The sequence below is a fragment of the Triturus cristatus genome, chromosome 1_1 (assembly GCF_964204655.1).
Source record: "Triturus cristatus chromosome 1_1, aTriCri1.1, whole genome shotgun sequence".
Taxonomy (NCBI): domain Eukaryota; kingdom Metazoa; phylum Chordata; class Amphibia; order Caudata; family Salamandridae; genus Triturus; species Triturus cristatus.
This window is the reverse complement of record NC_140579.1, coordinates 18,964,264-19,108,442: the sequence shown is the minus strand read 5'-3', so window position 1 is coordinate 19,108,442 and position 144,179 is coordinate 18,964,264. Positions and strand designations below refer to the sequence as shown.

The 144,179-nt window shown below is 44.8% G+C and overlaps 1 long non-coding RNA gene across 1 annotated transcript; it reads left to right on the top strand.

The window, feature by feature from the left end:
- Positions 1-79,552: 79,552 nt before the first annotated feature.
- On the top strand, positions 79,553-140,997 carry LOC146869165 (uncharacterized). The gene is made up of 3 exons (XR_014981350.1): positions 79,553-79,705; positions 86,761-86,870; positions 140,911-140,997. It is a non-coding gene; the product is annotated as an uncharacterized LOC146869165 (long non-coding RNA).
- The last annotated feature ends 3,182 nt before the right edge of the window (positions 140,998-144,179 follow it).

Genomic DNA, 144,179 nt, shown 5'->3' with positions numbered 1-144,179 from the left:
TTACTGTCACAGTAACAGGCAAACTGAAAAATAAATTGGACTCACTAGAGAAGAACATCTCCAAAACAGCAGGATTAGAAAAAAATCTATATGTTTGCATGAACTGTAGAGTGTTTTTAAGGAGAAATTTGGATGTTGAAAAAGGCTTAGTAAATGGAGCGATGGGAAGAGTTGTGGGTTTTATTAATTATCAGAAAAAAGATGGAATTGAATGGTTAAAAATAAAATTTGATCAGATAGAGGAAGTTAAAGACATTTGTCGTTGTTCAGTTCGTTTCATGCTTGTGAAAGACTTATATGTACGTAGGAAGCAGTTTCCGTTTTCACTAGCATATGCTGTAACTATTCACAAGTCTCAAGGATTGACTGTAGATTGTGCATTTGTGAACATTGGATCTAGTGTGTTCAAAGAAGGTATGGCATATGTTGCTTTGTCACGAGTCAAAACATTATCAGGTTTATTCATGATAGACTTCGATGACTCAAAAGTTAGTGCTGATACAAACTGTGTAAAGGAGTATAATAGATTAAGAAGAAGCTATGCTCCTCATTTAGGTCAGTATCCTGTGTTGGAGAAACGTGTAGTTTCTCGTAAAAGGAGAAATGAGAATATCTGTAATGAAGATGTAGAGAGGAGGAAAAAAAAGAGGAGTGATGTAATTGCAAGCAGAAAGAATAAGGAAAATGAAGAACAGGTTGTAGGATGTCATTTTGAAAATAGCTCTGGTGTCAACTGCTACGCAAATGTAGTGCTGAATGTTGCATTTTATCTGGAAAGTTTGCAAGAGCAGATAATAATAAATCAGGGAAAAAGATTCTGTTCAGAGCTCAGTCTCCTTTTTCAAAAGCTGAGTAAAGATAAAACTCAAATAGAAAGTGCTACTGATATTAGAAAACTTTTAGATGTATGTTCAGGACGAACACAGTTTTCTCAAAATGAACAGCAAGATGCTCACGAATTTTTGATGTATTTTCTTCAGGTAGTGGAAGAAGAAGGAGTTCCCATTGACATTTTTTTTGGTCTCTCTTATAAATGGGAACATAGTTGTGATAATTGTTATAATATAAGTGGTTCTATTGTTGATAATGAAAGGTTTATTTATTTGACATTGCCAGAGAGTAAAACAGTCACTTTTGCAAACTTAGTTAAAGATGCTAATCATAGCATGAAATGTGGTGAGTGTAATTCTGACATGTTATCAACATTAATTTTAAGGGAATACGGACAGTATGTAATTTTAATGATGCAACGATGTAGAGCTGATGGATCAAAATTGGATACTTTAATAAAGAAGTTTACAGGACAGCAATTATCAATTTCAGGAAAAACTTTTGTAACTGTTGCAATAATTTTCCATGATGGACCTACTGTTACTTCTGGACATTACACAGTTTATCTAAAATGTGAAAAAGGATGGACACTGTGTAATGATTCCCAATTGATTTTCAAACAACGTTTGCCTTTTGATTTAGCAAATTCCTATCTAATCTTCCTGAAACCTAAATTTTAGAGAGACTTGGCAAGATCTGGACAAAATAATTTTACCATTTTACAGGATTACCATTGCAATTTTGTAGAAAAAAGATTTTTAAAATTATCATTTGGCCTAAAGGAAAGATAACCAATTGTAATGTGGACTTTTTAAATTTTTAATGCAATTTTGAAAAACCAATAATTTAGAGATTATCGGTAACTTCTGCACATTTTAAATTTTGGAATGTTATTGGACTGCCATTGGAAATTTTTTCAAAAATGATTTAAAAAATTACTATTTGGCCATGTGGAAAAGTAAGCAATTCTATTGTGGACTAAATAAATTATTCAAAAAATTTTCGTGAACCAAAATGTTACAGAGAATCGGTGAGATCTGGACAGATTAAACTTTAGAATTTTAATGGTTTTCCCTTGGAAATTTATTCCAGGGAAAGAATAAAAAATACTATTTGGCCTAAAGGAAATAAAATCAGATGTATTTTGGAGTTATTTGAGATATATTATTGTGAATGTACTTCTGAAACAAAAATATCAGACGGTATTTTAAAGAAAAAAGTATTGTTTTTAGATGACATTTTTTTAGAATAATATGCATTTCTGTAATGATAAGTTTAAATGAGAAGAGATTCTGGGCTTTTTTAATACAATCTTTGAGATTGTTAATTTTTTTTGCCCGCTGTAAAATGATGAATGCAATTGCTTTCACAATTTATAGTGAAATGCAATATATTCTGAAAACAGCAAAAATAAGGCAAAAATTATTTTTTGGTAAAAAATGTAAATATGTGTACTGTATTATAAATTGTTATAAAAATATTAATACTTTTTTCTTTTTTTCCAGATCGATATAGAAAATTTTCGTAAACTACAACCATTTTAAAAACTATTTTTAAAAAAAACAAATGAATAAATTTTTCTTTGAGTGAGTATGGTAAGTCAATAGTAATAATTGTAGTCTCTCAAAGACCTTGTAATGTGATAAATTATTTTTAGTGTTTTTTTTAAAAAAAAAAAAAAATTACGCGTACCGTACGCGTACGGTAAAAAAAAAAATAAAAAAAGTTTTTAAAAACATGTAAAAAAAAGATGAAAGATAAGGTTGGCTCTTAAAAGAACCGTTGTGTTCATGCAGGGACAGAGGAAAGAAAGATTGGGAATATTAGACAGTACGACAAGTGTGCTGATCTATTTTACTGTTCACCAGGGAAACACTAGTCTCCCTATAAGTAATTAGATCGTGACAAGTGGCGCACCGTACTTCAACCCTCGCAAACCGAGGATTAATTTCCAGAGGGCCAGCAAAAGGAGATTCTCCCCCCACAGATGAAGGGCTCACCTGACCTGCAGAAGAAGGAGTCAGCCCTGCAGATGATGGTCCAGGCTGAGCTGCTGTGGATGTACTGGCTCGTCTTTCTGAAGAGTTACCTCCAAAAAGATGACCATGTGTCCTTCTGTGTACTTCTTTGAGGTGCCTCATCATGGTGTGATTCCCAAAGGAATACTTCCTGTCAGGATTACCTCTAGAAAGTACACGCTTACACAGAATGCAAGTAACTAAGGGTGCATTCACCTTTTGCTGGCCTTCTGGAAAAGTAAAATAATCCCAAACATAAGAAGGCTTTACTTTCCTCGCTCTCTGCCTCAAGACAGTGCTGCTGGTGCTAGCCTCACTCTCAGAAGGGCTCTGCTGTTCTGCCATCGTATCCCAAAGACAAACCAGCTCCTTCTCCTAAGGGATCACAAGCACAAATGAGGGGAATGGGTGTGGTGTAGGAGAGTTCTAGAACTGAAAGTAGTTTCAACCAATCAAAAGTTGTGTTTCAAGATCACATGACCTACCGTACGCTTACGGTACGCTTACGGTACGCTTACGGCAAAAAGTACGCGTGCGCGTAAAAAAGACACGCGCTTGCGCGCATGCGCATAACAGTCACTCCCCGGCACTACCGCGTAACGTGCGCGTGTTGCGTAAGCGCGCACGCGTCCCACGCGCGGCTACGCAAAGTACGTAACTATACGCAAGCAGCGTAGATAGATTACGGACGTTGCGTAAACCGTACGCTTACCGTAAGCTTACGGTACGCGTAATAAAAAAAAAAAAAAAAAAAAAAATAGAATTACATTTTACTTGTTTATTTTAAAAATTATATATAAAAAAAATATTAATAAATTTTTTAAAAAAAGCATAGTCTTTATAAAAGATAAATAAATTAAATTAAAAATATGTTTGAAAAAAATGAAGAATAAAAAAAAAAAAAAGCATTTAAAAAACCTTGCAAATTCACTGAAAAAACCATGGGTTTCAAACACGTTATAGTTAGGAATTAGCATTTAAAAAACCTTGCAAATTCACTGAAAAAACCATGGGTTTCAAACACGTTATAGTTAGGAATTAGCATTTAAAAAACCTTGCAAATTCACTGAAAAAACCATGGGTTTCACACACGTTATAGTTAGGAATTAGCATTTAAAAAACCTTAGAAATTCACTGAAAAAACCATAGGTTTCACACACGTTATAGTTAGGAATTAGCATTTAAAAAACCTTAGAAATTCAGTGAAAAAACCATAGGTTTCACACACGTTATAGTTAGGAATTAGCATTTAAAAAACCTTAGAAATTCAGTGAAAAAACCATAGGTTTCACACATGTTATAGTTAGCTGGACATTTTACTCGTAAAAAACCAATGAAATTTCCCCGTTATAGTTAGTTCAGCTAACTATAACTCGCGCGCCCGCAATGCACTGCTGATGACGTCACATATTACATCACTCATGACATGGTCAGTGACATCACTCATGACATCACTGATGACATCTCAAATGACATCACTGATGACATCACTGATGACATCATCCTTGTGATAGAGTGGCAGACCTCCTCTCACCCTAATATAACCTTTGATACACACATTCAAAAATAGAGACTAAAATTTTCAAAACAATGGACATACCAATACCAGTTACAACAACCTCTTCAGGAATTCTAAGATCCACATACACATCCACTCATTCACCAATAGACCAATACAGTCACTCATACATATACTCACTCATCATATGTACTCATACACCTATACATCCTGTTACACAATGCCACACATCCATAGAGTTACTCACACACATAGTCACTCATGCTAATAAAGAATCAAACATACATTTACTTGCATATATAGTTATACACACACCACCATACTTACTTCTACGGAAACTTACACATACTTAGTCTTTTAAACAATCACTTATAGAAACACATACTTATTCATACAGGAACTCTTTCAATCTCTCACTCTCACATATACTCACATATATACACCAATAGTCACATATACTAGTTTAAAACATATGTAGTTACTCATAAAGACACTATTGAGACAGTCATTCACTCACTAACACACCCATACACACACTCATCCACCCATACAGTCCTGCACACATGCTGTGTTCAACACATACAAACAGTGAGTCACTCATTCATGCACCGATGCACTACGTAATACCCCCCACCGAACCATGCAGACACTCAGACTGATACTCAAAAAAACAACTAATAACCTAAATAGGCACCCATGTAGCTACTCACCAACCCATGCAGCCACTTATACACAAAGTGAGAGACTGATACAGATATATACACATTTAAACATTACTCACAAAGCCATGTATTCACTAAGATACACTTAATCAGTCAGTTACACAATCAATTTTTCAAAAACAAATCATCCATTTAGACACTTATATACCCATTTATTCTTCCATCAACCTTGAGTTATACATAAATAAAAAAAATATATAATTTTCACAAAAACACACAATCACTGGATGATGTCATCAGTGATGTCATCAGTGATGTCATTTGAGATGTCATCAGTGATGTCATGAGTGATGTCACTGACCATGTCATGAGTGATGTAATATGTGACGTCATCAGCAGTGCATTGCGGGCGCGCGAGTTATAGTTAGCTGAACTAACTATAACGGGGAAATTTCATTGGTTTTTTACGAGTAAAATGTCCAGCTAACTATAACATGTGTGAAACCTATGGTTTTTTCACTGAATTTCTAAGGTTTTTTAAATGCTAATTCCTAACTATAACGTGTGTGAAACCTATGGTTTTTTCACTGAATATATATATATATATATATATATATATATATATATATATATATAGATATATTGAGAGATATATAATATAGAAGTAGAGATAAACAAAGACAAAATACATAGATGTAATGTACATTTATTCTCTTTTAGAAACTGTAGCGTAACACAGGCCCATATTTTAGCATTACAGCATAGATTGATAAGTCCTAATCAAGGTACCATATTAAAAGCATTTAATTAATATTTGTTTTCTCTACACACCGAGGGATTACATAGTGTACAATTCTAACCTGCACACTATAGTATTTGTCCAACCATTTTATAGCAAACTTACTGTAATTATAAATATGAAAAGGGTACTGCAGGCTGATTATCATCAGGGTAATGTTCGATTTTCGGGTAATTCAAGAGGCAAACAATGTTTGCCAAATAGCACATTTGCAATTATACACAACTATTGCAAAGTTGCAAATACATGGACCGTAGAAGATTTACATTACATTATGGACTTAGGTGATGCATTATATAAAGATATGCATTCGATTAATAAACAACAGCTTATGCACCCTGACGATTTACCTAATTTTATACAACACAATACATTAATATATGCACTTAAACTTAAAGAACCTTCTTATGGAGACATATTGACACATTTTGAGCCATCTTCCCCAAATATGCAAACAGTATTAAAAGCTGCACTAGATTTGCATTCTGGTGTTTTACTTTGCATGGATATTTATGTTATATCCATTGTAAATAATAACAATGCATATTATGTATTTGATTCACATAGCCGCGACAACACAGGAATGCCTCACCCAAATGGCACATGTATTACTATACAAATGGCATTTTATGAACTTATAGACTACATTACAAAACTTGCACAAAGTCTTAAGTCCCCCAATCGTAATTGTGTAGCATATGAATTAACTCCTATACATATAAATACAATTAAAAAAGAATCGCTGCAAAAACACATACTCACTAATGAAAAAGATATGACTACAGTCCTGCTTAAAAAAATGTATGTGCATTCAACTGAGGCATGTAGCAATTTTGTTACACACGCATTTCAAACACGTATACAAACAGCCAAAAACAACATTACAATACATAACAGCCTTTTGCCAAATTTAGAACAGCCATCAACATCATTAAATACGATTAGTACTACAACATATCCAGGTACACTTTTTACTCTTACCACAACACCTAAAAACTGTCTACAACTAATAGCAGTAACATGAGTATACCACAATGTAATAGTATACCACAGAAGAGTACTACTGCAAACACATATGCAGATATCGTTAAGAAAACACTCACATGTATAAACATACATTCCAAACATACATCAGAAACTAATTTACAGACAAACACATATACAGATAATAGCCATCATACAGATATCCGTATTACTGAAAGTAATACATTATTAGTCCCAGAAAGTATGCCCGATAGCATATTGCCAAAAACAGTAACAAACACTGGCAATATCAACATCAATGCAGATATTTTAACACAAGCGACACAACAAACACATACTTTCAATATTACACAAAAACAGCCAGAAGAGATCAATATTAATAACATATCACCAAATCCACAAACTCTAACAACTACTATATTTGCTATTATCCATAACTACTGTAAACCAGCATCTACTTGGAATACTTTAGATTTGCGAACCATTATGGATCTTGCAGATGCTTTAAATACAGAAATGCACGTGATAAATACAGATGATTGTGAGCAACATAATTTACCAAATTACATATGTCACAATAGCATAATATATTCTATAAAGCTTAAAAAAGGATTTCAAAGCAAAAGAACTGAAAAAGAACTACTTACGAATGACACATTTTTAACAACAATAGCTTCAACTATTAATGATGACACTGGTGGGTTAATAGGTATAGGAAACTATGCAATTTCTGTATTTAAAACTCTTGAGGCATATTTTATATTTCATTCGCATAGCCAAGAAAAAAATGCAATACCTCATCCAAATGGAACATGTTTTGCTATACGAATTGAAACTATTGATGGACTGATGGATTACATTAGAAAGGTAGTTGATAAAGAAATACTACCACATTCACAAACTGTTACTTTACAATTAACACCAGTGAAAATAAACACAATTATGCCAGCTTCACTTAAGGCAACGCAAAAAAACCACAGCAAAGGTAGAATGAAGTTTCAAAAAAAATTATATGTTCATAAAACAAAGATAGCTTCTACTGCATTAACCCATATGCCAACAACAAACATACAAGTAGAAGGTGCAAGTTTGAACACAGTTACCATCCACAAAAAAACAATTTTACATTCTACTGTACAAAAGAGCAATACCAATGTGGGAACAGACACATTTACACATAATGATGCTGTACAAAGTAGTACAATAGAAGTTCAGCTAAATACAAGAAAACGAAAGCGTACGCCAAAAACAAATATTACACATAGCACAGATATTAATCAAAGGTTACAAATAACAAACAGCATAATTAATGACTTTCAGGCCCAAATAACCTATGGTCCAGAGTATGCGTGCACTATTTGCAATCAATTGTGGCATAAGCAAAATTTGCAAAAAACAAACAATATTAGATGTAACGAAAAATTCATAACATGTAACATTAGTGAACTACAAACAGATGACATATGTAAAACATGTTATAGCTATATTAAAAAAAAAAAAATACCACCTTGTTCTATTTATAATAAAATGTCATTTCCAGATATCCCTGCAGCCTTACACTTGCATAATTTAGAAGAAAGATTAGTAGCACCAAGAATCCCTTTTGTACAAATTAGAACACTACCACGTGGATTCCAAAAATGTCTCTCAGGTGCAGTAGTTAATGTACCTGCTGATGTTATGATAACTGTTACTGTTTTACCAAGGCAAATCAACGATAACATGACCATTCCCATTAAATTGAAAAGAAAATTAAGTTATAAATCTTATACCCATTTTGAAATTGTTCGCCCAAATAAAGTAAAACATGCAGCTCTATATCTAGCAACTAATAGCAGTATGTTCAAAGAATATGGAGTTACCCTTAATCCTGATTGGGAATATACAGCGCCAAATATACCACCTTGTAATGACACTTCAGATACAAATAATACATCAGATTCTGAAGACAACATTGGCACAGGAAATTTAGATACTATGCTAACTAATGAAACAATAACTACAGAAAACATAAATATTTTAAATTTAGCACCTGCAGAACATAACACACCAAGAGGTCTATATGAAGATATAGATTCAGAATATTTAGCTTTCCCTACAATATTTTGCGGAAAGCGAAGACCAACTAATAAAGAAAGGCATGTACCAATACATTATAGCACTATATGTCAATGGGAATTAAGAAGTCATGATCAAAGAGTAGCAAAGTCTATAACAAATGTTTTCTTTAAATTGGCTAAATTACGTATAAAACAAATACATAGCAAAATATACATCTCACTTAGAAAATACTTTAATAATGGGAAGATTATAACTGCAAAAGACATAAAAGAAAAATTAAACAGTATTCTCCAATTTAATGAGGAGTACACAATACTAAAAACTATACGTAGTTCACCACCATATTGGGAGCAATGCAAAAAAGACCTATTTGCTATGATAAGACAATTGGGAATACCAACTTTTTTTGTGACTTTATCAGCTGCAGAAACAAAATGGTATCATTTAATCAATATCTTATTACGTACTGAGAAAAAAAAAGAATGTACAAAAGAAGAATTTGCAAGTATGTCATGGGAAACAAAATGCACATTAATCCAACAAAATCCAATTACATGTGCAAGGCATTTTGATTTTCAAGTTCGGAAGCTATTTAATTGTATTTTATTACATGAAAGTAACCCAATTGGCAAAATTTTAGATTTCTTTTATAGAGTAGAATTCCAACAACGGGGATCACCACATATACATGCTATAATATGGATAGAGAATGCACCACAAAATGAAAATGCTGAGCTCAATGAAGTTATTACTTTTATAAACAAGTATATAACATGTGCAAAGACACAAGATCCAAACATAGAGCCTTTCATACCCCTCCAAAGGCATGGGCATACAAAAAATTGCAGGATCAAGCATAAAAGAACATGCAAATATCAATACCCAAAATATCCCATGCCTGAAACTTGTATATTAGAACAATTAGAACTAGACAAAACTAATCAAGAACTCCTTCAACAAATTGAACTAATACATCTAACTATGAACAGACTTCCAAAGTTATACTTTTGATGAGTTCTTAAATACAATGCAACTAGATTTAAAACAGTATATATTGTGTATACAGTCAATAATAAGGAAAAAAACTATTTTTCTCAAAAGAGCACCAGCTGAATGCTTTATAAATAACTACAATACTACAATTTTACAAGCATGGCAAACAAATATAGATATCCAATTCATCTTAGATGCATATGCATGTGCTGTATATATTGTTTCATATATTAGTAAATCTCAACGTGGGATGAGCAGAATAATTGCACAAGCTGCAAAAGAAGTATATCACAATCCTAGCATAAAAGATCAACTTAAGCATATAGGTAACAAATTCTTAAACTGTACTGAAATAAGTGCACAAGAGGCAGCTTATCTTATACTTCAAATTCCATTACGGAAAAGTTCTCGCTCTTTTGTATTTATTAATACAAGCCCACCAGAAAAGCGTACATACTTATTAAAAGATATGGAGACTATTAATTTATTGCCAGATACTTCTCATAAAATACAATTTGAAAATATTATGGTAAAGTACAGCAAACGGCCAGAAAATTTAGAAACCTGTACATTGGCTGACTATGCATCTAGGTATGATGAGAAAAAAAAAAAACCAAAGGGAAAACAAGAAACAGACCATGACAATTTTCTCGCAGAAAATAACTTTTATAGCTCAGATGAGGAAGAACTTACAATTAATATACAAGAAGAAATAATAGAAAATGAATATATAAAACGGAAAAACCCTAAAATAATTCGCTACTGTAGATTTAACCAAAAAAATGACTCTGAAAATTACTATCGGGAAATGATAATGCTTTATTATCCATGGAGAGTAGAACATCTAATAATTGGCCACAAAAAAACATTATGAACGATATTTAGAAATTAAAAGCACTGTTGACTTTCACCATAATAGATATAATAAAACACTAACAAACATTGACACAGAAAACATTACAGTTGAACCATTGATTCTACCCCAAACAGATATGGATACAGATGACAGCATGTATCCTCAAATACAAGTTAATGAACAATTACTATATGACTTATCATTCGATTTAGGCATTAGAAGTACAAGTATTGAAGAAGCACTAACCAATAATTTAATGCCAAATGAACAGTATGACAACATAATGCAAAATCTGACAAATGAACAACTTAACTTTATATATGATCACTTAAATTGGATCAAAACAAAAGAAGAACCCTGCTACACATTTTGTACAGGTGGTGCAGGAGTAGGTAAAAGTTTCCTTATTACAGCACTTTACCAAACATTACTACGATACTACAATACTAGAGCAGGGGAAAATCCAGACAACATATATGTACTGCTTACAGCTCCTACAGGCAAAGCAGCACATAATATTCATGGTAAAACACTACATAGTACGTTTAAAATACCAGTTTCACAAACACTAACTCATAAACCACTAACTCATGAGAACAGGAGTACACTACAAAACGAGTTAATGCATCTTAAATTGCTAATAATTGATGAGATATCAATGGTAGGGGCTAATTTATTTAATTTCATACATAATAGATTACAAGAAATAAAAATGTCCAATCTCCCTTTTGGTGGGATATCTATATTAGCAATTGGAGATTTTTATCAATTGAAACCAGTTTTTGACACGTACATTTTTGAAAACCCCAGGCATTCATACAGACCAGTAAGTACGAATCTATGGAAAGAACATTTTCAGTTATTTGAGTTAACAAAAATTATGAGACAGCTAAATGACTTGCCATTTGCTGAACTACTAAACAGATTAAGAGAAGGGAAACAAAATGATGCAGATATAATACAGATACAAACTCGAGAAATAGAACCACCAATAACCATTAGCAAAACTATACCTTATATTATGCCAACAAACAAAGAGGTTGATAACATTAATAGTGAAGTTTTATTACAACACATAATAAACTATCCTGTCTACACAGCAACAGCCATAGATACAGTAGCAGCTGACTTGAGTAAAATAGTGAAAAAGAAAATACTAGCTCAGTTACCTACAAATGCAACTAAAACCATGGGACTGCCATTTATAGTACACATTGCCTTAAAATTACGATATGATATAACTTCCAATATTAATGTAAATGATGGTTTAACAAATGGTGCTACAGGTATAGTTGAATTCGTAGAAACAATAAATTACAGCCCTACTGTAGTGTGGATTAATTTTGATAAAGAAAATGTTGGTAAAAGTGCAAGGCTAGAAAATAAACACATGTATACAACTAACATTTTGCCTCATTGGACACCAATACATGCTATAACACGGCACTTTCAATTTACACAAAAGTTTATCACAATTATACGCAAACAATTTCCCCTACGCCAATCATCTGCACGTACTATACACAGAACACAAGGAGAAACAATTGAACCACTTTACATACATTTTAACAATAGCAAAATACATCATATGCATTATGTAGCATTGAGCAGAGCCAGATCCTTAGGTAACATCTATATTAAAAACTTTCAGCAGGAGAAAATTGTTGTACATTCAAAAGTACATGAAGAAATGGACAGATTAAGGACAGATATGCAATTGCAAATGTCTGTTCCTCAATTATGTACCTATAACGAAATGTGTAATATCATTGTACATAATATACGATCCCTGCAAAAAAATTACCCAGGAATGAAAACAGACACCAATATAATGAATGCTGATATTCTATGCTTCACTGAAATAAACACAACTAGAACATCAGTAGCAATACTTTCTTGATAGAACAGTACCATCTTTTAATATTTGATAAATTCCACCATCACCAAACTAAGCATGGAATAGCAATTTACTACCGAAAAAATATTAACTTACTGCCGATATATGAAACACAACACGAAATTGATATTCTACATTTTACTCAACATCTTAACAATTGCAACTACTTATTTGTAATGCTATACAAGCCTCCACATGTACATATACAAACACTTCTCACAGTTTTAAGTAGCATATTAAACTTTTACCCTGGTTATAACTACGTAATAATGGGTGACTTCAACATAGATTTACCACAAGAAACACAAAACACAGCACTACTATTACAATATATGCTAAACGAATTTCAATGTCAACAAAAAATAACACAATATACAACAGACTACAAATCAACATTAGATCATATCTATACTAATGTACACATAACAAACTATGGCATATTAGAGTCATATTATAGTGATCACAAAGCCTTATGGGTAGCAATTTAAAATGCATGTTGTGTATATATGTGTGTATTGTCGGCTCAGTATCTTTATGTGGCTGGCTTACTATGTGTGTTAGGTGAGTTTGTATGTGTGTAAGTCTGTGGCTCTGTATGTGTATGTCTGTAGCTCTGTATGTGTATTGGTAGCTCTCTGTGTATATGGCTGTGTCATTATGGACTGCTATGTATGGGTGTCTCAGCGATCCACTTTGTGTGTATGTGTGTGGCTCTGTCTGTGTGGGTCTGTATTTGTGTGTAGTTTGCTCTCTATCACTACCTCACTCTCTCTCTCCAAAAATCTCGCTCACTACCTGACTCCCTCACTACCTCACTCTCTCTCTCACACTACTTCACTCTCTGTCACTAGCTCAATCACTCTCTCTAACTCACTCTCTACCTCACTGCTCAACTCACTATATAGCACAACATCACAATAACTCTACATCACTAACTATATCACTCAATACCTCAATATCTCAATATACCTCACTCTCTCACTACAGCAATCTCTAACATAATATCTCACAACTTCACTTTCTCACTCAATACCTCACTATCTCACAACATCACTCTAGCTATTTATATTTCACTATTTCACTCTCACTACCTCACTATATCACAAGTCACTCTAGAAAACAAACTACATCACTCACTCTCTAACACACTATCTATCTCGCTACCTTACAACTTCACTCTCTGTAACACACTACATCACTCTCTCTATATCTCACTACCTCACTATCTCAATCTTTCTATTGCATTAAAAAAATTACTATCTCACTTACAACAACTCACTCTCTTACTACCTCACAACATCACTCTCTGTTTCTATCTCACGACCTCACAACATTACTCACCCTCACTACATCAGTCTTTCAATACATCAATCTCTAATTCTCTCACTAGCTCACTCTCGTATCTACTTCACTCTCTCTTATTAAATAACTCTCTATTTAATAAGCATGTTTTATAATTTAATATATTACTTTGGAATACTGTAAAAATTTAAACAGTTAAATCGGAAATGTATACTCACAATTTATTCTCATTTCAGATGATTTCTATACAAGAAATTAAGATGGGAAAACAACTGGAGAGCAAACCTTTTCAGAAGGCTATAAGAGCAAATATTGTTAAATGTTCGCAAAAAACACACTACCGCAATGCAAAACAAGAAAACAAAATCTTGTACCACCTAGCACTAGCAGATGAAAGTGGTTCTATTAAAGCCACATGCTATAACGACGATTTTTACAATCAAACAAAACAAGGAAATGGAATTATTATAAGAAATTTCCTAGCCAAAAACAATGTTATTCTATTAACGAAACATACCAAAATTTCTAGGATGCTACCTTTAACGCTTCCAAGTGAAATCCCACAAGAAGCGCAAAACATACTAGAGCCACCAGCTCCACCAATATCACCGATTAAAACAATCAGAGAAGCAAAGTTACGAACATTAATGACCATATCGGGGACAATATCAGGGGTAAGTTTATAAGTACAATATTAAGTAAAACAAATATTAAACTTGTTGCTTAAAATATTCTATACTCGCACAGTCTTCGGAACACACACTTAGCAAAAAAAAACAAAACAAAAGCAACACTCTCTATGCACAACACTCTCTTTCTAAACTATACCCCACACCCGCTCTCTTCCCCAAACCTGCTCTCTTCCACAAACCTGCTCTCTTCCCCAAACCTGCTCTCTTCCCCAAACCTGCTCTCTTCCCCACACCGGCTCTCTTCCCCACACCCGCTCTCTTCCCCACACCCGCTCTCTTCCCCACACCCGCTCTCTTCCCCAAACCCTTTCTGTTCCCCACACCCGCTCTGTTCCCCATACCCGCTCTGTTCCCCACACCCGCTCTCTTCCCCACACCCGCTCTCAAAAAAAATCTTACTAACAGACTCTATTAACCACACTCGCATCACAAAACTCTCTTAAACACACTCTCTTCACACACTATCTGCAACACCCTCTTTCGGCACAAATCTCTATTCCCCACACTCTCTATACACCACACTGGCTTCAACACATTCTCTCTCCACCACACTCTTTACAACGCACTCTGTCTGCACCGCACTCTGTCTGCACCGCACTCTGTGTGCACCACACTCTGTCTGCACCGCACTCTGTCTGCACCGCACTCTGTCTACACCGCACTCTGATTGTTATAGTAAAATTATATATACAAAAACTAATAGTAATATTTTGCTTTATTTCACAGGAAGAAGAAACTAAAAACATTTTTATCGCAGGACAAGAAACAAAATTAAAATCCATTACAGTTATTGACACAACAGACTCTGTTAAAATAACATTGTGGAGAAATGCAACGCAATTCCCAATCAGACTTGGAAATTATGTCAAAATGACACACTTGACTGTCCACGAATTCAATAATGAAAAAATGTTAAATACTACTCACAATACACATATCGAAGTAAGTGCAAACTTTTTTTTAAAATGTATACCTGTGTGGCTCTATGTGTGTAGCTCAGTGTATGCGCATCTGTGTATGTTTTTAGATGTCTGTATATATGTATGGATAACTCTCTATGTATATATGAATGCATCCATGTCACTACATCATAACTTCAGTATCACTCTATATCACTACCTCGCAGTATTTCTTTCTATCTCACTCCTTCACACTCTCACTTTCAATGCCTCACTCAAAAAATATAGCGCTCACTCTCTAACTTACTCTCTCACTCAATATATAGCGCTATCTCAATAATGCACTCTAAGTCACTACATCACTATCTTACAACATTTCTCTCTCAAAACATCACTACATCACTCTATCACTAACTCACTCTCTATCTCAATTCCTCATAACTTCACTATCTCCCTCAAAAAAAAATACCTCACTCACTATCAATCTCACTACCTCACTCTCTCTCTTTATATCTATCACTTTCTATATCACTTAACATCTATACTACTCCAAAAAATAAATATAAAAATAATACACACTATATGCTTCTATTAACAATTCTGTTTTATCTTTGCAGATAATAGAACCACCTTTGGAAAAAATTACAATTACAATATATGGAATTGAAAATACTACGCAGGAAAAAAGTACCATAACGGTACAAATTCAAGACAATGAACTTTTTAAATCCATGGACATCGAAAATACTATTTTAATGGACTACCTCAATATCCCTACAGACGTAGAAGATTTTTCTGAAACTCTCATGCATCACTTACCAACAACTTTAAATGTTATATTTAGAAATGGATCCATTCTAGAAATAGTCGATTAATCCTACAAACGTATCATTAGAACATAACACAAGTGTAACCTTTAAATAATTTTTAACAATGTATATTAAAAATTTCTGTAATAAAAGCTGATAAACAGTATTCATTACTCATTATTTAAAGGAAACAAATACATTTGGGTTCAACTAGACTTCCATATATACATATGTAGGCGTACATTGAAGAAGTATACATACATATTAGCAAATATGTATACATTACGTGCAATAAACTGGCCTTCGCAACACTCGGATAAATATTACACACACTACTGCGAACTATCTACTGCTTAGCTATGGATGTATGAATAGATCAGTATGTGAGTCTATAGCTCTGGGTGTGTGTAAAATTGTAGCAATAGATTTGTCACTATATTGCACTAAGTGAATGTATATACATCTTTGTGTACAAGTATATTGCTTAATTGGAAAACACTACTTAAACACTTCACTCTCTCTAGCTCACTAACTCACTCTGTCACTACATCACTATCTATTTCTATCTCACTACCTCACTATATCACAACATACTCTCAAAACTTCACTACATCACTCTCTCACTACCTCACAACTTCACTCTCTCTAACTTAATAATTCACTCTATCTCTCTATCTCACTACCTCACTCTCTCTCTCAAATACACTAACCACATTACACTGACTCTTTTAATACATCACTATCTCACTGCTTCACTACATCACACTCTGTTTCTATATTAATACCTCACAACATCCATCACTACCTCAAACTCTTTCACTACCTCAATCTTTCTCAAGCTCACAACAACACTCACTGTTTGTATCTCACTACGTATAAAAATAGCTCTCACTATTACTAAATCACTCTATCACAACCTCAGTCTCTCACACTACATAACTCTATACATCACTACTCCACTCTATTTAACTACATCACTATCTCACTACTTTCATCACCAAAAAAAAAACATCAACGCTCTCTCACTCTCTATATCACAACTTCACTCTCTCTCACTCACTACATCACTCTTTCTATCTCACTAACTCACTTTACCTATCTATGTCACGACCTCTCTCACTTTCTCACTACATCACAACATCACTCCATGCTTATATATCACTACCACACAACATCTCTCTCCCTCTACCTCACTCTTTCACTAACTCACTCTCTCACTACCTCACTCTACTACCTCACTATCTATCTCACTCCCGCAGTCTATCTACCTCGCTCTCTCTCACTACCTCACTCTATCTACCTCGCTCTCTCTCACTACCTCAATCACTTTCAATACCTCACTCTCTCTCTCTGCTAATGCAATATGTATCACATATGCAAAAAAAAAGCTCATGGAAAGAAAAAGGACAAGGCCATTTATTTTGGGATACAATAATGAAACAAATTTAATGAGCAATACCAATAGCTCTACCTATAATATTGCTGAGACCATTGCATTGTAAATGCTTGTTGTAAATGGCAGAGTCCGTGAGAGATCTATCCAGACAGGGGCTTCATAAAGAAGCAATGGGGCTTGGGGGGGGGGTTGTGGAGGAAGGGAGGCAGCTGAGAAAATTAGCAAAGGGCAGCTGGCCGATTGCCTTGGCACTTATTTATGGCTGTGTATATCTCACTGTTCGCGGCTAAAGTTTCTTAGCAGGGCTTGCATGGCGGCCTTGCTTCAAAGCGATCTCTTATCAGCAGAGGGGTCCGTCAGCTGTGGCCAGTGTGCCCTGCAGCACTCACGTCTTTCACCCCTGGCAAGAGCCTCTTTCCAGTTACCCGGCAGAACATGGGTACATTTAGGCGTGTCCCGATTATGGGGCATTGCTTTCCGCAATGTAATAAGCTAGTGAATGCGGAGATGGGTACATGCGGCACGGAGGCATTAATACATTTTAATAGAAGAGCTCCAAAGTAAAACAGAATGCGCAGTGTAAATGTCTTTATTTGGAAAGACATTCCAAAACTCTGTTGAAGCTATTGTTTGTAGTGTTAGATTCTGAGGGGTAGAGAGAGTGTTAGAGAGAGTGATAGAGCGAGATGTTAAAAAAGAGAGTGAGAGGTAGAGAGTTAGTGGGATTTACAGAGAGAGCAAAAGAACTTTTGTGAGCAGTAAAGAGACTCAGATTGCGCTGTAGAGATGTTCAGAGAGCCGTAGATTGTGTTAGAGATAGAGGTATAGAGATCTGGAGAGAGCTACAAAAAGATTCCTATTGAATGGTAAAGAGAGGTATAGAGAGAGGTCGAGTCCGAGGTATAGAAAGAGGTATAAAGGTATATACCGAGGTGGAGTGATGGTGTTTGAGAGCGAAATGGGCTCTGATATTCATGTACTTTGTATTCCAATCCGCTGGGCTTGTCACCTTCCTCGGCAAAAATGTTTTACCAACCGAGTGATATCCAAGCTTTAATGTTGGCTAGAAGTCTCTAAAACCAAAAGCTTCTTTTCACAAAACATTCGTTTGTCCTGTTAATCCACCTTTGAGCAAGTACATGTTTAGTGGCTAAAAATTAGTTTGTCATTTCCTTTGCATATACATTTGAAACCCCTTACATATTCTGGCCATAATTCCATGCCTTACCATAACATGTCATGAGTGTCACTACATGCTAAGAATTACCCCCATATGGCAGAGCAATAATTTACCCCTGATGGAGAGTACCATGCCGCTGATGGTCAGTCCTTTGTAAGGGTCAAAATTCATCCTCACGACAAGGAAATGGCCGTATTGTTTGTGAGAAAAAAAACACGCTGGAAATAACTCCACAGCTGGAAAGTAATGTTTTCAAACTGTGATTCAAAGGGTTCATTAAAACCTTGCACATGTAAAAGAATGCTTGTGTGAATGTGTTTGTGCACGCGTGTGTGTGTGCGGGCAGTCATGTATGCCTGTGTCTATCTCACTGTTTGCGGTTAAAGTTTGTTTGCAGGGCCTGCATGGCGACCTTGCTTCAAAGCGATCTCTTACCAGCAGAGGGGCACCCGCAAAAAACAATAACTTCAAGATTAAGAAAAAGTTTTTTTTCAGAAGAGAGCACTTTTCACACACTCGCCAAAAACCCACCCCATGACATACCCCTCCTGGCAAATAATAAATAATATTTGAGACACGTTCCCTAGATAAAATATTGTAACGTATTTCCATTGATTAACTCCTGCTGATACAGAGAGATGTAGACACCCTTTTGGCTGACCTCGAGGAGGGGTGATGTTTTACAGGATGTTTTATATAACTGCAGCTGGCATCATGACAGAACCAAATGCCAAAATGTCAATAGAGCTGGGTGAAACCAACTCAGCTGGGAAATTATGAGATGAAATTAGCGGCAAAAACATTTTGGCGGAACTTTATTTCTAATTAGCAGAATTGTAATGTTCCTGTATTTCGACTGTGCACACTGGATCTTGTGTTTCTACATAAACTGTTTTTCAAAGTACATTTCTAGAACCTTGCAGAACAAATAAAACTAGAAATGAAAGCGTGTGTGTGCCTGTGTGAATGTGTGCGTGCGTGTGTGTGCAGTTGCGTGAAGTTTGCATCAATTTGGAAACTGATGCATGCAGGATGCCTCTCTCCTCTGTCTCTGCGTATTTTGACAAGCCTCTATGTTTCTTGGTCAGTTTACCCAAATGTTATTGTAAATAAATTTTTTTTTTGTAAATGGCCGACTCCGTGAGAGATCTATCCAGACAGAGGCTTCATAAAGAAGCAATGGGGTTTGAGGGGGGGGGGGAGGGTTGCTGGGCGATTGCCTTGGCACTTATTTATGGCTGTGTATATCTCACTGTTCACGGCTAAAGTTTCTTAGCAGGGCCTGCATGTCGGCCTTGGGGGAGGTAGATATAGGTTGAGAGGAAGAGATACATCTGTCTCCTCCGTCTCTGCGAAGAGGTGTGGAGAGAAGGGAGGGGGAAGGTCAATCCGAGGAGCTGAAAGGAAACTGATTAGAAGGGAGGGGGTAGTGCGGGGAGCAGGCTCTGTCTCCTCCGTCTCTGCGAAGAGGTGGGGAGAGAAAGGAGGGGGAAGGTTAATCCAAGGAGCAAGGAGGGGGGTGTGGGAGCAGCTGTGCACGTGCATGTGATCGTGCACTCAAGGTTTAGGCCAGCCAAAACTGTGGGTAGCACTTTGAAAATCCCACATATAAAATGTCTCTTCGAGCCTTTGGCTCCCGAGACCTAAAAAACTCTACAGCGCCCCTGCTCCTAAGAGGGCAACTCACACACAGGGCTTGGTGATCACGCACAGCAGGGAACCCCTGGGGTGTCCTTATAAACAGTGCCTTAACCGCATTGGAAAGGGGAGAGTAATGCGAAAGCATTGGCCGCGCGGCAGTAAAAGTAACGCGGCGCGGCCGTGAAAGCGAAAGTCATCCTCGTGCTATGGCTTAGATTATTCCTTCACCAGACTACGAGCACAGCCATGATTTCCTTATGGTGTGGCCGAGCTTCCGTCCGTTTTAGTCCCAGAACAGAAAACAATCCATTTGCCCAGGATCACACAGTGGCTCTAACTCGGGTCTGCTGGTTCTTGCGCATAACTTAGCCAGCAAGCCATATTTCCAGAAATTATTTTTGTGACTGCCTGTTTCTTTCATTCTTAAGTGTTTAGAAAGGCTGCGTCTCTGCTGGAGGGTGGGGGAGGTCTGCGCTCTCTCTCACGCAGGTCGGGTTTTTATCTCAGATGCCTATTAATTTGTGCTGCTAATTGTCACAGTAATGACGGCCCAGGAATGGCTGGCCTTTGGTGAGGTGATGCCTAGGCTTCGAGTAATGTTAGAGACGATGACTGGCTGCCAGGGATGTATGACGTTACAACGCATGCTTTTACAACGCATGCTGTTACAACGAAAGTTTTACAACGCATGCGATGTCACAACGCATGCTTTTACAACGCAAGTCTTTACATCGACATACACTAGATGGCGTGCTGACATTAGAAATGTGTAATTTACTATTCTAACTCCAGTCCACGTTGCAGTAGGGAAGGTGTTTGGATAGTAAACTACACTATTTCTAATGTTAGCACGCCATCTAGTGCAAGTCGATGTAAAGACTTGCGTTGTAAAAGCATGCGTTGTAACATCGCATGCGTTGTAAAAGTTTCGTTGTAATGGTAGTGCGGTGTAAAAGTTGCGTTGTAAAGGTTGTTCCCCGGCTGCCAGACACATGGTTGTGTAACCTACGGGCGGCAGGGCCAACTAAACCTTCATCCTCTGAGGTTCATACAGTCACCTCCCCTTTACAGGATAACAAGCACGAGCTCTCCCTCTAGTAAACAAACATGCCCGGCCTTTCCCACTCTGCACATTTAGAGCCCGTTTCCACCCTTGCATTTGTAGTGCTGATTCTGCAGGTGGCAATAAGTAGCCGAGCAGCTCTAGACGGAACATCGCTCTACCCCGAAGAAGCCGTGGCTCTATCCTGCAGTCAGCTGTATAGCCACGCGCCCACTTCTCGAACCCTTCCCACCTCACCGCAATTCCTCTGTCGGCCGCTTCTGTACGAGGTCCCCAGCTGCGGCAGCCGGAGGGACCTCTAAATATCAATGGAAAAAAGTTATTCAACGGTCGCCGCCGCCGTAGCCCCCTGGAGGCACCGTCCCATCTGGCCAACAGAGAGCCAGTTCTTGGTGAGGCGAGCAGCCCCCGATTTCCAAAAAGACTATAAGAGGAACTCCAAGAAGAATTCTGGTGCCCACAAGGGACCAGGGCCGCGTGAGCAGTCCTCAGAGGCAATCGGGTAGCAACTAAAAAGTCCGAAGTCTCTCTCGCAGTGGGGGCAGCGTGCACCAGGAATCCCCCGGGGCAGGCAGGCAGAAAGTGCCTGGGCGTCCCTACCCCCCATTATCACACATCGTTACCTCCTCTCCAACACATTGCTCCACTCCTGCTGCCATATGAACTTCGAGCGGGGGGCCATTATACTCCTTTGGCTCCACCAAGTGGCCAAGAGGTGCAACAAATATGAAAATCAGTGACACTCGGTTTAAACCGGGTCAGCTGATTTTCAGTCGGTAGCGTACTGTCGGGGACAATCGGATTTAACCGAATTCCGGACAGCCTAATTATATATATATATATATATATAGCAATTTGCATTGAAGAATGAGTGGATATATAAATATAGATATCTGGATGGAGGATGTAGTAGCAGTGTGATTGACTGTTTACTTGACTATTTTATAGTGTCTCACTAAATATATTGGATAGCGACTAAACTGTGTGAATATCTGTATCACTTTGTCAGTTGTTGTGTAAACTGCTGTACCAGTTGGTCACTAGCTACGTGAAAGTCTATATTAGTTGTTGATTAGTTAACTGAGTATTTGTATGGGAGAGTGAATGTGTGTGTGGTTCGGTGGGGGGTGTGTGACTGCCGAAAGATGTGTGAATAGTTGATTCAGTAGGTATATGAGGTTAAGACTGCATGTTATAACAGTTGTTTGGGTGAGTAAATATCTTTATGGGTGTGGTGATGAGCAAATATATATCTCAATGGTATATGTCCAACAAACTAGAAAAATAAAAGCCAGTGTGTGTGTCAGTTGTTGTATATATAAATAAGTATACATAAGACTCAGTGATTGTATGAGTGACTGTATGGATAACTGTATACTTGTAATAGTGATTTTATAACACACTAAGTATGAGTTACTATCTATATGAATAAATGAAGTGGTGTTTATATAAGTGTGCAGCTGAGTAAATGTAAGTAGGATTCGTTGTTTGCATAAATGAGTAGGATGACTGCATAAGTGAATAGGATGTGTGCTGGTGTGTAATGTCGATATAGGTGTATAAGTATATTTGCTAGTGTTCTATCAAATGTCTCCTCCTACCACCCTGGCTACCGCGGTCAAGAATCTAGGGGTCAAATTGGACAATGATATGTCCATGAAATCCCAGGTTCAATCGGTGGCTGGCACCTGTTTTGGCCTTCTGAGGATGATGCGCAACTTTCTTCCTTTACTCCCAGTTTCTCATAGGAAGATAGTTGTGCAAGCTCTGATACTGTCACGTCTTGATTATGTTAACGTCCTCTATCTAGGCCTACCGGACTACCTGACTAACCGCTTTCAGGTGACTCAGAACGCTGCTGCCCGAGCTATACTTATGGTCGACCGTAGGACCCACATGACCCCATACCTCAGATCTTTACATTGGCTTCCAGTACGCAGGAGGGTGTTTTTTAAGGCAGTGGTATTGGCCTTCAAGGCATTTCACAATATCGGGGCTCCATACCTGAGAAACAGATGTCAGCTCTATGTTCTTTCTCGTAATCTACGGTCCTCAACTTCTTGTCTGTCACGGACCCCAAGGTTCTTATGCTCCCGATTGGGTGGTCGCTCCTTCCAGGTAGTGGCCTCTAGGGTTTGGAACAACTTACCCCTTGAGCTGCACCGTGAGGAGGATCTTCTGTGCTTCCGTCACAAGTTAAAAACATGGCTGTTTGCATGATAGGTGGCTCTATTAGGTACAGATGTGTTTTTGTCACTAGTCCCCCCTGTTAGAGCCGGGACACTCCCGGGAGTAGCTGTGCGCTCTACAAATACCCAGTAACATAACATTAACATTTCCATTGATCATTGACAGCATGTATGAGTGAATCTATAGGTAAGTGATTAGATGTGTGTGTAGAACTAGGAATCACTGAGTGGGTTTTTAGAAACTTGTATTGGTGTGTCAATGGATTCAAATATGGTACTCTGTATTTTACAGTGAGTGATGAAAGGTTATACTAGTGTATGATGAGGTGTATCTGATTGTCACGTGGATGATGTCATCAGTGATGTCATTTGAGATGTCATCAGTGATGTCACTGACCATGTCATGAATGATGTAATATGTGACATCATCATCAGTGGATTGCGGGCGCGCGAGATATAGTTAGTACAACTAACTATATCGGAGGAATTTCAATGGTTTTGTTCGAGTGAAATGTCCAGCTAACTATAACACCCCTAGAACCTATGGTTTTTTCAGTAAATTTCTAAGGTTTTTTAAATGCTAATTCCTAACTATATCAGGCCTGAAACCTTTGGTTTTTTCAGTGAATTTCAAAGGTTTTTTAAATGCTAATTCCTAACTATATCAAGCCTGAAACCTATGGTTTTTTCAGTGAATTTCAAAGGTTTTTTAAATGCTAATTCCTAGCTATATCAGGCCTGAAACCTATGGTTTTTTCAGTGAATTTCAAAGGTTTTGTAAATGACAATTTTTTATGTATTAATTGTTATACTGATTTTTTTGATACTGATTTACTACATTTTTTAAACTATTTATTTTTAGGTATTTTATTTTTTTAATTACATTATAATTACTTTATACATTACAATACAAAATATACTTTCTCAGAATGAATTACTTTAGTTTAAATACTTTGCAAATAGGCAATAGAATTTTAAGTACAGTAGTTACAGTTGTTGCAATGGGCAACACAAATTGAAACACAATGCAACATTGAGCTCAATGTGAATTTCTAGTCAAATGCAATTAGTTACTTTATGGATTACTTTTTTAACCACAGGACTGGATCCTATATTCAGTGCTTGGATATCTCCTGTAAACAGTTGAGTAAAAGCGTTTTGGTTACAGTAGGGATTATTAAGGAATATTATTGTATTTTAAAAGTTGACACATATAATCACCAATGTTATCCTATGGCAGAAAATTCACTTAGCAGGTAAGTAGTGTTAACGTTAGTTTTTCTTACTCAGTGGTGGATCCTGGATCCAGCACTGGTGCATCTCCTGTAAACAGTTGAAAGAATGTGTTTAAGTCATACAGACGATTTTTTAGGAATATTTTTAGTTTGTGAAAATAGACACTAATAAACTTTTCTGCTAAAAACCACACAATGGATTCCTATGGAAGGAAATATAAGTTACTGGTAAGTACGCTTAGAACTACTTTTCAGTGTCAGTGCTGGGCTAAATGATGCAGCACTGGGTTCTCTCCTGATAACAGGTGAGTAAATCGGAATTTGTAGTTCGGCTGATTTGAGAGGTATATTTGTACGTTTCAAAAATCAACACTTAGAAACTTTTCTGCTGAAAACCACACAATGGATTCATATGGAAGGAAATACAAGTTACTGGTAAGTACGCTTAGAATTACTTTTCAGTGTCAGTGCTGGGCTAAAAGATGCAGCAATGGGTTCTCTCCTGATAACAGGTGAGTAAATTGGAATTTGTAGTACGGCTGATTTGAGAGGAATATTTGTACAATGGTGAAGGAAGGGGGCGGGGCCTGAGGTGACATGTTCAATCACGCCCTGTGGTGCGTTTTCAGTTGGGGAAATAATTCCTCTTCAATCCTGCAGTCCCCTGGGGGCCAACTAGCCCACCAGGTACCTCCAGTATGTGCCAGGGAGCTGCATTGCAGAGAGGTGTTCAGAGGCCACACCCCTTTTTACAACACTCTGCAACGCAGCTCCGTGGTGCTTACTGGAGGTACCTGGTGGGCAAGTTGGCCCCTAGGGTACCTCTGGATTGAAGAGGAATTAATTCCCCAACTTAAAATGCACCACAGGGCGTGTTTGCACACATATCACCTCAGGCCCCACCCCCTACCTTCACCACTGTGCAAACGCGCCCCATGGCGCGTTTTAAGTTGGGGGATTAAGTCACCTTGAATCCTGAGGTCCCCTGGCGGCCCAGGGACCCCCAGTATTCAAGGGGAATTAGTTCCTCCTCTGCAAACGCGCCATATATATGTACTTTTAACTGTCATTTTCTCTGGAACTACTGAACAGATTTACACCATTTAAGCAAAAGGCACGAGTCTGAACTGAGGACTACCTCTTTGCCAAATTTGGTGTAATTCTGTTCAGCAGTTCGGGCTGTAGCTGCGGCTAAAGGTCCTATGGGAAATTGCATGGGGAAAACGCGTTTTGGGACCCCCCTTTTTTCTCGGTCCCCGCTTGACGAATCACCGTGAAACTTTCTGCATAGGAGCGGACTTGAGCTGGGCAAAAGTTTTGAAAATTTCGCGAAGATTCGTCAATCGGCGCCAAAGTTATTCCAAATAGAATGTTGCGAATTTCCTATGGAAAATAGGTCCTAACTATATCTACTGGCGACCGCCAGTAGGTAATATATATTACCTACTGGCGGTCGCCAGTAGGTAGTTATAGTTAGGACCACGTTTCCATAGGAAAACCTCAACATTCTATTTTGAATAACTTTGGCGCCGGTCGATGAATCCTCGCGAATTTCTCAAAATAGGTGGGGCGCTACGCTCCGCTCCTACCCTGAAAGTCTCGGGGGGATCCGTCAAGCGGGGGCTGAGATAAAAGGGGGGTCCCAAAACGCGTTTTTCCCATGCATTTTTCCATAGGACCTTTAGAACGAGCTACAGCCCGAACGGCTGAACAGAATTACTCAAAATTTGGCAGAGAGGTAGTCCCTAGGTCAAGGAAGTGCCTTTTGTAGGTTTGGTGTAAATCTGTTCAGTAGATTCTGAGAAAATAGCCTTTAAATCAATATATATATCTGAGCCCGCTTACGGTACGCTTACGTACGCTTACGGTAAGTGTACGGTGGCGTGCGCGAGCGCGATTCTGATTGGCTCTTAGATCTTAGTAAACATTCGAATCGGCCGAAACCAGGAAGCGGCGGCCGCCATTTTCTGTGTTTCACTCTGAAAAAAAAAGAGTGAAAACAAGAAAAGGGGGCAATGAGGAGAGTTACAGACCCCCTTACATTTGTGAGGGGGTCAAAGAAGGACTGTAAAGTACAAAAGAAACATTTTTTGATTTTTAAAAAAAATCACGGGGTACGCGTACGGTAAGCTTACGGTAAGCGTACGGAAGAAACATGGCGTGCGCGAAGGAGATTCTGATTGGCCCATAGATCTTAGTAAACATTCGAATCGGCCGAAACCAGGAAGCGGCGGCCGCCATTTTGTGTGTTTCACTCAGACAAAAAACAGAGAAAACAAGGAAAGGGGGCAATGAGGAGAGTTACAGACCCCCTAACATTTGTAAGGGGGTCAAAGAAGGACAGAAAAGTACAAAAAAAACATTTATTGATTTTAAAAAAAATCACGGGGTACGCGTACGGTAAGCTTACGGTAAGCGTACGGTAAAAAAAAAAAAATAAATAAATGAAAATCAGATTTAAGAGTTTAGAAATTAGGGAGCTCTAAAAAGAGCTGTTGTGTTTATGAAGTCATTTTTTTAGTGGTACCTACAAGTAAGTACCGATGCAGAGTCTAAGGTTCAAGAGGAAGACTCTGTTCCCTTCATCATTGAAGTGCACACCATCTCCTCTATAAATGTCTTGCATGTCATAACGCAAGTTGTTGTGGTAAATGGCACCCATACCATAGTCACGGAGGAAAGCAGAAACAGATTTGTTGACGTGCTTTCTTGCTTTGTCAATCTGTGGACAGAAATGATTGGACCAGTTCCATTTTTGCCTTTGGCATATGTTGGAAAACACAAAGGCAGTTTTAGGGAAAAGTGTAAACAGTTGTGCAAAGGTGTCCTTCATAAGCATTTCCAGACCTACCCCAGTCAAAGTGCCTAGGTCATTGCCACCACAGTGCACTATTATGAGGTCAGGGTGTTGGATTTGAATGAAGGATTTCAACAATGGCATCAATTGGTGCCACTTTAACCCTCTCTGACCAATCCATTTAATGTCTACATTTGGCAAAGCAAGGTCTCTCACCATATCTGTTTTCTCTGCAAACTTTTCACTCCAGAAGACATAGCTGTGCCCTACAATCCACACTGTGAACATCTTCAAAGGAGAACTGGATGCACTCAGGAGGTGTCTTTCAGTAGAATGGCAATATGAAAAGAAAGACAGTTTGGAAATGGAGGCATACATATTTTTTTCAAAACAAAAAGAACTGATTGGCTGTTTCATACCATTCTAGAATAAAAACTAGGCTGTATGTGTAAATTAATAGAAGCATGTTTTGTATTGGTACAAAAAAATGTGTAACCAAAGAACAGTACTATGGATTTGCTGTTAGGTTTGAAAAGTCAAGCACTCTTGCTCTGTGGAATTGAAACATTGTGTGTCGAACTTCTGACCTAACTCAACACAGCAGTGTTCCATGAGCTGTTGCTATGGTAGCAGGCAGAAGTCAAGTTGGGGGAAGGGTACTAGGCAGAAGTCAAGTTGGGGGAAGGGTACTTTTGGAAAAGGGTTGGTTTTCAACCAATAGAAATGTGTGATTACATTTGAAAAAAAGGGGGAAGCACTGAGATTTGAAACTTACATGTATATGTGTGGAAAAATAGAGGGAAAGTTTGCCATTATCTGGTTCTGCTGAGAGGAGAGAGGTGAACACAACAGAGATCCTGGCTCTGATAATCTGCTGTTTGAGTGTCACATTTCTTTCACAACTAACTAATTTTAAAGGTGAGTTTACAGTTTGAGAGGGGATGTATGTGGTAACTTAAGAAATGAATAATAGAAATGGGAATTGTTTTTGTTGTAGTTACACATGGTGGTTTCATAATGTGTCAGTCTGTAAAAGTGATTTACACTTGCCCCGAAAAAAAAAAGAGCAGTAAGTGTGCTTTCAAATTGGCAAAGAAATTTCGTTTTGGGACTAATGTGAAAACATGACTCTGTGTGCATAGAAGAATTATAGGCAGAGATTTATTGCGTCTTGCTCTGGTGATTTCACAGTTGCATTAGATGGAAAGGGGGAGCGAATTTTTGGGGGAAGAAGCAGAGTCTTAGCACACACCCATGTGCTTGCCATGTATAGTCATGCACAGTATTTAGAAGCGAGTGGGGTTTTCAGGTTTAAGTCTGTAATGCAAATACATTCAGCATCACTAAGGCTGGTTGCCCTTGCTGGAGTGTAGGCAGTCACAGAGAATACACATGGTGGTGGTCTGAAAAAACAGCTTGGACATGTGCATTTAAATAAATCAAAAAAAGTGGTTTCATAATGTGTCAGTCTGTAAAAGTGATTTCAAATTGTAAAAAGTGATTTTCACTTGGCCCGAAAAAAAAAGAGCAGTAAGTGTGCTTTCAAATTGGCAAAGAAGTTTCGTTTTGGGACTAATGTGAAAACATGACTCTGTGTGCATAGAAGAATTATAGGCAGAGATTTATTGCGTCTTGCTCTGGTGATTTCACAGTTGCATTAGATGGAAAGGGGGAGCGAATTTTTGGGGGAAGAAGCAGAGGCTTAGCACACACCCATGTGCTTGCCATGTATAGTCATGCACAGTATTTAGAAGCGAGTGGGGTTTTCAGGTTTAAGTCTGTAATGCAAATACATTCAGCATCACTAAGGCTGGTTGCCCTTGCTGGAGTGTAGGCAGTCACAGAGAATACACATGGTGGTGGTCTGAAAAAAAAACAGCTTGGACATGTGCAATTAAATAAATTTAAAAAAAAGGTTTCATAATGTGTCAGTCTGTAAAAGTGATTTTCACTTGGCCCGAAAAAAAAAGAGCAGTAAGTGTGCTTTAAAAATGGCAAAGAAATTTCGTTTTGGGACTAATGTGAAAACATGACTCTGTGTGCATAGAGGAATTATAGGCAGAGATTTATTGCGTCTTGCTCTGGTGATTTCACAGTTGCATTAGATGGAAAGGGGGAGTGAATTTTTGGGGGAAGAAGCAGAGTCTTAGCACACACCCATGTGCTTGCCATGTATAGTCATGCACAGTATTTAGAAGCGAGTGGGGTTTTCAGGTTTAAGTCTGTAATGCAAATACATTCAGCATCACTAAGGCTGGTTGCCCTTGCTGGAGTGTAGGCAGTCACAGAGAATACACATGGTGGTGGTCTGAAAAAACAGCTTGGACATGTGCATTTAAATAAATCAAAAAAAGTGGTTTCATAATGTGTCAGTCTGTAAAAGTGATTTCCAATTGTAAAAAGTGATTTTCACTTGGCCCGAAAAAAAAAGAGCAGTAAGTGTGCTTTAAAAATGGCAAAGAAATTTCGTTTTGGGACTAATGTGAAAATATGACTCTGTGTGCATAGAGGAATTATAGGCAGAGATTTATTGCGTCTTGCTCTGGTGATTTCACAGTTGCATTAGATGGAAAGGGGGAGCGAATTTTTGGGGGAAGAAGCAGAGTCTTAGCACACACCCATGTGCTTGCCATGTATAGTCATGCACAGTATTTAGAAGCCAGTGGGGTTTTCAGGTTTAAGTCTGTAATGCAAATACATTCAGCATCACTAAGGCTGGTTGCCCTTGCTGGAGTGTAGGCAGTCACAGAGAATACACATGGTGGTGGTCTGAAAAAACAGCTTGGACATGTGCATTTAAATAAATCAAAAAAAGTGGTTTCATAATGTGTCAGTCTGTAAAAGTGATTTCCAATTGTAAAAAGTGATTTTCACTTGGCCCGAAAAAAAAGAGCAGTAAGTGTGCTTTCAAATTGGCAAAGAAATTTCGTTTTGGGACTAATGTGAAAACATGACTCTGTGTGCATAGAGGAATTATAGGCAGAGATTTATTGCGTCTTGCTCTGGTGATTTCACAGTTGCATTAGATGGAAAGGGGGAGCGAATTTTTGGGGGAACAAGCAGAGGCTTAGCACACACCCATGTGCTTGCCATGTATAGTCATGCACAGTATTTAGAAGCGAGTGGGGTTTTCAGGTTTAAGTCTGTAATGCAAATACATTCAGCATCACTAAGGCTGGTTGCCCTTGCTGGAGTGTAGGCAGTCACAGAGAATACACATGGTGGTGGTCTGAAAAAAAAACAGCTTGGACATGTGCAATTAAATAAATTTAAAAAAAAGGTTTCATAATGTGTCAGTCTGTAAAAGTGATTTTCACTTGGCCCGAAAAAAAAAGAGCAGTAAGTGTGCTTTAAAAATGGCAAAGAAATTTCGTTTTGGGACTAATGTGAAAATATGACTCTGTGTGCATAGAGGAATTATAGGCAGAGATTTATTGCGTCTTGCTCTGGTGATTTCACAGTTGCATTAGATGGAAAGGGGGAGCGAATTTTTGGGGGAAGAAGCAGAGTCTTAGCACACACCCATGTGCTTGCCATGTATAGTCATGCACAGTATTTAGAAGCCAGTGGGGTTTTCAGGTTTAAGTCTGTAATGCAAATACATTCAGCATCACTAAGGCTGGTTGCCCTTGCTGGAGTGTAGGCAGTCACAGAGAATACACATGGTGGTGGTCTGAAAAAACAGCTTGGACATGTGCATTTAAATAAATCAAAAAAAGTGGTTTCATAATGTGTCAGTCTGTAAAAGTGATTTCCAATTGTAAAAAGTGATTTTCACTTGGCCCGAAAAAAAAAGAGTAGTAAGTGTGCTTTCAAATTGGCAAAGAAATTTCGTTTTGGGACTAATGTGAAAACATGACTCTGTGTGCATAGAGGAATTATAGGCAGAGATTTATTGCGTCTTGCTCTGGTGATTTCACAGTTGCATTAGATGGAAAGGGGGAGCGAATTTTTGGGGGAAGAAGCAGAGGCTTAGCACACACCCATGTGCTTGCCATGTATAGTCATGCACAGTATTTAGAAGCGAGTGGGGTTTTCAGGTTTAAGTCTGTAATGCAAATACATTCAGCATCACTAAGGCTGGTTGCCCTTGCTGGAGTGTAGGCAGTCACAGAGAATACACATGGTGGTGGTCTGAAAAAAAAACAGCTTGGACATGTGCAATTAAATAAATTTAAAAAAAAGGTTTCATAATGTGTCAGTCTGTAAAAGTGATTTTCACTTGGCCCGAAAAAAAAAGAGCAGTAAGTGTGCTTTAAAAATGGCAAAGAAATTTCGTTTTGGGACTAATGTGAAAATATGACTCTGTGTGCATAGAGGAATTATAGGCAGAGATTTATTGCGTCTTGCTCTGTTGATTTCACAGTTGCATTAGATGGAAAGGGGGAGCGAATTTTTGGGGGAAGAAGCAGAGTCTTAGCACACACCCATGTGCTTGCCATGTATAGTCATGCACAGTATTTAGAAGCCAGTGGGGTTTTCAGGTTTAAGTCTGTAATGCAAATACATTCAGCATCACTAAGGCTGGTTGCCCTTGCTGGAGTGTAGGCAGTCACAGAGAATACACATGGTGGTGGTCTGAAAAAACAGCTTGGACATGTGCATTTAAATAAATCAAAAAAAGTGGTTTCATAATGTGTCAGTCTGTAAAAGTGATTTCCAATTGTAAAAAGTGATTTTCACTTGGCCTGAAAAAAAAAGAGCAGTAAGTGTGCTTTCAAAATGGCAAAGAAATTTCGTTTTGGGACTAATGTGAAAACATGACTCTGTGTGCATAGAGGAATTATAGGCAGAGATTTATTGCGTCTTGCTCTGGTGATTTCACAGTTGCATTAGATGGAAAGGGGGAGCGAATTTTTGGGGGAAGAAGCAGAGTCTTAGCACACACCCATGTGCTTGCCGTGTATAGTCATGCACAGTATTTAGAAGCCAGTGGGGTTTTCAGGTTTAAGTCTGTAATGCAAATACATTCAGCATCACTAAGGCTGGTTGCCCTTGCTGGAGTGTAGGCAGTCACAGAGAATACACATGGTGGTGGTCTGAAAAAACAGCTTGGACATGTGCAATTAAATAAATTTAAAAAAAAGGTTTCATAATGTGTCAGTCTGTAAAAGTGATTTTCACTTGGCCCGAAAAAAAAAGAGCAGTAAGTGTGCTTTAAAAATGGCAAAGAAATTTCGTTTTGGGACTAATGTGAAAACATGACTCTGTGTGCATAGAGGAATTATAGGCAGAGATTTATTGCGTCTTGCTCTGGTGATTTCACAGTTGCATTAGATGGAAAGGGGGAGCGAATTTTTGGGGGAAGAAGCAGAGTCTTAGCACACACCCATGTGCTTGCCGTGTATAGTCATGCAAAGTATTTACAAGCGAGTGGGGTTTTCAGGTTTCAGTCTGTAATGCAAATACATTGAGCTTCACTAAGGCTGGTTGCCCTTGCTGGAGTGTAGCACTCTGGACATGGGCTTTTTAAAAAATCTGAAAAGTGGTTTCATAATGTGACAGTTTGTAAAAGAGATTTTCACTTGCCCAAAAAAAAGAGCAGTTTGTGTGCATTCAAATTGGCAAAGAAATTTTGTTTTGTGACTATTGTGAAAAGAAATGTAGTAATATATTTAAATACAATAAAGGATTTTTTTTTAGTTTTTTTCAGGTATTGCTGAAGAACAGTGAACAAAATGTAAGATGCCTACAAAATCTCGAGTTCAAAAAACGCTAAAAAAAAACTATATTTGAAGACAACTGGAGGACCAAAGTTAGTAGAAGATGCTCATGTTGGGAAAAAGAAAAAATCTTCTGGTAAGCAGAAAAAACAATTTCTTAAAAAAATATTCAAAACAAAGAAAAATGTACAAAATGTCTGTCCTGGGAAGAATGTAACAAAACATAGAGAACAGCAAAAAATTGAGAATTTAGTTAATGCAAATATACCTTCTGCAATTGAAAAGTTTTACATAAACAGAAAAACAGCGTTTAAAGAGATACGTAGAAAAATGTTTCAGAGAAGAGTTATGTCCAATTTGATAAAGGATGTGAAGAAATATAAGCAAAAGGCTAAATATTACAAGAGAAAAAAAGAAATTGAAGCCATTGCAGCAAAAGCATTAGAATTAAAAAGGAAACTATTCATATTAATTTTGAATAGGATGCGTACATTAGATAAAATGGTTAATGTACTGAAATCACAAAGCAAAAGCAAAAGAGTAGTGAACAGAACAAACTTTTGTAAAGTGTTTTTAGGAAAGTGGATGCATAGTTCAAGTAGTGAACCTTTTTTTAATGAAGAGAGCTATTTTCAAAGTAATAGTTTGCTGCATGCAGTTGACACCAGAGGTCGTTCTTACGAAGTAAAAAATGGTTGCATAATGGAGAAGGAGATAATGGTTCCAAGAGATGAGGTACAAGTGATGGCAGATGAGGCAATGGGGAGACGTCCTAAAGCCCCAGTGTACACTTGGAATTGTAGTAGTATTTGCACTGTGCGTCAGGAATCTATTGACAGATTTCGAGAGTTTCTAAGAGAATATAGTAAAAAAAGTGTAAAACAGAAGATTAAGGTGCTTCAAAGTCTGGATCCATGCAGAGTGAGAGAGAATACTGGTTTGCAGGGTCATTCTCTGGCTTGTATATCTAGAAAAGTGTGCAATAGTGTTTTCCATCATTTTAGGATGCTGGCTGTTCATCATACTGAAATGAGAAAGTTTGTGAGACGGTTGTATTTTGCCAAAAGTCCAGCAATAAAGTTAAATGAATTGAATAGGGCTCTGTTCCGAGGAACGGTATCAGATGTAGAGAAGGTTGTTGATGAAATTCAGTTTTGTTACTTTGGTCCTGAACAAAACAGTGCAGAGAAGGACACAGTAAATGAGGCAGAAGTGGAAGAGAATGTAGAACCTTCTGTAAGTAAGACATTTAATGATCACATAACAAAATTTGCAATAGTCCCTAATGAAAGACCAAATGTTACTTGTATTTGTTGCCGCAGAACTCATTATAGAAAACAAACTAGGAATGTTGATCTTTACAGAAAGAGTGAAAATGAAGATAATTATAAGTGGATGGATTTTGCCACATATATATTTCTTGAAAATTGTTTTGAATTGGGTGAAGATCAGCGTATTTGTAAATACTGTTACAACAAGTTAGAGGAAAATAGAATGCCGACCAGAGCTGTACATAATAATTTAGAATTGGATGCTATTCCTGCTGAACTTTCTGAATTAAATACATATGAGTCTATACTCATTCAATGTGTTCATCCGTTCCAGACCATAGTACGTATGGAGCCCAAAACTGGTAAATTACCTCCTTCAGATTTACTGAGAGGTTTAAAAGGTAGAGTGGTGTATTTGCCCTTGGATTTGAAAAAAAATATGGAAACTATTGATGCGGATACTTTGGAAACTGAACCATTAATTATTCTGGTTAATGGTGTACCTACAAAGAATAAGAAGATTTGGCAGGAGCTGGTAGATGTGCGGAAAGTACAAAGAGCAAATTTGTATTTGAAAAAAAATAACAAATGGTATGAATCAATTTATATAGAAGAAGAAGAAGAAGAAGAAGATTTTCAAGAAGACACAGAAACACCAACTGGACAAATTGAAAAAGTGGACAAGTCAAAGGAAGAAGAAATTTATGAACATTTTAGCATACATCCTCTTCATTCGAAAGAAGTTATGGGAGACAATATTGATCTCTTTCAGATGAAGAAAGCAAAAGGAACTCCCGTGAGTGTATGGGAGGAGAGCTTGGAAGCTCGATGTTTTCCCCAGCTGTTTCCTAAAGGAAAAGGAGGACGATACGATGAACGTCCAGAACAGATTCCAGCTTCAGAGTATCGGACTACAAGACTATATGCTGAAGATCCCAGATTTCGACAAAGTATTCCTTATTTGTTCCATCTTTTATTTGAAAGCGACTTGTCTGCACTGTCTTATGCAGTAAATCACATTTTAAAAAGTGGAGTACATTTACAAAATGTGTCTGCTAAGGATTTTATGGAGAAAGTGCAGCACCGAGATGATCATTTGGAAACACAACTGATCAATCTGATGGCTTGTCAGCGTGGGACAAATGAATATTGGTACCGACGCCATGGTGAACTAAAATGCATGTTACGCAATTTAGGAACACCAACATGGTTCCTTACCCTAAGCTGTGCCGAGTACGCTTGGGATGATTTACTGGATTTTCTACGAGAGGCCAATTCAAACATTAAAAACATCGAATACAAGACAGCAGGAGAACTGTGCTCATTGGATCCGGTTAATGTTTGCAGATATTTCAATCATAGATTTGAGGCTATGATGTCCTTCATCTGCAATAAAAAAAATCCACCCCTTGGAGAAGTAGTGGATTTCTTTTGGAGAAAAGAGTACCAGGCAAGAGGTGCTCCTCATATTCATATGCTGTTGTGGATCAAGGATGCCCCAAAGTTTGGAACAGATACTGATGAAGCAGTGTTATCTTACATTGAAGAATATGCAACATGTGGTATACCAAAAAGCACAGAAGAGAACAAGTTAAAGGAGCAAGTTTTACGTTTCCAAAGTCATCGGTGTGGAAAATACTGTCGACGGAAATACAAGAGCAAAGAAAAATACTACACTAAATGTCGATTTGGATTTCCTAGACCTGTTCTTTCAAATGGAAGAGTAAACAGTTTTATGTCAGCTGTGAGACATACTATCACAAGAAAATCACCTAAGAATACCTACAACCTTAAAAGAAAAGAAGAATCAAAAAATATAAATGACTACAACCCAGTCATTTTATCCATGTGGAACGCTAACATGGATATACAGTATGTAGCTGACAATTCCATTGCTGTTGCACGATATGTAACGTCTTACATTACGAAATCAGAAAAAACAGAATTGAAGGAAATGTGGGAAGAGATTTCTCACGAGAAGACTGTCAGTAAGAAGCTGTACAGTTTCAGTTTGAAGATGTTATCGCATCGAGAAATTGGATCCTACGAATGTTCAGATAGGTTATCTTCTGCAAGTCTCTACTCGAAGTCAAGAAGAATAATTTGGGCAAGTTTAGGCCTTGCAGCAATGAGAAATCGGGTACTGAAATCTGTTGGAGAAATTGAATATTTGGCCGAGAATGACCCAGAAAGTACAGATATATTGAAAACAAATATGTTGGACACATATTATCCCAAGAGAAGTCATCATCTGGAGAACATGTGTCTCTATGAAGTGTTGCAGAACTACATTTATTCACGGAAAGCTGCAGAAGACATTAATAATGGAAAATATAAAGTTGTTGGTGAAGAAGGATGTTTGGTGAAGCAAACCAAAGGAAGTTTGATAAATCACCGGAAGCTGAGTTGCGACACTACCGACAAGAAAGAATTTTACTACTTGGCTCTTTTACAGTTGTTTAAACCATGGCGTACAGAGGATGAACTACTGGGAGAATTTCAAAGCTATGAGGATTCATTTAATGCTTGCAAAGACAGCATACAATGCAATACATTCACAACTTATCTGCAAATGTTAAATGAAGAAATTGAACAGGAAACTACAATTGCAGCAGAAATAGCTAGAGACAGTTCTCAGGACAGCCAAAGTTCAGGAACATACAGTCAAGATCCCCTAGGACAACCAATCGTTGAAAATGAAGCATCAATAGCCATGAATGAAGTGGAAACGGCTATGAATCAAGCTCAAGAAGAATTTATAGACTTAGAAAATTTGGAAAGACAACTGAATCAAGAGCAGCAACAAATTTATGAAGAGATCAAAAACAAAATTGATCACGGATTTCTACATGTAAAAAAAGAGTGCTCATGCACATCATTTCATCCAATCAGGATGTATGTAAGCGGACAAGCTGGCACTGGAAAAAGTTTCCTAATTAAAGTCATCAGAAGCTACCTAAAGCAAAAAACGGATTCTACTTTGTCTTGTGTGGTTACTGCTCCAACTGGGTTAGCAGCATATAACATAAAAGGAATCACCTTACATCGTTTGCTAATGTTACCAGTGGAGCATGAGAACAAAATACAATTCAACAAGCTAACTGGAGAAGCATCCTTGGAAGTTTCACGAGTATTGAAGAAGATGCAAGTTCTCATTATTGATGAGGTGAGCATGGTATCAAACTTAATGCTTGCCTTTGTGCATTTAAGAATGCAACAAATTTTGAAGACAGACTATGACGTGTTATTTGGTGGTAAACACGTCATAGTTTTTGGAGATCTTTTGCAACTTACTCCAGTTAAAGGACAACCAGTGTTTAATACTGTGACACATGAAGACACGAAGAAGTCATTGGGAAGCATTGGAAATACAAATATTTGGTCCTTCTTTGAGTACAAGGAACTTACAACTAATATGAGGCAAGCAAACGATGAAGAATATGGAAGTATTCTGAAAGATATCAGAATTGGACTACTCACAGAAGTTGGCAAAAAAGCATTACAGAGTCGGCTGCTACATAATTTATTTCCAAAGGAAGAAATAGTTGCAGAGAAAATATACAAGAATATTGCAGAAAACAAAAGTGTCATCTGCTTAATGCCAACTCTACGTGAATGCTCAATATTCAATGAGGAGCTTTTGAAATTGGAAAAGGAAGAGATCAGGAAATTGGAAGCAGTGGACAAAATTGAGGATGGAAGAATTACTGTCACAGTAACAGGCAAACTGAAAAATAAATTGGACTCACTAGAGAAGAACATCTCCAAAACAGCAGGATTAGAAAAAAATCTATATGTTTGCATGAACTGTAGAGTGTTTTTAAGGAGAAATTTGGATGTTGAGAAAGGTTTAGTTAATGGAGCGATGGGAAGAGTTGTGGGTTTTATTAATTATCAGAAAAAAGAAGGAATTGAATGTTTAAAAATAAAATTTGATCAGATAGATGAAGTTAAAGATATTTGTCGTTGTACAGTTCGTTTTATGCTTGTGAAAGACTTATATGTACGTAGGAAGCAGTTTCCGTTTTCTCTAGCATATGCTGTAACTATTCACAAGTCTCAAGGATTGACTGTAGATTGTGCATTTGTGAACATTGGTTCAACTGTGTTCAAAGAAGGTATGGCATATGTTGCTTTGTCACGAGTCAAAACATTATCAGGTTTATTCATGATAGACTTTGAAGAATCAAAAGTTAGTGCTGATACAAATTGTGTAAAGGAGTATAATAGATTAAGAAGAAGCTATGCTCCTCATTTAGGTCAGTATCCTGTGTTGGAGAAACGTGTAGTTTCTCGTAAAAGAAAAAATGAGAATATCTGTAATGAAGATGTAGAGAAGAGGAAAAAAAAGAGGAGTGATGTAATTGCAAGCAAAAAGAAAAAGGAAAATGAAGAACAGGTTGTAGGATGTCATTTTGAAAATAGCTTTGGTGTCAACTGCTACGCAAATGTAGTGCTGAATGTTGCATTTTATCTGGAAAGTTTGCAAGAGCAGATAATAGTAAATCAGGGAAAAAGATTCTGTTCAGAGCTGAGTCTCCTTTTTTTTCAGGACGAACACAGTTTTCTCAAAATGAACAGCAAGATGCACATGAATTTTTGATGTATTTTCTTCAGGTAGTGGAAGAAGAAGGAGTTCCCATTGACATTTTTTTTGGTCTCTCTTATAAATGGGAACATAGTTGTGATAATTGTTATAATATATGTGGCTCTATTGTTGATAATGAAAGGTTTATTTATTTGACATTGCCAGAGAGTAAAACAGTCACTTTTGCAAAATTAGTTAAAGATGCTAATCATAGCATGAAATGTGGTGAGTGTAATTCTGACATGTTTTCAACATTAATTTTAAAGGAATACGGACAGTATGTAATTTTAATGATGCAACGATGTAGAGCTGATGGTTCAAAATTGGATACTTTAATAAAGAAGTTTACAGGACAGCAATTATCAATTTCAGGAAAAACTTTTGTAACTGTTGCAATAATTTTCCATGATGGACCTACTGTTACTTCTGGACATTACACAGTTTATCTAAAATGTGAAAAAGGCTGGACACTGTGTAATGATTCCCAATTGATTTTCAAACAACGTTTGCCTTTTGATTTAGCAAATTCCTATCTAATCTTCCTGAAACCTAAATTTTAGAGAGACTTGGCAAGATCTGGACAAAATAATTTTACCATTTTACTGGATTACCATTGCAATTTTGTAAAAAAAATATTTTTAAAATTATCATTTGGCCTAATGGAAAGATAACCAATTGTAATGTGGACTTTTTTAATTTTTAATGCAATTTTGAAAAACCAATAATTTAGAGATAATCGGTAACTTCTGCACATTTTAAATTTTGGAATGTTATTGGACTGCCATTGGAAATTTTTTCAAAAATGATTTAAAAAATTACTATTTGGCCATGTGGAAAAGTAACCAATTCTATTGTGGACTAAATAAATTATTCAAAAAATTTTCGTGAACCAAAATGTTACAGAGAATCGGTGAGATCTGGACAAATTAAACTTTAGAATTTTAATGGATTTCCGTTGGAAATTTATTCCAAAAAAAAAAAAAAAATTACTATTTGGCCTAAAGGAAATGAAATCAGATGTATTTTGGAGTTATTTGAGATATAATATTGTGATTATACTTCTGAAACAAACATATCAGACGGTATTTTAAAGAAATAAGTATTGGTATTAGATGATATTTTTTTACAATATTATGCATTTCTATAATGTAAAGTTTAAGTAAAAAAAGAATCAGGGCTTTTTTAATACAATCTTTGTGATTGGTATTTTTTTTTGCCCGCTGTAAAATGATGAATGCAATTGCTTTCACAATTTATAGTGAAATGCAATATATTCTGAAAACAGCAAAAATAAGGCAAAAATATTTTTTGGTAAAAAATGTAAATATGTGTACTGTATTATAAAATGTTTTAAAAATATTAATACTTTTTTCTTTTTTTCCAGATAGATATAGAAAATTTTCGAAAACTACAAACATTTTTAAAACTATTTTTAAAAAAAAGAAATGAATAAATATTTTTTCAGTGAGTATGGTAAGTCAATAATAATAATTGTAGTCTCTCAAGGACAATGTAATGTGATAAATAATTTTTAGTGTTTTTTTTAAAAAATAAAAAAAAGGTACGCGCACCGTACGCGTACGGTAAAAAAAAATAAAAAAAAGTTTTTAAAAACATATGTAAAAAAAAGATGAAAGATAAGGTTGGCTCTTAAAAGAACCGTTGTGTTCATGCAGGGACAGAGGAAAGGAAGCATGGGAAAATTATTCAAAGCTACAAATGTGCTGATCTATTTTGTTGTTCACTAGGGAAACACTGGTCTCCCTATGGCAAATTAGACCTTTACAAAATGTGCAATGAATATCAACCTTCCGAAATCGAAGGTTCATTTCCAGAGGGCCAGCAAAAGGAGATTCTCCCCCCACAGATGAAGGGCTCACCTGACCTGCAGAAGAAGGAGTAAGCCCTGCAGATGATGGTCCAGGCTGAGCTGCTGTGGATGTACTGGCTCGTCTTTCTGAAGAGTTACCTCCAAAAAGATGACCATGTGTCCTTCCGTGTACATCCTGGAGGTGCCTCTTCATGGTGTGATTCCCAAAGGAATACTTCCTGTCAGGATTACCTCTAGAAAGTACACGCTTACACAGACAGCAAGTAACTAAGGGTGCATTCACCTTTTGCTGGCCTTCTGGAAAAGTAAAATAATCCCAAACATAAGAAGGCTTTTGTTTCCTCGATCTCTGCCTCAAGACAGTGCTGCTGGTGCTAGCCTCACTCTCAGAAGAGCTCTGCTGTTCTGCCATCGTATCCCAAAGACAAACCAGCTCCTTCTCCCAAGGGATCACAAGCAGAAATGAGGGGAATGGGTGTGGTGTAGGAGAGTTCTAGAACTGAAAGTAGTTTCAACCAATCAAAAGTTGTGTTTCAAGATCACATGACCTACCGTACGCTTACGGTACGCTTACGGCAAAAAGTACGCATGCGCGTAAAAAAGACACACGCTTGCGCGCATGCGCATAACAGTCACTCCCCGGCACTTCCGCGTAACGTGCGCGTGTGGCGTAAGCGCGCACGCGTCCCACGCGCAGTACGCGCGGCTACGCAAAGTGCGTAACTATACGCAAGCAGCGTAGATAGATTACGGACGTTGCGTAAACCGTACACTTACCGTGAGCTTACGGTACGCGTACTATAAAAAAAAATTTTTTTTAAAAAAAAGAACTGGAAATAAATTTTACATGTTTATTTTAAAAAATATATTAAAAAAAAATATTTAAGGATTTTAAAAATTTAAGCATAGTCTTTATAAAAGGTAAGAAAATTAAATTAAAAATATGTTTGAAAAAAATGAAGAATAAAAAAAAAATTAGCATTTAAAAAACCTTGCAAATTCACTGAAAAAACCATGGGTTTCACACACGTTATAGTTAGGAATTAGCATTTAAAAAACCTTGCAAATTCACTGAAAAAACCATGGGTTTCACACACGTTATAGTTAGGAATTAGCATTTAAAAAACCTTAGAAATTCAGTGAAAAAACCATAGGTTTCACACATGTTATAGTTAGCTGGACATTTTACTCGTAAAAAACCAATGAAATTGCCCCGTTATAGTTAGTTCAGCTAACTATAACTCGCGCGCCCGCAATGCACTGCTGATGACGTCACATATTACATCACTCATGACATGGTCAGTGACATCACTCATGACATCACTGATGACATCTCAAATCACATCACTGATGACATCACTGATGACATCATCCAGTGAATGTGTGTGTTTCTGAAAATTAAATATGTTTTATATATGTATATCTCAAGGTCGATGGAAGAATAAATGGGTATATAAGTGTCTAAATGGATGATTTGTTTTTGAAAAATTGATTGTGTAACTGACTGATTAAGTGTTTCATAGTGAATACATGGCTTAGTGAGTAATGTTTAAATATGTAAATATCTGTATCAGTCTCTCACTTTGTGTATAAGTGGCTGCATGGGTTGGTGAGTAGCTACATGGGTGTTTATATAGGTTATTAGTTGGTTTTATGAGTATCAGTCTGAGTGTCTGTATGGTTCGGTGGGGTGTATTACGTAGTGCATAGGTGCATGAATGAATGACTCACTCTTTGTATGTGTTGAAGACAGCATGTGTGCAGGACTCTATGGGTGGATGAGTGAGTGTATGGGTGTGTTAGTGAGTGAATGACTGTCTCAATAGTGTCTTTATGAGTAACTACATATGTTTTAAACTAGTATATGTGACTATTGGTGTATATAAGCGAGTATATGTGACAGTGAGAGATTGAAAGAGTTCCTGTATGAATAAGTATGTGTTTCTATAAGTGATTGTGCCTGCACAGACGGACGCTCCCTCCCACTGCTGCTACCTACCTGCCTCCGCTGACCACCTACCTGACGCCGCTGCCTGCATCTCGCCTCCGCCGCCTCCCAGGTACCGCCTGCTGCTTCCTGGTCGCCACCCACGCCGCTACCTTCACTCCCCACGCCCGCTGACCACCGCCACTTACCTGGTCACTCCTTGGGCTCCGTCGCTTCCCGCCGATTTTCCCGCCGTTTTCTCGGCGCCGCTGCCCCAGGCGCACACTCCCACTCCCGCCTCCTCCTTCTGTCCCGCCCCCCCTCCCTGCCCATTGGCCACCCCGCTCCCGCCTCCCGCTGACCCTCCCTCCCGGCTCCTTATTTAAGGGGACCCCGCGTGCTGGTCAGTGCGACCCCCTGTGCCTGCTCAGACGGACGCTCCCTCCCACTGCTGCTACCTACCTGCCTCCGCTGACCACCTACCTGACGCCGCTGCCTGCATCTCGCCTCCGCCGCCTCCCAGGTACCGCCTGCTGCTTCCTGGTCGCCACCCACGCCGCTACCTTCACTCCCCACGCCCGCTGACCACCGCCACTTACCTGGTCACTCCTTGAGCTCCGTCGCTTCCCGCCGATTTTCCCGCCGTTTTCTCGGCGCCGCTGCCCCAGGCGCACACTCCCACTCCCGCCTCCTCCTTCTGTCCCGCCCCCCCTCCCTGCCCATTGGCCACCCCGCTCCCGCCTCCCGCTGACCCTCCCTCCCGGCTCCTTATTTATGACGCCCCCTCAGCGACCGCGCAGCGGACGCGCGCAGCGGGAGCGCCGACTGAGCGCCGAAGGTGCGCCAAAGGTAAGCCCGTCTGCGCCCGTCCGCGCCTGGACCGCGCCCAGCGCCAGACCCCCTGGTCCCCGCGCCCGCCAGCCCCCCCGCAGGACCTACGACTTCGCTACGCTCATCGCACTCAAAACCGCCCGAGCCACCGGATGCTACCGAGCGTCCCCGCAACGCACCCATGGACCCTTCGCCTGCAGATCCTGCAACTTCTCCTGCCTCCAAACAAGCACCACGCCCACCAAGACGGACAACAGCAACCACCTCAAGTGCATCCTGCTCAACACCCGCTCCGTCCACAGACACGCCGTGGAACTCTGGAACCTCCTCGACACTGCATCTCCAGACGTCGCCTTCCTCACGGAAACCTGGATGAACGACTCTTCAGCCCCCGACATCGCCATTGCCATCCCGGACGGCTACAAGATCATCAGGAAGGATCGCGTCAACCAGACCGGAGGAGGCATCGCCATCGTACACAAGAGCACCATTCGCATCTCGACTGACTCCATCGACGTATTCAACGCCGCCGAATACCTGCACTTCCAGATCCACACCGACCCCAAGACTACCCTCAGAGGCACCCTCATCTACAGACCCCCGGTACCACGCGCACAGTTCTGCGAAGACATCGCCGACTTCATCAGCCCTCACGCCCTCCCCTCCGCCGACTACATCCTCCTCGGGGACCTCAACTTCCACCTGGAGAGCAACAATGACCGCAACACCACCGCCCTGCTGGATAACCTCGCCAACCTCGGACTTCAGCAACTGGTCAACACCCCCACCCACTTCGCCGGCCACACGCTCGACCCACTCTTCTCGTCCAGCAAGCACGTCACCTTCAGCCACTCCACCGGACTTCACTGGACCGACCACAGCTGCGTCCATTTCAGCTTCAGAAAGAACACGGTCCACCATCACCCGAAGCAGGCTCCCCACAGAAACTGGAGCAAGATCACCGCCGACCAGCTCGCCACCTCCCTCAGCCAGAGCCCACCTGTCAGGACCACGGACCCTAACACAGCTGCCCTCGACCTCACGCAGTGGCTGACCTCCTGTGCCGACGACCTCGCGCCACTGAAGAACCCCCTCACCAGGCCCAGAAGCAAGAAGGCCCCCTGGTTCACCGACGAACTTAAGGACTCCAAGAAGGCCTGCCGCACCCTCGAGAAGGCCTGGCTCCTCAACAAGACCGCCGACAACAGAACAGCACTGAAACTCGCCACTCGCAGACATCACCAGCTCATCCGCACCACCAAGAAGAAATCTCTGCGGGAACGACTGGACAAGAACGCCCATGACAGCAAGGAGCTCTTCAACATCGTCAAGGAGTTCTCCAACCCCAGCACCGGCAACAACGACATCACTCCCTCACAGGACCTCTGCGACTCCCTCGCCTCGTACTTCCACCGCAAGATCGCCAAAATCCACAACAGCTTCGACATTTCACCCCCGCACCCATCGGTCGTACCTTCGCACCCCGCCGCCACCCTCCAGACATGGACCGAGGTGACCCCCGAAGACACGTCACGCATGATGAACACCATCCACTCCGGATCTCCGACCGACCCGTGCCCCCATCATGTTTTCAACAAGGCAGCCTCTACCATCGCACCCCACCTCCGAGACATCATCAACACCTCCTTCAACACAGCAACTTTCCCGGAGAGCTGGAAGCACGCCGAACTCAGCGCTCTGCTGAAGAAACCAACAGCGGACCCGACCGACCTCAAGAACTTCCGCCCCATCTCGCTCATTCCTTTCCCCGCCAAAGTCATCGAGAAGGTCGTCAACAAGCAACTGGCCGCCTTCCTCGAGACGAACGGATCCCTCGACCCATCACAGTCCGGATTCAGAGCCAACCACAGCACCGAGACAGCCCTCATCGCAGCCACCGACGACATCCGAGCCCTGCTCGACAACGGCGAAACAGCGGCACTCATCCTCCTAGACCTCTCCGCAGCATTTGACACTGTCTGCCACCGCACACTAGTCCAACGCCTCAACGACACCGGCATCCAAGGGAAGGCTCTGGAATGGATCATCTCATACCTCTCAGGCAGAACACAGAGAGTACGCCTCCCTCCGTTCCGCTCCGAGGCCACCGAAGTCATCTGCGGCGTCCCGCAAGGATCGTCGCTCAGCCCCACTCTCTTCAACATCTACATGAAACCCCTCGCTGCCATCGCACGCCAACACAACCTCAACATCATTTCCTACGCCGATGACACCCAGCTAATTCTCTCCCTCACCAGAGACCCCGACACCGCCAAAGCCAGCCTGCACGAAGGGATGACAGACGTCGCTGAATGGATGAACATCAGCCGCCTGAAACTGAACACGGACAAGACAGAAGTCCTCATCCTGGGACCATCACCCTCCGCATGGGACGACTCCTGGTGGCCCCCGGCACTAGGCACCGCACCTGAACCGACGGACCACGCACGCAACTTGGGCGTCATACTGGACTCCTCCCTATCGATGACCAGACAAGTCAACGCCGTCTCCTCAGCCTGCTTCCACAACCTCCGCATGCTCCGAAAGATCTTCCGATGGATCCCAACCGAGACCAGGAAGACGGTCACCCACGCTCTCGTCACCAGCAGACTAGACTACGGAAACACCCTCTACGCCGGTACTACGGCCAAGCTTCAGAAAAGACTTCAGCGAATTCAGAACGCCTCCGCCCGACTCATCCTGGACGTCCCCCGACGCAGCCACATCTCGTGCCACCTGAGAGACCTGCACTGGCTCCCGGTCAACAAGAGGATCACGTTCAGACTCCTCACCCACGCACACAAGTCCCTCCACGACCTAGGCCCAGGGTACCTCAACAGCCGCCTCACCTTCTACACGCCCACCCGCCGGCTACGTTCCGCTAACCTCGCCCTCGCCGTCGTCCCTCGCATCCAGAGAGCCACCGCTGGAGGAAGGTCATTCTCCTACCTGGCAGCTAAGACTTGGAACTCCCTACCCGTCCACCTGCGGATGACCCAGGACCACCTGGCCTTCAGGAAACAGCTCAAGACCTGGCTGTTCGAGCAGTAGCAGACCCCCTTCCCCAAGCGCCTTGAGACCCTTACGGGTGAGTAGTGCGCGATATAAGTTCCATGATTGATTGATTGATTGATTAAAAGACTAAGTATGTGTAAGTTTCCGTAGAAGTAAGTGTGGTGGTGTGTGTATAACTGTATATGCAAGTAAATGTATGTTTGATTCTTTATTAGCATGAGTGACTATGTGTGTGAGTACCTCTATGGATGAGTGGCATTGTGTAACAGGATGTATAGGTGTATGAGTACATATGATGAGTGAGTACATGTATGAGTGACTGTATAGGACTGTTGGTGAATGAGTGGATGTGTATGTGGATCTTAGAATTACTGTATAGGTTGTTGTAACTGGTATTGGTATGTCCATTGTTTTTAAAATTTTAATTTCTATTTTTGAATGTGTGTATCAAAGGTTATATTAGGGGAAGAGGAGGTCTGCCACTCTATCACAAGGATGATGTCATCAGTGATGTCATCAGTGATGTCATTTGAGATGTCATCAGTGATGTCATGAGTGATGTCACTGACCATGTCATGAGTGATGTAATATGTGACGTCATCAGCAGTGCATTGCGGGCGCGCGAGTTATAGTTAGCTGAACTAACTATAACGGGGCAATTTCATTGGTTTTTTACGAGTAAAATGTCCAGCTAACTATAACATGTGTGAAACCTATGGTTTTTTCAGTGAATCTATATATTTATTTTCTTTTTTTCCCACTTTGCTCACTTAAGTTGACCTTTTACGTGTGACTCCCACACTTTTTCTCGCGACTAATTATTACAGTGTTTTTATATTTTCTCCTATTGTTAACTGTGCTTTCTCTAGTTGCACTCTTTTTAATATGACTTCTTCCAACAATGTAATGCAGCCACCTCCTTTCTTACAAAACCCTGGCAAACCTCTTACTCCTTGGTATACAGTATTTGAAAATTACATGGAGGCTATTGATGCCACTAAATATTCTGCTTCTAGGAAAAGAGCACTTTGTTTAGTCATTTAGGTAGCGCAGGTCAAGAGGTATTTGACCATCTGCCTATTGTTCCAGCTCCATCCGGTGATGAGACGTGGAATGTGTTTTCAGAAGCTTTGGCACGAATGGGTAAACATTATGTTGACGAACCAGCTGTAATGGTTGAAAGACAAGTTTTGTAAAAGGAAAAAAACGCAAGATGAGTCTATTGAAGATTACTTAGCAGATTTAAGAGTTTTGGCTTCTAAATGGCAATTTTGTACCAATCTAGATGTATCTTTGCGCGACCAATTAGTTTTTAATTGCTTTTATTTAAAAATTCAGGAGCGCATTTTAACACGTAAAAATCCTTCACTAGAGGAAGTGATGGATATTGCATGCAGCATCAAACATTTTGTATTCTCCTAAACCGGTAAATCTTGTGATGCAGATATAAATGTTGTTTCTGCTAAATCCCAAATTACAGAATTTTTTTGAAAAAAAATGTTACAGATGTGGATCAAAATATCACATGGGTAACAGTGTGAATTGTCCTGCACAGGGAAAAAGGTGTTGTACTTGCAAAAAAATAGGACATTTTTTCACTGTTTGCAGATCCGTTAAAGAAAAGAGTAAAGTTAATCTTCTCAGTGTTGAAGAGGAGACACAATGTGATGCCATAAGTAATGCATTATCCACTATTGAAATTCACACTTTAAGTAATGACGTAAAAAGGTGTAAAGGACCTATTTGTTATGTATCCATTGGTACTGTTAATATTAGTGTCATGGCTGACTCTGGTTCTCCGATAACTATATTGGATGAAAGAACCTTTAAGAAATTTTGCTCAAAGTACTACTCAAGCCTACTGATGTTAATCCTAAAGCGTTTGGAGAATACAATATTATCTTGTCTGGCTATTTTTCTGATTCCATCAAATTCAAAGGCAGAGAGGTCTTTACCAAAATCTATGTGGTGCTTAATGGTCGTGACATCTTGGGTTGGCAAGATGAGGTAAATTTAGGCATTGTGCTGAGACCTAGTCATCCTGAACCTGTTGTTTTGAGAGATCTACCAATTTTCTCTATAGATCAAAAATCAGCAAATGTTCTCCAACCTAGCTGCGGTAACAATTTAATATTGGGTTATTAGTTTTCCAAATTTTCCAGTGTGTTCAGCAACAAAGTAGGTTTGGTTAAAGGGTTCCAACACACCATTAAGCTAAAGAAAAACGTCACTCCTGTCATTCAGAAAGTCAGACAGGCTCCCCTCTCTGCTAGAGACGATTTAAAAAAGCTTTTAGATGAAATGTGTCAGCAAGATATCATTACACCTGTGGAATCCTCTGAATGGATTTCTGCTGCTGTCGTCGCACGTAAGAGTTCAGGGGATATTAGTCTTTGAGCAGATTTGAGAGTGCTTAATCGCAATATAGTGGTAGACTGTCATCCCCTACCTAGAATTAAAGAAATGCTAGCCAAGCTGGGTGTAGGAGGTACTTTACCACTATCGACTTACATTCAGCTTACCATCAGATTCCCCTTTCAAATGAGTCTCAATTGTTAACGACATTTGTCACTCCCTTTGGAGTCTACATGTACAAGCGGATGCCCTTTGGATTAGCATCCGCTGCAAGTGTTTTTCAAAGGTTGATGGACCAAATGTTTGCTCATCACAAAAGCATCCAAGCATTTCAAGACAACATACTAATTCATACCGAAACATTAGAATCACATTATGTCCTATTGGAAAAAGTGTTAGAGAAACTAGAATTATGTGGCATGACTGTTAACAGAGACAAGTGCAAGTTTACCACTCAAGAAGTTGACTATTTGGGACACAACATTTCTGTTGAAGGAATAAAACCCAAATTGTCTTTACTTAATGCTATCAAGGATGCAACCAAACCCTTAGACAAAGACTTGTTAAGGGCATTTTAGGGCTTAGTGAATATTATGCCCAGTTTGTGCAGGGTTACACCATTGTAGTACAACCACTTATGAATTTATTTAAAAAAAAATGCTAAATATATATGGTCAGAGGAATCACAACTTTCTTTTGATTCTGTTAAGAAATTGATTTTGGAAGCTCCAGCCATCAGACCTTTTACGCATGGTGAATTGACCATTGTAACGGTTGATGCCAGTTCTAAAGGGTTGGGAGCTGTACTTAGCCAAATAATAAATGGGAAGGAATATTCTGTTGTGTTCACTTCCAAAACTTTAAGCTGTGCAGAAGTAAATTATAGCACGATTGAAAGGGCGGTCGAGAAAATTAAGATGTACATTTGGGGTTCTAGGTTCCAGTTATTTACTGACCATAAACCGCTCATTTACATGCTAGGCGACAGTTGCTCGAACAAAGCTTAGTCTAGACTGATCAGATTATTGGCGCGGTTGCAAGAGTTTAATTTTGATATCAAGTATATTCCTGGAGGCAAGAACGTCAGAGCAGATTGTCTGTCACGCATGCCATTAAAGAGAAGCGACTTGGATGATCCCATTAAGGATGATGATTGCGAGTTTGTTTTTACAGTTAATGACCTGATGCAAACATTTTAATTATCTGAAAATGAATGGTTTGAAAATTGTGATAAGGACATGTGTTTAAAAAGAGTGAAGAGATTTTTTGTCAATGGCTGGCCATGTGACAGAAGCATGTCCATTGAAGATAGATGCTTTCCCAAGTTGCCTCTGAACTATCTATTGTTAACGATATCTTGCTTAGAGAAGACAAATTTGTTCCACCTGAGGGCTTGCGAAGCAAAATTGTCTCTCTGGCTCATGGAGGGCACTTAGGCATCTCAAGCACTGTTCGCAAAATTAAGGAAACGTATTGGTGGCCTGGTATTGACGGACAAGTTAAATCCTTTGTGGATGAGTGTCCCGAATGTTTATGCTCAGATAAACATTGGCGTACTACCACTGCTCCGTTATGCCCTGTTGAATGGCCTAAAGGTCCGTGGCAGAAGTTAGGTTTAGATTTTTCTGGTCCGTTCAACTTGCTTGGTAGTGAGAAAAGGTTTCTAATTGTAGTCATTGACTAATTCTCTAAGTGGCTGTACTTTTCTTTTGTTAGAGGTGCTGACTTTAGTTCTGTCATTTCATTTTTACAACGTGTATTTTTGATCGAAGGTGTGCCTAGGGAGATCGTCACTGATAATGGCACTCATTTTGTTTCAGATGAATTTGAAAACATTTTGGGACAGAATGTTGTTAAACATATTTTGGTACCGTTGTATAGCCCTGCGTCCAATGGTCTCGTAGAGATAGCTAACAAATTGATGAAAGAGGTGTACAAACAGCTATAGCTAACAAGTTGGGCGTTTTCAAGTATGTGAGTCACAAGGTGTGGAATTACAACACTACATCCCATTCCACCACTGATGTTTCCCCCTATGTGTTACTAAGAGGTAGGAAACCGATGTCTCTTCTAAATCCCTCTTGGTTGATGGATAAAGTTGATATACCACCTAGTCTGGATCTGCAGAAAGTAAGAGAACATGTGAGAGAGAAACAAGCGTTGCACAAAAAGTATTATGACAAAAGAATGCATGTTAAATAAACTTCTCTAGCTCCTGGTGGCTGAGTTCTCATTAAGAAACCTGTTAAAGTTTGCAAAGGACAGTCTAAATTTACTGAACCAGTCAAAGTTCTCAAAGTTTCTAAGATTGCTGTTTTATTACAGGATCGCGGATGGTGGAACTGCAACGCTTTAATTAAATTGAGTAATGAATAAGCCAAGAAAATATACCATAGAGTTAAAACTCAAACTGACATAGATTGGTTTGATCTTGGTGATCTTACACATGTTCGCAACAATGGTGAGAGCATTGTTCATTCTTCAGGCTCTTTAAGGGACAGAGGTGATGGCAGTGTTACTTCCTATTCAGGTAATTTGACTGAGGTTAATGAAAACGTTCTCAGTGGTGCTGGTGATTGCAGACAACTGAGAAGTAGTTCCTTTGTCAGAACTGCTCCTTTTCGTTCTAATGATTTTGTATTATTGATTATTTATTTTAATTTATTTATTTTTATTTTCATTATAAGAAGAGGGGGGGGGTGAAGAGAGTGGTACTATTATATCTTTGTACTTTGCCTTGATTTCAATAAAGCTGTCATTCATTGTAATGTGATGTAATAAGAATGCACTAGGTCACTGTTCTCAGTGAATATAGAACCTTTGTATGTGCTTGTCTTTCACTGCCTTGATGCCTGCGGGTGCTGTTGTGGGTCTGTACTACTAGAATAAAGTTATCTTTCAAAAGTTACCTGGAGCTTCAACTATTCATTGAAAGACAACCCATACTACACGCATCATCTTCAAAGGTCATCTACAGATCTTTTATAAACCCACAGATCTCTCTACGTTATGAGATAATCAATCTGAATCCCAGATGGACTTGAACTCTCTACCTGGCACTTCTCGTTCCCAGTTAGCTATATAGGTTGACTTGGCCTGTTCCTATGTTTCCAGATAACCAGCTTCTTTTTGTTGCGGAATGTGTTTTTTTGCATATTCAAGTTTTTAGAAGATTACAGAGCTTGATATTGAGGATATATAACACCTTGCTGTACTTGTACTGATGTTCTTCATATTCTGGATAGGCAGATTTTTATATTTTATATAGTACTCTAATATGTATTTCATTCTTTCTGAGACCATATTTTTCATGGATATATGTGGCATCTGTACCTTACAATGCTGCGGTGCCGTGGTTACAAGAGAATGTAGTCTCCTGACTGGTATCTTGGTTACAGGTGGGTTGGAATGTTAGCTTTTGAAAATGACTTGGAGACTGTTGGTGGACCCAGCTGCTGGGACCTGGATTGGATCTTCTTACTGCGATATAAACATGAGTTTCTCCCTACAATCTGCTTCGACTGATCCTTTCTGCTGATCCCAGGATCCTACACTGCCGTAGTTTGCAGCTCAAAAGGTCGTGGATAGAAGATCTCAACAAGCTAAAAAATCCCAGCTACATATCCCACAAGGTCGTGAGTACCCACTTACTTTAACATTGTTGAGCCCCTTTGCTGTGCCGGACCGCCTCCGGGGCTGCCTGTGCTTTGACTTTAACATTGTTGGACCCCTTTGCCCTGCTGGACCTCCTCCGGGGCTGCGTTTGCCGTGTGTCACTCCAACTGTCATCGTGCTGCCACTTGTGCTGTGTAATGCTCCTGCGGGGATCGCAGGACCTTGTACCACCATTGTACTGTACCGCTCCTGTGGAATTGCGGTACCTCTACAGTGCTGAGCGTGGCATTCCCGGCAACCCGTTTGACTTTCCTCATGTTCCCTTCCTTTATGAGCTTCTGCTCCTGCTCCCTCTGGAACACACAACCTGTGCATGTCTGGGGGTTTATAAACTAGACCTCTACCTCCCATTTTTTGCTGCGCACTGGCTTGGGTATGCACAATGCGTTTCCTGTCACGTGGGTATAAGGAGATTTGAACTACACTGCTAGTCCATCCCGCTCATGTCATCTGGAGCGAGTAGTTTCAATTACGAAATTTTTAGCTGCCTGCACAGTGATAGGCCTACTTGTTTCCATTCAGTTTGCAGTAATTGTGACGTGCTTCTAATTGCCTACACAATGATAGGCACACTTGATTACAGTTCTAGATGCAGCAATTGTGACTCAGTCTTGGTTCTGTGCTTCACTTTTATCTTTCAGTGATAGGCACAATTGATGCCTATCCTACATTGGGTCCTCAGTGATAGGCACACTCAACACTCAGTCTTCGCCTGCTCAGTGTCAGGCACACTTTAGTTGTGCACCCGTATATTAAATGCCCCCCATTCTTTGCCCCTCAAGTTTTTGTGTTATTTACCTGCACACCTCTTTGTTTTGTGATCTCTCTGAAAATGCAAAATGTTACTGCTCCTCCTTTCTTTTGATGACCCCTGGTGAGCCCCCTAGCAAATGGCAAAAGTGGAAGAAGGTATTTGAACGTTATGGAAAAGTAAGTTTGGCATCATTGAGTGCGGAATGCAGCTCTTCACTTTTACCTCAGAGGGTCAGGAAGTTTTTGACCATCTTCCTGAGGTAAATGGTCCTGAAGGTGAAGACCTGAATGAGTATGACGTTTGAATTAAAAAATTAGATAAATATCTTCTTCATAAGTTCAGCACGATATTGGAAAGATATCATTTTGAGAGGAGGATGCAGAATGATGGAGAATCAGTTGAGGGTTACATTACTCAGTAAAGGAAGCTTTCTTCTTCTTGCAAATTTGACAATCTGCTGGATGAGAGAATTAGAGATCAATTCATTCTAGGATGTAATATGGAGAGAATCAGTGAGGAATTATGGATGAGAGATTAACCCTCTCTGGATGAGGTGATACAGGTAACTAAGAGGGTTCAACACTCTTTGAAACGCATTGATACTATCAAGAAAGATAAACAGTCGACAGTTCAAGTGGTGAAAGAGGATACTAAGAAACCTATTGTTAAAATAGAAGGAAGCGGAGTGAAGAACAAACTCATTGTGCGCAGGTGTTACAGCTGGGCCAAGCCTGTGCATTTGGCGAATTACAAGAATTGCCCTGCGTTAAAAGTAATATGTTCAAAATGAAAAAAAGGGACATCTTTCCATTGTTTGTAAGGTAAGAGCAACTTCTTCTAATGTGAACTGCGTCGAAACGGAGGATGTTGAAGAAAATTTTGTTTGTGGGCAGATTGTTGCTCAAGTTGATAATGCTGAGGTTAAGAGTAAAACATGTCCCGTTGATACCATCTTAAAGAAAGGAGAGTCCACTAGGGTTCTGTTCGATTCAGGAGCAAAAATTACAAGTGTTTCAAAGGTATTTTTTCAAGAAAAGCTTGCAAACAAAATTTCCTAACACAAACCTGATATAAACCCTTTTACTTATGGTAGCAAACCAATACCTTTGCGAGGGTATTTTATAGGTTTAATTGAGTACAAACAGCGTTATGCATCTGGGAAGATATATTTCTCTGAAAAAGGGGACAGTATAATAAGTTGGTTCCACCAAGGCGATTTGGGTGTTCTGCTTGATCCAAGTAGCAATACTCACATCCTATTGAAGGACAAAGTGAATATGATTTAAGGGGACTCATTCCTCATTGGTGATGTTGAGAGTCAAATCAAAGAGAATTTTCCCAATGTTTTTATAGAAGAGCTTGGGTGTTTTAAGGGATTTCAGCATGTAATACGTTTTTGTGCTGGGGTCAACCTTCATGCTGCAAAGTGTGAAGTGTAGCTTTGGCCATTTGGGATGGAATGCAAAAAGAAATAGAGAAACCTAAGACAGGGGGAATAATTGAAGAGGCGGAAGGTACCGAATGGTTGGCCCCTGTTGTGGCTGCTTGTAAGTCCAATGGAAGTCTTCATCTTTGTGTAGATTTGAGGCAGCTTAATAAGAATGTTATAGTGTATCGGTATCCCCTACCCAATATTTCAGAGTTATTGGTGCTGCTTGGTGGGGCTAAGGTGTTCACCACCATTGACCTAGCTTCGGCTTAACACTAGGTAGAATTGAAGGAGTCTTCGAAAGATTCCCTGGCGTTCATTACACCGTTTGGCACATTCAGATATTTGAGGATGCCGTTTTGGCTTAGTGTCAGCGGCATCCGTCTTTCGGCGTGCCATGGAGAAGATTCTTAAGGGCTGTGAAGGGGTCTGTGTATACCAAGATGACATCCTTGTGTTTGGTAAAGATGAAGAAGAACATGGGTGTCGTCTTGGTGGGGTACTAGAAAGGCTTGTCAATGCGAATCTAACCAGGAAATCCAAGAAGTGTCAATTTGCCACTACCACCATCAACTACTTGGGTCACACCATCTCTGGGGATGATGTCATGCCAAAGGCTGATCTGGTAAATACCATCTTGCGCATGTGTTTCCCTACCTCCAGAGAAGAGCTGATGATTTTCTTTTGGCACGATTGAGTATTACAATAAGTTAGTGCGGAACTAAGCGTCAACATGAGGATGCTTCTCAAAAAAGGGGTTGAGTTTATCTGGAATGATGATTGTGAGAAAGAGTTTACAATCTTGAAAGAAAAGTTCAATTGCGCTCCTAGGCTTAAGAGTTTCGATCCCTCCAAGGTTCTATTATCACTACAGATGCAAGCCTTAAAGGCTTAGGTGATGTGCTTCAACAAGAAGGTGATAAGGGCATGAAAACAATTATGTTCGTTTTTCGAGGTTTGAAGGATGCTGAGTCTCGATATTCAGTTATTGAGCGTGAAGCCCTGGCTGTGTTCTGGGCCATTAGAAAATGTAAGAAATTTTTGATGGGAGCGAAGTTTATTGTCAAAACAGACCACAAGCCCCTTTGCGAAATTTTCACCAAGAAGGGCATAGATCTGGTTTCAGGTAGGATAACTAAATGGGTGATTGCCTTACAAGAATATAATTTTGAGATAAAGTACATACCATGCATAGAAAATGGTGTGGCAGACACGTTGTCTAGATTGGTGGAGAAAGTGAACGAGAATGAGGCACGTGATGAATTTGATTCTTTCGATGTTGATGCTCATGTGTGCTTTGTCGATGAGGAGATGGTAACGGAGGATCAGTGGTGGAAGGCATTATATTCTTATCCAGTACTGTCTGAGGTTTTGGTTCTTGTCAATAAAAGGTGGCATTCAAGGAGACAAGTTTCTGAGGAAGCTAGGAAATTTTGGGGTGTGAAAGATGAGTTGGTTGTGTGGTGACCTTTTACTTCATGGCACGAGATTGGTACCTCCGCTATAACTCCGTGGTAAATTGATTGATTTGGCTCACATTTCTCATTTTGGGATGTCCAAGACCAAGGAAAGACTTCACTCCTCATACTGGTGGCCTGAGATGGATTTACAAGTTGAAAGGCTGGTGCGTAATTGTTTGGCATGTGCGATGTGTGAGAAGTCCAAAGTTGTGAGGGTACAGCCCATGGCCGTCAGAGAGTTACCTGGTGACCATAGAAGTAAATAGCCTTAGACATACTTGGTCGTATTCATGGGGAAGGACAGCAGCTCTTTGTCACTGTTGTTTTAGACATGTTTTCGAGGTGACCAGAAGTGTGCTTCATGAGTGGAATTGAAACTAAGAATGTGATTGAGTTTTTGGAGAACCTTATGGCAAGGGAAGGTTATCCCAATACCATTTTGACTGATAATGGTGTTCAATTAATATCTGGAGAAATGGAAGCATTTTTGAGGAAGCGTTGCATTAGGCACAAGAAGTGTTCTCTCTATCATCCAGAAACTAACGGCATGGTGGAGAGGTTTAACAGAGTCTTAAAAGAGACCATTGCGTTAGCCAAAGGCACTGGTCCTAATTGGAAGAAGGAAGTTATGAAGAAGGTTGAGATTTACAGACTGACGCCTCACAGTACAACTGGGAAATCCCTATTTTCATTGTTTAGAGGTAGATCCCCTTGTACGTTAGTAGAGCCATCGTGGGTGAGAGATTTGGTAGGGGCAGCAACCAAGGATGAATGTACAGATGATTGGCGTAAGAGAGAAGTTGGGAAAATCTTATCTAGGAAATCTCACTTTGATTCTAGAAAGGCTACAAAGAGTACTGAGGTTGCTGTTGGTAACATGGTAGTGATTAAACAACCAGGATGGAATTCTAAATTTTCTAAACCTATTCGGGTGATTGAAGTGTTTAATAATGCAATTAAACGCAAGCTCACCGCATTTGGAACCTGGGGAGATTTGTTCCATACAATGGGCCAGAGTGTATCTCGGGTACTGCTGTGAGGGGAAATGATAACGATCATTTGAAATTCATTCCCAGATTGTCATCTAGGGTCAGCAAGAAGCCATTTTATTTAAAAGACCTTATACAGTAGATTGTAAGTACAACATTTAGGCCCACAGTGTCATCATAACTCAGCAATCTATATGTTCAAATTTGGAAACTTGGTACATTAGGATTTAGCATTTTGTTTTATTTCTTTCTTTCCGCGAACACCATTCGGCATTCACATCTCTTGACATGGTTATGGATTGAATACAGCACAGCTCTATTTTAAGTAAGTTCTTTTTAACTGCGTACTGCCGTCACGCTAGCACTACGCCTTTACCGGCTTATGATAACGGCATCTCTGTCCTTTTCACAGATGCCAGTAACGTCGTTTACCGTATACGTGAGTACCCTATCATCTTCTCACTCGGCTTTCCAACTCGCCACCACGTAACCACCAGATACCCTGCCTGACGCGATTTTCACCCATTCACACCTTAGTATTGTTAATAAGGCATGATTTACTCATCGTTTTGTACAGCACTTTCACAAGTCCATCATCAACCGCGACATCTCGTGAGCACCGTTCACCTTCTCACCATGTTCACTGAGTAAAGTTCACCGAACTAAAGATGTTTACTTATACCCGTTGCACTTTTCACGTTTGTATCACTCAGTTCATTGTACTTAGGACGCTCACCAGTATTTGTTACGCCAGCACCCATGTGCACTGTTAACCACGTTCACAGTGTTTATCTGTACAGGACGTTACACCGGCAGCCTTCAAACTCCCGTGCTTACAATCCATGACCTGCACTTTCACCCTATATACTTTTGTATTATCGTTCTATACCTGTATTTAGCGGCTTTTTGGTGACACCTTGTTTCCTTGTTTGTAGTACATTAGTCCCTGATGAAGGGCTTGTATGCCTGAAATACATTGGGCACTTTGAATGAATCTTCAATTCAAAGTTGATGAAAAGTTTACATGAAATATCGCTTATTGGAAATTTCATGAATAAAAGCAATAATATCAACTACACTGTGTTTTTAAGTGATTGAAGAAAGATTGAATTTCACATTGAGTGCAAGAGGGGGACACTCTCTTATCCTAAGACAGTGCAACTACGACTAGAGAAGGATGCCCACTTTCACCTGTTCTTTTTCTTTTGTCTATTGATCCAGGCTTTCGCTTACTTAATCTGAACCCAAACATTAAAGGATTCCAATTTGGAACACACACACTTAAAATGGCTGCTTATGCTGATGATATTCTAATTTTTTCAGAGGACATTGAATCAGCGATCCCTTCTATTTCTACTCTTATTTGTGCTTCTTCGGTTGTTTCTGTCTATACTTCCATCATAGAGAAAATGGAATTGTTTCCCTTGAATGTTTTGTGTCTTCCTTCCCACTTGGGTGATTCGGGCTTTAAGTGGCAATCTATGCACATTTAATATCTGGGGATCTGGTTCTGTAGAAATCTTTCAGATACTGTTACTTATAATGAATTCCATATCATAATTAAAGTTAAGGATCTTTTGTCTTCTGGGTCTCCTAAATTCATTTCTTGGTGGGGTAGGTTGCAAACTCTTAAAATGATGATAACACCAATCATTAATTTCTTATCTTCTATGTTACTTATAAAGCTTTCTTCTTCCTTCTTTAATGAGATTGACACAATCACTTCAAGATTTTTATGGAATGATTAAAGAGCTAGAATTGCTTATAAATATCTTAGGAAGCCATATATATTGGGAGGATGTAACCTCCATGATTGAAGTTTATACCAGATTTCTTCCTTGGCGGCTCAGGGAGCACTTTGGTTTTCCCCAGTATCCCAACATATGCCTCTATGGATTTATATATAAATTCCTTTTCCTTTGCTAACAGCCTCACAAATTACTTTAGCACACACTCAGCGTATTATGTCAGATACGATTAATGCATTGAAATACAATGATCGGAAAGTTTCGAAACCTATCCATAAATCGAGATGGACTGATGTTACTGATGCAGAACATAACATCGCTCGTTCGTGGGCCGACAAGGGCATCAGACTGGTGAAAGACCTTTATGATACTAATCACGATCTTCTTCCTTTCTCCTTCTTAGACAAAAAATATAACCTCAGTAATATGGATTATTATACTTTTTTTGAAGTTAATAGTCAAACTTTCTAAAATATCCCTTTCTACAGATTTGGTTATTGTCTCACTTCTTTCTATGTGGGTACATTCTGGCCATAATGCTTCTAAAATCTATAAATGTGTATCTGCTCCTCTACCTTCACAATCCACATTTACTTCTACTAAATGGTCTCACCATTTTGTGGATCACTTTTTTAGACATATTTCATTGTATACCTGGCATCTGATAGGGAAATTATCTTTACATAATAAGATTGCTCCTTCCCTGATCCAATCTAAATGTTTCACAATTAATCGTTTACACTGGACTCCCGCTCGGCTACACAAGTGAAATTAAGAGAGAGTGTTCTTTGTTGGATTTGTAATTCAGTACCAGGCACCCATATGTTTTTTGAATGTACGTTATTAGAATCCTTTTGGGAAAAGTTATGAGAGCAGTAGTGAAAGTTATCAGTGAATTTGGGGCAAGCCCTGGCGTTAAGGGTGTTGATATCCCCCCTGAACCATGTTAGTTCAATAGCCATAGCACAGAGTTTGAGTTCTATGCTGTTTAGTGTCTGTGCTATACAATTCAGGGGGAAAACTACTGAGAAGGAGGAAGTGGTTGAGGTGGGGTTGATGTTGACAGGAGAAGGCAGTCCAACAAGAGGAGGGGGAGTAAGGCCAGGGGAGTGGGTCCGAACAGTGTTCAGACTGTTGTAAAAAGGATTCTGCGTAGAGTGGGATGGGTCAGTCATAGAATCAGGAGATGCATAGGGAGAGAGCAAGAGAGAGGCAGGGTTGCAAGGATCAACCACTTTGGATTGATTGGGAAGGATGCTATTAGGAGAAGGAGAATTAGACATAGAGGAGAGTGCAGTAGGAAATCCAAGGGGAGGGGGCAAGTAAGTAGGAGAAGGGTTAGAGGGAGAGAAAGGGAGATAAAGGGAGGATAGTAGGGGCAGGAGGGGATCGGTCACTAGAAAGAGTAGAAGTAGGACAATTAGACATAGAGGACAGTGTAGAAGGAGTCCCAGGGTGAGGCATGTGAGTTGGGAAAGAGTTCATGGGAGAATCTGGGAAGACGGAAGGGCCAGGAGGGAATCAGTCGATGGTAAGAGGAGAAGTCGAAGAATTAGACATACAGGAGAGTGAAGAGGGAGTTCCCCGAGGGGGCAAGTGAGTAGGAAAAGAGTTAGGGGAAGAGTCAGGGAAGATGGTAGGGGCAGGAGGGTCGCAATCGATGATAGGAGTAGGTGAGAGATCAAACAGTCTTGGGGAGAAGGGGGGTCCTCCGCAGAGGAGTGGGGGTCTCATCAGAGACGATGAGTGAGCTTGGGAAGGGTAGGGGAAGGAAGGCCTGAACCGGGGTAGAGGGAGAAGACATTTTGCTAGATTTAGTGATAGGAAGGTGGAGAAGGAAAGTGTTTTTCCATTTAGTGGGGCGTTTGGAGTAGAAAAGTTTGTTTTCATTGGAGAGGACAAGCTGTGGTAGGCATCAAATATTAGCGTTTCAGGGTGACGTACCAATAATTTGTGTTTGAAATTTTTCTTGGCATTTTTGGAAAGATTAGACGGATTATAAGATGCTCCATGAGTTGGGGCCATGTCTGGCAAACGCAGGATCAGGGGAATGAGGGGGGGGGGGGATTGGGAGAGGACATGGTAGGAAGCACAATGAGAAAGGGGAAAGGAAAAGGAAGGAAGAATTAGAAAAACACAATATGGGGAGTTAATTCTGATGAGTAAATATTCGAGATGGGGAGTGTCCAATGCAGGGTAATAGAAGAGGAGATATGTCAAAATAATTAAAAATTAAACATTTCCACAATAAGAGAACATCAGTAATGAGAACCGAAACAACAAAATTTGAAGAATGGGGATTTTAGGAAGGGGATTGTACAGGGAGGTTTCTAGTATAGTGAAATATTAAAAAACGGTGGCCATCAACACAGAGTGAAGGGAAAACAGGTACATGCGTAGTATTCAAGGCATCGCATAAAAGCATCAACAACAGAACAAGAATGCAAAAATTAAATGGAGGGCAGCCGAAACTAGTGATGACTACATATTAAGAAAATATCAACATCAGATTAGGGAAGGTTTTTTTTTTTATCCAAGTGAAGCTATGGAAGACCTTTATCCGAAAGTGGCAGTCCTTAATTCAGCATTGATTATGGCAGTCCTACCTCAGTTTCAGCAGAGTTCTCTGTTAGGAGAGTCCTTTTTTCATGTCGAATGAGGTATTCAAGTCGCCATCTTGTGAAGCCACGAGATAGTATGGAGAGTGAGTGGCATACAAAATGGAGGGGGGGGCAAAAGGCCCAACTAAAAAGTGCATCAGCAATAGGGGAAAAGCGTATGGCTCATGCTGTGATTAACACCTACAGGTTATTCAACCTGGGACCCAAGAGGAACAATGTGGTGAGGGGAACTAGGCATCAACGAAGGGAACTCAGCGGGATGTCGAGGCAGCCGCTGAAGAGCAGATCATCCTCCCGGGCAGGAAGAAAGGCGGTGAGCAAAGCAAGTCACAACCAGAAGGCTTAGAAGGTTTAGTAGCGAAAGTGGGAGGCCCAAATGTAGTAGAAAGGCATGGCATGAGTGGCAACCCAGCAGGCAGCTATGAGCACCTACCCGATTCCATAGATATGAGGTGGAGGGACCCCGGGGGGTGGTAGACAAAAGACTGAAGGAGAACAAGAATTGTCAGCAATAGCAAGGGCTCTAGGCGCTGTGCTCCCAACATCGAACAGATCAGAGCAGCATCCCTTGGCCAGGAAAGACTTTACCAAGAGCTCAGGAAAGGTGTAAAGCTTGTCACGATCCACTGCAAGGAAACAACATTCACCACCTCGGTGGCCAGGCCCATGTGGCCAGCAGGAGCCAGTTAATCCCGAGGCAAGCCTGATCCGGCATCCGACTACCAGCCAACGACAACAAACAAGGGCAGTGTCAACAGCTTGAAATGATCAGGGAGGACATAAGCATAGGGGGCGCAGCATAAGCAGAAATGGTCACAACGGTCAAAAACAGAGCTGCGGAGGAGTTCAATAGCCCCCAAACATCAAAAGAAGCAACAGTCAGGCACGGCCCAGGGGGTAAACTCTAGGCCCGCGCAGCCAGAAGGAGCCAGAAGGAGCCGGAAAATGCCGAGGCAAGCTTGAATCAGAATCCAACCACCTTCCAACCACCAATAAACAAGTGCAGCATCAGCGGCTAGAGGTGATCATAGGCATAGGGGGCGTAGCATAAGCAGAGATGGTCACAACGGTTGGAACGGAGCTACAAAGGGTTCGAAGCAACAGTCAAGTAGGGCCTAGGGTGAAGACGCTCAAGAGGCAACCTGGTCCTGCTTGAGCCATCAGACCTGCCGAACAAGCAGTTGGGGTCTGCATGGGAGCGGAGCTACGGGCGCAGCCTGGACTGTCTCCGTTAGGTCGTAGATCGTGGAAGAATCCGTTCGTAGCGCAACTAACGGTCAGATATGTGTGCTGCAGATTTAGAGTAGGCCTGGGCGGTAAATTTCGTTCTGCTCGCGGAAACTGCAATATTTTGACATTTTCACGTTCCACGGAGAGCGCGAAAATGTCAAAACTTTCGCAACCTGCCACGAAACTGAAGTATTTTTCTTGTTTGCGCTTTAAAAATGCATTCTCGCGTGCGCAGTCGCGACTTACTGGCTCCCTGCGTTCGCCGACGAGTTTTCCTATCCGTTCGCGCCGCCACAAGATGTTGGATTGTTGGTACCCGGTCGAGCTATCCCGCGAGAATTGCGATCGCGAACACGTCATTGAGATTGCGAACAGGAAATAAGCATCGCGAGCAAGATGGCCGCGCCTATTAGCGACCGCATGGGCAAGTTGGAGATATATTTCCCCGCGAGCATGCAAAAACACACGGCGAACGGGCAGGAAAAGCAATCTCCGCATCTTCGCAAAAGTTTTGCATGCTCGCGGAGATTTTGCGCAATTTCGCGATAATTTGCGAAAGTCAATTTTGCAAATTCCACCCACCCTTAATTTAGAGGAAGAGGTCCATCTCTCGTAGGTCGTCGTTTGAGGAAGAGGAGTCCACCTGAAAAACAGCCCTCAGTAAGGTAAGATTGCAACCTGGACCGTCTCTGTTAGGTCTTAGATCATGGAAGAATTTGTTCGTAGCGCAACCAACGGACGGATAAGTGTGTCGCAGATTTAGAGGGAGAGGTCCATCTCCCGTAGGTCATCAATCGAGGAAGAGGAGTCTGCCCAAAGTACAGCCCTCAGTCAGGTAAGATTGTCGCAGAGCAGATTTGGAGGGAGAGGGAGGTGGATGGCAAGGCTTAAGCAGAGATTTGAGAGCGATGATTATCCCAAGCCTGGAGCTTCCTAGAGGAGCTCCTCTCCAGCGGCCAGTAACTCCAATGGTCAGTTGACTGACATTCTTTTTGAACTACAGGGACACAACAAGCTTCCAGAGGACTTCCCTGCAACATTACAGCTGACCAGCACCAACTGGACATAGCTGGACCTGCATGAGCACTGCTGCAGCCCTGCTGCTGGTCTCTGCTGGAGTGAGTCCTGATCTCCAAGTTATTCTCCTCCAGTTACTGCACCCTTGCTATCACAGTGTACTCCTTCTGCCTCTAAACCAAGATAAATGTAAAAAGTTTGGGGCTCTTCACAACTGCGAGCGGGCTCCTCACATCAGCAACGGTTCCTGAGTCTCCTGCCAATGCGAAGTTCTGACGGGGACCTGCTCTTTGCACCAAAATGCGGCTGCCCACGTCTCCCGCCCAAGCAACTTCTTTTTGTGCTGACAATGATCTCCTTGCACTGCCCGCCAAAGCAAAGCTCCTGCTGATGCTCCTTGTTGGAAAATGGCCCTCTGTGAATGGTTAACCCAAACTTTTTGCCTTCCTCCTCCTCTTTTTATGAACTTCTTTATGAAGGCTTTAAGATTTTGAGCACTTTACCACTGCTGGCCGGTGCAAAATGCATGTGCTCTCTCATTTAAACATGGCAATCAATCAATCAACCAATAAATAGGATTTGTTAAGTGCGGCTAATCACCGATAAAGGTATCTACATGCTGGGGTTCTTGCTGCTGGGGCTCAGTTGAACAGCCAGGTCTTGAGTCCTTTCCTGAATTTCAGCTGCAAGGGTGAGGACCAGAGGTGAAGAGGGAGATCATTCCAGGCCCTGACTACGAGGTAGGAGAAGGAGCGACTTCCTCTGTCGCTCTGACGTATGCAAGGGGTGTGAGTGATGTGAAGGGAGGAAGATCTCAGCTATCTGGAGGGTTGGTGGAAGGGGCGGTGATGTGGGTCAGCTTGAGAAGGTCCAGGATTAGTCTGGCTGTGCCATTCTGTATAGTCTTTAGTCTTTTCAGGGTGTGTGAGGTGATTCCTGTATAGAGTGCATTGCCGTAGTCCAACTGGCTGGTGACTAGGACTTGGGAAATAATATGCCTGGTGTTGACCGGGAGCCATCTGAAGATCTTGTGGAGCATGCGAAGAGAGACTGCGTTAATCTGGTGTTTCATTGTGAGCTTACTGTCCAGGATGATGCCGAGGTTGCAGGCACGGTCTGTCGGTGTGAGAGAGAGTCCTAGTTCTGAGGGCCACCAGGAGTCATTCCACAGGGTGTTGTTGTTCCTGAAGATCAGTACCTCCGCTTTGTCTGTGTTGAGTTTCAGACTGTTGTGTTTCATCCAATTAGTGATGTTCGTCATACACTTGTGGAAGTTGGTCCTCATGGTGGAGGGTTCTACTGACAGCGTGAGGATGAGGTGGGTGTCTTTGGCATAGGAAATGATGTTTAGCTCATAGGTTCTGACAATATCGGCCAGGGGGGTCATGTTGGTGTTGAACAGGGTGGACCTGAGGGATGAGCCTTAAGGGCGCCGCAGATGATGCTCTTGTGTTTGGAGATGGTGGGAGGAGGGGTAACATTGGTTCAAACCCAATTGGCATATTAAATTTACTTATACGTCCCTCGTAATGTAACAATGTGGGCCCAGGGTCTATAAATTAAATGCTATAAGTGGGACTGCAGCACTGCTTGCTCAACCCACTTAAGTAGCTTCTTCACCATGTCTCAGGCCTTCCCCTGCAGAGCCTGTGCATGCAGTTTACACTGCCATGTAGACATGGCAATTTAAATCTCTTGCTACCATTTTATGACATGAAAGTCACCCCTAAAGGTAGGCTCTAGGTATAAGGTAGTACATGTTTTTTTAAGTTTTGCATGTCCTGGTTGTGAAAGACTCTTAAACTTGTTTTTCACTACTGAGAGGCCTACCCCTCTCATAGGATAACATTGGGAATTCCTTATTACACTTAATAAGGTGTAATTCCTAACTGAGAAAGGGTAGAGATTCCATGTTTAGTACCTCTGGAATGGTAATGAAGTTACCCATCTGAAAATGCCACTTTTAGAAAGTTGGACATTTTCCTGCTCTAAGCTTTTTGGTGTCTGCTGCCTGTCTCTGATCACTGGCTGAGCTGGGTGGCAGTTCACATTGTGTACTCCCACTAGACAGTCCCACACAATGGAAGGGCTGGGTGTGACTTCGTGCATCTTCTTGGAAGGAAGGAGGGGATTGGCTGGGCACAGCCTCCCACTTACACCTGAATAGACTGTGCTCTGACCAAACACAAAGATTGGCATAACCCTCTCTAGTGAGCCTGGAGCCAAGGCAGGATAAAGGGGCCTGTGTGCACTTCAAAGGCACAACTGGGTATAAGTACTGGACCTCTGACCCTACCAACGCACTACACTTCTGGACTTGAAACCACTTTTGACAAGAAGAAGGATTGCTGTGCTGAGAATGGCTGCTTGCTGGACTGCTGCTTTGGAAGACTGCTGCCTTGCCTGGCTCTCTGTTGCCTGCTTGCTCCCTCTGACTGTCCCAGAGTGTCTCCAAGGGCTACCTGACTAGTCTCCTGTTGCCAAAGACTAAGGGGCATCAAAATCTGTGCCTGGGTCATTGGAAGTTACTCAAGGTGCTTGCTCTAGTGAAACCGACGCATCCTCTTTTGCGACGATCAGAATCGCCGCATCGCTGCTGAAGCAAAAACAGAATTGGTGCATTGCACTTCGGGCCTGAGTAGCATCACTGGATTTGCTGCATTGACCTCAGCTATGTTGCCACCATTGATAAACGATCAATGCATCCCTTTGACAAGTGTGGAGAAACCTGGTGCATTGGCTATGGGGAACCGATGCTCATCTTTGGAAACTGGTGCATCGTCATAAACGCATGGAGAAAATCAATGCATCCCCTCTACTGCCTGCAGCCCATTGGAACCACAGCTGCGTAATGCATCTCCACACAAGGACCTCGCATCACCAACTAAGCACCCCGGAACCATCACTGCATGATGCATCTCTACACACAGACCTTGCATCGCCATCTTCATCTTCCCTGGAACCACATCTGCATGATGCATCTCCAGCAAGGATCTCGCATCATCTCTGATCAATCAATCAATCACAAGATTTGTAAAGCGCACTACTTACCCACGAGTGTCTCAAGGCGCTGAGGGAGGGGGGGGTTACTGCTACTGGTCGAATAGCCAGGTCTTGAGTCATCTCCTGAAGGTCAACAGGTCTTGGGTTTGTCGTAGGTTGAGGGGAAGGGTGTTCCAGATCTTGGCGGCGCGGTGGGAGAAGGATCTGCCTCCGGTGGTGGATTTCCGGATGCGGGGGACGGTGGCTAGGGAGAGGTCGGCGGAGCAGAGGTGACGGTTGGGAACGTAGAAGGAGAGTCGACTGTTGAGGTAGGCTGGGCCGGTCTTGTGGAGTGCCTTGTGTGCATGGATCAGGAGTTTGAAGGAGATTCTCTTGTCGACGGGGAGCCAGTGCAGGTTTTTCAGGTGGGGGTGATGTGGCTGTGGCGTGGAATGTCGAGGATCAGGAGTACAGAGGCGTTTTGGATTCTTTGCAGTTGTTTGATGAACTTGGTCGGGGCTCCTGTCCAGAGGGCGTTTCCGTAGTCGAGTCTGCTGCTGACGAGGGCCTGGGTGACAGTTCTTCTCGTGTCTGTCGGGATCCACCTGTAGATCTTGCGGAGCATGCGGAGGGTGTTGAAGCAGGAGGAGGAGACTGCGTTGACTTGCTTGGTCATGGTGAGCGTTGAGTCGAGGATAACTCCCAGGTTGCGTGCGTGGTCGGTTAGTGTCGGGGGTGCCCCTAGTGATGAGGGCCACCAGGAGTCGTCCCATGCTGATGGGTTGGAGCCGAGGATGAGGATCTCCGTCTTGTCTGCGTTCAGCTTAAGTCGGCTGGACTTCATCCAGTCGGCAACGGCTTTCATTCCTTCATGGAGGTTGGATTTGGCGGTGAGGGGTCCTTGGTGAGGAAGCGGATCAGTTGAGTGTCATCGGCATAGGAGATTATGTTGAGGTTGTGCTGTCGGGCGATGCGTGCGAGTGGAGCCATGTAGATGTTGAACAGTGTCGGGCTGAGGGAAGATCCCTGGGGTATGCCGCAGATGATCTCGGAGGCTTCGGATCGGAAAGGAGGGAAGCGGACGCTCTGGGTTCTGCCGGAGAGGAAGGAGGTGGTCCAATCCAGGGCCTTGTCTCGGATCCCTGCGTCGTGGAGGCATGTGTGTAGTGTGCGGTGGCAGACAGTGGCAGACAGTGTCGAAGGAGACGCATCCTCGACGCCGGACTCTGCATCGCTTCTCAACCAGGATTCTATGTACTTTTTTCAGCGGGCTTTACTGGGATCCCATAGCCGGCCTTCGCTCTATCGCGGTCAGCCTGAACTTGGGAGTTTGTCCCGTTCTAGCGCGACCAGACAACCACAGTTGACGCCTGGTGCTTTTCAGCACTATTTTCACTTAAATCTTTAAAACTGCATATCTCAGATTCCAGTTGTTGGATTTTTGTCATTTTCGTCTTTTTTCATGTGTCAGGGCTATGCTGGGTTTTCCAGATGCTGATTGGGAGCCATTTGAAAATCTTCCTTAGCTTTTTCAGGATTATGGAATCAGGAGGCGGTGAATGTGCTGGCTTGGGTGGTCATGTTGAGTTTGCTGTTGTTGACTATCCCAAGGTCCTTGGTATTGGTGATGGGGTGGGTGTAGGTCCAAACTCTGTTGGTCACCAGGTGGAGACCCACAGTTAAGTGCTGAGTCTTAAGATCCCGATTTCAGTCTTGTCAGTGTTCAGCTTCAGAAAAATGGTCTGCATCCAGTGGGCGATTTCATTTATCCAAGCATTAAACTTAATCCAGGTACTGAGCATTTTGTCCATGAGGGACTGAAAGAGTTGTGTATCATCAGTGTAGAATCAGATGTTGATGTTGTGAGCAGATGATGCTGGCTAGAGGGATAATGTATGCATTGAAGAGAGTTGGGCTTGGTGAGAATCATAGGGGAATTCTGTAGATGGGGTTGTGGGTGTCCTTGGTGTACAGTGCCATGCTGACTGGATCCTTCCAGTCAGGAAGGAACAGATCCATCAGAGTGCCTGCCCTTGGATTCTGATGACGTGTAAGTGTTGGGTGAGGATGGGGTAGGAGACTGTGTCAAACAGTGTGGAGAGGTCCAGGAGAATGAAGGATGCAGTATCTCCTCCGTCCAGAGTCGTGTGGATGCCATCCATGGTGGTGAAGAGGGAGGCCTCAGTGCTGTGGTTGGGTCCGAAACCTGACTGAGGAGGTGGTGGTTGTTGAGTTATGCAGTGAGGCATCTGAGGATGATTTTCTCTAAGACTTTGGCCGAGAATGTTAGAATGGAGAACAGTCTGTAGTTGATGGAAATGCTTGCAAAAGCTGTCTTCAGCAATGTGAGGACCACACTTCCCAGACCCCATGGCTTTGGCCGTCTTGCACAGCACCTACATGTCATCAGTGAAGTCAGTGGCCCCTCACCTGTTGGTGGTCACCTAGCTGCATGACCTGCCCTTAAAAGATCTAGGGAAACCCTACAGCATCCCCTTGATGCAGGTCCACCCCTCTAGTGTCCCTCGGAGGGTTTAAGGGGTTAGGGCAACTGGCCCTGGGGAATGACTTCTAGTCCATTGGTGCCACTTGGAGTCAAAGTCATTATGTTCATCCTTGTAGTGCATTCCTCTGGCAATGTCACTCCTAGGTTTGGTGAGTTCCCAATTCATTCTCCCTTGTGCAGGTATTTTTAAGTTAGGGCGCAAAGTTCTGGAAGGTAGGCACCAGTGCCTAATGGTAAGATGCCACATCATCCCTCAACCTATACCCAATCCTCCTGAAAGGCATTCAGAGAATTTAAACATGATGGCTTGAAGTGGTCTGCGGAAAGTCGTTCCCTGATATCTTCAGCCATGTCCCCAACTGACACAGATTCCCGATCCCTTCCCACCAAAACTTCAAAGGGGAGCCACTGTTGTGTTTGGCTCTAGAGGTCTGGCTGTCCTACTCTGTTCTAGTGGGCTTGTGCTTTCCAAGGCCAGGTGAAATGTGAAGAAACAGTTGGCACACACAAAGTTCCTCCCTGCCTCTTCCTTTCCTTGGTTCAGGTCCAAGCAGTGTTAAAAGTCTCTATTGTGTGGGAAAGGCCTTTGAACCTCCTGCTGGTCCCCAGAGTAATTAACGTGACCCAGAAGCAGCCAGAAGCAGCGACAAAGGCCTAGATTCTAATTATGAGCTGAGCCAGGAGAATATGACCCTTGGATTGATAGCTGACTGATATCTCTAGGCCTAATTTAAGATAAATGTATTTGTAGAATGTGCTATCATCTGTGAGGGCCTTCTGCTAGGTGCTAGTGCCTAGTCTGCCAAGTCTAGGGGTTACTCGAAGAGCAATGTACAAGAAGGCCTGGCTCCAGCTCTGTTTTTATACATGCATGGGATGGGTGCTAGCGGGAGTCCAGCGGAGCAGTTGCGACTGCGAGATGTGACTGCTCAGGTAAGCGTGGCCATGGTCGTGCAGTGACTTGAATGTACGTAAGGAGTTTGAAAAGAGCACGTTTGTGTATATGGAGCCAGTGGAGTGCCATGGTGCAAGGATACGTGTGTTTGGAGCAGGATTGTTTTTGTGCATGAAAGGACACATTCCAAAACAAAAAGAATCTTTGGAGGCATTTTACTCTTTGGATGTGTGCTGCAGAATAAAGCTATTTCTCCCGATTACACTTCACCTGGGAAGGCGAAGCATTTTGACACAATTCCAAGTTTACAAGTCATAGTAAATCTGGGAAAGCGCCAAAAGTGGATGCGTGGGAATGCCTTCTCATGATAACGATATTCAAAATATTGCTGTAATCAAATGTACACAAACTAACTTGGCCAAAATACTGCACTGGTGTATTGTAATCTAAATGCACCACTTAGTCTGGGAAAAATACAGGAGATGCTTGGGATGACTTGTGTAAGACTGTCTCAGTTCTAGGATGTGCGAGACCTACACTTGGCAGTGTTGTAAATAACATCCAACCCAGATTTCATAAACCGCAGTTTAATGATGAATGTATAAAACCAGTAAGGTTTTATGTGTTTCTGATAAATCTCCTAATTTGCTCTTATCAAAAAATGCCCTTGCTGACTCTAGGAAGATATATAAATCTACAGTCTATGCCTGCTAAACACAGTTTTGTTGAACTCAAAAATGCCCTTATTTGAAACAGATGATATGAAATCCTTTTGGAACATGGTCTCTGATCTTAATACAATAAAAAACACACAGCCCGAGCTCGCCATTAGTGAAAAGGACCATCAGGCTCTTGTAGATGTGATTTCTTTCCCTAATGACTTATCCCACCTCAGCCTATTAGAAACCCATTTTCTGAGAAAATGTATTAATTAGTTCCCAAGCACCTGATCCTAATGCTCCTTGTGTGGCAGGTCTCAAATCTAACATTTGTTGTTTGTCCTTACAACTTAAAGCCATATTCATCTGTATGTAAAAACCAAAGGCGTCCCACCATTCTGGATTGGAAATGTATTAATTGTTGTCTATAAGGAACAATATAGGGAAGAGGTCAGAAATTCCTGACTCCCTGCCATATTGGATCCCAAAGCAAGGTCTTCTCCATTGCAGGCAACTGAGGACTGACACTGAATGTGACTCAGTGGACTTAGAACTGAAAACGGCCTTGAGACTGTCACAACATTAAATACAAGTGTCAACAGGGGAGTAATATTTGGCAAAGACATGGTTTTGTATTGTTTTATGGATTTCAGTAATGTTATGTTATGTTAGGTTGGTTTTATAAGGCACAACAAGGGTTTCCAAGCGCCGGCCTGAAGGTACGTAAAGAAGCAGAGAAAGTAAAGATTACTGATTAAAAAACCAAGTCTTTAATAGTTTCCCAAAGTTTGCATATATTGTTTCATTGCGAAGTGCTATAGGGAGAGAGTTCCACAGGGATGGTCCCAGGTAAGCAAACGCTTCTGATAGGGTGGATAGGAACAGGTTTTGGTCTGAGAGTTGGAACTGTATACCAATCCCATGTTCTGATGGTTTATACAAAAACTTTATGGCACAACTTGGGTCCAATTCCCAAATTGTTAATCAATCTCAGCTCACAAAATGGATGCCTAAGAGTTTAGGGTCAAGCAAGGTTGCATTCTGGCCCCTACACTTCTAATACTTGTTTGGCTGTTTTAGTTTCTCCGATTGCCTCAATATATAATGTTCCTCCAAAACTGGGAAGTAAAACATCTTCCATTTGGCTTGTGCTGTTGGCCCTATTGTTTTGGATAAGACCCCCTTTGGTTTTAATGCGGAGAACCTAAAACTAAAATCATGGGGGCATATTTATAATAACTGACGCATCCCTGCATATCAGCAGGGATGCGCCAGTTATTTTGCGCCCCAGCTCCGCCACCATGGATGCGCCGCATTTATAATGCGGCGCACCATGGGGCAAAAACGGCACAGATGCGTCACGCATCTGTGCCGTAAAAGTGGCGCATTGCTGGAGTTGCGTCGCAAGCGCGACACAGCTCCAGCAATGCTTTGGGGGACCCTATCTGCACAATGCTGCGTCAATCCTTACGCCTGCTTCAAGCAGGCGCAGGGTTTTGACGCTGCATGGGCTCAAAAGTGACTGAGTGAAATCTTGTAGATTTCACTCAGCCACTTTTAGGAGGCGTTCCTGCGCCGGAACACCCCCACCTGCCCTGGAACGCCTACATGTGGCGCAGGGCTTTACAACGTGACGCATCTCCCAGATGCGTCACGTTGTAAATACCCCGCACCATGGCGCAGGATTTGCGCCGCTGCTGCGTCACAAAAGTGACGCAACGGCGGCGTAAATGAGGCGCAAGTCAAATATAAATCTGCCCCATGGTCTTTGGCAGACCCAATCCGAGGTTATCCAGGACTGTTCAGAACATACATCAACAGCACACACTTATTTGTGACGATCTAGTTATCGCTATGTCTTCTTGTCCAGCCTTTTTCCCTCAGTTACCTACAGTCCAAAAGCAAATTCATAAAGCACTAGTAGAGGTCAACGTTTTTAATAAATACATCTCTGTTTCTTACACTGCCATTTTGAAGGTCCTTAGTGCAAGGACCACTCCCTTGATCTGAGTCTCTTTTGTCATATGTGCAGGTGAAATCAACACAGAATTACGACTTCTTGAGGCCAGATACCTGATAAGAATTTTTAAGGTACAGCAAAAATGATTTGCCCTGACTTCTTATTAACAACTACAGAATGTAGAGGAAAATGATTGGAGACCAGAACCCCTGATTGCTCTGGTACCAGTAAACCACGTCTTACAGCTGCAAAAACGACTGATCTGCAGGATTAGACCTCTGTTGTGGACTCCTTCCTTGCTTCCGGGACAATGTCCATCACCTCATGTGGAAGTGCATACGCTGTGGTGGACTCCTTCCAGGCTGCTGGGAAGATGTCCATCACCTCATGTGGAAGTGCATACGCTGTGGTGGACTCCTTCCAGGCTGCTGGGAAGATGTCCATCACCTCCGGTGGAAGTGCATACGCTGTGGTGGTCTCCTGGCTGGCCGTCAGGAAGATGTCCATCATTCCTAGTGGAAGTGCATACGCTGTGGTGGACTCCCTCTTGGCTCCCTGGACGATGTCCATCACCTCATGTGGAAGTGCATAAGCTGTGGTGGACTCCTACTTGACTGTTGGCAAGATGTCCATCACCTCCCGTGGAAGTGCATATGCTGCGATGGACTCCTGCCTGGCTGTCGGCAAGATGTCCATCACCTCCAATAGAAGTGCGTATGCTGTGGTGGACTGCTGCCTGGCTGTCGGGAAGATGTCCATCACTTTCGGTGGAAGTGCATATGCTGTGGTGGACTCCAGCCTGGCTGCCGGCAAAATGTACATCACCTCTGGTGGAAGTGCATACACGTTGGTGGACTCCTACCTGGCTGTTGGCAAGATGTCCATCATCTCCGGTGGGCTTGCATACACTGTGGTGGTCTTCTGCCTGTCTGTCAGGAAGATGTCCATCACCTCCGGTTGAAGTGCATACGCTTCGAGGGACTACGGTCTGGCTGTCAGGAAGATATCCATAACCTCTGGTGGAAGTGCACACACTGTGGTGGACTCCTGCCTGGCTGTCGTCAAGATGTCCATCACCTCCGGTGGAAGTGTATAAGCTGTGGTAGGCTACTGCCTGGCTGTCGGGAAGATGCCCATTGCCTCCGGTGGAAGTGCATATGCTGTGGTGGACTCCTGCCTGGCTGTCGGTAGGATGTCCATCACCTCCGGTAGAAGTGCATACCCTGTGGTAGACTCCTGCCTGGCTGTCGGGAAGATTTCCATCACCTCTGGTGGAAAGTGCATACGTGGACAAAGCTAGTCCCTCAGGTTTCACACAAGAACATTTTATGTCAAAATATTTGGAAGCTTTGAACATGGAATTAAATCACCCAGGAATAAAAGCCAATTGGAATTATGGGCAACAGTGGTGGACAAAAAGCATCATGAAAATCCCTTTGATACAATTGATCCCCATATGGAACAAAGGTCAATAACTCGACTTAACACAGAAGCTCACAGTGATGGGGTAAACGTATCCACCCAATAGACGCTCAAGTGCTAAATGGTCATAGAGATGAGAATCCAGTATGTCCCAGGATCAGGACGACCACAGGATGTGATGTTCAACCTCTTTTCTGAGTCAAATTCTTTCCATTCATGGGTGCTGAACAAGGAGACTCTCAGCTGACATTTTGCAGGTCTATATGAATGATACATCCTTGGCCAAGTCCACGTCGATGAGATCAGGTGCATTTTATGAAAGACAAAAATTCCAACTCAAAATTATTCCTTAAAAAAGAGGCTCAGGTAAAAAAAAATGTCCAGTGGAGGAGTCACTGGGGGATATGGCATATATAAGAGAGAATCTTTCACAGGAGACTATAGGGAACAAAAGAGGTTGCATTTCCTTTTGTCTTTGGTAGTAACTACTTGAGGCCTTTGCTAAGACTCATACACATGACCTTGTAAGGCCTCCCTCCGAGTGACGGAACTCACCACTGCAAGAACTGGATAAGGTCTTTCCTAAAACTCATGCACATGACCTTGTAAGGTCTTCACAGGAGTGGCTGATCTCACCACCATGGGCACTGTTTAAGGTCTTTCCTAAAACTCATGCACATGACCTTGTTAGGTCTTCACAGGAGTGGCTGATCTCACCACCATGGGCACTGTTTAAGGTCTTTCCTAAAACTCATGCACATGACCTTGTAAGGTCTTCACAGGAGTGGCTGATCTCACCACCATGGCCACTGTTTAAGGTCTTTCCTAAAACTCATGCACATGACCTTGTAAGGTCCTCACAGGAGTGGCTGATCTCACTACCGCTGGAACTGGTTGAGCATTTGTCTAAGACTCATACACATGACCTTGTAAGGACTCTACGAGTGGCTGATCTCACCATTGTGGGCACTGGTTGGAACCCTTCCCAAGACTCATGCACATGATCTTGTAAGACTCATATATATATTTATTGTTCAATTAATATCATGATCATACACACACATATCATATCATAAAATACAAATCATATTGATAAGGAATTATCAGTGCAAGAATTTTAAAAACAGAATGTAGCAGCAAAGATCATCATTCTTGGCTTACAAACCAAGCTAAACATAAGGTAAAATCGTATAAAAGCAATATATATGTTAGGGATATCAAGGAACTCTAGCGTGCGACACAGGGCTTAGATCATGGCACTCCCTTGAAATGCCTCCCATTCCGGTGGTAAGCGTTCATTTAACCACCTTGGCCCTCAACCACCAGGCATATAGGAGATATCTAGATAGAGCGTAGACAAGCCATTTGGTAGTGTCAGAAGTAAAAACACTCAGAGCATCTGTGTGGCGGAAAGTAGACAGGACACGACATGCAGGGACAAACCATTGTTTCCTCAGTGTAGCATAAGCAGGGCAAAAGAAAAGATAATGATCAATAGTTTCAGTGGCGGAGTTACAGGACGGGCACATAGAGGTAGAAGTAGAATTCGTCCATTTACTTCTCGCAGCGTTTAGAGGAAGGGTGCCAAATCTAAACTGAATGTAAAGTGCATGTGCTTGCGGGGGGGGACAACCTTTACAACGCAACTTTTACAACGCACTACACTTACAACGCATTTTTTACAACGCATAATCCATTACAACGCATGACATTAGAACGCATGACACTACAACGCATTTTTAAAAACTACCTTTACAACGCATTCCATCACAACGCATACTACCATTACAACGCATACCATTACAACGCATAATATTACACTACACTATCCAACACTTACCCTACTGTTGCACCCCCTGGAGTTAGAATAGTAATTTTTACCCCTATACTATCCAACACTTACCCTACTGTTGCACCCCCTGGAGTTAGAATAGTAATTTTTACCCCTATACTATCCAACACTTACCCTACTGTTGCACCCCCTGGAGTTAGAATAGTAATTTTTACCCCTATACTATCCAACACTTACCCTACTGTTGCACCCCCTGGAGTTAGAATAGTAATTTTTACCCCTATACTATCCAACACTTACCCTACTGTTGCACCCCCTGGAGTTAGAATAGTAATTTTTACCCCTATACTATCTAATACTTACCTTAGATGCAATTTAATATTATGCGTTGTAATGGTATGCGTTGTAATGGTAGTATGCGTTGTAATGGAATGCGTTGTAAAGGTAGTTTTTAAAAATGCGTTGTAGTGTCATGCGTTGTAATGTCATGCGTTGTAATGGATTGTGCGTTGTAAAAAATGCGTTGTAAGTGCATGCGTTGTAAAAGTGTGCGTTGTAACGTCATACATCCGCTTGCGGGGGTTCTACATCATCCATATACATTTCAAATTTAAAACAACTTTTAACATTTAACGAATTGTGTTGTTAAAATGCCTAATGACCTCGATTCAGTGCAACTAGTATTAATGAAATTCCAATACATTGTTTTTAGTTGTGGAATCATTTTTTTAGATATGGAGCGGGGGTCATCCCACATGCTGCTCATCCCTATTTTTAGAAGCCAACTCTGACCTTCCAAACCAGGGCAAGAGACCTGATTTCCTTTGTAGGGACAGCAATTCTTCCACAGCATCTTTTGCGGGTATTTGGGTTTTGCTGGTCCACAATCTCACCCAAAACTTGAGCACCTTTAGGGCAGCACAATGGGAGATAGATTTTAACCCAAGGTCAATGCGTAATGGCAATAAGGGAGTATTCTTTGGAATAGTTAGAAGATCTCTTAAAAATTTATTTTCTGCAACTTCTAATTGTTTGGTGTCCTTAAGGCCCCAAAGTTCAGGCCCATAAAGAGCTGCACCCAAGCCTTTGGCCTGATGAATTTCTATTGCAGGGGAAACTGGGTGAAAGGCTGAGCGTTTAGCTCTTTTAACAATTGCACAGTCTACTTGTTGTAGTGTCAGGCCACTTTTCAGAATTTGATGGGACCATGCCAGGTTATCACAGATTCTAACGCCTAAGTAATCAAAGGCTTTAACCTGCTCTAAAGGTTGACCGTCCAACAGCACATTCCCCTTGGCAAATTGATAGGGGTTGAAAACCATATACTTAGTTTTCAGACTGTTGATTTTCAAACCCCGAGATTCACATGCTTTTGAAAAATTAGTTAGAACATTTTGGATGCCCATAGGGGTTTTAGATATAAGTAACGTGTCGTCAGCAAACAAGAGCGATGGTATTTGGTTGCATCCCAATTTCGGTGGGTCACCTCCACAGTCATGAGCTCATTCATAAATAAGGTAAACATGGTTGGTCCTAACACGCACCCCTGGCACAGTCCCTTCCCAATTAAAATATTTAAAGACAGCCTCCCATCTTGATTCCAACTGACTCTGGCATAGTTATCGTGGTGTAGCCTGGTTAGGAGGTGAAGTAGGGCAGTGGAAAGACCCATGTCCCTCAGGGTAGTCCAGAGCTGGGAGCGATTGATGGAATCAAATGCGGTTTTGAGGTCAACAAAAACTACATAGAGGTGGCCTTTCTTGAGTTTGACCTCTTTCCATACAAAAAACGAAACACTTGATCTAGAGTGCTCGTGGCAGCTCGAAACCCCGCCTGCAAGTGCAAGATTATTTTATTGTCCTCTGCCTAATTTTGAATACGAGTTAAAATTATTTAACAACAAAGTTCTGGGACACGTCTATGAGACTTCCCTATGAGTGTATGATCTCACAAATGCTGGAACTGGTTGAGAGGTTTCCCAAGGCCAATGGACATGACCTTTTAAGGCCTCCCTCCGAGTGGCTGATCTCACCACCGTGGGCACTAGTTGGGGTCTTTCCTAAGACTCATGCACATCACCTTGTAAGGCCTCATTAACGTGAAACAAAGTCTAGGGGTTGTAGACAGAATCTTTGTGAAGAGTGAGGACTTGTCCTGGTCTATATGCAGTGGGTACCAAGGCAATGGTTCTGTGACTTCCCTGGTGACTGACGCAAGGGCCTTCTAAAGACGGAACTCTTTTCTCAAGAAAGGTGGGTGAATCTGTAGCCTTCTGCAAGTCCATGACTCTCGTCGTCAGTCTAAGACCTGCAGAGCGTTCAGTCCAGGCCACAAGACTCAGAAAAACATTGAAAGTTGAGTAAGATATTTGCATCAGAAGAAATCCTTGCTTACGCAGATAAGTTAGGCTTTGTTTTAATGGTGCCCACAATAGCCTTGTTTTCACATAAAAAATTTGCTCTGCGGAATAGGAATTGGCACCTCTTGACAGACAAGTCATGGGGACTTTGCCAGCTTCAAAATGTCGCAATAACTGGCTTTAAAGGGACAGAGTAGTACTAAAGTCACCATCAGGGACAATTTTTAGAAAACTGGAGCAATTTTGACCGTTCCTGATGGCACACAGGTAGTTGAAGATATCTTTGTAAGTCAACAAGTACCTGCAATATTTTCCTTCTGCTCCAGATCCCCTGTTGATGAAGGATGTGGCTCCTCTGGGCTACCATAACTTCCAGGGCCCTTGTGACCCTAATCCACTGACCCGCTATTGGAGTAAATGTTACAAATCCAGTTACAGGTTAATAGTGTCTAATGGGGTTTTGCTGTTTGTCATCTTGATGGTAGTGCCAATCTGCCAAGAACTGCTGGCAAGCTTGTTGAGCAAGAGCTAAATAAAAACATGTTAACTGTCCGGCATCCGGTGGAAGTATCTGTTTGTTTTTTGCTTACATGTTTCAATCTGAGGTCAGCTTTTCTGTAAAGTGTTTACAAGGCTGCAGACATGAAATCACTTCCGTATTCTGTAGTGCATGAAGCTACACACAGATGGTGGCGCTGTTGAGCACAGTTGAGCCGTGTTCAGTTTTTGGCGGTTTTTCTGCGGAGATGAGTGGAGCGGAGGTGGAGGTAGAGACAAAGACGCAGACGGAGACGGAGATTGTACGGGCTGGTATCAATCTTCCCCCGGGACAGTGCAGAGGTCGGTGGGTCGGAAGAGCGGAAGAGCGGAAGAGCGGAAGAACAACGTGAGAACAGAGGCGAGGTGAGCCGGCGGCTTGACTTTGTTTGTTTCTGCACGGCCGCCGCTGCAGCCTCTTGTCCCCCGGCTCGGAACCGGATCCTCCCGTAGCGCCACACCCGGCAGCGCTGCGCCACACCCGGCAGTGGTTATTGCTGTTCTGGGCTGTGGTCCCGGAGGCCGTTGATTGTGCATTCTGCGGTACATACCAAGGGGTTCAAGGAAAAAAAACATTGAGGAGCCCAGGCCCAATTCTCCCCGCCCCTCGTCCCCTGCGACAAAAAAAGGCTTACGTAACATCCTACCTGCTCCTTGCTAGAGAATCTTCTACCCCGCTTGCCCAGTGCTGTCAGTCTGCCGAGGGTGACGATAGGGCAGCTCAGGCGACACAGGTGGAAACTGGCAGGGGTCAGGAGGGAGTGTAAATAGAGCGGTCAATTTGGGCAGCTGAGTCTAGTCCCCATAGGTACTCGAGCCATTTGGAGTCATTCGGAGTCTCCAGGAGCCACGCTGGCAGTATCAGCGGCCTGATTAATTAGCTCGTTTCTAGCACTCCAGTTGCGGTGTGCAGCAGTGGCAAGCAGAGGCAACTAGGGGATTTTCCCACCTAACCCGGGAATGAGATCGGGAAAAGTCCGGCAAACGACGGAAAACAAAAAAACAAAAAGAAAGCTAAACTGCAGAAAAGAACAGATGGAGGCTAACTCTCTGTCGCAGAATGGATTTTCAGGCACCAGTGAGAGCCCCAGAGAGAGGCTAGTCTCAGCACCTACCCCAGAACCAACTTCAATCTCAAGGCGGAAGGCCGGTCTCTATAAATATTTCTATCTAAAGGACCCGCTGTCAGCAATTTACTCATCGACACCAACAGTTGAGGCTAGCAAATTACCGTTCCACACAAGGTATCACCTCCCACTTTCAAGAGTGGGATTGATATCAAAAATGATGTAACGGGGTCTCAACCCTTGCATCCTCAGCCTCAGCTAACTTTTACAAACCATCCAAACCAGGCCATAGCGACAGTTCAAGTGCATCATACCAAAACTCCCATAAAGGTGACGGAATTAATAAAGAGCACAGGAAAAAAGGAAAGCATGCAAGATAACCGGAACAGATCAGCTTCACTGGCAGTGAAAAGCAAAGAAATGATGCCTGTAAGGGAATCCAAAAGCTTCAAGGAGGATAGCCCAAAACCCAGCAAATTGCAAACATTGTCCTTCCGCGTGTCTGACTCTTGGCATAATTCTCTCGCCTTAACTTCCGATTGTCAACTTGAGGAATTGATGGAAATATTATCAAAAAATATCGACTGCCAAGAGCCAGCAGCTAATTTTGAACTGGGCAATAATGACCACCAGATAAGCCCAGGCATAGCGGTCTCGACTCCCTGCAACAAAAAGCAAAAAAGGCTAACCCTGGATGACAGTGGTATTATGCCAAGAAATCAAAATCTCCAAAACCATCTCTGTCAAACAGCGCCAATTACAATCTCGTCAGTGTGCACAATGGACCCAGTCCCGGAGTCAGACGAGACGCCAAATTGGTATAAAGATCAGCCATCAAATCCTTCGAATTTATGGGCCCAAACCCTCCTAGGCACCCTTGATCAAGCAATAAAGGTGCTGAATTATCAATCTGACAAACTGGAGGTTCAGATAGACCTCATTAACTTAATTGCAGGACACATTTCTGGAATAAATACGAAATTGGACAAACTGTCTTCCCATTTGATTAACGGAGAGAAATCAGAATTCCGTGTTGTGAACGAAAAACTCCAATCTAGTTGTGGTTGTGGGAGCATTATCGAAAAATTAGCCAGTCTCCCGGACACACTAAAAGATATCCTAGAGGAGGTTAAATTAACCCGAACAAGCAATCCTGGCATTGAAACTCACTCCAAGCAAGTTATGTCAACCTCAAATACCAACGACACGTCAGGAGACGCTAAAAGTAATCTATCAGAAGTCCCAGGGCAAGAAAAAATAGGTACAATTCCAGGAATCGAAGATAAGGAAAGGGACATAACTCAGCTCACAAATAAATTCCTCATTGTGGGAAAACCAACCAAGAGGGAAAGGAAAAAGGCAAGGAAGGCCAGATTAAAGAACAAAAAGCAACAACAAACAGATGACGGAATCCTTCTCCCCATATTCAAACAAGTCACTCCAAAGGTGGAAAAATGTCGAATATCTCCGGACGAAACAAAGGGAGGCCTGGCACCATCAATCAAGGGAGTTCCAGAAAACTTAGTAAAGAGAAGGCTGGCAGGGTTCTAGAGAAACCGCTTGTCCAACCTCACAAGAGCGCATAATAACTAAATCTTCCCCTTTAGACGTAATCCAACAGAGTCCAACATCCTCGGCTCCCAAGAAAAAGTGTCATGGAAAACAACAAGTTAAAAACGACCTTACAACGGAGCCTGGTTATGCAGGTCCTTCCCAAATAACATCTTCATCGTATTTGGCAGGCAACACGAGAAAAATTAGCGTAATTGGCGAGAAGCCCCGGCAGGGAGAAGAAGCCAGTAATGCGCAGCTAGCGCCAAAACAATTGGAGAGCAGAACAACCGAAATACTGGAGGAGGATATAAACACAGGAAACAACATCGGGCCAAACCCCTTGAGTGTTACCATTATGGGAAACAAACGTAAATGTACGCTATGTCTTGCGGCCTTCCCCCTCGGTCCAAAAAGGTTATTAAAGACAGGATCGACGCAAACAACCAACGGTAAATCTGTGGAGAGGATGTACGAACAAGAACAAGAGCAACAATCAGCTCTTAGGAGTGGTAATAAACTGGCAACTTATGACTCTCTCCCCCAAAGACCAGCTTCTTCAAAACATCTTAACGTCTCTCAAGACTACTCAGAGGCGTTTGAATCCAAGCTGTCATTTGTGCCTGATTATCCAACAAAGGGGCACCAAGATATCCTAAATCGAGGCAATCTGCTAAAACTGTTTAAGGAAATAGCAGAGCTTAAAGAGATTACTACCCAAGATCTAGTATCCGTGGAATTCCAAATGAGTGCCCACAATATGGACATTGAAGATTCGGTAACAACATGGGCTTCAAAGGACCTGGCTGACAAGATTTATTCCGCAAGAATTCAGTTTGGTGTATGGGGTATTATCTTGTTGCAGCATAAGCGTCCAAGATACCCCTACCCCCTACTAGAAAAATCTCACAACTCAAAAAAAGGTACAGGTGAGAAGGAAAGACAAATTACTTGCTTACGTGGAGCAAGAGGTCAAATGCCGACAATTATAACAACAGGACATAGCGTCACATCACCAGAAGGCAAACAATGTATCAGTCAGCAATCAGCAGCTCAGTCGGACTGGTCATGGTTGCCTAGGATCCTGAATAATCAAAATTCCTAACATTGAGTATAACAACTCTAAACGTGTGCAAAGGCAGAAACAAAACCCTAAGAAAACAACGCCACAAAGTATTTCATTCTGTTCCTGGAATGTTCATGGTTTTCATGACATGGCTCTTGAGAATGACACACTCACCTTTTTTCAGCAACAAGATGTAATCCTGATCCAGGAATCATGGAAACTCTCTCCCTCGCCAATCGCAGGGTTCCAAGAACACCATATTTTGGCACTAAGATTATCACCCTTCGGGCATCCACATGGAGGACTGTCAACTTAAGTAACCCAAAAATACAACTGGGTAAGAGAAGAGCTGGACGTGGGTCTTTCATGGGCACAAGTGACTAAAATTACCAATCTTTCTCCAACAGGAAACAAGAAATTGCAACTATTGGTGTTTAACATCTATATCAACCCGGAGAGGAAAACCCAGAAGGAGAAACTTGTAAATTTATTATCTTTGATAAAAGTATTACAGAGATCATATGCGCAATGCCCGATGTTTATTTCAGGAGATTTTAACAGCAATCTCTTAGGAGAAAAACAGGTAGTAAAAATCAATAAAGTAGTACGCGACCTGGGAGACCTAGGTTTATTAATACTGAATGGAAAAACAAGGGGCGACATTCCGGCAGGCATCACTTACTTGAGCGGTAAAGTCCACTCAATAATTGATTTTACAATAATAAGCAGGGTCCTATCTTCGAGCATAGAATCTTTCCAAATAGTCAAGCGTTTGGAAAGTGACCATTTCCCTCAAATAACTAAAATTAATATCTCTCTCACTGCACTGCAAACTCTGCCGTCCTTACTACAACATGCCGAGAAGTTCAATCTAAAAAAATTAAAATGGCGTGGGGGAGGCCTGGAAAGTATATTGGTCACTGTAAAATAACACATGTCCAATTCAAGCACCCAGCTCGACGAAGAACGTATAAAGAACTGGGAACATCTGATTCAGGTCCTCTTGCACAAATTCCCAGCAGCATCAGGGAATTCGGGATGTTTTAAGGCAAGGAAGGAGCCATGGTTCAATCTGGACCTAAGAGAAAAAAAGAGAAGTGTTGCACGGGAGGTCCGAGCAGCTGCTCATAGGAAAAAAATGGGAACTAGCATAAACAACTGCAAACTAAAAGAAGCAAGGAGTATGTACAGGAAGTCACTAATGGTTGCAAAGAGAACGTACAATGAAACCATTTGGAATAAGCTATTGAGCGCAGGAAAACGGCCGAATAGCAGGGATTTTTGGGGAATCATTAATGACCTAAACAAAGGAGTAAGCCTTCAGCAAGAAGCAGGGGTAGGAGAGGAATCCTGGTCCCACCATGTGCAATCTCTGTATGGAAACACAGTTTCAAACAATACCAATAGGCAGCGGGGGAGAGAGTTGGACAATGGGAAAAACACAAAAAACGAATCTCCGGCGTTTAAAGACAAAGAGGACCAGGAAGAAGTAAATGTGATCACGGAAACTCCTCTAATCTCTAAAAAACAACTGAGGGGTATAATAACAAGACTGAAGACAGAAGGAGCCGCAGGTCCAAATGGGCTGCCAAATATGCTCTTTAAAGCCGATCCGGAGTTCTGGTCAGAGTCCTTAACTCCCCTCTTCAACTATATATATTCTCAAAACAAAGTCCCCGCATCTTGGCTAGGGAATATCATCCACCCCATTTTTAAACAGGGGGACCGTCGCAACCCCGCTAATTACAGGTTGATATCCCTAATAGACGTTGAAGCCAAGCTCTATGCCTCCTGCATCCTAACTCAGCTACAAGATTGGATAGAAGAGACTAATATTATCCCTAAGTTTCAAACAGGGTTCAGGAAAGGAATGGGCACCATCACAAACCTGGCCTGTCTGTCACTTTTAATGGAAAAAGCACTAACTGAGGGTTCGAGACTATACGCTTGCTTCATTGATATAAGGTCAGCATTCGACCGGGTATGCAGAGAGCGCCTATGGGCAAAGTTGATAACCTGGGGATTCCCGAAACCCATGTTAAACGCCATAGCCACCCTGTATAACAACACATGGGTAAGAGTCAAGTTAGGCAACGGTGGCAGTATTACCTCAAGGATCTTGACGTATCAAGGTTTAAAGCAAGGCTGTGTGCTGGCCCCAAGCCTCTTTAACCTTTTCCTCTCGGACGTCAGTAAAGTTTTGGTTGCAGCAGAATGTCATCCGCCGAGATTGGCCAATGATCCAATCAATTTTTTACAATACGCGGATGACATAGTAGTATTGAGCAAAACACCAATCGGTCTACAAAGAGCAATCAACAAACTAGCGGAATATTTAAAACAGGAAAAGCTGGAACTAAACAAAGGTAAAACAAAGGTTGTCCGACTAGTGGAATCAAGTAAACTCAACTTTAAATGGATGGCAAACGGAGAAACAGTAGAAGAACAACCATCATATAAATATCTGGGTATTTTAATAGAGCAAGGACTGAAACATAAAGAGCAAAAAGCAGTAATAAAAGCAAAAGCCCAGTCATTAATCTTTGCGTACCGGTTACTGAAATCCAAATTGGACTGTCCCAATTACATCCATCTATTGAAGGTCATGGCTGCGCAAATATTGCCCACCTTGTCCTATGGGCTGGTTACCTGGCAAGGCAAGGAGGCTGATTTATTAAACGCAATGCAGACTAAAATCTATAAAGCCGTTTTTAATCTGCCAAAATCTGCCTCTCCATCGCAGATACGGCTAGAATTTGGCCTGCAAAATCAAAACTTCCGGGGCATGAGTGGCTTTGTGAAGCTGTGTAACAAATTTCGTTCTGCAAATCAGGAGTCCCTGGACCATCTATGCTGGGAAGAAATTATGCACCAGGCGGATAATAAAATCTTGAGTGCCTGGGGAAAGCACCTGCAAAATTGCTTGATTGAACTTGATCTAGAATCATCTTGGGAAACAAGGATGGATAAAGCCGGTTTAAGTAGCTTAATTAACAAGGCAGCCAAAATGAAATCCTTCTTGGAAGATAAAAATTCATTGGCCAAACGTAGGCATGGGTGGACAGTTATAGCATCTTATAAATCATTAAAACCTCAAGCTTACCTATCCTCTCATTTCAGCGGGTTCCTAAAGAAATGCTATATGGACTATCGGATGGGCCATCACATGTCAAAAGACCTACTCCCCTCCTGGAAACAGAGCTATCAAACAGAAAAATGCTGTTTATGCGGTTACAAAACTGAATCTCTACCTCACATTTTTTGTGTATGCGCAGCAGTATTGGATTTGAGACGACGGTATTTAAAGCAAATTTTTAATGTCCTAAAAATTCGTACTTGTAGACAAGCAGTAACAAGTTGGCTGGGAGGATCCTCCATTATCCTGACATGCAGGGGAATAAAATTTTTGGGGGCAGTAAGGATTCGCCTGAAGCAGCTTGAGCAGGAAGACCGTAACATCGGAACCCTTAAGAATAAGTAACAAAGAAAATAAACCGTGTAAATAGACAAGTCAGATTTTACAGAGAAATAATGCCCCATGCTTGAACCAAATTTTTTTACAATTGTATCTAACAAGTTTTATGGGTCTTTGGTGACAATGATTAGATGTTTTATGGTTGTTAATTTTTATATACTTTTATCTATACATGTGGTATTGTGATAATTTTAACAAATTATACAATAAAACTTTGACTGACTGACCGAAATCATTAATGGTGTTTCTCGCATTAACACAGTTGGCGTCAAGTGTAGACGACGTGTTGCCTCCCATCTCAGAAGACCTGTGCAGTTTTGTGCTCTTTCATTGTACGAGTTTACCCCCTAATGACGTCGCCTGAAACCTTTGGTAAGTATGAGTTGTAATTTGTGACATGTAGGGATTGACATGATTGGCAGAACATTGCAGACTGGCTTTCTTATAATACATCTGCCTCAATCATTAGAGGGGAATTTGAGGCGGGCACATCATGGGCAGCCAACGGGAAATCAGTTTTTGTAGTTATAGTTTAAACTGAAAAGAAAAGGTTGTGTCTCCTGGTTGGAAGGATGACTGTCTGGTGGATTAAAGCAAAGAGGGTGGACATATAGGAAGTAATATACACCCAAGTTTTAGAGAGTGATGGCTACCCCAATAACTGTATGTCTTGTGCACTGGAATTCTTTGGGACTTTGGAAGTCAGGAAGTAAATATGTGATTAGAAAAACCACAGATAACAGCAAGGTAAATTATTTCAGGGCCTGCCATGAGGAAGTAGAGAGGATAGGGTCGGGATCCCTACGTCAAAAACTATTACACTTGTAAAGATGAATGTGTGGTCCTAGATACAAATGACAAGGTTCTCCTGTCCAGTGGAGAAGAGTTAGGCCTGGTTGGGGAGCTCTCAGAATAGGATGGGGCAACTAATACTCAAGAAGAGATTCCCCAGGATAGCATATGTATCAGCGGGTCATGGGACATGAGCAGTACAGCACATAACCTGCTGGGATCATTGCAGCTTCTGAGGCGGCTCAATCAGAAATGTCCAATGAAGGGATCATGAGTGGTTGTCATCTTAAGTACCACAAACACAAAGGCATCTTACCCTCCAGCACCAGCAGCCGTGTCCCATTTCCGCATCCTGTAACATTCAAGACCATGAAGAGCTCCACCTCGCAGACGTATGTTCCTGCGTCGTCATGTCGCACGTTGTGGATTTCAATGTTGGCTTCCAGCTGGGATGTGATGGTGGAATCTTCTGCCTTGAAGACCCTCCCGCTGAACTGTTGACTGGTTTTGGATACCTCGATCTCTCCTGAAGCAGAGGGTGAGGTGGCGGTGCTGGTGAAAAACCATTTGTAGCTGACCTTGCTAGAATACCCGCTGCTCTAGTACAAGCACGCTAACACCACTGTGCCACCGACTGTCACATTTATGTAGTTTGGCTGAAAAACCAGTAATGACACCCCTGCAAAAAGCATGAAAAATCATCATGAATATTGTTATTGAGAATGTTGTTCACTACTGTGAAACAAAATAGACAATGTTCACCCAACCGAAATCAGCTTTGGGCAGGAAAGCCACTGATGGCTGGCTTTTCTATCATCAGCTAGTTTTGGGGGGATGTTGGCAAAATCACTGACGTCTACCCTGGAGGCTGGCACTTGTACATGGCAGTTTTCTAGAACTGAAATTAGAAGGATCAAGAATTCATGCACCTCATTCACAAGTGGATGTGCAGACCTGGAACTAAACCTCACCAAGGCAGAATTCTTGTACTTCACCAAGCTCAACCAGGAAGAACCAATCCAAAGCTCGCTCAATGAAATGATCTGGATTCACTCCAGAAGAGCACATTGCCATGAAAATGAAGAAGGCCTGCCACCAGCCCTCTCTACTAAACAAATTAAAACCATTCTTCCCGAAACAAAACCTTAAAAACTGACATACAAGCCCTTGTCTTCTCCCAGTTGAATGGTGGAAACACCCTACTCCAGAGACTCCCAGAGTTCATATTGACCCCTCCCTTAAGCCACACTACACACCACAGCAAGAGTCAACCTTTCCCCTCGCAGGCCGGCTCCATTTTTAAAATCAGCTGCATCTTCTACAAAGTCATCATGACACTCACCCCACCCGATTCACTCATCACTATGGAACGCCCAGTCCACACCCGCAGCCAGGATAGCATCAGAAAACAAGGCCATAGTACTAATGACTGCAATAGACTACAGTTCTCTTTTAACCTATGAGGATGCAGATTTATGAGTCTGATCACGCATGTTCATATTTTTCTTCCAAGTCAATGCAATGCCTTGCAACGAGGTTTAACAATTTCTTGAAATGGAAGATCATAATTCAAAGTAATATTAGAAAATTATGAAATCATACAGATATATATACAGAGATATTCCATAATAGTGAATTGTACTTGTTAGACAGACCGGGAGGGTCGGCCGAGGACTGGGGGAGAGGTCTCCGGGGAGAGCCGTCTCCAGCGATCGTACAGACGAGTAACTTCCCCCCCCCCCACCGATGTACACTACACAATGATAACGTTCAACGTTCTTTATAGGCAATCTTTAGGTACGATAGAATGGTACAAGGAGGTCAGGACTCCGGGGTCCCCTCGATTCTAGTCTCTTGGCTGGGAAAGGGGGTAGCGGGACAGTCTTGTTACCAATCTGGTAGAGGCGATGATACGAGGGATGGCTCACAATCCTCGAGCTTGGCGTTCTAGGTGGACGGACCGCGGCAGCGCCGGCAGGTCCCGATATGATCGTAGGTAGCGACGGTCCGCGGCGGTGCCAGCAGGTCCCGGTGAAGGTGGTAGTTACAACGGTCCGCGGCAGCGCCAGCAGGTCCCGGTGAAGGTGGTAGTTACAACGGTCCGCGGCAGCGCCAGCAGGTCCCGACGAAGGTGGTAGTTACAACGGTCCGCGGCAGCGCCAGCAGGTCCCGACGAGGATGAGTTCTTCACGGTGTCTCTCGACTCCAGGATACCACCACTCCTGCTCTGGAGCTGCCCCAGTTATAGGTCTGGCCCCCCTTTGATGTCCGGACCCCCGCACTTGGAGGTCGGGAGGTCCGGGATGAGGGAGTCCAGACACCCAGCAGGGGGGTGGAGCCAGCGCCCGGGGGAGCTGGGGGGCGATCGGCACCTGGCGGGGGAGAGCCATCGACACTTCTTTCCCCCATTGACCTGCCAAATGGTCCGTTTACCTCCTGGGTGGATGGTGGTGCCGGGATGTCGGGGCCTGGCCAGGCCCAGGGTTAGGGTCGAGCTGAGGCCACGCGGCCTCGTGGTGCAGTGTCCAAGGTGGCGGCCGGGCCGGGCGAGGGAGCCGGTAGTGGTTCGGCGCCATGATACGGAGATGTCCGGGGGCAGGAGTCCCGTATGAGACGGGGTGCGGGTTGCTTCTGTGGGTAACACCTGGAGGGCCGGGGCTCGGGCCCTGTCATGCGGGGAGGGAGCAAGCCCTTCATGTGGCCTGTCCAACATGCGTCCCCCCCAGCTGAAGGCGGGGAGAGTCACCCATCCTCTTGGGGACTCTCCTCGTCGAGGCGGAAAAAGCGTGACAGGCCATCCGCGTTGGCGTGGTCTTGGCCAGGTCGATGTTCCACAGTGAGATGGACCAACGCAATAGTTTGGGGTTTTCCCCCCGCATCTGCATTAGCCACTGCAGGGGCCGATGATCTGTTTGCACCCGGAAGTGGGTACCGAAGAGATAGGGCCGGAGCTTTTTGAGAGCCCACACCACTGCGAAGGCCTCCCTCTCGATGGTGCTCCAGCGCTGTTCTCGGGCCAGGAGGCGTCTGCTGATGAAGGCCACTGGTTGGTCAAGTCCCTCGGAGTTCAACTGGGAGAGGACCGCCCCGATGCCATGGTCGGAGGCATCTGTTTGTACGATGAATTCCCGACTGTAGTCGGGGGCCTGGAGCACAGGGGCAGTGCACATGGCGGCCTTCAGCTTCTCGAAGGCCGCTTGACAGTCTGGGGTCCAGTTGACCTTCTTCGGGTGGTTTTTGGATGTGAGTTCCGTGAGGGGCCCCACAATGCTGCCATAGTCCCTCACGAACCGCCGGTAGTAGCCGGTGAGCCCCAAGAAGGCTCGGACCTCGGTCTGCGTGACTGGAGGCTGCCAGGACTGGATGGCAGCGATCTTGAGTTGTAAAGGGGCCACCAGACCGCTTCCCACCTGGTGTCCGAGATAGGTCACGGACCCCTGACCAATTTGGCACTTGCTGGCCTTGATTGTGAGGCCGGCCCGTTGGAGGGCCTGCAGGACCTCTCGGAGGTGGTGGAGGTGGTCGGACCAGTGGCGGCTGTACACAGCGATATCGTCCAGGTAGGCGGCGCTGAATTCCTCGAGTCCCGCCAAGACCTGGTTCACCAGTCGCTGAAAAGTAGCTGGGGCATTCTTCATGCCGAATGGCATGACTGTGAAGTGGTAGTGGCCATCGGGGGTGGAAAAGGCGGATCGTTCTTGAGCCCGGGGTGTGAGACCGATCTGCCAGTAGCCCGCTGTCAGGTCGAAGATGCTGAGGTAGCGGGCAGCCCCCATGCGGTCGATCAGTTCATCCGCTCGGGGGATGGGATGAGCGTCGGTTCTGGTGACAGCATTCAAGCCCCGATAGTCGACGCAGAATCGGAGCTCAGGAGTGGTGCCGGGGGCAGCAGCTTTGGGGACCAGCACGACCGGGCTGGCCCAGGGGCTGTCCGAGGGCTCGATGACCCCGAGTGTGAGCATCCTTGACACCTCCTCTTGGATGCAGATCCGTACCCGATCTGGTACGCGGTACGCCCGATGTCTGATAGGGGGACTGTCCCCAGTGTCCACGTCGTGCAAGCACCAGGGGGTGACCCCTGGGGTGAGAGAAAACAGGGTCGCAAACTGCAGCAGGAGGTCCCGGCAGTCTTGGCGCTGTTCCGGGGTGAGGGCATCTGAGAGTCGGACCCCGTCCGCGGAACCATCTTTCTCACGAGTCTTTAGGAGATCAGGGAGAGGCTCGGAGTCTTCTTCCGCTCCACTGTCTGTAGCCATCAGGAGGCTGAGCTCCGAGCGCACAAAGTGGGGTTTGAGTCTGTTGGCGTGGAGGACCCGGAGGGGGTTCCGTGGAGATTCCATATCGATGAGATAGGTGACGGGGCTCTTGCGCTCGACCACTTTGAAGGGCCCCGTCCACTTGTCCTGCAAGGCACATGGTTCGGTGGGGGACATCACCCACACTTGTTGGCCAGGTTCGAATTCGATGGAGGAGGCATTTTGATCGTACCATTTTTTCATGTCCTCCTGACTGGCCTCAAGGTTCGCTTTCGCCATTTCTCTGAATCGCCTGGTCTGATTGCGTAGGGTCAGGAGGTACTTGAAGACGTCTGGAGGGGTCTTTAGGGGGGCCATCTCCCAACCTTCTTTGACTAGGCTGAGGGGCCCTCGCACAGGGTGTCCGTACAAGAGTTCGAAAGGGCTGAAGCCGAGGGACTTCTGGGGGACTTCTCGATATGCGAAGAGGAGGCACGGAAGTAGCACATCCCACTGGCGACGGAGGGGCTCTTCCAACCCCTCAATCATTCCCTTGAGCATGCGGTTGAACCGCTCGACTAGTCCGTTTCCTTGAGGGTGATAGGGGGTTGTGAATCGGTAGGTGACCCCGCACTGTTGCCAGAGGGACTTCATATATTTTGAAATAAAGTTTGTGCCTCTGTCGCTGACGACTTCTCGGGGGAAGCCCACCCGGGAGAAGATCCCCATTAAGGCCCGGCCGACCACCGGGGCTGTTACAGTTCGCAGGGGAACAGCCTCGGGGTAGCGGGTGGCGTGGTCCACCAGTACCAGGATGAACCGATGTCCTTGTGCTGTACGGGGGTCCAGGGGCCCCACAATGTCTATTCCCACCCTCTCGAACGGGGTGGTGACAACTGGGAAGGGTTGCAGAGGTGCTTTAAGTTTGCGGCCGCTCTTCCCGCTGGCCTGGCACGTGGGGCAGGACCGGCAGTGGTTGAGGACGTCGTTTCTCATCTTTGGCCAGAAAAAGTGGGTCACCAGGCGACTGTAGGTTTTGTCCTGGCCCAGGTGTCCAGCCAGAGGGACATCGTGGGCCAAATTTAACAAGAAGTCTCTAAAACGGAGGGGCACCACTAGCACTCGACTGGCCCCTAACTCCGCGATTCTCTGTTCACTGTACAACAGGTCGTTGTCCCAATAGATCCAATGGGCTCCGGTGGTGTCCCCTGCGCTCTGGGCGAGGGCTTGCTGGCGGAGTCCCTCGAGGGAGGGACAGGTCTTCTGCTCTTGACGGAACTGTCCCTGGGTGGGCCCCCCCTCTTGACGCCACTGAGCCAGGTCGGGAAGGTCCTGGGGCTGAGCGAGCCCTTCGGGGGTTTGCTCTGGGGGGTCGGTATGGTCGGTGTCCTCTACTGGAGCGATCGGGGGAGGAGGTGCTGGCCATTCTGGTTCTTCTGGTCGGGGGATGGCACGGGCGGCCATGGACCGGGTGGTTACGCATGCCCAGTCCGGGAGGCCCAACATCCCCAGGTGCTCTCTTCTTTCTACGGCGGCCCACGGGGAACTCTCAAGATCATTCCCCAGGAGACAGTCCACGGGGGCATCATCTCGGACCGTCACCTTCAACATGCCGGAGACTCCTCCCCATTCGAAGGGGACGCAGGCCATCCGACATAGACTTTCTGAATTGTCGGCTGAACGGACGGGGCAGAGAATGTTCGGCAGGATCTGTTCTGGGGTCACCAGGTGACAGCGGACGGCCGTCACACTGGCCCCCGTGTCACGTAGTTCTTCGGCCCTGCGTCCATTAATGTTCACCCACTGACTATATTTTCTGGTGTTGGCGGGTAGGGGAGCCCGCGGGACCATGTCTCTTCCCCCTAGGCATGCTAGAATCATGGCGGCCGGTTCCCACTCTTGTTGTTCTTGTTCGCATTCTTCCTGTTCTTCGGAGATGTGTTCTCCCCCCAGGGCGGCGGCAGCTACCTGGCGGGGTCTCGGAGTTTGGTTCTGTGGACAGTTCGGGTCATTGGCGTAGTGGCCGACTCGCTGGCATCGGTGACATGTGACATTGGCTCGGAACCCCGGGCGCATCGGGGGGTTGCGCCGGCTGGCCGGGGGCGGGGTGCTGGCAGCGGGAGCGGCCGGGACGGTGCCTCTCCCTCGTCCCTGGCCCCCTCCTCCTCCTCGGGGACGGTGCTGACCTTGATTGTTCCTGTTCTGTTCGTGCGGCCCACTCCGGCCTACTCGGGTGCTTTCCCACCAATCACCTTCGGCGGCGAGCTGCCGTGGGTCAGTCAATTTACTGTCGAGGAGGTGCTGCCTGAGCTTGACGAAGCAGTTGTTAGAGAGGTGCTCCCACACCATGAGGTTAAAAAGTTGCTCGTAGGTCGTTACGTGGCTTCCCTTGATCCAACCCTCGAAGGCTCGGCTGAAATAGTTTACATATTCCACCCAAGTTGTACCCGGGATCCGGGTGCAGTCTCGGAACCTCTGGCGGTACATTTCGGGTGTGAGCCCATATCGGGTGAGGAGGGCAGCCTTCATGTGGTCATAGGATGTCATCAGGTGGTCTGGGAGCTGTAACAGGGCATCGCGGCCTTCATTGACGAACCTCCCCCATAGACCGGCTCCCCAGTCACTTCGATCGATCCGGTGGGAGGTCATGGCGATCTCGTAGGCCTTGAACCACTGTTGTATGTCGTCATTTCGGAAATACTCTCGAACGACATCCTTGGGGATGTGGACTTTCTTTTCTGTCGCTCCCGGGGTGCGCGGTTGCTCGGGCACCCCCAGTTCTTTGCTCTGCTTCCGTAGGTCTATTTCTGCCAGTTTGCGCTCGTGTTCGTACGCTAATCTCTTTTCTTCGAGCTCTCTCTGCCTCTGTTTTTCTTCCCGTTCTTCTCGGAGCCGTAGATGTTCTAGGTTCAGTTTTTGTTCGGCTAATTTTAGTTCCCCGTCCATTTTGAGCCGTGCCATTTCTAACTCATGTAGTCTGTTTTTTTCTCTCTCTTGGATCTCTTCCTGCGAGAGACCCGTTCTTTGCTCCTCGGGAGCCGTGGTGTTCCTTTCTGGTGCTGCAATGTTTTGGTCCGGGGGTCTGGCGGCCCCGGTTTCTGCCCACGATTCAATGGCGTGCTTGAAATCGTCTTTAGTACTCAGACCGGTGGTAGCAATGCCTAGTTCAATGCAGAATTGTTTCAACTCACGATGGCTGTACTCTCCCAATTTCTCCATCTGGAATTTCTCGGTGGATCCGCTTTCTTTGGTTGTCATTGTGGTTTCGTCGTGGGGTGAGCTATTCTCTGTACGATTACGCGTTGATTCGGATCGCGCCGCTGGCCACCAATGTTAGACGGACCGGGAGGGTCGGCCGAGGACAGGGGGAGAGGTCTCCGGGGAGAGCCGTCTCCAGCGATCGTACAGACGAGTAACTTCCCCCCCCACCGATGTACACTACACAATGATAAGGTTCAACGTTCTTTATAGGCAATCTTTAGGTACGATAGAATGGTACAAGGAGGTCAGGACTCCGGGGTCCCCTCGATTCTAGTCTCTTGGCTGGGAAAGGGGGTAGCGGGACAGTCTTGTTACCAATCTGGTAGAGGCGATGATACGAGGGATGGCTCACAATCCTCGAGCTCGGCGTTCTAGGTGGACGGACCGCGGCAGCGCCGGCAGGTCCCGATATGATCGTAGGTAGCGACGGTCCGCGGCGGTGCCAGCAGGTCCCGGTGAAGGTGGTAGTTACAACGGTCCGCGGCAGCGCCAGCAGGTCCCGGTGAAGGTGGTAGTTACAACGGTCTGCGGCAGCGCCAGCAGGTCCCGACGAAGGTGGTAGTTACAACGGTCCGCGGCAGCGCCAGCAGGTCCCGACGAGGATGAGTTCTTCACGGTGTCTCTCGACTCCAGGATACCACCACTCCTGCTCTGGAGCTGCCCCAGTTATAGGTCTGGCCCCCCTTTGATGTCCGGACCCCCGCACTTGGAGGTCGGGAGGTCCGGGATGAGGGAGTCCAGACACCCAGCAGGGGGGTGGAGCCAGCGCCCGGGGGAGCTGGGGGGCGATCGGCACCTGGCGGGGGAGAGCCATCGACACTTCTTTCCCCCATTGACCTGCCAAGTGGTCCGTTTACCTCCTGGGTGGATGGTGGTGCCGGGATGTCGGGGCCTGGCCAGGCCCAGGGTTAGGGTCGAGCTGAGGCCACGCGGCCTCGTGGTGCAGTGTCCAAGGTGGCGGCCGGGCCGGGCGAGGGAGCCGGTAGTGTTTCGGCGCCATGATACGGAGATGTCCGGGGGCAGGAGTCCCGTATGAGACGGGGTGCGGGTTGCTTCTGTGGGTAACACCTGGAGCGCCGGGGCTCGGGCCTTGTCATGCGGGGAGGGAGCAAGCCCTTCATGTGGCCTGTCCAACAGTACTTATGTTAGACTTGGCCCTCTCAAACATTTTGCCTCATTTCTCCTATTTTTGCAGGTCATTGATTTGTTGGCCTTAGGACTTTTTGCACTTAACCACTGCTGATCAGTGCTCACACCCAATTGGTACATATAGTTTACTTATAAGTCCCTAGTAAAGTTTTATTGCATAGACCCAGGGCCTGTATATTAATTGCGACTAGTGGGCCTGCAGCACTCATTGTTCCAGCCACTTATGTAGCCTTCTAAACATGTCTCAGGGCTGTCATTGCAGCCAGTGTGTGGGGTTTTAAACTACCATTTCCACCTGGCAAAATAACTCGTCTGCGAGGCCCAAGCCTTCCTTTTTAGGTCTCGTCTGAGCCAGTGCATGCGCTGCTCTGTGAGACATTTAGTAGGGGCTTTAAAAAGTGCTACCACGAGCTTTGACTGGCCTAGCGCTTGCATTCACGCGTGCGTACACGTGCGCAACCGCCAGCTTCAGCGCCTGATGAGGCACCATCTGGCTTTCCTCTCACTTTCTCAATGCTCCTTCGCCCCTACCCCGCCGCGTCGCACTGCTTTCACTTTCACTCTCACGCGCACCACTTTTGAAGCCGGGCTTGTTAAACCTTCAGCACGAGGCGAGCGCGTTTTTTTTTTTTTCCCCACAAGCCACCCAGACTGCAGTGCGAGCCCTATCTTACACCCAAGATGCATTGTGTCCCTCCACTGACTGCCTGCCCAGTTGTAAACAGAGGAGAGATCGTCAAGGAGGAGTCCCGTGCTGATCGCTAAGTTGAGCCCAGGGCAAAACTGACTTTTATATAGTTCTGAGGCTATCGATACACAGCAGTGTCACAGAGGCAGCAGCACACAGCACTGCGGCAGCGGCACACATCACTGCCACAGCAGCACACAGCAGCTGCCAAAGAACCATCAGCACACAGCACTGCACTCAGAACCAACAGCATGCCGCGCTGCCACTGAAACAAAAGCATGCAGCGCTCCCACTGAAACAACACTTCTTGCGTGCCCTGCCGCTCGTGAGCCTTATTCCCTGGTTCCCTATACGACTTGTTATCGGCGCTACGTTCTATTTAGGTTGGATCCTTTTCATGTTTTGAGGTTTTCACTCCGTGTACTTGGCCATGTTTTAATGTTGGACTGTCTCTTTACACAGACTGCATTGTGCCACAGCGAGGCTCCTGCACTAACTTGGAACTCAACCTCTTACACCGACTGCCTTCCACTGGTCAGTCGCCATGTTTATTGAGATTGTCTCGCGGTTAATTTCACCCTTCTTTTTCGGTTGTATTGATCATTCAACTAGTGACCGCACGATTATCACAATCGTACCCTGCAGCCGTGCCCTATTTGTTAGCTTGTTTCACACCTTGTGCTGCACACATGATTGACAGCTTTCCACGGGCATGCAAAAATGTGTCTGCACCTTGTGTGCTGTGAGTGATTTTATTCGTACTCCGTGATGTTGAGTTTGGAGACCACTTTCCACCGTAGTTTCCCAATTGCTAAAATTGAAAAAAGGCATTAAACACATTTGCTTTGCAGCCAGAGCAGTATTTTGTTCACTGCGTGCCCTCAGCACTCCAGCGCGCCTCTCTCTGCAACACAAGTTCTATTTTGGGGAAGAGATGCGGGAACGCTGGTTTGAAGGATGTTTGTGGACCACCACATATATGGCAACATTCCCTGTCACAAATATGTGAAAATCTGTACATGGAGACAAAGTGTGAGGTTTGTATGACGTTCTTGGCTAGAAAAACATAAAATGGGTCGGATCTGCATTTGTCACACCACCTTAGACTTCCTAGGTGTCAACTTTTAAGATGTGTCTGAGGTTGGTACTTCTCCCTAGGTACAGGCAGATAGGGTGCCCAGATATTGCAGCTACCCACAAGCCTTCAAAGGATCAAATTCCAAGGAAATATCTTGATGTCTCTTCACTACTTTATGGTACCTTTACTGTTGGAAATCAATGGCCCCTCCAAACAAATGGGGTAACGTTTTTATTGGAAAAAATGAGGTAATGAGGGTGATAGGGCATTTTTGGCTCTTTTCATATTCTGAAACTTTATCTGTTGGAAACATTAGAAACATCTCTATTTGTAATTAAAGTTTGTTGATTTCAGGGTTTTATGGGTAATAAAAAGGGGTGTGATCCATGTGAGCCAGACCACAGTGGACTGTCTGGTCTGACTAGTTGTAAAAAGCATTGGCATCGCCAATAGGTCTCGCCTTTGGGACCTTATAAGTATTTAGTTAGGCAACACAATATCCTTGGTGCAACAACATCAACTGTTGCATGGCTAAACACTTATAAGGTTCCAAAGGCAAGACCTATTGGCTATGCCAATGCTTGTTAATACATAGAAGTCACAGCTAGGTTAGGCCCTACAAAGCCCAGAGGGCAGGGTGACATGTACTTTTACGTTTTACATGTCCTGGTAGTGAAAACTCTTAAATTCATTTACACTGCGGCAAGGCTTACCTGTCCCATAGGATAACATTGGGTTACCTTGTGACATTTAGTAAGTGATCAATTTCAATAGGAGACATGTAGGAATATCAGGTTTGGTGTCTAAAGAATTCTAAATCAAAACTCTCTCAAATGGTGAAGTCAGATTTTAAGTCACATTTCTAAAACTGCCACTTTTTCGAAGTTGCCATTTTCTTTTCCTAAACATTTGATGCCTGCAGCCTGTATCCTGGGTCACTTGGCAAGGTGTAGATGGCAGTTGGGTAATTACTAGAAGGCACTGTTCCAGGGTCGGAATGGTTGAAAGTCAACCAAGACCGTACCTCAACAAGAGGAAAGTAAGGAGAAAGGGATGGATCCATCTGATCGTGGTCTAGGATGGGGTACTCAGGATGGGGGGGAGACAACAAAAGTGTCTCTTGTTGCCCTCACACACCCCGAAGGATGTCATGCTTCATCATCGGGCGATGCTCCTCGTCGGGCCGGCGGTGCAATGCCCTACGGGTCCCCCGAAGGGTCTCTTTAACGGAGATCTTTTAAGAGAGCTGCCGATTGGTGCATGCGGGTATGTGGAGGGGGAGTGCCAGGGTCAGTGGTGACAGTAGTGTGTGCAGAAATAAAAATACCTAAGGGTTACCTGGGAAGCTAATTTAATAAGAAGGTACCCTTGGTACACTAAAAAACGTGGGAAAATGTTACTAATCAAAACGTAATGTGTCAGTAGTAACTAAAGATACAGGTCAAATGGTCGACATGTTTCGCGCCTTTTAGTGGTCAGAATGATCCATGGCGCTTCATCAGGACCAGTAGAGGTGAAGAGTGTGGGGAGAGGTGCCCAGACTATGTGTAGTGGGGGGGGTAAAAATATCACCCTCTCACTCGGCAATAAAGGGGGGGCAAAAAAATACAGTGTCTCCTAAACAAGTAGTGTGTGAAAAAAGGAGTCTGTTGTGCCCCCTTTGCGTTGTACCTAGACCAAAAGAAAGATAAAACAAAAAGAAATGCAGAAGTTAAAATACATATGCGGACGTGCCTTGTCGATCCGCATAAGTACACAGTGATTCGAGAAATCACATATTTACAATGAGACAGTCATAGTATCATACACCTGGAGGCCCAGGTTACTCTCAAAGTTCTGGAGAAGCGGACAGGCGTGGGTGTGGTCCCATGCCAGTCAAAAGATGGTAGGTCCCGGGTCCCGGAGGCGGTCACAGAACCCAGCTGGAGACTCGCTAGGTAAACTGCTGTACCCCACAGGGCCCGGACACCTCCACTTGGCTGTGCAGCGGGCTCACCTGGCGTGTCGTCTACCAGGTCAGTCAAAAAGACACGTGTATTGTGTGTGTAACTAGATACGTAGGTTCAACACGAATGAAGTGCACTTAGAGTCGTCTTACCTATATTAAGAGTTGGAATTACTCCTTGAGTTAAAAAGCGGCGTAGGAGGCCCACACCATCTAGGGCTGTAAGTCGGAAATAATGCGTATCAGCAGGGAATACCCAGAGGGTAAAGGAAACAAAGTGGAGCGTTAGATTTACTTACATCGTTGCCAAATGTCGAGCAGGATAAATGCTTACGTAGTGATCTGGGTAACTGGATCGCCTCGAGTCATACTCACGGGTTGCTCAGGTGACGGCACTAGAAACCTGCCCGGTCCAGACGCCTGCTCGGAGGTGATTGACTTTGCCTAGCCCATGATATTTAAAGACTGAGCCCCGTGATAGAAGGAGGTACCTATTTCCGGTTTCGACGGCACGATGAGTCATGGGAGGCCGGAGCTGCGCATGCGCGGTGAAGCAGAGTGTGCTAGTGTTCTCTTGTGCATGCGTGATTAGGTGTTTTGGCGCATGCGTGGTGTCTGTGAGGTGTGTTACTACGCGCATGTGGGCCGTGAAGTGTTTAAGATGTGTTAATACCGGAATAGCAAACTGGACCACACAAGTGGGTGTGTCACTGTCAGCCTATGGCCGGTCTACCCTGCATGTTGCCAAGTTTGAGGGTGTGGCGGAGTATGGGCGGGGCCAAGTGATAACTCGCTAACGTGTGCAGAAGGTGTAAATGTCCCATCCTTTACCGGATAGTGTTTAGAATATAGCAGTGTCTCCTCATAGTTGGTACGGCCCAAAAAGGCCCGGGAGATACACCTAAGAGCTATTGAGACGAGCGTTAGTCTAATCATTCAGTTGTTTGGCTCCTAGCCGGAGGGACGATGTACGATGGATTACACTTAATACATGCATACAAAAATGACAGTATTAGAGCTCGGTCCATGGGATATCGTCGTTGAGCCCCTGGGTGTCTGTGTGCAGGCGGTGCACCCAGCGTTGTTCGCGCCTAAAGAGCGACTCGCTAGTCCAGTTAGTATTGGATTCCAGGATGGTCCATTGGATCGCTTCACAGGGGTGCCCTTTTTCCAGAAAATGGTTCGTCAATTTAGTGGCTGCGCGGGCTCGCCTGATGGTACTTTTGTGTTCACTGATCCTTGTTTTGATGGGTCTGGTGGTCATGCCTACATAGTAGAGTTCGCATGGGCACGAGATCAAGTATACACAATTAGTGGTGTTGCAGTTCGTGTGCTTCCTTTGTTCCCATTTTAGCTCACCAATTTCCAAGACTTTCGTGTGTCGTGTTGTGGTGCAGGCACTACATGAGCCACACGGGTAATGCCCCTTCACTGCTGGCAGGTCCCAGAGAGTGTTCTCTCTTCTCGCTTGTTTCTGGCGTGGCCGTGTATTAATCAGTTGGTCTCTTAAATTACTGGTTCTTTTAAAGGCAAAACGAGGTGCTGGGATGTTTAGTGCATCACTGTTTATGATTTTCCAGTTACGGTTGATGATTCTTTTGATTTTATTGGAGAGGGGGGTGAAGGTTGTGACGCAGGTGATCACGTTATTGGTATCGGGCTCTCTCGTTTCCAGGAGGCCCTCACGAGTGTTGTTCCTAGCCCGTTTTTTAGCTTGGTTGATTACTTTTGTTGGATAGTGCCTCTTCGCCAGGTTCTCAGATAGGGTGTTGGCTTGTCTGTCAAAATCCTGTAATTTGCTGCAATTGCGCCTAATCCTGAGAAACTGGCCGTAGGGTAAGTTTTCCCGTAGAGCTTTTGGGTGGTGGCTCTTAAAACTCAGGAGGCTGTTGCAGTCTGTCTCTTTTTTGTACGTGCTGGTGTGAAGTATCCCATTTTCTAGTTGGATAGATAAATCCAGGAAAGGGATTTTCTCGTCACTGGAGGTCATAGTGAAACGTAAATGGGGGTCCTGATTGTTGATCCACTCAAAGAATTCCAGTGTCTTAGATGCCTGTCCTCTCCATAGGATCAGCACATCGTCTATGTACCGTTTCCAAGTGACCAGGTGTCGGTGAAATGGGTTGGCGTCTGTGAAAATGTGGTTGGTCTCAAAATGTGACATGTACAATCCAGCCAAGCTCGGCGCAAAGGTGCTCCCCATGCTGGTGCCTTGTACCTGGTGGTAGATAGTGGTTTTGTACATGAAATAGTTGTTGGTGAGAGCAAGGGCAATGAGGGCCGAGATGAAGTTTGCCGGTGTAGACGTTGGAAGGTCCGAGTTTTGTAACAAGTTGCTTACCACTTCGATGGTTGCCTCCTGCGGAATATTCGTATAGAGTGCTTCCACGTCCAGTGTGAGCAGTAAGTTGATTTCCTCGGTGTTTTCATCATTAATGGTTCGAATGAGGTTGAGCACATCTCTGGTGTCTTTGAGGTAAGCTGGAGTAGCCTGAACCAAAGGACGCAAAAAGAAGTCACTGAACTGGCTCAAAGGTTCCAGAAGGGAGCCTATCCCAGATACGATCGGACGGCCAGGGCACGGGGTTACCCCCTTATGGATCTTAGGTAGAAGATAGAAGTAGGGCATCCTAGGAGATGGATTCACCAGAAAGGCTGCTTCTTTAGATGTAATCCATCCCTCTGTTGCTGCTTCATTGACCAAGGTTCTGATCTGGTTCAGTAGTCTTGAAGTTGGATCGGTCTCAAGAATCTCATAGTACTCAGTGTTGTTAAGTTGGCGCAGGCACTCCTTCTCATAGTCCTGTATGTCGAGGATCACAGTGGCGCCCCCTTTGTCCGCCGGTTTTATTACGATGGAGTCATCATTCTGAAGGGTGGTTACCGCTCTCCGCAGTTTTTTGGGAAAGTTGTTGTAAGCGTTCGGAGGTTCTAATCGATTAACCTCCTTGAGAACAGCTTTTTCGAAAGTGAGGACCTCGTGTGGTACCATCCCAGCGGTGGGGGTGAATTTCGACGGGGGTCTCAAGCCAGTGTCGTCCTCAGTCTGTGTTTGGTTGTCTTTGAAGAAGGCCCTGAGTCTCACTTTGCGAAACAGTTGATGTAGTTCCTCATTGGTTCTGAAATTGTCCTCCTGTGGAGTGGGCACAAACCCAAGTCCTAGTTCCAGGGCTGTGGTTTCGTCGGTGTTCAAAGGTCTCGAAGACAGGTTGACGATCAGTTTTTTTGTTGGTGTTGTGCCATGCTTCTCGTTGTTCTCTGTTGGTTGTCCGGATCTTGCCAATGTACCTGCTTGTTCCCTCTTCTTCTTCCTCTGCCTCTGCCCCTGCCTCTGTTCTGAAAAGGAGGAGGAGGGTTGTGGAGGAATGGTTGCTGAAAACCCTGTTGTAGTGGGTTGTATGGAGGGTACCACATGGGTCCGTGTTGTGGGAATGGTTGGGGTGGAAAACCGTAGAAAGGTGGTGGCCCTAGTGGTGGTGGTAATAGACCCTGTGGGTTGGAGCGACGGCCCCAGCTATGATTACTCGAGTTGCTACCCGAGGAACGACCTGATTGGTTAGACGTTGATGATCCATCGTCAGAGATCGTGTCGGTCTCTGTTGGTTGGAAGTCCTCTTTTGTATAGGGATAGATCTTCTCCCTATCAAATCTCTTCAGGTCCTTTTGTAGTTTGTTTATCTTCTGGTTTAGAAGGTAGTCTCGGTGGTCAGAGATTTCAGAGTTTATCTCTGCTAGGCGAGTTTTATATGCAGAAAGGCTAATGCTGGTTTTGAGACCGTTCTCTGCTATATTGATCTTAACAATCAAAGCATCCGATAGGCGTTTTGCGGTACTGATGATCAAAATGATCCAATCCCGAGTGCATTTCCATGCAATTTGGCTCCATTCGCGTCTGAATATAAGGTCTTCCAAAAAAATCCTCGGTGCCGTACGGACCAGTAATCCGTTAGGTGCCGAGTTTGCTCTGAGGTATTCGGTCATAATAGAGCCGTGAAGAGCGGTCTTTACCTGAAGTTTTTTGAGAGAAGTGAGGGTATTCCAGTCGCCTTGGGCGCTGGTCCCTGCTGTGTTGCCATCAACATCTAGGAGTGATGGGGTTCTCAGGATTTCAGCCACAATGTCCTCACCGTAGCTGAGGCCTAGGTTGCCCCCCAAGGTAGAAAAAGACATGTCTCAGGGAAGGTGGGGGAGAAGGGTCAAGAAGTGGAAACGGGGAAGGAAACAAGAGAGGAAAAAGATGAGGAAAGCAAGTGAAAGAGAGGGTCCCTCGGCTGAGCCGCCGTGCTTAATACTGTATCCAAAAAAGGGGGAGGGGGGGACCAGGAGCTGGTTAATGGTCCAGTGCCTGTGCTCCGAGAAGTCAATAGGGTAATTACTAGAAGGCACTGTTCCAGGGTCGGAATGGTTGAAAGTCAACCAAGACCGTACCTCAACAAGAGGAAAGTAAGGAGAAAGGGATGGATCTATCTGATCGTGGTCTAGGATGGGGTACTCAGGATGGGGGGGAGACAACAAAAGTGTCTCTTGTTGCCCTCACACACCCCGAAGGATGTCATGCTTCATCATCGGGCGATGCTCCTCGTCGGGCCGGCGGTGCAATGCCCTACGGGTCCCCCGAAGGGTCTCTTTAACGGAGATCTTTTAAGAGAGCTGCCGATTGGTGCATGCGGGTATGTGGAGGGGGAGTGCCAGGGTCAGTGGTGACAGTAGTGTGTGCAGAAATAAAAATACCTAAGGGTTACCTGGGAAGCTAATTTAATAAGAAGGTACCCTTGGTACACTAAAAAACGTGGGAAAATGTTACTAATCAAAACGTAATGTGTCAGTAGTAACTAAAGATACAGGTCAAATGGTCGACATGTTTCGCGCCTTTTAGTGGTCAGAATGATCCATGGCGCTTCATCAGGACCAGTAGAGGTGAAGAGTGTGGGGAGAGGTGCCCAGACTATGTGTAGTGGGGGGGGTAAAAATATCACCCTCTCACTCGGCAATAAAGGGGGGGCAAAAAAATACAGTGTCTCCTAAACAAGTAGTGTGTGAAAAAAGGAGTCTGTTGTGCCCCCTTTGCGTTGTACCTAGACCAAAAGAAAGATAAAACAAAAAGAAATGCAGAAGTTAAAATACATATGCGGACGTGCCTTGTCGATCCGCATAAGTACACAGTGATTCGAGAAATCACATATTTACAATGAGACAGTCATAGTATCATACACCTGGAGGCCCAGGTTACTCTCAAAGTTCTGGAGAAGCGGACAGGCGTGGGTGTGGTCCCATGCCAGTCAAAAGATGGTAGGTCCCGGGTCCCGGAGGCGGTCACAGAACCCAGCTGGAGACTCGCTAGGTAAACTGCTGTACCCCACAGGGCCCGGACACCTCCACTTGGCTGTGCAGCGGGCTCACCTGGCGTGTCGTCTACCAGGTCAGTCAAAAAGACACGTGTATTGTGTGTGTAACTAGATACGTAGGTTCAACACGAATGAAGTGCACTTAGAGTCGTCTTACCTATATTAAGAGTTGGAATTACTCCTTGAGTTAAAAAGCGGCGTAGGAGGCCCACACCATCTAGGGCTGTAAGTCGGAAATAATGCGTATCAGCAGGGAATACCCAGAGGGTAAAGGAAACAAAGTGGAGCGTTAGATTTACTTACATCGTTGCCAAATGTCGAGCAGGATAAATGCTTACGTAGTGATCTGGGTAACTGGATCGCCTCGAGTCATACTCACGGGTTGCTCAGGTGACGGCACTAGAAACCTGCCCGGTCCAGACGCCTGCTCGGAGGTGATTGACTTTGCCTAGCCCATGATATTTAAAGACTGAGCCCCGTGATAGAAGGAGGTACCTATTTCCGGTTTCGACGGCACGATGAGTCATGGGAGGCCGGAGCTGCGCATGCGCGGTGAAGCAGAGTGTGCTAGTGTTCTCTTGTGCATGCGTGATTAGGTGTTTTGGCGCATGCGTGGTGTCTGTGAGGTGTGTTACTACGCGCATGTGGGCCGTGAAGTGTTTAAGATGTGTTAATACCGGAATAGCAAACTGGACCACACAAGTGGGTGTGTCACTGTCAGCCTATGGCCGGTCTACCCTGCATGTTGCCAAGTTTGAGGGTGTGGCGGAGTATGGGCGGGGCCAAGTGATAACTCGCTAACGTGTGCAGAAGGTGTAAATGTCCCATCCTTTACCGGATAGTGTTTAGAATATAGCAGTGTCTCCTCATAGTTGGTACGGCCCAAAAAGGCCCGGGAGATACACCTAAGAGCTATTGAGACGAGCGTTAGTCTAATCATTCAGTTGTTTGGCTCCTAGCCGGAGGGACGATGTACGATGGATTACACTTAATACATGCATACAAAAATGACAGTATTAGAGCTCGGTCCTTCTGGAACCTTTGAGCCAGTTCAGTGACTTCTTTTTGCGTCCTTTGGTTCAGGCTACTCCAGCTTACCTCAAAGACACCAGAGATGTGCTCAACCTCATTCGAACCATTAATGATGAAAACACCGAGGAAATCAACTTACTGCTCACACTGGACGTGGAAGCACTCTATACGAATATTCCGCAGGAGGCAACCATCGAAGTGGTAAGCAACTTGTTACAAAACTCGGACCTTCCAACGTCTACACCGGCAAACTTCATCTCGGTCCTCATTGCCCTTGCTCTCACCAACAACTATTTCATGTACAAAACCACTATCTACCACCAGGTACAAGGCACCAGCATGGGGAGCACCTTTGCGCCGAGCTTGGCTGGATTGTACATGTCACATTTTGAGACCAACCACATTTTCACAGACGCCAACCCATTTCACCGACACCTGGTCACTTGGAAACGGTACATAGACGATGTGCTGATCCTATGGAGAGGACAGGCATCTAAGACACTGGAATTCTTTGAGTGGATCAACAATCAGGACCCCCATTTACGTTTCACTATGACCTCCAGTGACGAGAAAATCCCTTTCCTGGATTTATCTATCCAACTAGAAAATGGGATACTTCACACCAGCACGTACAAAAAAGAGACAGACTGCAACAGCCTCCTGAGTTTTAAGAGCCACCACCCAAAAGCTCTACGGGAAAACTTACCCTACGGCCAGTTTCTCAGGATTAGGCGCAATTGCAGCAAATTACAGGATTTTGACAGACAAGCCAACACCCTATCTGAGAACCTGGCGAAGAGGCACTATCCAACAAAAGTAATCAACCAAGCTAAAAAACGGGCTAGGAACAACACTCGTGAGGGCCTCCTGGAAACGAGAGAGCCCGATACCAATAACGTGATCACCTGCGTCACAACCTTCACCCCCCTCTCCAATAAAATCAAAAGAATCATCAACCGTAACTGGAAAATCATAAACAGTGATGCACTAAACATCCCAGCACCTCGTTTTGCCTTTAAAAGAACCAGTAATTTAAGAGACCAACTGATTAATACACGGCCACGCCAGAAACAAGCGAGAAGAGAGAACACTCTCTGGGACCTGCCAGCAGTGAAGGGGCATTACCCGTGTGGCTCATGTAGTGCCTGCACCACAACACGACACACGAAAGTCTTGGAAATTGGTGAGCTAAAATGGGAACAAAGGAAGCACACGAACTGCAACACCACTAATTGTGTATACTTGATCTCGTGCCCATGCGAACTCTACTATGTAGGCATGACCACCAGACCCATCAAAACAAGGATCAGTGAACACAAAAGTACCATCAGGCGAGCCCGCGCAGCCACTAAATTGACGAACCATTTTCTGGAAAAAGGGCACCCCTGTGAAGCGATCCAATGGACCATCCTGGAATCCAATACTAACTGGACTAGCGAGTCGCTCTTTAGGCGCGAACAACGCTGGGTGCACCGCCTGCACACAGACACCCAGGGGCTCAACGACGATATCCCATGGACCGAGCTCTAATACTGTCATTTTTGTATGCATGTATTAAGTGTAATCCATCGTACATCGTCCCTCCGGCTAGGAGCCAAACAACTGAATGATTAGACTAACGCTCGTCTCAATAGCTCTTAGGTGTATCTCCCGGGCCTTTTTGGGCCGTACCAACTATGAGGAGACACTGCTATATTCTAAACACTATCCGGTAAAGGATGGGACATTTACACCTTCTGCACACGTTAGCGAGTTATCACTTGGCCCCGCCCATACTCCGCCACACCCTCAAACTTGGCAACATGCAGGGTAGACCGGCCATAGGCTGACAGTGACACACCCACTTGTGTGGTCCAGTTTGCTATTCCGGTATTAACACATCTTAAACACTTCACGGCCCACATGCGCGTAGTAACACACCTCACAGACACCACGCATGCGCCAAAACACCTAATCACGCATGCACAAGAGAACACTAGCACACTCTGCTTCACCGCGCATGCGCAGCTCCGGCCTCCCATGACTCATCGTGCCGTCGAAACCGGAAATAGGTACCTCCTTCTATCACGGGGCTCAGTCTTTAAATATCATGGGCTAGGCAAAGTCAATCACCTCCGAGCAGGCGTCTGGACCAGGCAGGTTTCTAGTGCCGTCACCTGAGCAACCCGTGAGTATGACTCGAGGCGATCCAGTTACCCAGATCACTACGTAAGCATTTATCCTGCTCGACATTTGGCAACGATGTAAGTAAATCTAACGCTCCACTTTGTTTCCTTTACCCTCTGGGTATTCCCTGCTGATACGCATTATTTCCGACTTACAGCCCTAGATGGTGTGGGCCTCCTACGCCGCTTTTTAACTCAAGGAGTAATTCCAACTCTTAATATAGGTAAGATGACTCTAAGTGCACTTCATTCGTATTGAACCTACGTATCTAGTTACACACACAATACACGTGTCTTTTTGACTGACCTGGTAGACGACACGCCAGGTGAGCCCGCTGCACAGCCAAGTGGAGGTGTCCGGGCCCTGTGGGGTACAGCAGTTTACCTAGCGAGTCTCCAGCTGGGTTCTGTGACCGCCTCCGGGACCCGGGACCTACCATCTTTTGACTGGCATGGGACCACACCCACGCCTGTCCGCTTCTCCAGAACTTTGAGAGTAACCTGGGCCTCCAGGTGTATGATACTATGACTGTCTCATTGTAAATATGTGATTTCTCGAATCACTGTGTACTTATGCGGATCGACAAGGCACGTCCGCATATGTATTTTAACTTCTGCATTTCTTTTTGTTTTATCTTTCTTTTGGTCTAGGTACAACGCAAAGGGGGCACAACAGACTCCTTTTTTCACACACTACTTGTTTAGGAGACACTGTATTTTTTTGCCCCCTCTTTATTGCCGAGTGAGAGGGTGATATTTTTACCCCCCCACTACACATAGTCTGGGCACCTCTCCCCACACTCTTCACCTCTACTGGTCCTGATGAAGCGCCATGGATCATTCTGACCACTAAAAGGCGCGAAACATGTCGACCATTTGACCTGTATCTTTAGTTACTACTGACACATTACGTTTTGATTAGTAACATTTTCCCATGTTTTTTAGTGTACCAAGGGTACCTTCTTATTAAATTAGCTTCCCAGGTAACCCTTAGGTATTTTTATTTCTGCACACACTACTGTCACCACTGACCCTGGCACTCCCCCTCCACATACCCGCATGCACCAATCGGCAGCTCTCTTAAAAGATCTCCGTTAAAGAGACCCTTCGGGGGACCCGTAGGGCATTGCACCGCCGGCCCGACGAGGAGCATCGCCCGATGATGAAGCATGACATCCTTCGGGGTGTGTGAGGGCAACAAGAGACACTTTTGTTGTCTCCCCCCCATCCTGAGTACCCCATCCTAGACCACGATCAGATAGATCCATCCCTTTCTCCTTACTTTCCTCTTGTTGAGGTACGGTCTTGGTTGACTTTCAACCATTCCGACCCTGGAACAGTGCCTTCTAGTAATTACCCTATTGACTTCTCGGAGCACAGGCACTGGACCATTAACCAGCTCCTGGTCCCCCCCTCCCCCTTTTTTGGATACAGTATTAAGCACGGCGGCTCAGCCGAGGGACCCTCTCTTTCACTTGCTTTCCTCATCTTTTTCCTCTCTTGTTTCCTTCCCCGTTTCCACTTCTTGACCCTTCTCCCCCACCTTCCCTGAGACATGTCTTTTTCTACCTTGGGGGGCAACCTAGGCCTCAGCTACGGTGAGGACATTGTGGCTGAAATCCTGAGAACCCCATCACTCCTAGATGTTGATGGCAACACAGCAGGGACCAGCGCACAAGGCGACTGGAATACCCTCACTTCTCTCAAAAAACTTCAGGTAAAGACCGCTCTTCACGGCTCTATTATGACCGAATACCTCAGAGCAAACTCAGCACCTAACGGATTACTGGTCCGTACGGCACCGAGGATTTTTTTGGAAGACCTTATATTCAGACGCGAATGGAGCCAAATTGCATGGAAATGCACTCGGGATTGGATCATTTTGATCATCAGTACCGCAAAACGCCTATCGGATGCTTTGATTGTTAAGATCAATATAGCAGAGAACGGTCTCAAAACCAGCATTAGCCTTTCTGCATATAAAACTCGCCTAGCAGAGATAAACTCTGAAATCTCTGACCACCGAGACTACCTTCTAAACCAGAAGATAAACAAACTACAAAAGGACCTGAAGAGATTTGATAGGGAGAAGATCTATCCCTATACAAAAGAGGACTTCCAACCAACAGAGACCGACACGATCTCTGACGATGGATCATCAACGTCTAACCAATCAGGTCGTTCCTCGGGTAGCAACTCGAGTAATCATAGCTGGGGCCGTCGCTCCAACCCACAGGGTCTATTACCACCACCACTAGGGCCACCACCTTTCTACGGTTTTCCACCCCAACCATTCCCACAACACGGACCCATGTGGTACCCTCCATACAACCCACTACAACAGGGTATTCAGCAACCATTCCTCCACAACCCTCCTCCTCCTTTTCAGAACAGAGGCAGGGGCAGAGGCAGAGGAAGAAGAAGAGGGAACAAGCAGGTACATTGGCAAGATCCGGACAACCAACAGAGAACAACGAGAAGCATGGCACAACACCAACAAAAAAACTGATCGTCAACCTGTCTTCGAGACCTTTGAACACCGACGAAACCACAGCCCTGGAACTAGGACTTGGGTTTGTGCCCACTCCACAGGAGGACAATTTCAGAACCAATGAGGAACTACATCAACTGTTTCGCAAAGTGAGACTCAGGGCCTTCTTCAAAGACAACCAAACACAGACTGATCACGACACTGGCTTGATACCCCCGTCGAAATTCACCCCCACCGCTGGGATGGTACCACACGAGGTCCTCACTTTCGAAAAAGCTGTTCTCAAGGAGGTTAATCGATTAGAACCTCCGAACGCTTACAACAACTTTCCCAAAAAACTGCGGAGAGCGGTAACCACCCTTCAGAATGATGACTCCATCGTAATAAAACCGGCGGACAAAGGGGGCGCCACTGTGATCCTCGACATACAGGACTATGAGAAGGAGTGCCTGCGCCAACTTAACAACACTGAGTACTATGAGATTCTTGAGACCGATCCAACTTCAAGACTACTGAACCAGATCAGAACCTTGGTCAATGAAGCAGCAACAGAGGGATGGATTACATCTAAAGAAGCAGCCTTTCTGGTGAATCCATCTCCTAGGATGCCCTACTTCTATCTTCTACCTAAGATCCATAAGGGGGTAACCCCGTGCCCTGGCCGTCCGATCGTATCTGGGATAGGCTCCCTTCTGGAACCTTTGAGCCAGTTCAGTGACTTCTTTTTGCGTCCTTTGGTTCAGGCTACTCCAGCTTACCTCAAAGACACCAGAGATGTGCTCAACCTCATTCGAACCATTAATGATGAAAACACCGAGGAAATCAACTTACTGCTCACACTGGACGTGGAAGCACTCTATACGAATATTCCGCAGGAGGCAACCATCGAAGTGGTAAGCAACTTGTTACAAAACTCGGACCTTCCAACGTCTACACCGGCAAACTTCATCTCGGCCCTCTTTGCCCTTGCTCTCACCAACAACTATTTCATGTACAAAACCACTATCTACCACCAGGTACAAGGCACCAGCATGGGGAGCACCTTTGCGCCGAGCTTGGCTGGATTGTACATGTCACATTTTGAGACCAACCACATTTTCACAGACGCCAACCCATTTCACCGACACCTGGTCACTTGGAAACGGTACATAGACGATGTGCTGATCCTATGGAGAGGACAGGCATCTAAGACACTGGAATTCTTTGAGTGGATCAACAATCAGGACCCCCATTTACGTTTCACTATGACCTCCAGTGACGAGAAAATCCCTTTCCTGGATTTATCTATCCAACTAGAAAATGGGATACTTCACACCAGCACGTACAAAAAAGAGACAGACTGCAACAGCCTCCTGAGTTTTAAGAGCCACCACCCAAAAGCTCTACGGGAAAACTTACCCTACGGCCAGTTTCTCAGGATTAGGCGCAATTGCAGCAAATTACAGGATTTTGACAGACAAGCCAACACCCTATCTGAGAACCTGGCGAAGAGGCACTATCCAACAAAAGTAATCAACCAAGCTAAAAAACGGGCTAGGAACAACACTCGTGAGGGCCTCCTGGAAACGAGAGAGCCCGATACCAATAACGTGATCACCTGCGTCACAACCTTCACCCCCCTCTCCAATAAAATCAAAAGAATCATCAACCGTAACTGGAAAATCATAAACAGTGATGCACTAAACATCCCAGCACCTCGTTTTGCCTTTAAAAGAACCAGTAATTTAAGAGACCAACTGATTAATACACGGCCACGCCAGAAACAAGCGAGAAGAGAGAACACTCTCTGGGACCTGCCAGCAGTGAAGGGGCATTAACCGTGTGGCTCATGTAGTGCCTGCACCACAACACGACACACGAAAGTCTTGGAAATTGGTGAGCTAAAATGGGAACAAAGGAAGCACACGAACTGCAACACCACTAATTGTGTATACTTGATCTCGTGCCCATGCGAACTCTACTATGTAGGCATGACCACCAGACCCATCAAAACAAGGATCAGTGAACACAAAAGTACCATCAGGCGAGCCCGCGCAGCCACTAAATTGACGAACCATTTTCTGGAAAAAGGGCACCCCTGTGAAGCGATCCAATGGACCATCCTGGAATCCAATACTAACTGGACTAGCGAGTCGCTCTTTAGGCGCGAACAACGCTGGGTGCACCGCCTGCACACAGACACCCAGGGGCTCAACGACGATATCCCATGGACCGAGCTCTAATACTGTCATTTTTGTATGCATGTATTAAGTGTAATCCATCGTACATCGTCCCTCCGGCTAGGAGCCAAACAACTGAATGATTAGACTAACGCTCGTCTCAATAGCTCTTAGGTGTATCTCCCGGGCCTTTTTGGGCCGTACCAACTATGAGGAGACACTGCTATATTCTAAACACTATCCGGTAAAGGATGGGACATTTACACCTTCTGCACACGTTAGCGAGTTATCACTTGGCCCCGCCCATACTCCGCCACACCCTCAAACTTGGCAACATGCAGGGTAGACCGGCCATAGGCTGACAGTGACACACCCACTTGTGTGGTCCAGTTTGCTATTCCGGTATTAACACATCTTAAACACTTCACGGCCCACATGCGCGTAGTAACACACCTCACAGACACCACGCATGCGCCAAAACACCTAATCACGCATGCACAAGAGAACACTAGCACACTCTGCTTCACCGCGCATGCGCAGCTCCGGCCTCCCATGACTCATCGTGCCGTCGAAACCGGAAATAGGTACCTCCTTCTATCACGGGGCTCAGTCTTTAAATATCATGGGCTAGGCAAAGTCAATCACCTCCGAGCAGGCGTCTGGACCGGGCAGGTTTCTAGTGCCGTCACCTGAGCAACCCGTGAGTATGACTCGAGGCGATCCAGTTACCCAGATCACTACGTAAGCATTTATCCTGCTCGACATTTGGCAACGATGTAAGTAAATCTAACGCTCCACTTTGTTTCCTTTACCCTCTGGGTATTCCCTGCTGATACGCATTATTTCCGACTTACAGCCCTAGATGGTGTGGGCCTCCTACGCCGCTTTTTAACTCAAGGAGTAATTCCAACTCTTAATATAGGTAAGACGACTCTAAGTGCACTTCATTCGTGTTGAACCTACGTATCTAGTTACACACACAATACACGTGTCTTTTTGACTGACCTGGTAGACGACACGCCAGGTGAGCCCGCTGCACAGCCAAGTGGAGGTGTCCGGGCCCTGTGGGGTACAGCAGTTTACCTAGCGAGTCTCCAGCTGGGTTCTGTGACCGCCTCCGGGACCCGGGACCTACCATCTTTTGACTGGCATGGGACCACACCCACGCCTGTCCGCTTCTCCAGAACTTTGAGAGTAACCTGGGCCTCCAGGTGTATGATACTATGACTGTCTCATTGTAAATATGTGATTTCTCGAATCACTGTGTACTTATGCGGATCGACAAGGCACGTCCGCATATGTATTTTAACTTCTGCATTTCTTTTTGTTTTATCTTTCTTTTGGTCTAGGTACAACGCAAAGGGGGCACAACAGACTCCTTTTTTCACACACTACTTGTTTAGGAGACACTGTATTTTTTTGCCCCCCCTTTATTGCCGAGTGAGAGGGTGATATTTTTACCCCCCCCACTACACATAGTCTGGGCACCTCTCCCCACACTCTTCACCTCTACTGGTCCTGATGAAGCGCCATGGATCATTCTGACCACTAAAAGGCGCGAAACATGTCGACCATTTGACCTGTATCTTTAGTTACTACTGACACATTACGTTTTGATTAGTAACATTTTCCCACGTTTTTTAGTGTACCAAGGGTACCTTCTTATTAAATTAGCTTCCCAGGTAACCCTTAGGTATTTTTATTTCTGCACACACTACTGTCACCACTGACCCTGGCACTCCCCCTCCACATACCCGCATGCACCAATCGGCAGCTCTCTTAAAAGATCTCCGTTAAAGAGACCCTTCGGGGGACCCGTAGGGCATTGCACCGCCGGCCCGACGAGGAGCATCGCCCGATGATGAAGCATGACATCCTTCGGGGTGTGTGAGGGCAACAAGAGACACTTTTGTTGTCTCCCCCCCATCCTGAGTACCCCATCCTAGACCACGATCAGATAGATCCATCCCTTTCTCCTTACTTTCCTCTTGTTGAGGTACGGTCTTGGTTGACTTTCAACCATTCCGACCCTGGAACAGTGCCTTCTAGTAATTACCCTATTGACTTCTCGGAGCACAGGCACTGGATCATTAACCAGCTCCTGGTCCCCCCCTCCCCCTTTTTTGGATACAGTAGATGGCAGTTGGACTTTCTATATTCTTCCCAGGCAGTAAGACACGGGTTAATAGGTTTTGGCAGGATGTGTCATCTCTGCTAGGATCCTACCACACTTGTCCATCACAAAGACTCTGTCTCAGCACGTTCACAATGGGTGTCACACCAGTCTTTTTGTGCCCCCAGAGAAGCTGGGGCCAGGGCAGGGAGGAAGGAAATTCCATACACATCTGTAGGGGGAGGACTCTAGATACGTCTCCCACCTCAAAGCTAGCACCAAGTATAAATGTTGGACCCCATTTTTCAAATCACTTCTGGTTGACTGGCTTGCTGATCAAGGACTGCTATGCTGCCCAAGGCCTGCTGTTGCTGTATCATGACTCTTCTTGTGCTGTGAGCTGCCCTGATGAATACAGCCTGACGATCTTGTCCCAGGACTCCAAGGATCTCCAAGGGTCAGTTGGCTGACCTTCTGTTCCAGTCACAAGGACAGAACAGGATTATCTGTTCCATGCAACTTGACGACAAACCATGCATCACCTCGGCAGCTCCACAAATCTGGTGCAGTGTGATGCATTTCAGTGCCATCAACTGGCCTATAGCCACACATCTTCTCACAGCCCGATGCAGTACTGTGCATCGCACCTTCTGATCAGCAGCTTCACATGGACTGACCCAGTGCAACGCATCTCAGTGCGGACAACTGGCCCAGCTCAATGCAGCACATTGCATCTCGACTCAAGTGCTCTAAGCCCCAGCAGCTTCTTGGGCACCTGCCACCTCGACTTTAGCACCAACGTATCGCAATGCAAAAATCAACGATGAGGCAGGACCTCACATCACACACCCCTGTTGACGGTTCCTCTGCACCGACCAACACAACTCATCGCAAGGACTTCGCATCTCTACACCCAAACCACAAGGTACTGTTTTAGTGGAATGAACTCAGTCCTGTATCCATCCTGTGCTGTATCGCGTTACCTGAACTTGTGACGTGGACCAGGGCAGATAACTGCAGTTGGAGCTTTTTGCATCTTAGTGCTTGAATTCTCCAAAACGTTTCTTTACTTTACTTTATTTGGTTAGAGTACACCATAAAAGTACAGCATAAAATCGATATAAAACAGTAACAGCATAAGATTTATTACATACAAACCAGCATTTCATGATACAATACAATGTGCAAAATAATAATTACAGTGTGCAATCATGGGACTCACTCAACAATTGCTTGTCATCAAAAACCTCAAATATGGGTCCGTGTTCTTTACAGGAGTGTTCGGGGCACCAATAAAATAATCCTAAAAGTACGGCATAGCACTTACAAGACGTGCAGACTAATAAAAAACAGTCCATATAGGAATAATAAAAATAGAATATAAAAAAAATGAAAAATTATCTATCCAAAAACAATAGTGATTGCATAGGCTGAAAAGGAAGCTTAAGAAAAGTGACAACATCTGCACATACCTCGGGTGTGGAGAGCATCTGCAAATATAAGAGGGCCCGGATATGTCTGGTCGTCATGGCACCTCAAAGAAGTGGGATTAAAAACCTTTTAGTATATATACAATAAAAACGAGCGTGCAGGGTTTGCAGGGAATGCTCATCACAGGGACAAACACAAATGGTTTTAGGGTCAAATTGACCCAAGGGAAATGAGAGCTGACTCCTAATCTTGTCGATAAAACCTTACCCCAAGCATTGTCACAGTCCCAAGATAAGGTTCCATCCGTGTTGTAGTTGGAATCATCACGCACTCTCCATTAACTGGCTTCATCAGCTCACTCCGCTCTCTAGGCCCTCTTGTGTGCTCCCTAAAACTTGATTTAACCAGACTCTTGTCCCTCTTAAATACATTGGCAGGTTTGGAGAAAATAGCAGGTCTTTACAAGTGTCCTTAATATACATTAACCTGCGAATATGGTGACCCCTGACTTTTTACCTTCATCCTCCTGGTTTTCTAATCCCTTTGTGTTGACTTCTAGGACTTTGTGCACTTTGCTGCTGCTAACCAGTGCCAAAGTGCTTGGGCTCTCTCCTTTAAATTTGGTAGAATTGGCTCATACCTGATTGGCACATCTAATTTACTTGTAAGTCCCTAATAAAGTGGCACTGCATATATCCAGGGACTTTAAATTAAATGCTACTCATGGGCCTGCAGCACTTATTATGATACCCACTAAAGTTGCTTTGCAAACCTGTCTCGGGCCTGCCACTGCAGCCTCTGTGTGCAGTTCTAAACTGCCATGTCGATCTGGCAAGATAAACCTCTTGCCAAACCTAAATCTTCCTTTTTAATACACACAAGTCACCCCTAGCGTTGGCCCTGGACAGCCCACAGGGTAGGGTGAAATGCATGTAAAAAGGACATATACTTTTAAATTTTACATATCCTGGTAGTAAAAATCTCTTACATTTGTTTTTCACTACTGCAAGGCTTAAGAGCTTAACATTGCTGTCATAAACACTTAGTGCAGGCTGCCTAGATAGTCAGATAGCATAGTGTAACATCACAATACCATAAAAAGGTAATTAAATAAGACATTAAACCATAAATAATAATATTTAAAAAATCAGGAACATCAACATAATAAGGAAAGATTAAAATGTAAGATTCTGGAGCAAGCAATATTAAGGATTTCGGACAATGTCACTAGTGCGACCATTATTGCTTCCCAGGCTTGACCCCTCTCGAATAAAGGTGGAGATCGTTCAAGGGGGCTTAGTGTTAGAGATATAATTGGCCCTTGTTGACCAAATCAATCTTGATTTTGCTTTCCAGGGGGTCTGTAAGGATATATTTTCAGCTCCCTGATAAAGGAGATCCAATTCTTCCAAATGGACGATTTGAGAACAACTGTGTTTTTCCAGTTACGAAGGACCAGTTTATATGCCAGTGTGAGTAAGAGATTTAGGGGCATATCAACAAGTAGGCGATAAAAAATTATCGCCGCTTTTGCGGCCGTTTTCGGCCGAAAAGCGGCGATAATTTTATCGCCTAATCAGCAAGGTCACGCTAACGCGTCAGGATTCTTAACGCCCAGCTTTGCATCTCTAATGAGATGCAAAGTGGGCGTTCCTGACCTGACATGAGAAATGTCGCTAAGCGACATTTCTCCTATCATCAAGCCCCACGCTATGAAGCATAGCGTCAGGAAAAGTAGCGATAACCCCTGTTTCGCTACTTTCCTTACGCCTGCTTCAGGACTGACTTAGCCATGATATCCAATGGAAGGTGGATATCATGGCTAAGTTTGTGAGTCCCTATCAACTAGCTAACGTGAGATTATCGCTGGGTTTCCAGCGATAATCTCACATTAGCCAGTTAGCGCTAGGATTTTTATCGCTGATGAGATAAGCGTTGCTAATAGCATGCTATCTCAGCGATAAAAATCGGCGCTAGCCGGCGATAATTATCCTAGCGCTAAGTGCGCTCAGCGATAATTATCGCCGGTTGTTGTTGATATGCCCCTAAGTAAGTGTCTGTCCTCCTCTATTGTTATGTGTGGATCAAGGGCACCCGTAAGTAAATTCAAGAAGTCTTCAGGTGGCTATATACGGAATAGGGTTTTGATGAACTTGAAAATGTCCTTCCAAAACTTTGACAGGGATAGGCAATAGAAAAGCATGTGTGCCAGGTCTCCAGCACCTTGGTTGCAGTGCCAACAAGTGGACCAGCAAACTCTATGAATTAACATGAATTTAGTTTGGGGAAAGACCGGAGAGATCTTGTGTAAAAAGTGAGATTATATAATTTTCGACCAGTTTGCGGCATTCTTGTGTGCTAAGCCATCTCCAACCCATGTATCGGGGTCCCTTTCAGTAGTTTGGAGGAAGCCAACATTAAGTATTTGTATATTTTCGGATTTCATGTCTGAGCCTGGTTAGGTTACGAGCAAAATGAGGTAGTGAGAGGTCTTTGTCTGAAGAGGCTAGTTTTCGGATGCATGCTTTAAGCTTCAGGTAATTATAAAAGTCAATATTATTCAGGGTATATGTTTGTTGCAAATTAGCTAAGGTTCTAGGTTGTTGATAAGTTGTTTGTTTGAGCTCAATTGATTAGTGGTGAAGATTCCTCGAGATGCCCAGTCCGCCCATAAGATTTTTTGGGGTATCCAGTTTAATTTTGGAGTTATCCCATACTGAAGCCAAACTTGGAAGTGCGGATTTTGTTATCTAGAAGGGAGTCAATCTGTAGTATAAATGTTTTGGTGTTGTTATAATAGTACAATGGGGTAACTTTGTTCATGGAGAGAAATGAGATAAGGTTACCTAGAGGATTAATAGCATTTGTAATTATAGCCATACGGGGGCGATAATCCTGACTGAATTAGCCAGTGGATAACTTGTTTGAATAAGGTTTTTATTTTAGGTAGGTTTACTCCTCCTAGAGTTTTGAGTAGTCTCAATTTTTTTAGGGAAATTCTTTGTTTTTGTACCTAGCCATAGGAATTTGTTACTGAGACCATCTATTTTCTTTAAAAACTCTTCAGAGAGTGTGAATGGTAATACACTGATCAGATAATTCATTATGGCACAATCATCACCTTCACCGTCTCTATCCTTCCTCAACATGCAAGAGTGACCAGCCTTCCAACAGATCTATAATTTTCTTGATGTTTAACGCTTCGTTATGCCCGAGTGAGCCTATTACATTATTGGAAAATTCCAGACCAAGATATTTGATGTGGTGTGGTTGCCAGGCTAGTCCCGTTTCACCTGGTAATTCCATGGGGCCTACATTGTTCAAGAGGATGACCTCAGACTTATCTTTGTTGATAGATATCCTGAAATCTTGGAAAATTCTTCGATGGAAATCATTAATTGTGGGATGGATTGGTCTGCCTCTTCCGTGACGATCAACATAGCGTTAGCCTATACAGCTGTTTTCACTGTTAGTGGTTCAAATCTAATTCCTGGGAATAATAGGTTACAAGGGCTAGAAGGGAAGAGAGAGGGGGATAATGGGCAATCTTGTCGCTGCCTTGTTTCAGTGGGAAGGTATTTGAGATAATACCACCCGCTCGTACTCTGACACTGGGGTGAGAGTACAGAGCCATTACCATTCGTATAAAGGAGGTGCTAAGATTGAATTTATGAAGCACTGCATTAAGATTGCTCCAGTCCACTCTATAAGACGCTTTTCTGATGTCTAATGTAATTGCGACTGTAGGTTTAGTTGGAGTTCGGGCCATGTCAATTACATGACAAACCAGCCTGGTGTTGTCACAGGAGAGGCGTTTCTTTGAAATTCAACCTAGGAAGGGTGCATTCATTTAGGTATGTAGCGTTGGAGTCTGATGGCTAATATTTAAATGTAAATCCCTAAGAGTCAAAATGAATCAACCTCTGTCTAAGTGCCATGTGATTACGCTTGGCGTTCCTCAAGGTTCGGCTCGTTCTCCCATTCTATTTAATCTATTCCTTGAACCGCTGGCTTACCTCCTAAAATCTTCAAATATCGAATACCACATGTACGCTGATGACACTCAGCTGTATCTCAAAATCGCCTCCCCAGAGGACATCATATCCCTCAATTCTCGCTTACAAAACACACACCAATGGCTCACGGTTAACCATCTCAAACTCAACGCTGCCAAAACCGAATTTCTTCTCATCTCCCCATCGAAAAACAGCCCAAAAATTGATCTTTGGTTGAAACATCTTACAGCCCTCAGTTGATCTACCCACACCATAGACTCCGCTAGATCGCTAGGTATCACATTAGACAAACACCTAAATATGCAGGATCACATCAGCGCAGCCACTAAAGGAGTGAATTACCAACTAAGCATTCTGCGGAAACTTAAATCTTATCTACCACAAGAAGACCTAAAACAAACCGTCCAAGCTCTAGTGTTATCCAGACTGGATTATGGTAGTGACACACTATGTGGCCTACCTCGATACAAACTGACCCCTCTAAGAGCATCCCACAACGCGGCAGCCAGACTTGTCTGTGGAACAAAAAGAAAAAACACATCTCACCAGATCTAAAACCATTAAACTGGCTACCGTACGAGGCAAGAATCCAGCTGAAAGGCGTTACGCTTCAATACCCCCAGCTATCTGGCTCAAAAGCTAGAAAAATCAGGGGGCAACTGATCCTCATGAAGCGGGCTCACCTTGCTTCTGAAACCCCAACGAACTCACACCAAAAAAAACGGTGCCAGGGAGTAGGGAGGCAGAGAGCAGGGCGGCAGAGAGCAGGGCGGCAGAGAGCAGGGCGGCAGAGAGCAGGGCGGCAGAGAGCAGGGTGCCAGAGAGCAGGGAGGCAGAAAGCAGGGTGCCAAAGAGCAGGGTGCCAGAGAGCAGGGTGCCAGAGAGCAGGGTGCCAGAGTGCAGGGAGGCAGGGAGGAGGGCGGCAGAGAGCAGGGAGGCAGAGAGCAGGGAGGCAGAAAGCAGGGTGCCAGAGAGCAGGGTGCCAGAGAGCAGGGTGCCAGAGAGCAGGGCGGCAGAGAGCAGGGCGGCAGAGAGCAGGGCGGCAGAGAGCAGGGAGGCAGAGAGCAGGGAGGCAGAGAGCAGGGTGCCAGAGAGCAGGGAGGCAGAAAGCAGGGTGCCAGAGAGCAGGGTGCCAGAGAGCAGGGTGCCAGAGAGCAGGGTGCCAGAGTGCAGGGAGGCAGGGAGCAGGGCGCCAGAGAGCAGGGCGGCAGAGAGCAGGGTGCCAAGGAGCAGGGCGGCAGAGAGCAGGGTGCCAAGGAGCAGGGCGGCAGAGAGCGGGGCGACAGGGAGCAGGGTGCCAGGGAGCAGAGTGCCAGGGAGCAGGGTGCGGGGAGGCAGAGAGCGGGGAGGCAGAGAGCAGGGTGCCAGAGAGCAGGGCGACAGGGAGGCAGGGAGCAGGGTGGTAGAGAGAAGGGCGCCAGAGAGCAGGGCGGCAGGGAGCAGGGATGCAGAGTGCCAGGGAGCAGGGTGCAGGGAGGCAGAGAGCGGGCGGCAGATTTCAAAGACAACCTCGAGCACCGCTTCTCCTGCTTGACTGGCTGCGAGGCGCAAGAAACAGAAGCCTCCTGCTTGCAAGCTGGGGGCCTCCCTCCCTACAGAGACCTCCCCAGCCCACTTCCGTGTGGCCCCTACACCCTTCCACCTCTGAACTGAAGGCAGCAGTCAGGGCGGGGCCTCGAAGCTGCAGCTGGTCTGTCGAAGTGAAACTTCAAGAATGAAACTGGAGGGTTAATGCAGTGCTGCACCCACATCAAGGAGGCCAGGCCAGGCTGAGCTTCGAGGCCCCGCCCTGACTGCTGCCTTCAGTTCAGAGGTGGAAGGCACACTGCTGCACGCCGCACACTGCTGCACACCACACACTGCTGCATGCCGCTGCACACCGCACACTGCTGCACGCCGCACACTGCTGCACGCCACACACTGCTGCACGCCACACACTGCTGCACGCCACACACTGCTGCATGCTGCTGCACGCCGCACACTGCTGCACGCCCCACACTGCTGCACGCCCCACACTGCTGCACGCCACACAATGCTACATGAAACACTGCTGCATGCCACACACTGCCGCACACCGCACACTGCCGCACGCCGCACAGTGCCGCATGCCGCACACTGCCGCACGCCGCACAATGCTGCGCACACTGCTGCACACCGCACACTGCTGCATGCCGCACACTGCTGCACGCCACACACTACTGCACGCCACACACTGCTGCACGCCGCTGCACGCCACACTACTGCACACTGCTGCACGCCGCACACTGCTGCACGCCGCACACTGCTACACGAAACACTGCTGCACGCCATACACTGCTGCACGCCACACACTGCCGCACACTGCTGCATGCCGCTGCACGCCACACACTGCTGCATGCCTCACACTGCTACACGAAACACTGCTGCATGCCACACACTGCTGCACGCCGCACACTGCTGCACGCCGCACACCGCTGCACGCCACACAATGCTGCACGCCACACAATGCTGCACGCTGCACACCGCACACTGCTGCATGCCACACACTGCTGCACACTGCTGCATTACTCACTGCTGCATGCTGCACGACACTGCTGCACGCCGCACAATGCTGCACGCCGCACACTGCTGCACGCCACACACTGCTGCACACTGCTGCATTACTCACTGCTGCATGCTGCACGACACTGCTGCACGCCGGACACTGCTGCACGCCGCACACTGCTGCACGCCGCACACTGCTGCACGCCGCACACTGCTGCATGCCGCACACCACTGCAAGCCGCTGCACGCCACACACTGCTGCACGCCACACGCTACTGCATGCCGCACACTGTTGCACGCCGCACACTGCTGCACTCCACACACTGCTTTTATGCGAGTTTATGCTACTGACATTGTAAATGACAATGCCTTTTATTTGTTTTAAAACCAAAACATAAATAAAAGGCATTGTAATTTTACAATGCCAATAGCTCAAAATCTTATAAATGCGAGACCTTTGCATTGCAAATGCTTGTCCTTTTTGCATCTTTTATATAGCGCGAACTCGACCCGAGGATATTGGAGCGCCGTATTTACATTACACATTCAGGCGCGGGGAGATGAAGTGATTTGCCCAGAATCACAGGATGTGGACGCGACCTCGAGGCTCGAACCCTGGTTTCCAGCACCAAAGTCGGCAGCACAGCTGACGGACCACATCCCCTCCTCTTTACAGAGAGTGCACGATTGAAGACAGTCTGTCGGCAGGTCAAATGTGGCAGGTGGCTGAGAGGGCCCCAGTTAGAGAGTGTGCCCTCCCCCACACCGAGGGGGGGCTGCGGGGCTTGTGTTATCCCCCGCCTGTGCCGTGGACTGATCCAAATGTGACTGAGAGTTACAAGCAATGGTGGCGGAAGCGGGTGACCCGTAGCCCCTTATGGATTTTATGTTGTTTAGATCATGTGTTATTTACAAGAGGTCATGAAAGACAGCTGGATTTATCTCTAGTCCAGACGTAAACACTGGCCTTCTGCCCAGGCCCGGTTCTAGCGGGTGGGCCTGGCCCACCCACACAGGAGCCTTGGCCGTCGCGGTGAGGGCTTGAAGGCAGGCGCGCAGAGCACACGTGGTGTGTGTCAGCCCGGCCGAGACAGCTTCTTGGCGCCCACACACAGACAGCTTTTGAGATTATCGCAGCTGCACCCGAGTACTTCACAGGTCTTTAAAAGACAATTTACATGTGAACGAGGCTTTATTTATTTTTTCACCCCTTCATCTCCACATGGAAAAGGCAACACTTTTCTGCTGCGTGGATATTTCTTTTTCTCTGCAGCGCAGGAGAAAAGAACTTTGTTTATTCCTATTTACCTTTCCTGACCCCTGCAGCTGCTTATCACATCAGGATGTGACACAAACTTTGACTAATGGAGTAGGTAAGAGAATGTGTTACTATTTGTTTTTCTTTTTAAAATCTGCACAGGCCCAGGAGGACATCTACTTCGCGTGCGCTTCATTTAAACAGTTTGTATCATTATCATGGCCGATGCAGGACAACAATAAGACAATAAAAGATGCCCAGATAACGCTGCTGATAAATGATCCTGCTGGAGAGCAATCATTTGTCTGTTGGTAGTTTTTAAATGCAGATGAACTGTATTTTATGTGAAAGCTCAGTGGGTTACTGCCTTTGTCACAGAGATTCTTGTGTTACTTGCAGTTCAGAAGTTACAATCCTAACATAGGACAGTGACCAATGAACTGTCACCAAAGAGCTGCATACAAACATGAATGGTATAGTTAGAACTTCGCTTTCTTTTTTTGTGATATAGTTAGAACTTCCCCAGTCTTTCATAATTCTAATGTTGCTAAAATGAGTATGTTTGGGCAGATATACATTTTTATCAGTAAAGCTGACCCCCATGGAACACTCTTTAAATCCTAAGGTTGTGTTTCCCCAGATCAAACCCTCTTAAAATATACTGCCCACCGGTATGGATGACACGCGATTCCTACACCTTGTAATCCTCATTGGTTTATGTGACATTCCCTGTAGACTGATTTACATACTGGCATGATTGATTGTCTCTGTATAATGTGTGCGTGATGTAAAGTACCGACACACACTACACTGATATGAGTAGCGCTGTACAACAAATGAAATGCATAGGAGAGAGGGGCTACGTAAAGACCAGGGGCACTGTTGGAGGGTGGCAGTGAGGGAATCCGAAGAAGAGGTCATGGGGTGGAGAGGGGAGCTAGGGAGAAATGAGGGGCACTGGTGGAGGGTGGCAGTGAGGGAATCCGAGGAGGAGGTCATGAGGGGGATGGGCTACAGAGAGATGAGGGGCACTTGTGGCATGTGGCAGTGAGGGAGTCTAAGGAGGCGGTCATGAGGGGGAGGGGCTATGGGGAGATGAGGGGCACTAGGATGGTGGCAGTGAGGGAATCCGAGGAGGAGGTCAATAGGGGGGGCCATGGAGGGATAAGGGGCACTGTTGGAAGGTGGTAGTGAGGGAATCCGAGGAGGAGATCAATAGGGGGGCCATGGAGGGATGAGGGGCACTGTTGGAAGGTGGTAGTAAAGGTATTTACGGAGAAAGAGGTGATTGGTGCGGCGCCAAAAAAGACTTTCGCATCAGCGCAGAAGCCGGCCCTGTCATGGCCTTTTTGTTTTTGTTTATTTAATTAGCAGTCAGGTCATAAGGGCTACTGTGGAACATACTTTAAAGTGCGTGCTAATTATATTTACTGCTATATTCAAGGTTTTAAGTTTGAAGGTGATTTTACTAATGTTTTTACCCGGAAAAATGAAAGTGGAGCCCGATGGTGCCTGATATGGGGCTGGGGCCCAAGGTCAGCTGTGAGATAAGGTGCACTGGAGAGGAGTAGTGGATAATCAAGCCTGTAAGGGAGTGCGTTGCAGAGTCCAGGGTCAGGTGGAGGTAGTAATGAAGAGGGATTCTCCCTGAAGGCTCGCACAGAGGGAGCCTGTAAGGGAGTGTGCTGCAGAGTCCAGGGTCAGGTGGAGGTAGTAATGAAGAGGGATTCTCCCTGAAGGCTCGCACAGATGGAGCCTGTGAGGGAGTGCGCTGCACAGTCATGGGTCAGGTGGAGGTATTAATGAAGAGGGATTCTCCCTGAAGGCTCGCACTGAGGGAGCCTGTAAGGGAGTGCGTTGCAGAGTCCGGGTTCAGGTGGAGGTAGTAATGAAGAGGGATTCTCCCTGAAGGCTCGCACAGAGGGAGCCTGTAAGGGAGCGCGCTGCAGAGTCCAGGGTCAGGTGGAGGTAGTAATGAAGAGGGATTCTCCCTGAAGGCTCGCACAGAGGGAGCCTGTAAGGGAGTGCGCTGCAGAGTCCGGGGTCAGGTGGAGGTAGTAATGAAGAGGGATTCTCCCTGAAGGCTCGCACAGAGGGAGCCTGTAAGGGAGTGCACTGCAGAGTCCGGGGTCAGGCGGAGGTAGTAATGAAGAGGGATTCCCCCTGAAGGCTCACACAGAGGGAGCCTGTAAGGGAGTGCGTTGCAGAGTCCGGGGTCAGGCGGAGGTAGTAATGAAGAGGGAGTCTCCCTGAAGGCTCGCACAGAGGGAGCCTGTAAGGGAGTGCGTTGCAGAGACCGGGGTCAGGCGGAGGTAGTAATGAAGAGGGATTCTCCCTGAAGGCTCGCACAGAGGGAGCCTGTAAGGGAGTGCGCTGCAGAGTCCGGGGTCAGGTGGAGGTAGTAATGAAGAGGGATTCTCCCTGAAGGCTCGCACAGAGGGAGCCTGTAAGGGAGTGCGTTGCAGAGTCCGGGGTCAGGTGGAGGTGGTAATGAAGAGGGATTCTCCCTGAAGGCTCGCATAGAGGGAGCCTGTAAGGGAGTGCGTTGCAGAGTCCGGGGTCAGGTGGAGGTAGTAATGAAGAGGGATTCTCCCTGAAGGCTCGCACAGAGGGAGCCTGTAAGGGAGTGCGTTGCAGAGTCCGGGGTCAGGTGGAGGTGGTAATGAAGAGGGATTCTCCCTGAAGGTTCGCACAGAGGGAGCCTGTAAGGGAGTGCAGGGCAGAGTCCGGGGTCAGGTGGAGGTGGTAATGAAGAGGGATTCTCCCTGAAGGCTCGCACAGAGGGAGCCTGTAAGGGAGTGCGCTGCAGAGTCCGGGGTCAGGTGGAGGTAGTAATGAAGAGGGATTCTCCCTGAAGGCTCGCACAGAGGGAGCCTGTAAGGGAGTGCGTTGCAGAGTCCGGGGTCAGGTGGAGGTGGTAATGAAGAGGGATTCTCCCTGAAGGCTCGCACAGAGGGAGCCTGTAAGGGAGTGCGCTGCAGAGTCCGGGGTCAGGTGGAGGTAGTAATGAAGAGGGATTCTCCCTGAAGGCTCGCACAGAGGGAGCCTGTAAGGGAGTGCGATACAGAGTCTGGGGTCAGGTGGAGGTAGTAATGAAGATGGATTCTCCCTGAAGGCTCGCACAGTTGGAGCCTGTAAGGGAGTGCGTTGCAGAGTCCAGGGTCAGGTGGAGGTAGTAATGAAGAGGGAGTCTAGCTGAAGGCTCGCACAGAGGGAGCCTGTAAGGGAGTGCGATGCAGAGTCCGGGTCAGGTGGAGGTAGTAATGAAGAGGGATTCTCCCTGAAGGCTCGCACAGTTGGAGCCTGTAAGGGAGTGCGTTGCAGAGTCCAGGGTCAGGTGGAGGTAGTGATGAAGAGGGATTCTCCCCGAAGGCTCGCACAGAGGGAACCTGTATGGGAGTGCGTTTCAGAGTCCGGGGTCAGGCGGAGGTAGTGATGAAGAGGGATTCTCCCTGAAGGCTTGCACAGAGGGAGCCTGTAAGGGAGTGCGTTGCAGAGTCCGGGGTCAGGTGGAGGTAGTAATGAAGAGGGATTTTCCCTGAAGGCTCGCACAGAGGGAGCCTGTAAGGGAATGCGCTGCAGAGTCCAGGGTCAGGTGGCGGTAGTAATGAAGAGGGATTCTCCCTGAAGGCTCGCACAGTTGGAGCCTGTAAGGTAGTGCGTTGCAGAGTGCATCCACGACTGCCAAGGTTTCAACTGCTATATGTGGCATTTCCACCATTCCAGTGCACTATGAGTGACATATAAAAGACTATGAATTACACTTTCTTGCTAGCAATCAAACCCTGAGGATGAGGGAGACATACCGATATCAGTAATTACGCCTATTTGACCAACAAGAAACTCTAAGACGACCAAGATTTAAGGCTGCTATTGAGAGATATTCCAGAGCTCGGAGTGTGCATGTGTGAGACGGTAACATATATACGATCCTTTGGGAGTCAAAGTGCCTGGAATGGTATGAGACTGAAGTAGCTCAGATTGAGCAGAATATCATACATATACACAGTCAGTCTGACAGCCTGGCACCGTGAGTACTGGAGGTGGGCGCCTGCAAACTACAAACCTTGCGTGATGGGGGAACCGGCTTGTGCCGGTTTCACCTCATACTGAGCACGCCACTCGCTGACCCATGGTGCCATCATCAAGATGCACCCCAAAGGCCCCCCAAATAGCAGCTGCACCTAGAGAGAGCACTGCCCTCCCCTACCCGGGGACGGAAGGCCCAAATCTGCCCTTCTCTAGCACAGGACACCAACCAGGCGAACAGCCCTAATATGGCTTTGGTGTAGTAGTATACTGAAAATGCATCAATTCTGGACAGGTGGCACATTTGCTTGCGGAGAACACAGTCCCTTATCAAATTGGCACCAACCAAGTACAAGTTTCTTATTATTCTTTTCAACCTGTGAGAGCGAAACTAACACCACTGGTCGCACTTCCAGCCCACAGCGCTCCGATTCCCGAGCCCAGTATGCCTCCCTGCAAAGCTTCACCATGCGCCGCTTGGGCCATGTGTTCCACCATTACGACATCACTAAAAGGTTTCTTTTAGTTGGCAGACTCACCTATTATTTTCGTTACTATTAGTGAGCTGCTGCTGTGTTACCCTATTGCAAACACGTCACCATCCCCGAATATTGTATAGAAACACATTTAGAAATTGGAAGAGTTTGCCCGTGCACTGTAGTACTTTCCCCAAAGTGGGCAAGAAAGAGCTGGACTGTCTCAAATTCAGAGCTGATCCAAACAGGGCCCCAAATGAGTTTCTACCAAGGGCAGCTGCTAATACTACCGCATGTGCTGTTGTGCACGAGTGTGCATTCCTGACCTGGTTTGGAATGATATGAATTGTGCCCACTGTGGCACCCCCGCACCCTTTCGCTGAGTGACAACCTGCGCAGTTCACCCTGCAACTGACCCTGTTGCATAATACCGCCCCTTGATGCCCTTGCCTGCCAGTCACAGCCCTGCCAACATAATGCCCCCACAGCATGTTGGAGAGGAGAGTCCCCTGTACCAGTTTGTGATTCCATCATACCTTTACTGAGGCTCCAGTTCATGTAAAGTGTGTGTCGCTGTCCTGGCAAGGCATACCCAGTAACCCGTCCCAATCTGTAAATGTGGTAACTATGGGCATTTGCATCATCCGCTGTACTTCATTTCTGGAGTGTTGTGGACCTCAGTAATAGTGAACATCCTACCAGTGAACCTAACTGCATCTGTATCCTACATGAGGTCTAGAGCGGCCTTGCAGTCTGCTAAATCGACTCGCATGAGAGCACTCCCACGTGTGAAGAACACAAGGAAGTGAGTTGAAATGCAAAAGTGCCTGTGATCGCCCAGTTGGGTCAAGTGGGAAGCCTGGACTGACTTCCAGTTTTAAGTCTGTGCAGGCCCCGCCCCAGACGGCCAAACCCCATCACGTCCTCCAAGGGACCAGCGTGCTCACTCACCGATACCATGACCACGGGGCACCTTCTGTCCCCCCTTATAGTTTAGCCAATATACTTCTCACAGTGCACCCTGCCCCTACTGAAAATAATTGGAAATAAATGAGACATGTGACCGCTGCCCAAGATGGCGCTGATTGTATAATGAGGGGGGGGTGGGCTCGAAAAACAGAGTCATCGCACTTACCCATGGGTACTGTCAATGGCACTCGACGAGTGCCCTGGCACTTCTGTTAAATAAAAAGAATGCCTTGCATTACTGGATTATGTATTATTTATTTAATTATTTAACTTAAGATGCCCCAGTCCTGCTGGTCCTATTACCAGGAGACGTGCCTTGCTTTGCATGCCGAGACACCTCGTGCACACCGTGAGCACACATGAGTGATGCACCCGGTGTCCCCTCTTGTGTCGCTGCAACCATAAAACCTCGTGTAAACCTGCCCCTGGTGACACCCCCTGAGTACCTGCACCCGGGTCCCCCTGTGCTTGAGGGAGCTATTCTGTGCCTAGGTGATGTGCCTCAACTGGTATTTTGCTGTTTCTGTCATTGCATGCGGATATATGATCCAGCCAGAACAACATACCCGACACGCCAGGGTTGTTGGCTTAGTCAATGGTTGGTAGTTGCATAAGATAAAATAAGCAGCAACTGAGCTTGTGAATAATATTGCTAACGTTCACTTGAGCGCTGACAGACAATATTGCTTATGATGCAGCAAGTACATCATCCCTGCCATGAACATTGTTTTTACCCGTTTACATTGTAAGCTGCAATGCTGCATTTGCCTTTGGCTACTGGGGGGAAGCACCGACTTCCCGATTAAAACTGATTGCTGCTATTGCTGCTGAATACTCGTAAATCGCTTCTTACTGCTCGCGTAATTTGGAACTGCTGTTAACTGTGTCAGTCCTTCAACTGTGGATGGCACTGGCAGGGAAAGGGATCAAACATTGAAGATAGCTGCCGAAGTAAAGGATTGCAAAAAGTGACATTTCCATAATTTCTGTGTAACAAGTGTTAATACACCGATTTGAGAGACACTTTTTCGTGAGCATAATGAAGTAAAGGAGATGAAAGCATGTAGCGATCAGACGATGATGAGAACCTGTGCATGAAAGGACAGTCTTTTAACTTGCACATAAACTCCAACTTTCGAAAACTGCAAATGACTGGAAATGAAGGTGTTCACAACCGACACTAAAGCTAATGTAGCTGCTCCCTAAATTGAGCCAGATTGAAGCAACACCATCAACTCGGACTTGGGCAAGCCTCCCTACGCATAAGCACTGCTTGTCTCTTTTCCAATTGAAAGCCCAAACTGTGATGTCTGTCTCTGCGCAAATATTGGCAATCTTATACAGTTAATACACCGGGAGATTGTTTGATTTGCCCCGCATCACAGGCTGCAAGCTAATGCCCAGACCCGAACTTAGCTCCCTGGTTACAAGGCCTCCCGCAGCCTCCCCGAGGGACAAGAACGCCCCAAACAATCCCGAACGGAGCTTTGTGCACCCACACCCTGTTGTCCTACGCTTACCTCGCTAATCTGCCATTTACACCCATACTGCAGGTCACGTGGGGTATGCTGCCGTGCAGCAAGCACCAATCCCATGGCATTGAGAGGGGGAAAGGCTGAAAATCCAAATTGTGTCGCGGGAACGCTCGTGGGCGGAGCCGTTACCCAGAGTGTCCTGAAAAATCTTCTCCATAGTACCGGGAGGGCTCGCGCTCGTCCCGGTGTGCACATTGCCTGCCTTACATCGGCGGGCCGACAACGGCACCACCGCCCTCTGCATGCGATCCCCCAGCTGCCCCATATACACGCCGGCATCTTAGGGTGGGGTGGCGGTGTGCGCACGGAGCCCCCCCCCTTAACGTCCAGGACAACTCCGCCAGGTCCCCGCATGCGGGGGGGGGCAACTCTTAGCGCGACTCGACTCGAAGGTATAGAAGCGCTTACCTAGCACCGTATTTACATTACACATTCAGGCACGGGGGGATCAAGATATTAGCCCAGAATGTCACAGGATGAGGACGCGACCTCGAGGCTCGAACCCTGGTATCCAGTACCAAAGTCGGCAGACTCGCCGTTGGGCTGCCGAGGCTCATACACCCGCCAAACAATGCTCGACTACTGTCCCTTCGGTACCAGTAAGCCTCCAGTTAGACTCATGTTTAGGAAGGGGGTGTAATGGAGATCAGAGATGAGCTGTGTGTGCTTAATTTAATATTAAACTCCTCTGAGACAAACATGTTAAAACTCAATGCCCCACCCCTTACAACATGCTACAGGGAGCAGAAGATAAGGGAGAGAGCAACTCACTACCTCCATGTACCTCAATAAAACTCCAGTAACTTCCAGGAGTGGGCCCGGTCAGAGCAGCAGGGGATGTACTCGGAGCACACTGAAGCTTCCGATGACACTGCACGCAGGGGGGGTGGCAGGCAAAGGACACTTCTGGCCTTCTCTTGGGGTTCTGGGGCAGTCAAAGGCTTCTAGACACTCACCTATGTGTAATAGAATATTGTGTTTATATAGGCCTACTACCCCTGACAAGACGTTGAAGTGCATAGTGGCGAGCAGGACACAAACTACCCCTTCGGCCGCCGAAGCTCCCGCCCACTGAGATCACTCGCACTTCTCACCATGCAGTGATCAACACTGCCTTGGCCCCCACGGCTCATAAAACCACGAGCCCTGGGGGGCCTATCCCGCAGGGGAGGGGCTGCGCGGCCCTCCGGGAGACATACCCAGACTAGCCATGGGCAGAGGCCTCGGCAACGCTGCTGGCTAGGGGCCCTGCCTCGCCTCCTTGCCACACCGGAGGCGGCGACCCTCACTCCACCACCCGTGACGCCGAGAGCTGCCCCGACCCCACCTCCCGCGGGCCGCCGCCGGGCCGTGCACCCCAAGGTGCTACACGGGACTTGGGAGACCAGGCAGGGGGGAGAGGAGGGGTTGTTTTGCACTCACCGCGCTGGCAATGCAGCAGCTCAGGGGACACGACCGAGTCGGCGTCAGGGCGTGGGGACAAAGAGGCCGCCAGGGGGGCGGGGGAGGACTATATACCTCTCCCTGAACCCCCCCACGGCCGGAAGTGAGGCGCGGGACCCCAGCAGGGGTCTCTGGCCAAAAGACTAGGCTGCCCAGTGTGCCATCTTGTGGTACTAAAGGGGCCGCCCTCTTATGAGGGTCCCCTGCGGGGACTGTGTCGGTCAGCCCGCAGATGTTGGAAAGTGCCCTCTTTGTATGGTCACCCCCGCCCCCCACTTTTTGCTACCATTCTCATGGTTTTAACTCTGCTAGTGCACTGGAATCTGCTGCCAGACCCTAGTGCCTGTGCTCTCTCCCTAAAACTGCTATGTTTAAATTGGTAACCCCAACTGACAAGGACTTTTCCCCCTTATAAGTCCCTAGTATGTGGTGCCTATGGTGCCCAGAGCATGGGTAGCAAAGGGGTCCTCGGGGGGGGGGGGGGCTTGCAGCACTGTTTGACCCAAGTAAAGTACTGACAGCTGTTCTGACATTACATACTGCAGAAACAGTGTTAAGTGCTCCATTTCGACTTTGCTCTCGCCATGCGTGGCAAACTCACTGCACTGCTTTTAATAGCTCTAGTCACCGCTAAGATCTCTTGAGCCCAGGAGACAGGGTGCCTTATATCCAAGTGTGGACGTGTGAGTGCAAGCTTATATGTCCTTATAGTGTCCTTTTCATTAAAGTACACTATAAGTGTTAAGCACACCATAGGATAACATGGGCTTGCACCCGTGCAGACCCGGAGTTGCTAGCTCCATTTTGGTACTGCCTAAACTTGTCAAGTTTGGTATCAAACAATGTGCCTTTTCACCTTGACACGATTCTCGAGTCAAGGGCAAGCGAGCCTGCACCCAGGTGGCTACCTTAGGGGGTGCCCACTTGGTTGCCCCAGCTTCTCTGTGACCTGGCTGGCAAGCACACATTTGGGCTATGCAGCAGCTGGACAACCCTCAAAGGGCTGGCCACACCTCTAGGGTGAGCAGCCTGGTCTGTTCAGCTGAGGAACACTTCTACCATATTTAAAAATGGTAGAAGTGATAGGTTCTAGGCAGACAAGGTGACCCACAACCCCGAATGTGGTCACCTCAGAGGCGGATTAGCTGTAGGGACTAGCTGCCCATTGGTTACTGGGTCCCACACCCCTCAATTCCCCTAAATCCAGGATTTAAGTGTGGTACTTTAGAATTTGGGACCTCATGGTAGGAGTGGCCCTGCCATGCCTACCTTGGCATTCTGGACCGCGAACGCGATATGCGGTATGTACAAGCATTTATCGAAACATTTCATCGATGAAATGTTTCCTTACATCACAACATTACATACGTACTTCATGGATTCCATGTAATAGCGAGAAGCGATTAATGATTGCCCTTACATAGGCTATGTTAGGCATACACTGGTTTAAAAGAATACGTGAACCTCGCAAGGACCGCGCTGCCCGAGGTCAGCCCGGTCCCACCACTTCCCCCATCCTATTGCCACCTGTTATTAGCATCAGTACTTTGTCACACCGCGAAGCCTTTTCATCCCACACGAGGCCCAGCTAATCTCTTTCACACCCCACTCTGCTTCCCGCTTTATGACCTACTTTACGAGGGAGAGGTGTCCGTGTTTATTGGGGTCTCGGATATCGAATGAGGGATCTGAGCTTCACGGGGTGAATAATGATGAGCAGGCCGAACTGAAACGTGGGAACGTCATCATGACTCTGCCGTTTGTTTGAAATGTATACATCTGAATGAGCATATCATAAAGCGAAGGAATGTGTGTCTGCAAGCATGGTATTTTGCATATAAGGAGAAGGCCGTTTTGGTACGGAGAGCAGTCTCCTGAAAACATACTCGTGTGTACTTCTAGGATTTCTGTTACTGACTGCAGTCATAATAAACCGATCTCTGACGCCACCGCAAGACTCTGTGTTTCTGTGATCCTAGACAGGAAAGAACCCGAAGTCGTAGGGTGCTGCCCCTGGCACCGCTGGTGTTCTAAAATCGCCAGTACTTCAGTTGGCGCCCAACTCGGGACGATTTCAGCGGCACTGGTCCAGCCAAACGTTCGTGAGGAGCTTTGTGTGGAAATTCTGGAGGAAGGCCTGCCATTTCAGCGACCCCTGCATGTCGACGTGGTCCGAAAGTCTTTTCTACGAGGTTCTCCGCGTCCCGACGGCTACAAAGGACTGCTGCCCTGACTATTGCCCTGTTTTGGACCCTTGATAATTTGGTAGAGCGAAACGATTAGACAAGTCTTCTGGTGACTTCATTGATCATCTATACCTCAGTTAAGTATAAACGGAGCGTCTCCTTAGTTTGTTTCTTAGATTTGGTATCCCTTCGGGATCGCTTTGATTTGGAACTTGCAAGCGTCAAAGCCGAAGGACTCGTGTATTCACGAGACTATCGCATTTTGATAATCCTTTGAAGTTTGAAACTAGACTAGTGAGCCAAGATGCCTAGTTCTAGTATATTTGGAAAATTGTGTTGTTTGGGTTGTAATAGGAACTCCCAATTGGAGGATTCGTGTCCGGTTCCTCCAATTGGAACTCCAAATTATGAGCTTTATGTAAAACATGGCGTGGGCCCCATTGCATATAGTGAAGTATGGATGCGATACAGTAGAAAAGATGGTGTTTTAAAATGGCCCCAAAACGGTAGTTATGACACAGATATCTTAGACAACTTAGAAGTAAAATTATTTAAAAAGAAAGCCCGGCCGGCGATGTTTGATTCGTTCCGCCTATGGCGAAAGGAAGCCAAACTGAAAGAAATTAGATTAGCAAAAAGAAATAGGAGAGAAAGAGGTATGTCGATAATGCAAGCAGCAGTACAGTTTAAAGATAATGAGGAGGAACAAATGAATGAGCAGTTGCACAGGCAGCGTAAACTAGGAATAGATAAAGGTTACCCAGTTTTGCCACACGTTCAGCGAGACAAGTTAGAAGAGAAGGAGAAAGATCTCCTAATGTCGCATTTGCTGAGTTCGCCGCCTTCTTACGCGCAGAGCGCTACTGCACCCCCGCAGCCTTTTAATATAAACCCCCGATCATTTTGCCACCAGTTTTGCTGCAGCCAGCAGCTCCCACTCTGCCCGCTCTGCCCGCTATGCCTGCTCTGCCCGCTCCGCCCGCTCTTGTAGCGCAGCCCCTTCAGGGACCGCCGACTGTACCGCCTGCTCCCCCTTTGCATCTAGCCTTGCCTTCCACATCAGCTGCCTCCCTTGACGCGCCTCCTAACAATGACGCCGCATCTGCACACGCGCCTACCACACTCCCTTCTGTTTTTTCCCCTATCCTGATGTCAGACTCCCCTTCGGCGCGACAACGCATAACCAGCGCCGTCGCTAACTTTATGTCACCTTTGTTTGGGTACCCTAGCATAAACCCCGGACCGGAACGTAAGCAACTACGCAGCCAGCGGCCCGGTCCCGAGGAAAAAGAAGTGTTAGATCACATGGCGCATAGATGGGTTATTTTCCCCTCAAGATACAATGTGGAATCCGTCCTAAGTGTTTTTAATCAATGGGAAGCACCAAAGCAGAGGTACGTGTTTGAACAGATGTGCGCTTTCCTTTGTCAAGAATTAGAGGATACTGGCTTAGAGCCAATCCCACAAGAACTTTGTCGTTTGCGGTTTAATTTCGACAAAGGCACGATTGTAGGCCCTGTTGTCGGAAAAGCAGTCTCTGCGCTGCTGTCTTTTAGGATCGGAGATCCTTCCCAGTCACTGTTCGAGCATGACCCGGTTGATAGAAAAGCGCGACAGTACCCCATGAGGGAAGTCGCTCCAGTATGGAAAGCAGCAGTTGCAGCCGATGGCAATCTAGGCATCGCCGCTGTTCCTGCTCATTTCCAGCGTGTTTGGGTACATGTTCCTTGGAGACGATCAGAAGTGTTATCGCTTAAACAAACTTTACCTGACCCCCGCAAAAATCCTGCAGGATATTACAAAGAGTTATCGCAAACAACAGGATCGTGTATCATGAATCTGGCTGACATAGATTTGCTGTTTGGGAGTGTTGTTCCGCAGCCTTTGTGGGGATTAATTCGTAATACAGACCATGCTGCAGAGCTAGGTGATACATGGGCTAACATTGTCATTGCTAATAATGGACAAGAAGGTGGTGCAAAACCTGAACCTTTGGTAGCAGAACTCCCTGCTAGAATCATTGAATACATGAAGACGTTAATGCCCGCGATGCGTGTAAACTGGGATAAATTGTCTGTGTGTAAACAGAAGAAAGATGAGACAGTGTCTGATTTTTTCACCAGGTTTGAAGAAACTTTTATCAACCACAGTGGTCAAGATATGAGTACAGAAGGTGGTCAACGATTATTTGTCGACAAATTTGTGCATAATTTGCTTCCCGAGTTGAGTAAAAAATTATAAGATTCAGAGAGTTCTTGGGCTGTTTCCTCATCAGCGCAAATACTGGCTACTGCACAGTATTACGAAAATAGGGATAAAGATGAGAAAGATAGAGCAGACAAGAAAACGAAAGAATTGAAAACAAAGGTTCTTTTACAGCAGGCTTACCCGCCACGTGGTAGCCAGAGTAATTATCAGCAACAGCCACAGTTTCATAGAAACGTGCAAAGATTTGGGTATCATCAGCAACGTGCTCCAGTAGGCCCTAATCAATGTTCATACTGCAAAGAAGAGGGTCATTTTAAATACAGTTGCCCCATCCTGGCACAGCGCGCTAATGGCGTTTTCAGTACCAGGGGTAGAGGTGGTCAGCAAGCGCCTAGAGGTAGAGGGCGTGGGAGCGTTCCACAGAACGCGCGTCCTCTTCCGCCTCAACATACCATTAATCGTTTTGATCAGCAAGGCAATGCCACTGGTAGGACGGCTCAGTACTATAATACTGACTATTATGCAGAAGATGAAGATACAGAAGGTAATGTTTACTAGGATAGCCATAGACAAAGAGAGGGAGTCGTTTCAGTGCCAGTGGATCTGAATGGACCGTATGTCAAGGTGACTACAGCGGGTGTGTCAGAACCTTTTCTGTTGGACACTGGCGCTGCAAAGAGTTCAATTATACACTCAAAACTCCCTGGCGCACCTTTGTCTGGCGAAATGAATGTTTCTGTTGGTTTTTCTGGCGCGCCGGTTAGGAACCCGATCTCTAGTCCTATTCCCCTTTCTATTGGACCTTGTGAGCTAAAAGCACCCCTTATCCTAACAACAGGTTGTGGTGAAAACCTGTTAGGCTTAGATTTGCTAAAGAGATTATATGCGACATTATATTGTTCCCCATCGGGAGTGCAACTTACACTTGGTAAGGAAGTGATTTCCCCAATATATTTGTCAAGGAATGAAATGCCAGCTGAATTGTTATCTCCCCCAGACGCCCTTTGGGCTTCTGGCCTCAATGATGTGGGTCTTTTGGAAATACCGCCATATGTGGTAACTTTGAAAGCTAATGTTAGATTGCCACGTATTCCCCAGTACAAAATCTCTAATGAAGGTGAGAAAGCATTGTTAGCGATTATCTATGATCTGATTGAAAAAGATGTAATTGAAGAGACAAGAGGTAACGTTTGTAATAGCCCTGTTCTGCCTGTATTAAAACGTACTGACCCTTCACAGCCACCTGTTTACAGATTCGTGATCGATCTTAGAGAGGTAAATAAGATTGTTGTACCACAGTTTCCAGTTGTCCCTGATATAACTGCCTTGTTAACTATGATTCCAGCTTCTGCTGCTTGGTTCTCAGTAGTTGATTTAAAGAATGCTTTCTTTAGCATCCCAATTGCAGAGGAAAGTAGGGACATTTTTGGTTTTAGCCTAGGAGGACGAAGCTTCCGTTTTAAACGCGCTCCCCAAGGCTACTGTGAAAGTCCATCAATATACAGCCAAGCTTTAAAAACACAACTTGACGCAATTGTTTTACCTAGTGGTGCTACACTTATTCAGTATGTGGACGATTTACTGATCGCCGCAGATACTGAGGAGATTTGCAGAGAAGCTACAGTGTCATTGCTGCGTCATTTGTCTGCCCTCCACCACAAAGTGTCTCTATCAAAATTGCAATATTGTCGAAAAGAAGTGACCTATTTAGGTCATCTCTTTTCAAAGGAGGGAAGGAAGCTGACCCCAGAGAGAATTCAGGCCATTGCAAAACTGAGTGTACCAAGAACACAGAGAGAAGTGCGTGCTTTCTTGGGTATTACCTCCTACTGTAGGCAGTGGATTCCCAGTTTCTCTTTGCTGGCAAAACCTTTAATAGCATTGACATGTAAAGATTCACCAAACCTCGTCCCATGGTCTGAGGAATGTCAGAAAAGTTTTTGGGAATTGCGTGAAGCATTGTGTTCCGCTCCTGTGTTGGGTATTCCTGACTACAGCAAGCCTTTTACATTGTATGTTCACGAGAAAGAAGGTTGTGCATTAGCAGTGTTGACACAGTCTTTTGGAGATCAACAGCGTCCATGCGCGTATTTTTCGTCGACTTTAGACCCGGTAGCTAAAGCATTGCCAAGTTGCTTAAGAGCCACAGCGGCAGCAGCTGTCTCTATTCGACAGTCTGCTGGTTTAGTAATGAACAATACATTGATCGTGATGGTTCCACATGCAGTGGACACACTGTTAAACAGGACCAAGACACAGCACTTAACTAGTGCTCGATTGTCAGGTTATGAGTTAACCTTATTAGCGAGTCATGTGCACATACAAAGGTGCAATACATTGAATCCAGCTACCTTGTTGCCAGTTGCAGCAGACGCAGATATGATTGAACAGCATGATTGTCTGTTTAGAACAGAAGAAGAAACAAAAGGAAGAGTGGATCTTAAAGATACTGCCTTGGATGAGTGTGATGGTACCTTATGGGTGGATGGTTCATGCTTCAAGCTCCCAAATGGTGATTCGACTGCTGCATATGCTGTCACGACTTTGCACATGGTTGTTGAAACTGCACGCATACCACATAATTCAGCTCAAGCAGCAGAGTTAATAGCACTCACGAGAGCATGCGTGTTATCAAAAGGTATGAAAGTGAATATATATACTGACAGCCAGTACGCCTTTGGCGTGGCCCATAGTTTTGGGCGTTTATGGAAAGAACGTGGGTTCCTGACCTCGCATGGAACCAAAATTCAGAATGGTCAGTTGGTGAATGATCTCCTTGAGTCTTTGACCTTGCCGTTACAAGTTGCGATTGTAAAATGCAGTGCGCACAAGAAAGTTACTGATGATGTTGGTCGCGGTAATGCATTTGCTGATGAAGTTGCGAAGGAAACTGCAAAGAATGTAGATAATCGAATGTATGTCGCAGGCCCTGCACGATGGGTTGGTGATGTTGGAATGTGTGAAGACACGATAGAAAGCGTGAAGTCTATTCAAGCTGAAGCCAGAGAGAAAGAGTTAAGCAAGTGGAGAGAAAGTACGGGTAAATTGGATGAAAATGGTTGTTGGGTTGATTTGTCAGAACATCAGCGTTGGTTATTACCCGATGCGTATGTGCTTGCAGTGGTGACGATGGCCCATGGAATGGCCCATATTAGTGTAAAAGGAATTTGCAAGTCATTGGCTCCAGTATGGCAAAATGCTGGAATTCTTAGATGTGCAGAGAATGTAGTTAAGAATTGCATGGTGTGTCTGAAATACAATCCTGGCAGGGGAACCCCAACTCCAGCTGGTCATTTTGTGCCTCCAACGTATCCGTTCGAGGTTTTGCAGCTAGATTTCATCCACATGGAAAGGTGCAACAATTTAAAATATGTACTCGTTGTTGTCTGCGCTTTTTCAAGATGGATTGAAGCATATCCCTTAAAAGACAACACTGCCTTATCCACAGCTAAAGCCCTTGTCAAAGAATTTTTCCCTAGATTCGGAATGCCAAGAATGGTCTGGAGTGATAATGGGAGTGAATTTGTGGGTCGAGTGATGAAAGAAGTATGTGAAGGGCTAGGCATCACACAGAAGTTCCACGCTGCAAATCACCCCCAATCAGCTGGATTAGTAGAATGCTATAACGGCACTTTAAAACTGAAATTAGCCAAGATCCAAGCGAGCTCTGGTCTAAAATGGCCCGACGCTCTGCCTTTAGCACTCCTGTCCACCAGAATGACTGTGCACTCACGAGTGGGACTTAGTCCTTATGAGATAGTTTTTGGCCGCCCAGCCAATATATGGGGCGTGCCAAGGCCTACAAAATTCAGCGAAATCGAACATCCAGTACTGCTTGATTACCTGTATGAATTGACGGCTAAATTGCGTGTTTTACATCAACAGGTGCATGACTCTCTGCCTCAGGCCTCAGAAGCTCCAGGACATTCTATCAATCCTGGAACATGGGTGTTGGTCCGGAACTTTCAGTGGGCGAAGAATGATGAGCCCCGCTGGATCGGCCCCCACCTCGTCCTTCTTTCCACAAGATCAGCGGTTCGAGTGAAGGGGAAGAAGAACTGGGTGCACGGCGCCCACTGCAAAAGAGTTCCTTTGCCTTTGCCACATGACCAGTGGGTCCAGAAAGGAATAGCTGACTCTGAAACTGAGACCGTGCCTCGGTTTTTACCCTTCAGTGATGCGCGTGTGAAAGAAACAAAGTCCGAACCAAAGAGTGACGATATTTCACAAGAAGCTGTGCATCCGTCAAGGCGATTGGACACTACAGAGCCTGAACTTTTGTTTCAAGACCACACAGTACCTGGGAAAACTCGGTACAATTTGAGGCCAAGAACCAAGGACAAATAAAAATTCTTTTTCCTTTGATATTTTTTTTTTGTACAGCTCTCCCATCTGAAAAGACTTTCTTATTTTGTGTATTTTTCCTTTTTCGAACCACCATCCGGGTTCAGCTGTAGGGTCGCGGTGTCAAGACTTTGGGGTACAAGCCGGAGACGTTAGGTCGACGGTTCTGGTTGGTCTAGGGCGTTCCCTGGACTGACAGGTGTACTCCTCAGCGGAAGAAACTCACCCGCCGCGAACGGCACAATTAGAGGATGGAGTTTTTCAAGATGGAGAGGCCTACTGAGGAAATGAACTTTAAAAGGAGAATGTGTAGAATTATGAATGGCAAACATTTTGCAATATTATGTCTGTTTATATTATTTAGCAGTGTGATATTCACCGTAGGATATGTATTTATGTCCACTCAAGTGCAACCCGCACCTACTGTGCAGCCTAAACCTCCTCCTGCCACCTCTTTGCACTCTTTCCACCCACTGCCTCAACACGAACAAGCTAGACGTGTTGAGTTCGCAAACAACTCATTTATTCAACTCCTGCACCAGCACCAGCTAGTTATGAATACGACCAATTGCTGGGTGTGTGGTTTAATGCCACACACCATTAATAAGGGTATCCCGTATCTAGTGCTGCCGTTTAGCTACAATGGATCATCATGGGCATTCCAGACTATGTTTCTATTTGCATTAGATGCCAACTCCCTACGACAACCGCGTTCCATCAGACCTAGCACAAACAATAAAGCCCTAATGAAAGGAGTTGTGGATATGAGCAGAGATATCGATGCATACACATCCATTCCCAAGGATGAGTTACGAGCTTATGTAGGTTGGAACGCGACGGGGTATAGCATTAGTCTGGTCGAAAGACAGCGTAAAATTTCATCCCCGATTTGGGTTGTGCCCCACATAGGTCGGCTCTGTCTACAAGGCAATGGTCAGAATCCTAGAGCTCAACTGGGGAACAGTGACTGTACTGAAACGTACACCTTCTCATCACAGTTTTCCCCTGCGTTTTTAGCTGCCAAGGGTACATACTTTGTTTGCAATGATCGAGCATATACATGGTTGCCCCCTGATTTTTCGGGCACATGTTATATTGCGAATTTTCTACCGCCGACATTTACTGCTGCCTCTGATTATCACAAGACCAGAGTTGTGAGAGGCGTGGTTAGCCAGGAGGATACTACCGGTCAGGAGGCGGGAGACTTCTTCATGGGTTTCCTGCCGTTTTGGGGACCAATGGTTAATAGTAGAAACCTAAAACAACTGACTCGTGTAGTTGAGTCCACTGTTAATGTAACGGCTGGTGCCCTTGGCAATCTAACAGCTGAGCTCCAAGCGGATCGCCTCATGACTTTGCAGAACCGGATGGTTCTAGACGTTATACTTGCAGACCGTGGTGGGGTATGTAAAGTCATCCAATCTAGCTGTTGCATTTTCATACCGGATAACGCTCCAACGGTTTATCAAGCCATCTCCAAACTGCACAAAATATCTGACTCTATTCATGTGGATAAAGGAGATTGGTCACTGTTGGGATGGTTCTGGGAATTGATATCTGCCTGGGGATGGAAGATTCTGATGGTCATTGGAATGATCTTAGCCATTCTTTTCCTGTTTTGTCTGTGCGTACAGTGTGCTCCTGCAATATGTGGCCTCTGTGCTACATTGTGTGTAAGGAAGCCTGTAACGAGAGACGAGCTAAGCAATAGGATGATGCTACAGCAACATCTCCACGACCTTCTGAATATAGAGCCTGACTCAGACTAGTACAAGCATGTTGATTGCCTACGTAAGGGCAAAAGGAGGGTCTGTGGTACTTTAGAATTTGGGACCTCATGGTAGGAGTGGCCCTGCCATGCCTACCTTGGCATTCTGGACCGCGAACGCGATATGCGGTATGTACAAGCATTTATCGAAACATTTCATCGATGAAATGTTTCCTTACATCACAACATTACATACGTACTTCATGGATCCCATGTAATAGCGAGAAGCGATTAATGATTGCCCTCACATAGGCTATGTTAGGCATACACTGGTTTAAAAGAATACGTGAACCTCGCAAGGACCGCCCTGCCCGAGGTCAGCCCGGTCCCACCACTTCCCCCATCCTATTGTCACCTGTGATTAGCATCAGTACTTTGTCACACCGCGAAGCCTTTTCATCCCACACGAGGCCCAGCTAATCTCTTTCACACCCCACTCTGCTTCCCGCTTTATGACCTACTTTACGAGGGAGAGGTGTCCGTGTTTATTGGGGTCTCGGATATCGAATGAGGGCTCTGAGCTTCACGGGGTGAATAATGATGAGCAGGCCGAACTGAAACGTGGGAACGTCATCATGACTCTGCCGTTTGTTTGAAATGTATACATCTGAATGAGCATATCATAAAGCGAAGGAATGTGTGTCTGCAAGCATGGTATTTTGCATATAAGGAGAAGGCCGTTTTGGTACGGAGAGCAGTCTCCTGAGAACATACTCGTGTGTACTTCTAGGATTTCTGTTACTGACTGCAGTCATAATAAACCGATCTCTGACGCCACCGCAAGACTCTGTGTTTCTGTGATCCAAGACAGGAAAGAACCCGAAGTCGTAGGGCGCTGCCCCTGGCACCGCTGGTGTTCTAAAATCGCCAGTACTTCATAAGAACCCCCTGACACCAGAACAGCAGATGTGATTGACCTGTTTAGAAGAGGACACAGAAGAGCTCCGCATCTACAACAAAGAGATTTTGCCAAAGGAAAAGAGGGATATTCTGTCCCTGAGGCAACTTTCTTTGAACCACTGGATCAAGACTCATCCTGGGC